Raw genomic sequence first — 138,866 nt, forward strand, 5'->3', positions numbered from 1 at the left:
TTAACCCAAAACAACCGCCTTCTCTGCTTCTCCGACAAACATTATTTGACAAGCACAGTTACCAGTGAAGCCGGGAGATGCTGGATCCCTACACCACAGCCACAAGACCCTCACTGGAACCACTCAAGCTCACATGTCACTCCAGTCTCCTGAACAAGCCCCCCATGTCCACCTAACGCAGCTGTAACATCCCCAGATGCAGAGATGTCATCAGGGACTGCACAGAACAAGGCATTTCTTCCCCTCCTTTACAAGGCCATGAGACTGAAAGCAAGCAGATTCACAGTTACTATGAAAAATGTTTATTTATGAAATACATCCTGCACTGTTTCAAACTACAAAAAAACCACTTGTACAAAGGGACATGCAGATTCCAACTCTGTGTGTGACCCCACAACTTCCTGCCTACTGGTCCTGCTCCCATCAGCACTTTATCCACTCCGAAGCACCACAGCCACCAGTCTAAGCGAAGAACCCCAAATCCTAGTTAGAAACACTTTGTAGAAGAGTGATATTGTCCCCTTTTAACATGATCCGACCTGCAACACAGAGAAAGGAAATGGAGCATTAGAGACATCCCAGGCTGGGTCCATAACCTCCTGTTTTCAAAAAAACCTTTCACAGCAGCAAAGCTGCTTACGAGGAGATGCCCACGCGATAACAAACTAGGCTTTTATCTGTAAGGAAGCCCCTTCCCACCTGGCCACACCACAGGACTCCAAATGCCCTTTGCAGGGTCCAGTTTATACCACAGTGCATCAGACACTGTCTCCACTCCCACGCTTCACATCACTTGTCACAGGCTGCTCTTTACTGTCCTCAGCAGGTGACAAATATTAGATAGCACCACTCTGGCGTTTCCTGCTTCAACCAGAGGTGACACAGCACGTCAGGGTTGCGCAGGGCAACCGGCATCAGACACAGCCAGGAAGATTTTGGCTGCACCCCTCCAGCTCTAGAAAAAGAGCAGCGCCACCCTACATGGTTTGAGTGACAAAAACTGGTCCCAGGCAGATTCTCTTGCACGTACAACAAAATCAGCAGCACAAGGAAGAGCAGGAACCGAGACCTGCACTTCACTCTCTACTTCAAACTCAACACCCTTCACCCACTGTGCGAAGGGCTCACTCCAGCTCCACAGACACCCTGACATACCCAGCTGCTTCCTTGATTTTGTTTTGGAGTGAATCTCCTCTGCGTCGTCCAGTACCAAGTTCATATATTCATCAAAGCCCTAAAAACCAGCAATAAAAGTAGGCAGTGAGTGAAGTTCTCTGCTCTAAACTTATGCAACAAATCATGTTTAGCTGTGCTGATGCAGGCTGGACAATTCCACCTGTTCACTGGAGGAGCAGGAAGTACTTCCAACCCCTCATGTCAGTTTTTCTTGATAAAAGAAATAGTTTTATGAATCTGGAAAGAAAAAAAAAAACAATCAAAAAACATAACAAGGGAAGATCATGATACTCACAATGATGCAGCCTTCTATCCGCATGTTCACTTGCTCATAAAGCCACACCTGGATCCTGGATCGCTGCAAAATGATGGAGGAGAGCAAAGAGTTTACTTTTTAGCAAGGCCTGTGGTGACAGGACAAGGAGCAATGGTTTAAACTAAGGGAGGGGTGATTTAGACTAAATAAAAGGAAGAAATGTTTGGCTGTGAGGGTGGGGAGGCCCTGGCCCAGGTTGCCCAGAGCAGCGGTGGCTGCCCCATCCCTGGAGGGGTTCAAGGCCAGGTTGGATGGCGCTTGGAGCCCCTGATCCAGTGGGAGGTGTGATTAAGACTGGAAAAGACCTCAAAGCCCATCGAGTCCAACTGCCAGCCCAACCCCACTGTGCCTGCTAAACCACGTCCCAGAGACACAGCTCAGAGATATGGTTCAACAGTGGATACAGCTGGATTTGATGACCTCAAAGGTCTTTTCCAACCAAACGATTCGATAATTCCAACCCACTGCCCGCCCGAGGTACTCACGTTCTGCAGGTAGCGGAAGATGAGGTTCTAGAGTGGAGTGTTAAGGAGGCAGCACACCAAGGAGTTTTCAATGTTGTGGCCCCAGAGGGCAGCAGCCGTGGCCTTTTACGCCTCACAGGCCCCCACAGCAGCTCCCCTCAACCTCTCCACCTTACCCTCTCTGCTCCCCCATACCTGTTCCTCTTCCCTCAACTCCACATTTATCCCCGGCTCCCTGCCTCCCTCCCTTCCACTGCCAGGCCCTGTGCCCCACGGCCCTTCCCTCGGTTCTCTCCCGGTCGCCTGCTCTGCTCCCTGAATCCCCCCCATCCCCATGCCTCTTCCTGGCTCCCCACGCCCTGGCTCTCCCCACTTTGGCTTCCCCCTCTCTCTCTCCACATCTCCCCCCACCCCACCTCCCCTCCATCTCTCTCTCTCCTCGTGTTCCCCTGCTCCCCTCTTTCCCCAGCTCCCCATTCTCCCCCTCCCTGGCTCCCTCCTACCTCCCCCTCCTCATTTTCTCTCTCCTCGTTTTCTCTCCCTTCTCAGCTCCCCCCATCTCCCCCTCCCCGTTACTTCTCCCCCATCTCCCCCTCCCCCTTATATCTCCCCCCATTTCCCTCTCCCCGTTAGGCCTCCCCCTCCCCGTTACTTCTCCATCTCCCCCTCCCCGTTACTTCTCCCCCTCCCCCTTATATCTCCCCCCATTTCCCTCTCCCCATTACTTCTCCCCCTCCCCGTTATCTCTCCCCCACCTCCCCCTCCCCATTTTCACTCCCCCATTCCCCTTCCCCGCTAACTCTCCCTCCTCAGCTCCCCCATCTTCCTCCCTCCCTCCCCCGTTATCTACCCTCCACTACCTTTCTCCCCACCTCCCTCTCGTTCTCCCCCCCCCCCCCGCCACCTCCTTCTCGTTCTCTTCCCCCCCCTCGTTCTCTTCCCCATCTCCCTCTCGTTCTCTTCCTCCCTCTTGTTCTCTTCCCCCCCATCTCCCTCCCGTTCTCTTCCCCCCCATCTCCCTCCCGTTCTCTCCCCCCGTTCTCTCCCCCCCGTTCTCTCCCTCCCGTTCTCTCCCCCGGCAGGATACGATGGGCTGCACCATCACCTTCTGCACCTTCTGGCCCTGCCCGCGATACGCCATGGCTGCTGCTTCTCCCGCTGCCGCCGCCGCCAACCGGAAGCCGGAAGGCGCTGCGCACGGCGGGAGAGCGCGCGGGGGCCGCTGGGAAGGTGGCGGACGCCGCCTCTCTAGGACGCTGGGAGGACCCGCGTCTCACCTGCTCCGCGCCGCGTGCGGAGCGGGGGCCGCAGCCCCGGACCCTCCGTGCGGCCGCGGGACCCGCCGGGGCCTCCGGGACCCGCTCCGCCTCCCCACGGACACCGCCTACCCCCGGCACCCCCCGTGCCGCCTCTGCTATCCTCGACAGGCCCTCCCTTCCCCATCCGCGAGCCTCCGCGACCCCCTCCCTGCACCGCTCGGGACCCCCCTCCCCTCCTTCGGGACCCCCCTCCCCTCCTTCGGGACCCCCGGGACCCTTCGGGACCCCCTTTCCCTCCCCTCGGAGCCTGCCTGCTCCCCCAACCCCCCCCCCCCCCCCGTCTTTCCTCTGGGACCCTTCGTGCCCCCCTAGACCCTCCCGGAGTCTCCCTGCGACCCCCGGTGTCCCCTACTTTTCCTCCTCCACGTCCCTCGGGAGTCCCCTTTTCCCTCTTCCCGGAGCCTCCGTGCCCCCCCGGACCCTCCTTTCCCCTCTCCGTACCCCCCTAGACCCTCCTTTCCCCTCTCAGTGTCCCCCTAGACCCTCCTTTCCCCTCTCAGTGCCCCCCTAGACCCTCCTTTCCCCTCTCAGTGCCCCCCTTGTCCCTCCTTTCCCCTCTCCATGCCCCCCTAGACCCCCCTTTCCCCTCTCCGTGCCCCCCCAGATCCTCCTTTCCCCTCTCCGTGTCCTCTGTGCTCTCCCTCACCCTCCCCAGGGACCCCCTTTCTCTCCTCCCAGACCTTCCGTGCTCTCTAGGACCCCCCATTCCCCACCACGGGACCCTCCGCTACCCCCTCGGGACCCTCCATGCCTCCCCCAGGGATGCCCCGGGACCCCCCGTACACCCTAGGACCCTCCATGCTCCCTCCTGGGACCCTCCGTGCCCCTTTGTGCCCCCCAGAATCCTCTCTGCTCCCCCCACGGACCCTCCACGGTCCCACCCGGGACCTCCGTGTCCCCACTAGGGCCCCTTCACAACCCTCGGGACCCTCCGTGCCCCCCAGAACCCTCCATGCACCCCCCAGGACCCTTTGTACCCCACAGGGTACCCTGTGCATCCCCTCCCTTCCCCCCAGGACCCCCCGGGTTTCCCTCCCGAACCCCCTGGGACCCTCCATTCCTCCCAGGACGCTCCATGCTCCCACCGTGGCCCCCTCAGGACCAGCTGTTCCTTCCAGGACCTCCGTGCCCCCCTCAGGACCTTCTCTTCCTCCCGGGACTCTCCTTTTAGCCCCCAACCCCAGAATTGTCCGTGCACCCCACGCTAGGACCCTTCTTGCTGCCCCGGGACCCTCCGTGTCTGCCAGGACCCTCCGTTCATCCCGGGATGCCCCGTATCCCTCGCGGGAGCTCCTTGCCACCCTCAGGACCCTCCGTTTCTCCCGGGATCCCTCTTTCCCTCCCGGGACCCTCATTTTGCCTCTCCCTCCAGGACCCTCTGTGCCCCCCAGGGCCTCTGTTCCCCTCGCGGGACCCTCCGTAAACCCCAAAACCCTCCCTGCTCTTCCCCCCGCACCCCCTAAAATCCTCCGTGCTCCCACAGGACCCTCTGTGCCCCAAAAAACCCTCCCTGTTGCAGGACCCTCTGTGCTCCCCCCCAAAACCTCTGTGCCCCCTCACCCCGGGACCCTTATTTTACCTCCCTCCCTGAGACCCTCCCTGCAGCCTAGGACCCTCCGTGCATCCTCTTCCACCTCAGGCCCCTCCATGCCCCCTCCTCCCACCAAGGACCCTCCACGCTTCCCCTCCGGCCCACCCCGCGCTTCCTCAGGCCCCCCTGTGCCTGCCAGGACCCTCCTTTCCCATCCCCAGGATGCTCTGTTACTCCTGGGTCGCTCCGTACCCTCTCGCGCCCCTCTCCGTGCCTCTCCCCGGGACCCTCCTCTCCTCCCTAGGACCCTCATCTTACCCGCACCCCCAAACCCCCCAGCACCTTCCGTGCACGCCCTCCCCACCTCCCGGGATGTCCAAGCCGCTCTCTCTCGCACCCTCATTTTACCCCCGACTCCCAGAACTGTCCGTGTCCTCCCAGACCCTCCTTTCCCACCCCCAGGAGCCGCCGTGCCCCCACGTTCCCTCCAGAACCCTCTTTGCCCCCCGCTGCCCCCCAGGCAGCCCCCATCCGCTGCCAGATTTCTTTAGCTGCTGTCCCACTCCCGGCGAGGCAGAGGCGGCCGGACTACTTTTAATACAATACCTTAAATAGAATACAAATATAAAATGGAAGAATAAAATGTGTACAGAAACCATGGCGCACACCGAATCCCGTCTCCGCGGACAGAGCCCGGGCCTGGAGCGGCGAAGGCCGACGACGACGGAAGCGGAGGAGAGAGAGAAGCAAACCACGCTCGCTGGGGCCCTCGCGCGCAATTCCTCTCTCCCAAGGTCACTCCCGTCCGCGCGCGATGGATGCCGGCAGAAGGCTCACCGGGATAAAGTCCTTCAGCAGGATCAAGGGGCTGCGTGACCCTTCCAGAGCCACAACTACATTTTTTGTTTGACCCCTTCCTCAAGGAACGAAGACGTCACAGTGGATTATCAAAGCACACAAGCATTTCTTCCAAAGAGAACGTATTTACAGTCAACTCCCAAGAATTCATTTTCCCCTCGGCCTGAGGGTCCCTACGGCTTCACAAATCATAGCAGGAAAAGACTGAAATTCTTCCAAAACATAAGAAAATAAAATATGGCTGCTAGGGAAAATGATGGCTGGGGGCTGGGAACACAACGCAGCCCGGGCTCAGTTAGGGTCACGAATTCAGGCTGCGTGAGCAGAGATGTCCCACGTGTGGTTCTTCGGTGGTGGGGAGCGGTGTGGAGTGTGCCCCGCGAGGAGAGAGATTCCAAGATCGCTGACCTGGGCACATGCTCCCCTGTGGGTTGGCGGAAGAAGAGCCAGCAGCACCAGGGAGCGATCTTCGGAACAGAGAGGCACTTAAACCGATTCCCTGCAGAGCAGGAGAGGAATCCAGACTGCCTCCCCGGAATCCAGTTCACATCAGGGAAAAAGCTCCAACCTCTCCAGTACAACAAAAAAGGAGGGGGATGTTCTGGCTGTACTGAAAAGCTGCTGCTCTTCACACAGATCCGACCCTGACCACCGCCCTTGGCAGCACGTTTGGTCCAAAATACCGGAGTAATTGCGCTCCCTCCCACCCCAGCATTTTCATTGTTAGCCTAAAAGATGAAAATCAAAATGAGAGCGTACATAAATAAAACTCAAGAGTTGACATAGTAACTCCAGGCTTTACATATCAACTGTCCGAGAAATGAGAAGATCGAGGCTTTGAAAGGCGACAAACATTGAGTTTTGACAAGAGCGGGGGAGGAAAGAAGAAGCTCAAAGTCTTCACCGAGTCAGCAGATCGGTTCACAACCACCATGGTTTGTAGGTGGCACGTCTCTGACCCAAAATAAACAAGTGCTTTGTCTTCTCAATGTCAAAAGGAGCCACCAATGGATGCAGAATGGATGTGCAGGACCTTGGCTCCGACCACCAGGGAAATGTAGGACAACTGAGTGCAGATACAGTTCAACTGTGCTTTAAGACTCATTGCAAAGCCTCAGCTAGAAAAAAAAAAATCATCTTGGGAACCCAACAAAATAAAGTATATTTTTTTTTTTTTAACACTTAAGACTATTCAGTTCAGCTGTCAATCATTTCGGAAAGTTCCAGGAGGAGGTCATCCTCATCCTTCCCTGGGTCCAGGTCGATTTCTGCTTCCAGTTTGCCTCCTGAGATTTCCCAAATAAGCTTCTCAAAGTCATCTTCGACAGATAAGGGGGCTTTCCCAATCGAGGTGGAGCTCAAGCGACGTGTCTTCAGGGGTACTTGGGAAGGGGTTGAAGTTGAGCTTGAGACCTCTGACTGTGCCACAGAACCTTCCTGGCTTCCGACAAGCAGTTCATGACTTGGAAGAAAAAGAAAAGGAACAGATCAGTGTACAACATTCCTTAGCCAGAGAGATGTTTTCTGCAAGCCGGCTCTTAAAACTGTTGTTAATCCCTCCTATGACTCAACCTTACATGGGGATTTGTTAGTCAATTAATCCAGGGCTACTTTTAGAGTCAAATGTACCAGCAGGGACATTTCTTATGTGGGGATTTATCCATAACAATAGAGCATCTGGGGTGTGGCAAAGAAGGTTTGTTTTTTGTAGCCAGATTTGTCCACTTTTACTAATTTGACTGTAAAAAGGTTAAGAAGCAAACTCCTGCAGGCATTCAAAAAACCCAAGAAGTCACTGAAAAGCTGTACCTGCTTGCAGCATTTCAAGGAAAGGATCTAAATAAACATTCCTGCCAGCTGCTAGAAAATTATTTCAGATTAACTGTTCTTTTGTTGGATTTTGGCATTAATTAGCTCAAAACTCTAGTTTTTCCACATGTGAAAAAGCCCTTACGCTTCCTGTGAAAGACAGACTGATCAAGGAAAAGAACAAGTTGTGGTTACCTGGCTTTGCTTTTTTCTCTCTGAGGTACAGAGATTGGGCTCTCCTCTGGCAAAGCAGGAACAACGGCCTAGGAAGAAACAGGACAGTTATTATGATACACAGGTAAAAGAATACTTAGCAGATTCTTCCTTCACTGTTTCTCCTCTGGCACTGCTGAGTCTTAACCAAAATACAGCACCAGGGCACCCCTGAAGAAAAGTTAATGTTCACTTCAAGTTTAGCAATGACCTTGTGTGTTTAAGAACACAGCATTAATGGACAAAATCCTTCACATCACAGAGAAATACAAGGTCACATATGAGCACAGGCTGAGAGAGTTAGGGTTGTTCAGCCTGGAGAAGAGAAGGCTCCAGGGAGACCTTAGAGCAGCTTCCAGGGCTGAAAGGGGCTCCAAGAAAGCTGGAGAGGGGCTCTTGATCAGGGGGTGCAGAGAGAGGACAAGGGGGAAGAGTTTTCAGCTGCAAGAGGGGAGATTGAGATGAGATCTTGGGGAGAAATGTTTTGCTGTGAGGGTGGGGAGGCCCTGGCCCAGGTTGCCCAGAGCAGGGGTGGCTACCCCATCCCTGGAGGGGTTCAGGGGCAGGTTGGATGGGGCTTGGAGCAACTGGATCCAGCAGGAGGTGCTTCTCCCCGTGGCAGGAGGTGGAACTGGCTGGGTTTTAAGATCGCTTCCACCCCAAGCCATTCCATGATGCTATGAAATCATAGCAGAGAATATATAAACGCTGCCATTCACCTAGTAAAAAGCAGACAGCTACTACAACCATCCTGCAGATCACTTCTGGATTTAAAAGGGAACCTAGACCTGTAGAACATTCCCATTTTCCATCTTCCCTTCAAAAAGAAAGTAACACCTGGGCATACATTTGACTAAGGACCCACTGATGCCTCAGCCACTGTCCTTACCACAGCTACATTTTTAGGGGAAGGCTCCTTCATGTCTTCACCAGTGGCACTCAGGGGCTTCACAGCCGCCACAGCAGAGGGATGACTCTCCGCTGACTTGCGTTTCAGCGCGTGCTTGGTGGGGAAACTGGCTTTCCCATCTGAAGGCTTCAGGCACACCTTAGATTTGGCTGGAGGAATAGGAAGAGAGGACAAGTTCTCTTAACAGTCCCACAATCCTTCCGTTTCCCAGAGCTCATCAGTATTTTCCACACAGTGAACTCTGTTCTCCAACAGGTGGTAAAAAGGAGCAAAAAAAGCAACAAAAAGTAGCCAGAGTCACAATGTTACGATTATCTTTTGCACTGCTTTCAAAACATGACCTAAAGGGACTCTAACATACCCTGGACACTTACTTTTAGCTTTCTGTTCCAGATGTTGAGCTGCCTGCTCTCCTGATGACACAGCTGCATCCTTTCCTGTGCTTGCTACCCCGTCTTCTGGAGATTTCACCAACATCCGCTTCGCAAGCGGATGATCTGATGCTGAAACCACGGTGGATTCAGGACTTCCCGATGCTGGAGTTTTATCCTTGTTTGCCTTTTCAACAGGAGACGGCACAGCAGCCGCTTCCTTCTGAAGTGACTCTTCGTGGCGGTGTTTCAGTTGCCGCTTCTCCCTCATTATCTCTTCGAGGCTCTTCACTTGAACTTTAGAAAGAGTTGCACTCTGAGCAGAAGGCTGGAAAGAAACAAAAGGAGGATTAGTAGGACAACCACCTATGGAGATGTCATTAAGAAAATGCGAGTGGCAGTTACTCTGAAATGGCTCCATGTGGAACTGAGCGTGTTAATCCCATTCAGATCCGACATTTGTTCCATAAAAAAAACGTTGCCTGTAACAAGATCCATGCTTTGCTATGGAAATATTCTTTGAAGAGCCTGAAACTCACAACACTGCAAGCTTGTTTAATAGAGCAGAAGACTCTAGCTGTAATCTATTACATTCTTATTAAGCTCCAGAAAGTCACACAGACTTCCCAACACAGCATTCGCTGAGAGATTTCCTTGAATACAAAGCTCTAGCCTTTTCTCTTCAAATACTTACCTCAGGATTTTAAGATATTCTTCAGTTGCTGAGAACTAAAACATTCCCTCTATACTAACAGTGTAGATTTTAGCTGGTGTCGATATGGTTTCTTATTCACCATCAGGTATAATGAGATTAATTCAAAGCTTCAGGATTACAAAGTTGTCTGGAAACGCCACTGAAAGGGACAGGACTGACTTCACCACAGCGCTTTCCGAATGCAGAAAAGTAGGAACATGCTCAGACTGGGAGTGTGCAGCAAGGTACAAACCAAGCATGACAAAAATCGATCAGGAATAGTGTGAATATGTGTGTGTTTTCACAAAGGACTGACTCACCTCCGCTGGCGCAGAGACAGTTTTAGCAGGTTTGTTCAATTCCACTACCTTCTTCTCTTCTCTTCCAGGTGCTTTAGAACAAGAAAAAAAAACCCAAACAATTTTGTCAATAGCAGAAATAAAGAAACCTGGTTGCCTCTGTTTCCTTGCTGTGTTTATTTCCTCATGTCTAATAATGGGACAGAGGGAAAGGCTGCAGTAAACAATCCATGCTGGAGTAGGACTCTCTTTCCCTCGATCACACACCTTTTTTTTTTTTACATGGCTCACCTAATCTTAACAACGAGATCTTTAATACTGTGTCAGTTATGACAGAAGCCAGCCCTTGCACTGGGAAGTTGCTGCACACTTCACAACCATGAATACATCAATAATTTAAGTTAAACAATATGCATGCCAAAAGGGAAGGTAAAATTGGATTCAGCACAGAAACAACTTAATGCCACAAAAACAGGTAGCAGAAAAAAAGAGAGCAATTAGATTACAAAGCTCCTCAATGAATTAATTTTTCCAGTAGGAAATACAGAAAACTATCATGTAGTTCACAGAAAAAAGTGCCTGTTGTGGCACTTTCTTGCCTTTTGACTTGGTAGCCTTGAACTCTTTTAACCTCTGGTATACACAGAAGATACAAGCAGAGTGAATCCTGAGCAAACCAAATTTGTTTGATAGGGGAAGCACTTTGCCAGGGCTGCTACCAAACCATCTTATTACCTATTAGCTTTGTGATCCGTAACAATCTGCGCCCTGTCGGAGCAGGTTCAGGTTGTGCTGGTGGAGCTGGCACATTTTCTCCGCTCTGCTGCATCCGCAGAGCTTTCTCCTGCTTGATTTCTTCCAGGGTTTTAACACGCACTTCTCCTATTGGCTTGGGTTTACCTCCCAGCTCTGCCAGGAGCACTTTGCTGGGCAGAGATGGAGCAAATATGCCCTGCTTCTTGGGCTCACTCTCGGCTTTCGTCTTGGTAGTAAACTCTTCTGGTTTTTGCTTCTCTTCTTCCAATCGCTTGTGGTTTTTTTCAGCCAAAGCTCCTGAGAAAGTTTTGATGCGAACTGCAGGGGAAGGCCTTGCCCCTGAGCTGGCATCTTCTGTTTTACCACGTCCTTCAGCCTGAGGTTTAGCTGGAGCTTCTCCTCGTCTCTGATTTGCTCTCTCATTACGGATTTCCTCCAGTGTTTTCACGTGGATCTCTCCTGTTGGCTTAGCAGCCTTCTCTGTCACCATAAAAAAAGACAAGCACCAATATTTAGTCTCCAAGATCTGTCATAACACTAAGGAAAACTAGATATGAGTGACAGGATGAGGGGGAACGGTTTTAAGCTGAAAGAGGGGAGATTGAGATGAGATCTTGGGAAGAAATGTTTTGCTGTGAGGGTGGGGAGGCCCTGGCCCAGGTTGCCCAAAGCAGTGGGTGCTGCCCCATCCCTGGAGGGGTTCAAGGCCAGGCTGGATGGGGCTTGGAGCAACCTGATCCCTGCCTGTGGCAGGGGGGTTGGAACTTGATGGGCTTTAAAAGGTCCCGTCCAACTGAAGCTATTCCATGAGTCTTCCCAGGAACACACCTTAGGACAGTACTGTTGTGCATAATACACTTCTCCTGCTTTATGTCACTTCCATATTTGCTGTGCAGAGGGAGCCGCGACACAGAAGTCATTAAGTCTAATTTATTTTCTTATTTTCTCAGACTGTGTCTCTCTGTTAGGATCTCAAGCTCCTGCTCTTGGCAGTGGTTCTCTTCTACTTGTGCGTAAGCATTCTGCATCTTCTAACGGTTCACAGCAGGAGCATGGAACCTGGATGAGGCACAAGTGCAAGACACTGCCCTCCTACAGCCAGATTTCTGACAGCGGTCGTCAGGACAGTGTCAGCATGCAAGCAACACCAATCAGGCAGGTTTTTAAATTAACTTTTAGGGCTGTATAGAAGTTCATGGAAAGAAAAAAAAAGGGGAAGGCATATTTAATATCGTAGAACAGTTTGGTTTGGAAGGGACCTCAAAGATTATCCAGTTCCAACCCCACTGCCACGGGCAGGGACACCTCCCATGAGATCAGGGGCTCCAAGCCCCATCCAACCTGGCCTTGAACACCTCCAGGGATGAGGCAGCCTTAGCTTCCCTGGGCAACCTGTGCCAGGGCCTCTCTACTCTTATAGTGAGGAAATATCCAGTTATTACCTGTCTCTGTGCTGCTACGTTCAGAGGGCGATCCTAACCTCTCCTTCAGTGACTTGGGGACTTGGACTACAAGACAGAACAGAAAAAGTTAGGGAGACTGCAAAAATCTGAAATTTGTGTTCACATTTCAACATGAGACATAAGATCACTGGGATTCAAAGTCACCTTGAGCCTTCCACAAAAAAAGAAGCATTAGAAGAAAGGACCAAACAGAAAGCCTAAATAGAAAACCTGTGCATCAAATCCAGATGTGTGTTCAGCAGCCGTACCTCTCTTTGGAGCTCTGTCAGCATTCTCCAGAATCTCTATCTTCTTCCCCAGCCTTTCCGTAAGGTTGCGCTTCAGCGGAAGGACACTCTTACCAGCTTCAGAAAAAAAGAAACCAAGAAATACTTGAAGAACATATCTCTGGAGGAGAATTTTAGAACAGCCAGCCACAAACTTCAGTCCTTTCAGGTATATTTTCTTGTATTTGTCTTTCAGTCGCTAACAAAATTTGCCATTTCTGCATTGATCTCTGCCAAAATATATTTTCCCTCCAACACAGCAAAAATACCCTTACATATAGTCGTGTTTAGATGAAAGCATCCCAATAACAACTCACAAGGGGCTCCTACCTGGGGAGGCTTTCTTTTTTCCCAGTCTGTCTGCAAGATTCAGTCGAATCACAGGCTCCTCACCTAAAACAGAGAATAATCTCTTCAGTGCACAGAAACCAGTCATGGCTTAAGGTTAGGCTGATAAAAACCCAATTCTTGATCTCTTATTGCAATACAATACACCTACAAATTGTATATCTTTCCATATCTTCCAACCAAGGATTTTCAGCAAAAAGCAGGGGTTTAGTTAGTAAAAGCAGCACCAGCAGCCGAATGTGTCTAATTACCTTAATTATTACTTAACCTTTTGGTTTAGGAGCCATGAAATGGAAAAAACAGCACTCGCTATTACCTTGCTTTGTAGACAGAGTCACGGTTCTCACTACTGTCCGTACATTTTCCTTTTCTGGCACAGGAACAGTCCGAGATTGGAGCGGATGAACAGAATCTCCTGAAGTACTTTCTGATCCAAGCAAGCAAAACACAAGGATGTTGAGGAAAAAACCCAACCAAAACAGAAGAAATATCAAAGTCCAAACCCATCAGTTATTCACAGAATCACCAGGTTGGAAAAGACCCACAGGATCATCGAGTCCAACCATTCCCATCAGTCACTAAACCATGTCCCTCAGTGCCTCCAACTGTCAAACACAACAGCCAGTGTCTGTAAGTACGAAAAATGAGCAGTTTCCCTCCGATTTGCCCTTGGAATTTCAATCTGGAATACCAGCTGTTTGAGACTGCACGCCAAGGCAGATTGCGGACACCATCCAAACATAGAAGCATGTCCCTCAAGCAGCTCTGAGCTGTGATCACCTCCCATTCTGAACCCAACAGTGCAAGAAAACACCCTTTCTTTTGCAAATAACTGTATCCACCGATGTATGGCCAGTAATCCAGGTGTTACCAGAGCAAAAAAAAAGAAAAGTGAAGATGAACAGAAGGCAGAAGGACAGGAAAGTGGGAATATTAACTCACCACCTTGTTTTTTTGTTTTTTCCTTCAGTTTCTTCGATTTGATTTCTTCAAGTGTTTTTATTCCAAAATTTAAGTTGTCATCTGAAACACAAAACAGTCAATGAAATGAGGCTTAAAGGCACAGGCTGAAGAGCACAGATCCCTGGACTTCTTGCGGCTCAGAACCTTTCTGAAGTATTTCAAGTAAACCCTGTCAATACTCCCCACAAGTAAAAAGCTCCATAGGATGGTATTTGGGCAAGCAGCTTGCATCTTTCTTCACTCCTCCTCCCACCCTTTGTGGTAAAACCTGCACCCAGTAAGGAGGGAGATTCTCTTTAGCCCTCCTTATGCTGCTAACGTATTTATAGAAACATTTTAAAGTCCAATCTGTGGCTTCGTTTTGTTCTACAAAAGTAAACAAGGAGTTTACCTGTCTGACCTTAGGGACATATGACAGCATTAGACAGCAACGAGCTCATGGAAATAACCGACCCCATCCAACCCCTCGGTGTTCTATCGTATTTTTATAATACATTGCTTTTGAGTTACTTGTAAAATTCTTCCTCAAATCCATCCTACTACAGTTGTTAGAATACCTTGCTTTGTATTAGCATTGGATTTCTTAGTGGAAATGATCCGCACTCCATTGTGGGATTCTGTAGCTGGTTGCTGGACAGGTGCTTTAGTTTCATCTCCTTCTTCAGAAAGCTGGTCTGAAAGGCAAAAATAAGTCTATGCAGTTATGCAGTAGGGATTAGACAACATTCTTCATGTTTATATAGCTTGTACAACAGTATTTCAGTCCATGCTTTGTATCTTGTTTGTATTCTAAACCAGAAACACAAACAAATGTTTATTGAAGGATTTTTTGACTTATTAGTTATATTGACTTGACAAATTCATGTAAGTACGAGAGCTGTACCTCCAGACTCTCACCTGTAGCTTTAAGCACTGTGGCAAGTCAGATATTCTGTGATTTATACAGCCACTTAGAGTGGAAATGCCTTCAAGGAGTAAAAAATGCTCACCATCGTCATCTTCATCATCATCTGCAGCATTGATTACAACAGGAGGATGTGTAGGGCTCGGGACATTTTCCGAGTTTTCCACTTTCATCACCCCCCTCAGTTGTGGAGATGGATTTGACTGGACAGAAAGTTTGTTCTGCTGCAGTGACATCTGAGCCATTTTCACATCATCCTCTACAGACTCAGGGGGACTTGGCAGTGTAGCTACAGGAAGAGGAAGATCATCTGTGACTTGGCCATTTAGAACTTTGACCCCAACACTGCACTCACCGTGTAGATATGGTCAATGAGGCAGGTAACCAACCTGGCTACTGAATTTAGAGTTTCCTGTTCCCCAGCCCTAGTTACACTACGGCTTCCCTTCATGTACAAATCTCACCACCCCACCACCTTGGAAGGATTAAATCAGGGGAGAACAACCTGCTGGGCAAAAACCACACAAAGCACACACAAAGAAATGAAAGAAAAGGTTAAATACCAGAATTACACCTCATTTAGAACCATAGAATAGTTCGGGTTGCAAGGGACCTTAAAGATCATCTAGTTCCAACCCCCCTGCCATGGGCAGGGACATCCCACTAGATCAGGGTGCCCAAGGTCCCATCCAACCTGACCTTGAACACCTCCAGCCGTTCAGCTGAGATCCTATACCTGCGGCCTTCTCCCTGCACTCACAGATGAACGGCTACTTGATGCCATCTACAGTGTTGTACCCACGCGTAAGTAATATGTAAAGTGAATTCTTTAATACTTAAAGAAAAAGGAGGCCCAAAGAAACTCACTTTTGCTTGGTGGTAGGAAGAGTCCATCAACATAACGTCCCTTTGTGTGGTGAAAAGCACAGTTGGACTTCTGGCAGCCCATGGGCTGGTTCTCCCAGTAGCAAGGAATCTCACTACGCTTTTTCTGGAGACAGAAAGAAACAGAAGCTCGTGGTAACACTCACCTTAGATTTACCAAGAGACATAGTTTCACATCACACCTGAGACAGGACTATTGCACTGCAGCCGAAACACCGTTCCAAAGGTCAATTATCACTGACAGTATTTCAGGGCATATAAACAGAGTTTGCACAAGCCATAATGACCACCTGTTACCTAGGTTTCCCATCATCCAGTTTGATAAGACAGGTGCTCTCACACATCTATTCAGGGTGGGTTAAACTAACACAACGTGCAAAATCCTGCAGTTATTCAGCAGGAAAAATGTTTTCAACTGCCTGGGTTAATTCTATCTGACTTCGTCTTTCAGAGTCTTAGTTCCTTCCCATCTTTTGTCTCTCTACCTTGTACTATCCCAAGGGGTTAGAACAATGTTATTTGAAGAAAGCCAGGAGAGAAGAGACCTGGCAGGCTGTTATACAGCCTCGTCCTCTGCAGGCTGGGGTAGGCTGTCTACTGCCACCCTGCCCCAGCATATTTAAGCAGTCTGGTCAATGTGGCTGCTTTTGCCTTTGTTAAGACAATAAAGTCTGCACCTAAGACAAAAAATTCCTGCTGAGCTATACCCAAGACATTGATTTTTTCTTCCTCCAACTTCCTTTTACCCCCCACCCTGTAACAGAAAGCAGTATCGTTTCATAACAAGTAAATCTATCATGTAAAAACACGTTCAGTTCACCTACAGCAATGAAAAACGCTTTCAGTAGCTGAGTCTGGGAACAAACTCTTTTGTTTGAGAACTCTTTAGTTCTCTATTGAGAACTCTTTAGGCAAACACTCACATCAATTTCCATGTGTCTAAATCTGCAGACATTCCTGAAACAGCGACCCTCCTGCCACAGCGTGCAGACTGTTTCATTCCCTAGAGCAGCTTCACAGTGGCGGAAGGCGCAGCTGTCTCCCTGCAACCAAAAGGAAACCAAGAAAAAGGAAAATCAGTCAGCACTGCTGAAAAAACGTGTCCATGCTATTAGAACCAGAAGCCCAATCTAACTGCTTGCGAAGTTACCAGAAATCTGTACCAGCTCCTCCCACTCCTTCCCCTCCTCTCTTAAACTAAAAAAAAAAAAAAAAAAGAACAAAGCAAAAGGAACCCAAACGCACCTTGTTACAAGTGGAATAGAAATAGAAGTAGCAGTCATCTCCTTGTTTAGACATAACGGACAAATTCTTAGAACGAGCTCAGGTTGAAAGAGTTCCCTCAGCAGGGACTTCCTTCACTTGCAAAAAGCTGGCTTCACTCTTTCTTGGATTGAAAGTCTTCTACTGGCTTGATCAGTCAAATCTTCTTTTTAAAAGTAACCCTAAAGGAAGGCAGCAGTAAACGAAAAACAATTAAGTAACAAGCATTTTTACAGCCACTTTCTCTTAATCAAATTAGGGAGGCAATGTCTTGTATCAACTGGGCACAAAAACTGTCCCAATACCAAGGCAAAATTCTGTAAAACTGCATAGGTTCTGTCAGCAGTGCTGCTTTCTGTGTCCTTAGCAACAGTCATACACCTTGAAGCACAGAAAGCACTGCTGCATGTGGCTGTAAACCACAACAGAGGCACTTCTTAAAGGAAATGAAATTAATTACATTTAACAGCACAGGAAGGACACGGTTCTGTATAAAATACACTGACAAATTACACGTGATTTTGTAGTCACCACGGATCAAGTCGACATACCTGGACAACTTCAGCAAAGATGTCGATCTTCAAAGCCTTCCAGTTAACTTCTCCTGTAGGCCGAACCAACACTGAATCCGTGAATTAATAATAAAGGGGTAGAAAGAATTTTCCTCCTCACATTGCCAAGGGAACCTCTCATCCACAATTCAAACACAGGATGGACTTTTAAACATCTTACAACTAATGAAGGAAGCAAGTCCATTCGAATACTGTCAGACTGGAGACAGCCAGGGGTAGTTAGCTCTTCAAAAAACCCAAAAAAACAACAAAAAACCCCATTTAAAGATGAACTTGTGATTCAAAGGGGCTGCAAAAATGAGGATCCATCTTCCACAGCCGGACAATTTGGTTTGGTTTTTTTTTCTCTAATTTAAAATTCAATAAGTTGCAATTTCTGGTCTTCCAGGATTTCTTCACCTATTAAGAAAACACAAAAACCTTCCCCCACCTTTATTTCCTGTGCAGCAAAAACATACTGGTGTGTACAAATACACAAATCTGTAGAGACATACACAAATGTGTTCATACACACAACGAGGGCGAGTGATAATAAAGTCAGGCAGGGTGATAGTAACAATTAATTTTTTTGGCTATTTGCCATGTAAAACTGTATAAAAACTCTCTCGTTTTTGAGGGAACTGACAAAAAATGAAAGATCTACGTAATAATTTGAAGAAAATGTCAGACATGTGGAGCTGCAATCAACTACCAGTGGGAGGAGAGCAGATCAAGGAGGATGCAGCAAGCTTGGAGAGGCAGGGAAATGCTCACTTTGCAAGTGGCATGGCCGCACGATACTGAGAATTTTGAATTACGTTGGTTTTAGGGAATAATTTGTTTTCTTCTGACATCAAATACTACAAGTTTGCCGTCACACGCTGTTCCTTAAATCCATATATCTGTCATAATCCATGGCTGCAAGATCATGGAAGCCTGGGAAAGATGCCTTAGGTCCAATTCAACCACTGATGATTTTTTGGTGTCACCAAAGCTGAAACCAATTTCCTTTATCCACAAGCTAAAGGGGTTTTGTTTGATGTGGAGTCAAATACTTTGAATTTAGATACTTAAGTCATATGCTTAGTTGTTTTTAAAGACACTAAATACCATAAAACCTGCAACCACACCAGATGAAGTTCTAATTCAAGCGATCCTGACCCCTTCCTGTAAAACGCTGCACATTTTAGTGCAAGGTATTTCTGACTCTTTTGGACAAAGCTGAATGAAATAATTCTCACAAATTAAAAATAAAGGGTTGGAGACTTTAACTTTAAAGAATTTTGCTGGATAATTTTTTTTTGGCGGGGAATTTTCCCAAAACTAAAATAAAGAAGAGAAAAGCTGGGTTCTCATCTTAGTGATTTTTTGATTGCTTGACAAAAGGAATAAAAACAGATAATAACTGCAAGGTTTTCTTCCCCCTCCAGTATTGATGGGACTGTTCACTTCTGACCTTTAGCACCTTCAAAACCAGACCGGGTGCCATATGGATTCCTGTGCCTCTACTGCTAAAAATTCCTGGAGCTCCTTCACGCAGCACTTTGACAAGAAATATTTTTCTAAATGTGTTACCAATACCGTTAAATTAAATTTCAAGGATGATTCTGGTAGCTTATGCAAGCTTAAATAGTTGGCAATTAACGACCACTGCTGCGCAGAGGCATTGAAAGACAAATCAGAATGAATTCACGGCATTTCTTTTCCCTAGGAAGCGAGAGACTGGTATAATGCAACATTACTAAATCCACAGGGGAAAAGAAGAAATCCCCTCAAGTTTCGCTCTTTTGATGCTCAAGCAGCTCAGCATTTTGCTTGTTGCCCTATGTACTCCTGAGCAGACTGTTCAGAATTTGAATAGGCCTTCTTGAAGGAATGGGAAAGAAAGCAGAACTTCAATACAACACAAAAAAACCCGCAATAAAATCCATTCCAAACTCCACAGAAGGCCTTTCATTTTAAAAAAAAGGTTAACTCAACTCCCCTCTTTAAGCTGGTATCAGAGATCATGGCAATGTGAGTGCTAAACAGAAACCAAAGTGACCCCTGAAGAACTGACCCTGAATGCCTGAAGACAAATGAGTAACTCGGGTGCGCTCAGCAAGGCTCTAGTAGAAGAAGAATTTTAACCACTTCAACTCTAGTAAAGTTTTTGTTTTGAGTAATTTTGAATTAATTTTGGGAAATAAATAAATACAGATGTGGTAGCGAGGGGTCAGGAAAAACATCCTCAAAGTGCCATAAACCTCACCTTGGCTACGGGAAGAGAAAAAATGCAGTGTAAATCTGCCTGGTTTGTTTGATGAGCTTGTCTTTCTTGGCACTGAGGAAACAGTCTTACTCTATGTCTAACTTCCCAGCTTGCTGGCCTGCCTTTGCTCGTACTGAAAAGCAAGAAGGGAACAAAATTGGTTTGCACCCCAACAAGTGCATGAAAGAAGTGTTACTGAAGTATAATATTGAAGTTTACTCCCGTATTATAGAAGCAACCCTCTCGGAAGGAGTTTGGCTGTGGTATCCACCCACTAGAATGGATGTGGCAACCCAGAAAAGGCTCCCAAAAATGCAAAAAGCCACCCAGGAACCAGTGTCAGAGCCTCTGACTGGTAAGGGATGGCAGTCACAAGAAGAGTTGTGTGGGGAGGATCCACTCAGCATGGTGGCAGAGCTACCAGAGGAAGGAGAAAGGGCATTAAGGAGGCTTAGAAAGAGCTACTGCCCTCCTTGAGACAGGAAAATGAACAACCACCAATGGAAAACTAACACCAACCACACCCTCCCCCTGCCAGGATGGAGGAAGTAGCTTAAAGGGAAGGAGTGAAGGGAGGAAAATTCATGCTTGAGGTGGCGGGCGAAGGCTCTCCTGGCATAGCTCATCTTCCCAGGTGCCCCAGCACAAGAGGAATGAGGCTTTGGATATGAAAGACCTGTCAACAGATGTAAACTACGGTCCATCTACAGCAAAGGTGTTGCCAAGGTCAGAAAGCCTGAACCCCTGTATTGCAAAATGGTAGATGAAAAGCCAAACATGAGCCAGCAGTGTGCCCTCATATCCCAGAAGGTCAAACGTATCCAGGGCTGCATCCAGAGGAGCATGACCAGCAGGACCAGGGAGGTGATTCTCACCCTCTACTCCACTCTGCTGAGACCTCACTTGAAGCTCTGTGCTCAGTTCTGGAGTCCTCAGCACAGGAAGGACCTGGATCTGTTGAAACGAGTCCAGAGGAGGCCACGGAGATGATCCAAGGGCTGGAGCAACCTCCTCTACGAGGCCAGGCTAAGAGAGTTGGGTTTGTTCAGCCTGGAGAAGGCTCCAAGGAGATTTTAGAGCAGACTTTCCATACTTGGGTCCTGGAAAGGCAGGGGTGAGGGGATTAAGGGAAAGCCACACATCTGTTTGGTAACTTGGTGCTCACAGGACGCTTCCTACCACATTAGTTGTAGCAAACCCAGTGGGAGGGAGCTGCTGTTTTCCAAGACGGGGATTCTGCTTCTGCAGTGTATCAAAAGATATCCCGTGGGTCATCACTGCCACACATCGTCTGTTGTTGGTTCAGGGTCTGGGTGGCAACAGTTAAATGTGTATTTTTTGTGTTGCACTTTCTCCAAATCCACCAAAATGCTGTACAGTCACATGTGATGTGTTGAAACTGACTGCCAGGTGCCACCATCTGTACAAACTTCTAGTAAGTTGGCCTTGAAAAACAGCATCTTTGGTGAACAACTTCATCATAGCTCTGTTCATCTGTTATTTAAGAGCGTTCTCCTATCCGAGCTCCATCACAGCAATACATAGTTGAGAGTCCAAGTCCCATGGTTAAGATTCGTACCCTTTTCTCCCACCGAGCACCTGCTCAGTAGGTAAAGATGGCACAGGAACACCCAAGCCTGGAGAGGTTAAACCACAGCTGGCCCTTACGCCGTCTGTTGAAACAAAATAGCTCAATGCATCACCTTTTCGGGGAAAAAAGCCTCGTGGAACAGCTGAAAAATCCAGAAGCGCTTCCTGAACTTCAGGTTACCAACAGCACCATCACAGTGAGGCCCTGGTGCAGCGTTGCTGCAACACAGAAGTGCCGAGGCGAGTCCCCGCCTTGCCCAAACACTGCAAGGAGTGTGTGAGGTATTCTGAGGGTCAACTGAGAAGTTTGAGGCAACAGATATGTTTGTCCTAATTTCCAGCATCAAAAGGCTTGTGACTCACCAAGAAATCTCCCTCTGCCCTCTCCAGAATCCGCTAGTGCTGCAGCTGCACCAGTACTACCCACACCTGTGATCCACTCCTCTTGCAGCTGGCTCGACCACGTCACCGCTGCTGGTCCAAGAGGTGTGAACACAGGCGAGCAGGACACGTCAGATGCTCCTTCACCCTCACTCAGTGTGTGAGTGTGGCTGTCGCCGGGTAACGAGTCCCAACTCTTCAGAGTCCAGCGCACCTGGCTGCGGGTCACAGTCCAACTGTCAGAATGCTTTACGTAGTGATGTCACCAAAAAGCCACCAGCCCCAGGTGCTCACCTGCCTTGTACAGCTGATTTGGTTGTTTTTTTCTTTTTTTTTTTTTTATCCTGGATACGCAACCAAGCAAACCACAGATCCCAAATCCCACACTAAGAGAGTCTTTGCTCTTCTTTCAGGCACACACTTTAATACACTGTATTCAGCAAGGAAGTTCTCTCTCTTTTGTTGAGTGGCAACAGGCATGATTGCCGCACATGCAGGTGTAGCAGTACCCACGGGTCCTTAATAAATATTTAGATAGCACCAGTTTTTAATGTAGTGGCTTTCCCTTAATGCCTAAACCCCTTCTCTATATTTCTAGTGGGTAGCACTCCTCTATCATTCGCTCTGTCCACCTGCTTTTCCTCCTCAGTGTCCAAACAGGCATCAGGAACCAATTCCAAAGCAGGGGAACTGCTAGAGCTGCTACATCTTAATCTGGGGTGAGACAGGCATACTTAAAAACATTCATTCTTTTTCTGTTTCTGAAGTCAGCGCTTGGGCCTGGCAGCAATTTACTATGATGATTCATCTTCCTCACTTAAATGTTTTATTAAATCTCAAAAAGAGTCGATTTTCCCTGGAAGCAGCCAGTTGGAAGGGAGCCATTTTAGTGACAAATGATAACAAGAGGAAGTTTTCTCTGGACAACTTTTCCTCCTCAAACACTGGGCCACCCAGCAACAAATTCAGCTTATCTGTCCAGCCTGGGCCTGATATCCTTTCAAAATCCCCTACCCCTAGAGGATCTCTTTTTTTTTTTTTTTTTTTAACAATCAAATAACACAGCGGTTGATTTTGAAATCAATCTCCAAGTGCAGTGTGGCACCCCAAAGCACCAGTTCTGGGAACAATCTGTAGGCTCCACACACTGATCCCTGCAACAGTAAAAACCACTTTTGCATTTTCATTATAAACATCACGTAAGAAACCTCTGAGATCCAATTTCATAAGAAACAAAAAACAAATATCACCCAATCAGGTTGTTTTAAACAACCTAAAGGAGAAATTAAGATGATGACCAGGTGCATCCAGAGTTAGTCAGATCCTGGAAGCAGCTCCTTTGGGGAACAGGGGAGCAATTTGTCAGACAACTACGTTACAGCGTTCTACGCAGGGCTACAAAGTTTCAACCAAAAATAAAGCCTGTTTGTAAAGAACCTGCACTGAGATCTTCACTTTGACCACATGAATCCCTCCAGACCACTGGGACCAGATGACCTGCAGCAGGGCTAAGGCTCTGGGAAGGGCAGAAGTGTGGAACAGGAGGCTGTAGTAGAGGAAGAGGATTCTTCCCGCCCTACTCTGCTCTGGAGAGACCTCACCTAGAGTCCTGTGTCCAGTTCTAAAACCCTCAACATAAGAAGGATATAGAACTGTTGAAATGAGTCCAGAGGAGGCCATGGAAACAATCTGAGGGCTGGAGTACCTCTGCTATGAGAACAGGCTGAGAGAGTCGGGGCTGTTCACCTTGGAGAAGAGAAGGCTGCGGGGAAACCTTAGAGCAGCTTCCAGGGCTGAAAGGGGCTCCAGGAAAGCTGGAGGGGGGCTCTTGATCAGGGAGGGCAGGGAGAGAACGAGGAATGATTTTGAGCTGGAAAAGATTGAGATGAGGTCTTAGGATGAAGTGTTTTGCTGTGAGGGTGGGGAGGCCCTGGCCCAGGTTGCCCAGAGCAGGGGTGGCTGCCCCATCCCTGGAGGGGTTCAAGGGCAGGTTGGATGGGGCTTGGAGCTCCTGATCCAGTGGGAGGTGTCCCTGCCCATGGCAGGGGTGGGACTGGAGGGGCTTTAAGGCCCCTTGGGACCCAAACCCCAGCCCCCCCCCCCAGCCCCGAGGCTGCGCACAGCGGGCGGGAGGGCCCGGCCGGCGGCCTTCCCCGCCGCGGGGAGCGGAGGGGCCCGCGCCTGGCCAAGCCGCCATTCCCCCGCCCCTACGAGCGGCTGTAGTTACCGGCGAGGAGGGACTTTACCGAACCCCCAAGGGAAACAAGGCCAACGCCGCCGCCGCTGCTGCTGCTAACGCCGCCGCCGCTTCGCCTCGATCCGCCGGCGCCGTCCCCGCCGCTGCCAGCCTCAAAGATGGCGCCCGGGATACGGGCACCGGCCAGTCGCCCGCTGCAAAGATGGCGGGCGGAGCGACTTCACTTCCGGCCGTGGGAGGGGGCGGGGGCTGCCGCGAGGGGGAGCGCGCGCAGAAGCGGGGCGGGCGGCGCCCGTAAACAACGTGGGCGGGCGTGGAATTCGGGGGTTGGAAAGGGCTTCAAAACCCAGTCCCTCCCCATGGCAGGGACTCCTCCCACTGCATCAGGGGCTCCAAGCCCCATCCAACCTGGCCTTGAACACCTCCAGGGATGGGGCAGCCACCCCTGCTCTGGGCAACCTGGGCCAGGGCCTCCCCGCCCTCACACCAAAACGTTTCTCCCTCAGATCTCATCTCAATCTCCCCTCTTGCAGCTGAAAACCATCCCCCTCATCCTGTTGTTACTGAAAATGCCAGCAAATAAACTCCTTAAGGCTCATTTTGGAGTTTTAGAAAGGGAGCATCCTTTATCAGCCTGGGCAGGGATCTCCATCCACCGTGCAGCCGGATCAGAGCTGGGACAGAAGGGATCTCCCACCTCCTCCCAGCAATCTTAGGCATGTTCTATTCCTTTCCAAAGGCTCATTTTAATGCTGTTATAAACTTCACAGTCAAATCTGCTAATTTGGAGCTTGGGCTCCAGCTCTGGACCTTGCATTGGAGATGGGAAAGGCTGCAGACAGAGGGGTTAGAGAAGAGACCTCTGCTCAGCACAGATGAGACTGAACACAAGATGTTGTCACCTCCAAAGGAAAAACACCATATGCAGTAAAACCAAGCTCTCAGAGGGACATTCTGTGTAACTATCAGAAAATACAGTTATTTAGATGAAACTTTACTTTAGCTTAAATCAAAATATTCCCCTTTGTTTGTGATAGGAGCTGCTTTTCATGATGGTATCGCTCTAGGCCCTCTAGGCCTGTCTAGGTCTCGTCCCCCCTCCCCAGCTTTCCTGGAGCCCCTGGAAGCTGCTCTAAGGTCTCCCCGGAGCCTTCTCTTCTCCAGGCTGAACAACCCCAACTCTCTCCCTCTGTCCTCCTACGGGAGGTGCTCCAGCCCTGGGATCATCTCTGTGGGCTCCTCCGGATTCGCTCAATCAGATCCATATCATTCTTATGTTGGGGATTCCAGAACCGAACACGGGACTCAAAACGAGGTCTCACAGGAGCAAAGGAGAAGGGCAAAATCCCCTCCCTCACCCTACTGGTCCCAACGCTTTGGATGCAGCCCAGGATGTGGTTGGCAAAGGAGAGAAACGAGGGTGGGCAAACCCTGGGAACAAAGCGCTCAGATGGTTTTTCTGCCCTTTCCTTCTCCGGTTGCTTTTATTTCTCGTTGTCTTTCTTGTCTGGGCAAAGTGCCTCTACGGAGGCCAAATTATCTCAGAACAGAGCCAGGACACAGCTCTAAAGTCAGTCCCCAGGAGATGGAGACCACAGCCTCCGTCGTGCATCACCTTAGAAGCACCTAGGAGGAGGATAAGGGAGGGTCTTTGCTCAATGGCAACTCAACACACAGCCCAGGAGCGCTGGTTTGGATGGTGTTCAACAGCCAGTTCTGGACTTCGCTTGGAGATGGAAGAATCCAAGCTTAAGACAAAATGCTGGGTGCAACCAGCCAGCCCCTACTTCTCATCAGAGAGGCTTATGCAGAGAGAAAACCCGTGCTGACTAAGGGGTGAGTGGGTAACAGCACAGTTCATTTGACCCCCATCCCTCTTTGCACCCTGCAGACGCCAATTCCACATGCTTATCCAGGCAAAATGCCTCTATGGAGGCAAAACCATCTCAGAACGGAGCCAGGACACAGCTCAAAGTCAATCCCCAGGAGATGGAGACCACAGCCTCCATCGTGCATCACCTTGCTCTGTTTGGGAAGCCCAGCCGTTCACCCAGCACTGGAAGAGGAGGCGGGATTGATTTCACAAGCTGGTGGACACACTGAGGACGTCACAGTTACACGTGGGCACATTTTATTCTCTGGATGCACTCGCGCATTTTTTTTTTTGCTCAACAGCCAAAGCTTTATTGATTCCAAACCATTACCCTTCTCCCCCACCCCATCAAGCTTCATTTTTTTTTTTGCTATGCACCCCCTTTCCCACCCCCTCAACCGCTCTTCTGCTTCCACTTTGAGTATTATCTCTGCTTGGAGTCTGTTTTCTCAGAAGAAGCCAACTGACAAGTCATTCAAAATGTTTTTTCTCCCAAGAACCATATAAATTACATGCAAAACATTGTACATAGAGATTAATATCAAAATGCAATACAGATCAGGTGCACTTTAAGCTGGACTCTAGGATATGGCAAACACACCAGGGTACATATTGCTTTGAAACCACCATTTTTTTTTGTTTAATGTCATGCATACCACATAATATTCAGTCTTTTGTATTTTTCTGGTTTTTTTTCTTTCATACAAAAATACCAGTGCTTATTATACTTAGTTACTGGAAAAAGAAAAAAAAAAAACAACTCAGATCTGCGTGCCCTCTTCAAAAGAAAGTTTTGTTGCGAGAGCATCGGATAAATATATATACACACACAAATGTTGATTTAATACTGTATATATATATATTTATTTAAGGGGAGGAAATAAACTAAAGGCAGTTTTAGCCATGGGCTTCGCTGAATGAAAATCGTGGGGTTTGGGGAGGCTAGTAGAGGCGGGATGGCTAGAGATCAACCAGTCTTGGGTGGCAGGGAGAGATGGTGGAGAGGAATAGCCAGGTGGCAAGAAACACGCTGGCGTTGCCCCAGGAGAGCTGCAGCCCCATCTCGGAGCGCCGGGGGGTTGCAGAAGGGAGTTTTACAGCTTGCACGCTCCACGGGTTGATGAACTTGTCGGAGCTGGACCCAGCGGTGAGGAACGATGGCAGGCAGGTACGTGTCCTTCCCCCGCGAGGTACAAGAGCCTGCAGGGACTCTTCGTTGAGGTGCTCAGTCCCTGCAGGCACGGAGGACAAACGGTAGCTTGGAGATGCCCTCCCTGGCTCTGAGATGGGACGTTTCCATTCGCCCCAATGTCCCATCACGCCGAGAAGCGTTTCTAAAGGGGACAGGACATCTGCTCCTCGGCTGGGGAAAGCCAAAGGCTGCCCATGCTAAAATGTGGTTTAGTTTTTTTCCTTCTTGAGATTGTTTCCAAAGAAAAAAAAAAATCTTTCCGTCAAAGCTTATTGCACAAAACCTTTGAAAATGAAGTAAAACCCCTGTGCAAATCAAAGGAAACCTCATCACAGAATGCAAATGCCTAAAAAAAAATGCCTCGTTCGGCAACGCACACAGGACGTGGTGTGATGTCTTTGGTACCAATAATCCGCCAATTTATTTAACAAAAACAAAAAAACCAAACCACCAGCACCAGAGACCCTACTGTTATGAAGAACTGGATGCAAAAAAAAAAAATTATGTCGAGAGTGTTTTTTTTTAATAACAAAGCATTCCAAGGCAAGTTAACACGTAATCACAGGGTATGACTTCGGTTCCTGTCTGGCATGGCACGCTCCCCCGTGCGCACTCGTGGCAGTTCAAACAAAGCAAAAAATAATTTTTTATATATATATTTATATATATATAATCTCCCCCTCTTTCAAGGCATGTTAGAGAGTCCCCAGAAGTTCGTGCCGCCGACCATGCCTTTCAGCGTAGAGCACCAATCTCCCCCAACTCTTTGAAGTCCTCAATAATAACTCAAGAGTCAGCTGCTGCCAGTAGATCACTGCGACTAAATCGAAAAAATACTTTACAGAGAGGATGGACGCACAAGAAATTATGCTTTAAGCGACCAGCCCTACCGCCGTAATCTATATATATATATAAAAAAAAAAACATTTGTGTCATCCCAAGTAACGTCTAGTAGATTGATGGCTGCTCAGAGAAAAGGAAGCTGACTGGCATCCGATCGTCGATACACTGAATTATTCACCTGCCATCCCATAACCTGGCGCCGTTGCAGCCACGGGGACTCGCCCTTTAGTTCTTTATTTTTTTTTCTTTAAACAAAATACATATGGCTGACGTAAAAAATATCAGTTTCTGATCTAAAGAAAACTATATTTTTTTGCATAATATTTATATATAATTATTTCTTTCCCCCCCTCCTAAGATGGAAACTGGAACAACAAAAATAATATCAACTAAAGAACAACCAGACCCTTGTGGCAACCTGCCAGTCACAGATTTCTGGGAGTGACTTTGAGAGCCTCCAAAGTTGGCATTGTGTTGGTTTAAGTGTTTTTTATTTTTTCCTTTTTCTTTTAAAATAGGTCTGAGGTATTAAAAAAATATCAAAAGAAAAAAAAATCAGTATGTCCCCCCTTAAGTATTTAATAAATATTTATGTAAGCTTTTATGAACACCATTATTTTCATTGTTTTTTTGGTTTTTTTATCTTTTTTGCAAGTATTTAAAATAGAAAAAAGTGAGCTTTTAAGCGATGTCACCTTTACTACAGAACCAAACTCCACAATCACCCCTTTTGGCTTGCTTGGTGTGGAACCCCAAGGAGACTCCCTCCACCCTCTGGTCCTGCCCAAGGTGTTTTTTCATCTCGTGAAGAAGGAACAGGGAGGGCAGCGATGGGTTTGTCTGACTCTGCAATTGAGATGGGCAGTGGTGGCAACTTCTTCTTGCTGTTGGCAGTGTACGGAGCCCAACCTTCACCCCCTTTTTCCAGCAGATCTGGGAGAAGGACCTTTCCTCAGCTACCTGGGGGCAGGAATGGGGTGACCTCGCCCTTCCCTTCTCCCACCCCAAGGGAGGGACGAGTCGGTGCTGGGCTGGAAACGAAACAAAGACACTTGGTTCGTGGTTTGTCGTTTAAGGAACACTTATTTCTTGGCAAAGTAGTGGGCCCTCGCGTGGCAGGCGGTGCTGCAGGCAGTGCTCGGAGAAGGCACGGGAGATTCTGCTGTGCGTTCTTAAAGGAAAGAAAAAAAGAAGAAACCAACCAGGCACCCTCTCGCTAAAAACCTCCCCTGCTTATAGGGATGGAGGCCGGGCAAAGACGATGACGATGTACAGCCAGTTCCAACCAGGTTCTCGGCTTCCAACCAAGCCAAACAGGATAAAGGAGAGAAGGCAGCGGAGCTTCTTCCAGCCCAGTAACTAGGGGTGCACCAGCAAGAGCCCACAGGGAAGAAACTAAGACCAAGAAAAGGAAACTCCCACCTCCTGCTCTGTCCCACAGCTTCCCAAGAAGGTCAGAGCCAACTTGCCCAGGACACCTGGGGCCTCTGCTCCAAGAAAACGAGACTCTCACCAAATCATTTCAAGAGACTGAGGTGAGAAAGGACACGGGGTGCAGAGATGACCTTCAGACATTCAGCAAGAGAAGCGAAAGCCTCCACGCAGCACCTTCTCTGGAAGACCTGCAGCCAACCAACCAACCTGTGAGGAATTGCCTCCACTGGCAAATTGGCTACAGAAGTGCTATCAAAGTCAAGGGTCTTTCCATCTGCCATAGAATCTCTCTCCCTTCCACCAGCTGAAAGAGAAAAACTCCTCCCTTCCATGATCTAGGAGTTGACCCACGGTACTGTCCATAACCCGATGCTCTCGTCAAAAATGTCACAGCTGTTCAAGAGCAGAAGAGACGCATCTTAAGACTCGGGAAGGAGCCCCGTTTCTTGCAACCACGGGGTTTTTCTTCACCACCCTTCCACTGCCAGTTCCTTTCCACCTTGCTTTGTAGAAAAATCACAATCTTTTACACCCAGCAAGGTCACAACCAAGCCGCTTTCATTCTTTGTCTACCAATTACTGCTTCAGAAATAGAGAAAATTGTGTGGAACACACACAGAGGAGGAACTGTAAAGGCTAGGTACCATTTCTCAAGGTGGAAGACTGGTGTACATCCCTGTATCTATCAACCTCTGAGTAAACACCTTCCCCCCTGGCTGGGTTTTTGTTTGTTTATTTTTAAATTTCCACTCTAGAGTGCTAACTCCCCCACTTCCCGCTGTGAAGTTACTGGGGGGCAAATCCCACAAGCAAAGAAACCCCAACGTTAGAAGAAAACGCTAAAAACCACAAGTGGAAAAAAAAAATTAAAAAATTAAAGTCACAAGCGCACCCCAGCCCTCAGGCTGAGGGCGTGCGTGTAAGACTGAGACAATTTGAACTTTCTTTGAACATGCATTTCTCAAAGTGAAAACCCTTGACAGACACATGGAGCCCAACTCTCGGAGAGGAAATAACCTGGCTGCTTCACTTGGGCGAGTACCACTGAAAATTAGGGATGGAGATGCACAATTTTGGCTTAGCCTCTCTCCCACCACCCAGCGTCGTGGTACTCTGGTTCCCACTGCTAAATAAAGGTAAAAAAAAACCCCAAAAAACCCCAAAACAAACCCCCAAAACAAAACACCAAAATGATATACGTATGAGCAGTTTGACACGAAGTGACCGCAGTGTGTGATCAGTTACTGGTGCCGATATCACACAGGCCGAGGGGCAAAGGTGGAGGAGGAGGAGGGGGCTTTGAAGTTCTAAGGTCAAACCGATGTCTCCAAGCTGTGTAAGGGGCTTTCTGGCTCGGGAACGGTGACCTCAACTTGATCGCTGTCCACTGCATTGTTATTTCTGTTGAGGGATGTCGATCCACCCAGGCTACCCCCACCTCGCTTTGTGAGTCCGTCAGTCTCGGGGTCGTCTTCAGCGCCGTCAAGGAATGGTGTACGAGGCTCGTCTTCCTCCAGGATGAACTCTGGGTGAGTCATGAAGTTATGAATGGAGCTTCTGGATTCGGGTTTCTCGAGGCCTTCGTACAAGGAGCTACGGAACGCATTCACCACTTTGATCTGCCGGGAGGCGAGGAGCGTGGGGGATAAAAAAAAGAGAGGTTAGTAGCGGCTACGAGAGGCCGGAGCTCGCAGGAGAAAGTAAAAAAATAAATAAAGACACAATAAAACAAAAAGCACAACAACAAAAACAACAACATCAACAGTCACCACCACTGAACAGACAGCTAAGTCAACATGAGAGGTCTATGGTGAACTACAAGGGCCAACATGGATAAGACTCAGGCACTAGGTGTGTGATGGGCAATCAACCGACTATGGGGCGACTTCAGAAGCTGCAAGAAAAAGACACAAAAAGTCTCAAAAAAACCCAGTTTACTTGGAATGAATGGAAGCCAAAATGTATTAGTTGTCATGATGTGCGCACACGCGGATCTGTGTGTGGAAACGAGGACAAAAAAGTGGAACTACAACTCAAAAAAGAGGTGGGTTAGACAAACAGTGGGTTCGCTTCAAGGCAAAAAACGCTGCTGTGGGAGCACTGTGGGGTGTTTGTTCTATTTCAAGTTTTAGATCTATAGAAAGGTGTATGGGCTTTAAAAGGGTGGCGCAAACTTTTCAAGCCCATGTGAAGCAGAAGGTCCAAGTGGATGCCATGACCAGTTAAACTGGACTCGGTTAAACATGCAAGCAGAAAGCCCGATCTATGTGAGTTTTCCCACATGGTTGCCACCTGGATCCCAGGCTGGAGCTCTGGATCCTTCTCTACACCCACATGCTGAATAAAAGCTGGTGGTTTCCAAAGACAGCTCATTCTTTTGGATGCTCTGCACAAAAAAGAGTCTCAACTTTTGCTAGAAAGCCTGGCACGCACTACCCTGGGAAACCCTCGGGCTGTCAGCACCGCCAAAAGCCACACTCAATGTGTCACAAGCAGGAGATCCAGAGCCTGGTTTGGACAATCGGCTCTGCTACCTCCATCCCACTGGAAGGGCGAGGTCTGGAATCAAGCCGAGATGGTGCCAAGCAGTGGATTCACTGCTCCCTCCGGTTCCTCTGGAAATCCAGCCTTGAACCCTTCCAGCTCTCACTCTCCTTTGCAGCCAAGTCACAGTTGCTCGGTCCAGCTCTCATGCATGACTCAGGGCTACGGTCACTTCAAAGATGTCAAAAGGCATCAACTGAAGCAAAGCGATGCAGTACGTGGGCTTCGGAAGCAGAGCCAACAAACTGAGAAGCTGAAGGACTCCCAAGTCTTAGGGGACCAGGTGAAGTCCCACACACTGCTTTGCCTTTTACCGCAAATCTTGAGAGCTACCAACCATGCAGCGACCTCCAAAGAGCCCCTCGGGTCGCTCTGCTGTGCCTTACATCACTGCTCTGCTCTCCCCACTCACTCAACAAGTTGCCTCTCTCCAGAGGTCCCCGTCTCATGCCGCAGCAGGTCACCCCAGCACCCTCCTGGCTTGTGATACCCTCCTAGACACTGGGAACTGGGTCATCTCCTCCCTCTATAGAGCTGGAAGCTACTGACTGAAGTTGTCAGCAGAGACCAAGCATATGTTTTATGGAAGCAGTAGAAGTCTTTGCTCTGTTAAGCAGAGTTCGTCTGGGACCAGGAGATCTGCTCAACTCCTTCTTTACAAAGGAAATGCCCCCAGACCACCATGAGGCTCTGTTCATCCACACTGGGTGCTGCAGGGAAGTCAGCAACCCCTCCCCATAGCGATGCCAGTCATCCTGCTCTGTCTTCTGCCCCATGGAAGCAGCTCTGAGCTCCCTCCACCTTCTCCCAACACCAGAGGAACCCACTCCCACTGTGTCCCCTGCCTGCTCTCATGGTGCCCCTGTGGGCTGACGCTGGGACACAAAGGGAGGAGATCCACAGATCCCACAGAAGGAGACCTCCTCCCACAGCATCCCAGTGCTACACCCTGGAGAGCCTCCCCATCACTCAACCAAGGGAGTGGAGAGCGTGCAGAGCTGCCGGAGAGAGAAGGATTCAGATAGCTCCTTGCAAGCTGATGAGTCAATTGAAGATACACGCGTGTTCTTCCGAGCTGGTGGGTGAACAGAGACGATCGCTCTCTTCCTTGTGAGATGAGCCTTGGTCTGGGACTTGGGCAGGCTAAGAGGGAAGTCACCACCCAGCACAGCCAGCAAGACCCTGCTAGGGATCCTGGGTCTCAGCACAGACAGCGCTCACAAAACCAGAGCAGAGAAGTTACTCCATGAAGAGTCTCATGCCTGGAACCTTGGAGATTTTACCTGCAAGATGTCCCAGGGTTCCCCTCTCGCAGGGGATGCCTTCCCGAGTCTGCTCTCCATCTGGCTCGGGAAGATGGAGCTGCACCACCTGGGGCAGCATCGTAGCATCCCCTGGCACGGGCTGAGCACATCCCAGCTAGAAATAAACAAGCCAGCTCTTGCACACACACAGGGACCAGCACGCACACGCAAGCTGGATTATAGACACTCATGAGAAGATGAGCATGGGCCAGGGACACCTCCATGGCACCAGCTGGCCTGCAAAAGTGGAAGGTTTAAGTAGCTGGGAACGGAGATTCAGAGCTGTTTGCTGCACTAACAACCACAGTAAGGTGCTGGATAAATTCTGTGTTTAATCTGAATGCGCAGGACAAGGGAGAACCCCAAGCAGGCCACCTTCTGCCAAGACAGATAATCTGTCGCATCATCAACACTTGGAGACCAGCAACTGCAAGCACGGAGAAAAGCACTGACCCCTAAAATGCAGTGTGCAAAACCAACTAAACCAAGCATAACCAACCCAAACAAGGTAACAAGAGCCTAGGTGACTGCCAAAGCAACTAGGTGGTCAAGCTCAGAGGTAGGAGCAGGTTCACAGAAGCTTCCCCTGTCCCACAACCTCGAGCACTGGTGAGTCCAGACCCCATCTACCACATCACTGCCTTCAGCTCCACCAAGAAACTTCTGCTGCAGCTCTCCTCAGATTTTCACTTTGATGTAACCATCCCTGTCAGCAGTGCTGCGGAATTAATTCAGCTGTTCCCTTGTCAAAGGAATTTAACACCCAGGAAATGGGTTTGGAATGAGCCAGGCAGTGCAAACAAAAATGAAATCCTCACCAGTCAAGGTGAAAACCTACCCATGGCCAGGCTCACACCTCCTCTCCACCCGAAACTTTCACAACCTGCATAATCTCCAAGCTTGGAATTTATTCTCATTTCACACCACCACTGCAGCACCGCAACACCCTGGGCAAACCTTGCTGCTCCCACTGAGGTGGAAATTACATCTGCATGAAGCCGCATCAGCAGACCAGGGCAAAACCCCCAGAGGAGACCAGCCCAGCTCTGCAAACCATCTCCTGAGGGTCATTCCCTCTCCTCCACCTCCCTGACAGGGACACAGCAGGTGGGGCTGTAGAGGTCCAGCCCTGGAGAAGTCAACCCACAGAAGCGCAGTGGAAGACATAGAGACACCATTAATCCATATGGAGGGAAGTGGAGCTTTGAGAGAGAAAGAAGGGAAGCGGCGGAGAGAAATAGAGAGAAATTTAGGCAGAAAACAGAGGGGAAACGTAGTGACCCGGGTTTGCTTCTGGTAAAGTCATTCGCTGCCAGGGAGGGCACAAACTATCCAAGTTATCTATTCCCTTGTTGCAAATCAGGGAGAACACAGATCCACAGACTGCAAAAAACCTGCATTTTGGTCTTGTTCATCCAAGCCTACTATGCTGAGACCCCTTTAAGGAGGTTTTCTTCTCATTAGAAAGGCTTGGAGGTGCACGGGTGCAGTCAGGAACAGAAACATCGGAGTTAAACAAAAAAATCCAAACATCAATGTCGACTAAATAGAGAGAAAACAAAATTATCACAGATTTTCTCTCCTCTCCCACAGCGCATAAACAGTGGAGACTGAAAGCTGTTCCAAAAGTCACCAAGGGTATTTCTTTAATAAGAGGAGAACACGGAAAATGACTGTGCAATAAAAAAGCCAATTATCTAGGGAAGATACAATACCTACTCACAGCCTAGCACAGCCCTGCAGAGAGAATTTACGCTCACGTGCTCTCAAGCTCACAATGAACACCAAGAGGGGCACTGCAAAGAAAGGGCTTTTCTTTGGATTGGAAATGCACAGCTAGATCCAGGATCCAGCTTTGCCACGGATGCTCAGCAGGGCTGTGTTTTCCATCTCTGTTTGCATGCAGAGCTGCGTGTCTCTGCATACCCTGAGAGCCAGAGCGTGTAGAACAAGCCAGGCACCGATGAGCCGCTGCAAAGGGGGCGGCGATGCTCTGGCTGCAATAGGGGACCAGCAGAACGGTCCTCGCAGAGCTCCAGGGCAGCAAAGAGCACGCTTATGAGCATCGGCTCGCTCAGCTCAGTCTCATACAACATGCAAATTCACAGGTGGGTCAGGGGAGGCTGCTTGCTGGCAAGGCAGCTCTGAAACAGCAGGCTCAGCTGCAGGTGAGCAGCTCCGATGAGCTGCTGAGCCACAGTAACTGGCTGCTTTCACACACCGCCGGGGCTCCTGACTAAGACAGGAGCAAACACACCTTCTCACACGCGTGCAAGAGGCAGAGAGCATGCAGGCAGCCCGTTACTGCGGTTCAGCCGACCCCAGCAGCCTATTAACTGCTGTGGCAAGGTCCGAGTGGCTCCTCTGCCTCCAAATAAATTTACAGCTTCAGTAAAGCAACACCTCTACCCATCCCTGCCCTCCTGGGGGCTGCTGGGGCTGGGAAGAGCCACTTCAGAAAGAAACAGCAGCTTTTGGGCACAGAGATGCTTTTAGTTGCTCATGAACAAGTCATTTTTAGTTGCTCTTTTAACAAGAACCACCAATTTCTGCACCCCTTAGGAGGGCGGACTCATACGTCAGTCCTGCAAAGGAGGAGAAGAGGTAAAACTAGAGGAAGCAACAAGGAATGGGGTGGGGGGGGGGGAAGGATGAGAAACTATTGTAAACTCGTTACAGATGCAACAGCATAAAACCTAATTTTTCTTCTGAAATGCTCTCCCGCCCCATCCTTCATTTGGGAAATCGGTGTGCGAGTCAAGGTTTAGAGGGAGAGAGAACAGGCTGGGTTAGGTTGGTGCAGGTGCTCTCTGTGGTTATTAGAAGTCATGCATTGTAATAGACTATCACTCACTGCCCGCAGGAGGAGATGCAGCAGCAGCAGCAACAGCAGAAGTGGTGGGAGTGGAATTGACGGAGGAAAGAGCTACATGGGTTGGGCTAGAAACATTTTTTACATCGTGGTGCTGGCTCACAATGGAAGGCTGTCTCCTGAGGGCTCCCTGCAAAGAGGAGGCGCCGGTCTGGAATGTGTAAACTACGTCCATCTGCAAAGAACCAGAGAGTGAGATAGCGTCGCCCCGGCCAGAGACAGGGAGAAGGGTCAGGGGTGGAGGGGAGCAGGGAGGTCGGGCAGACACACGCGGACAGGAAGGAAAGGAGGAGGATGGAGAGGTGGGGAGGAGAGAACCCCCCACCCCGCGCTCCCGTAAACCCACACCGGGTTCGGCTGGTGTTTCTGGGAGCAGAGGTTGGCTTCCAGCCTCTGTCCTGCTCTCACAGGCGTGAGAGGGACAAGGTTTTATCCCACCACCAAGAAAGAGACTGCAGGTGCGACAGAGGAAACACCTCGGGTTATTCCAGCAATCTGCAGGAGGAGCAGAGGAAGAGAGAGGGTGGGCAGAGGTGCGAGCTGGCAGCCGGTGGCTTCACAAAACCGCACTGGGAAAGGGTTTCTGGTCCCTCAGCCCTACGGGAGGTACAGCAGGGGCTGAACTCTGTGTCCCAGCAGCTCCCACGGCAGCCAGCCGTGCTGGAAGACATTTCAGCCTCTCTCGCAGGCTCTGTGCAGGGCTCGGAAGCCGAGCCGGTAGGCAGGAATGCAGCAAGGAAACACTCTTGGTGGGGGTCCACAGCTCCCCTGGGGATGCACACCGAGGCCAGAGGAACCGAGCAGCAGCCACGCGCCACCGTGGCTTCCCAGATGCTGTGTAGCTGGATCATCCCCAGCCCCGTGCCAGCTCTGCAATGCACCAGCTTCCTGCATGGCTCCTTGGGAAGGGGAACCTTCTCCAGGCCCACACGCACCTCTAGTTCAGCCCAGAGGCATTTTACACTCTGCAGTTTGATCTCCTTTCATGGAGAGACTCTCTTTTCCCCAGCGCATCATGCTGGCCCACGAGAAAAAGCCCCGAGCTCTCACTTAAGACACGCTGACTTGGGATAGAAGTCCTCAAAACTCTTGGGTTAGACCTGTTGGCTGCTCTGCTCACTGTGTAGGGCACCTCAGCCAGAAAGGAGCTGCTAAAGAGGCTCCACGATATGACGGCATCCAGGAAGGTTTATGTCCCAAGAGCTCGTTTCAAGCCCAGGTCCACCACGGCTGCAGGGAGAGCTATCTCAGAGGCTCCAGAAGCAGGTCATTCATACCTACCAGGCTCCAACCCATCTGGACCGCTTCTGAAACAACCCAGTGCTCCCAGCACATCTTTTATGTGAAGAAGCCTGGCTGAGCCAGCAGCTCTGCCTCCCCTGGGCCCCCAAAAGAGCCTGCCTGCTCCCCACCACTCACAACAGGCAGAGAATCAAGGTTGCACCTCGACTTGAAACCATTAAGAAACCATTTTCTCTCCTTCTGTGCCGTGGGGCCAAGAGCTCCAGGCAAGGAGCCTGGAGAGGTGGAAGGAAGGGGTGGCAAGAACCCTTGGCTGAAGGGCTGTCAGGAAGGACAGAGAGCAGAGAAATGAGACTGGAGAGGGTCTCACACAGGCAGATCCCTCCTGGGCACGTTCCCCACTGGGAGAAGTGTCCCAAGAGCGACCAAAATCAGCTCCAACGCTGACTCACTGCACAACCTAGTGAAAGCTCAGGGGGCTCCGTAGCCTTCCTGCAGCTTCTGCTGCACACGGTGCCCATCGGCAGCGTATCCAGCCTCCTGCCTGCAACCAGCCTGGCCTCAGGCTGCAGGACACTGTGCTCTGCATCGAACAGAGGTGCCTCCCCCTGCCCCGAGCTGTCCCCAAACGCCAGGCTGTCCTGGTTCTCCAACCAAGGCAGACCCAGAAAGGCACAGGCGGTGGGATAAGTCTAGACCAGGAGGCAGTGGCATCCTCCAAAGAGCAGCCGTCGCCTCTTTCCAGACAAAGCCCCTGGAAAGAAAGAAAAGGAAAGAGAGAGAGAGAAGCAAGAGCCCCACAGGACCCGCTGCTCCACAGTACCTGTGTCTGTATCCTGTTGAGACCCCTGAACCACAGGATCTGCCCGCGCCGCAGCTCCATTTCAGCATGGTCGATCTCGTCCACGTCTTCAGGCAGCTCCTCCTCTGGGATCTCCTCCTTGGTGATGCCATGGCCAGCTTCTTTCAGGAACTTCAGGTGGCTGGTTGGGACAGTGCAGATGAGCTGTGGGGAGGCAAGGAGAGAGCAGTCCTTTAGCTTGAAGGCTAAGGCAGCGTGGAGACCACCACCAGCCTTGACCCAGGGGAAGAATTCCTGCAGGGAGATGCCAGGACGCAGCTGAGAGATGCCAGGACTCAGCCAAGAGATGTCACTGCTGGATGTGCAGCGAGCAGGGTGGGAAATAAGTAATCAACCTTATCAGCAACCTCCTCTCCTCAATGCTGGCACGGTACTAGGACAGAGCATCACCCCCTTGCAAAGCTTTCTTGAATAAAAGCTGAGAACAAAGGCAGCAGGAACGGGAAGGTAGGCTGGGCTGGCGCAAGACATGCCACGGAGGCACGTGGTACATTTTTGAGATTGGCTCTTACCTGGCCCCAGAGGAGCTCTCCCACTCCAATAAAAATACACCAGAACCACTGGCTCAGGGTGAGCCCAGAGCAGCTGAACGGCTTCCCACCAAACTCCACAATGATGATCTACAGCACAGGAGAGAACAAGTCACACACTGGGGACCTCCAAGAGCTACACAGCACAGCCACAGGATGAAAAGGTCACCTCCAGCCACAAATCCTTTTCTCCCTTCTCTGGGATCATAAAAGAAGCGAGGACCTTGCATCAGGACAGACTGCATGGGGCACTGAGCAATGTGATCCAGTGGGAGGTGTCCCTGCCCATGGCAGTGGGGTGGAACTGGATGGGCTTTGAGGTCCCTTCCAACCCAAATCATTCTATGATTCTATGATCTAGGCTAGTAGCTTTACAGGACATCAGGGACGTGTTAGCTGGCTGGCCGTGGCACATCCCAACACACTTTAGACCCTGATATTCAGGTTTTGTGTCACCAAGAAGCTCCTGGAGAAGAATAAGGAGATAGGACAGAGCAGCGGGCAGTTTACTGCAGCAGACAGGTCCTACCTTCACAGCATGGTCCCCTCCCAGCCCCACCATCTCATTCCCCAAGCTGTTTCCACCACCTCACCTGAGCTGCAAACGTCCCCAGCACCACTGTGCAGAAGATCGGGTTGCGGTAGATGGACTCAAAGACGTTCCTCTCCCCATGGATCTTGCGCGCGTTGATCTCGTTAAACAACTGCATCATGACAAAGGTGTTGAAGACGATGGTGTAGTGCTCAGTGGGTGGGGAGTGGAGCGGGGCGTTCCGGCCACTGTCGATGTCAAAAAACTTCTCCCCTAAGCAGACAAGGGGTTGGGGAAGGGCAGGGAGGGGAGGAGAAGATGAGATCCGGCTCCTTACTTCTGCTTTGCACTGGTGGATGTGGAATTAGGATCCCAGGCTCTCGCTGAAGATCCCCTGACCCAGTTGGAGCCCCCCACGCGAGCCCCACTGAGCTGTTACTTCCTTAAACATGTTGAAAACCTACTGCCCTGACTCAATTGTCTCTGCACCCAGCAAGGTCTTGAGCAGATCCATACCCTCAACGCGATTCCTCTCCCTTAACACTCTTCTGCTTCCCATCCATTATTTAATAAGCTTTGTCCTCGTCAACGTGAGGTCACCAAGTGACAGCCGAGAACAAGGATCCCCCAACACTGGTGAAGAAAGGAGCTCACAGGAGCCTCACAGCTCACCTGCAAAAAGCAGTGTGAAAATGATAGTGAGCTGGTATACCGCGTGTCCCAGGATGTTCTTCATCATGGTGCGGGAGATGAGTGGCTTGTTGCGGCCGTACGGCTTGCGCAACAGCAGGGACTCGGATGGGGGCTCTGTGGCCAGGGCTAAGGAGGCAAAGGTGTCCATGATCAGGTTCACCCACAGCATCTGGACAGCTTTCAAGGGAGAGTCCTGCAGAGAAAGGAGGGAGAACAAGTCACGCCACCAAAACCACCTTTCTCTCCGCTCCCCATTTTGCAGGAGCCTCTGCTCTCATCCTGCCGAGCCCAGCAGCCTCATACCTGCGTGATGCAGGCGCCCGTGAAGGCCACGATGACGGCCACAATGTTAACGGTCAGCTGGAACTGCAAGAACTTGGAGATGCTGTCGTAGACGTTGCGTCCCCACATCACCGCCTTGACGATGCTGGTGAAATTATCATCCGTCAGGATGATGTCCGAAGCCTCCTTTGCCACATCCGTGCCTGCGATGCCCTTGAGGACCAGGAGAAAGTGATGAGGTGAGTCACGGAGCAAGCTCCATGCTCATCGTCTGCTCAGTTCTGCTTCTTCCCAGAAAGAGCCCCAAGAGAAAAATCCGCTGGAGCCAGCGGAGCCGCCGTGCCAGTCCTGCATTTGACAGCAAGTCCTGCTGCGGCTGCACCAAAGCACCTGAGAGAGCAGAAGCTCCAAAGCCTTCAAAACCAGACAGCAGCTCAGCTCCAGAGCCAGAGGGCTCCGAGTCAGCACAGCTTTTCAGCCCCCTCGACACGGATCACAGAGCAGCAAAGTTGGAAAACAGCTTCTAAGTGTGGCTTCTTCCTTATGCCAGAGATCACCGGCATCCCAGGCTGCGCATCTCTGCTGCAAGAGAGGGTTGCGATGCCCAAAGCCCCAGCACCTTCCTGGTGCCTTCTGCCCCATCTGAGCAAGCAGGGCTGCTCACAGCCTCCCAAAAGTCACCTGCAGCATCTGAGAAGGACACAGTTTGCACCGCAGGAGCTGGGCTCGCTGCATTTCTCGCCGCCAGCACACAGAGGCGCTCGCTTTGCGGTCATTAAATGCACCCAAGCGATGCCTCTAACAAGCCAGTTCCCTTGTGCTTTCATCCAGAAGCTCTCTTGAGATTCACAAGTCCCTTCTCAGTTTGGAACCCCCTGTTAAAGGGCTTTGGAGCAAGCAGGACAGAGAAGGAGAAGGAGCCCCACGTGCCGTTTGATCCCTGCTCTCTGCAGACCCAAGGGCAGCGCATCCCAGTGCCGAAGCCCCCAGGAAAACCCAGTGCCTGGTCAGGGTCCCATCCTGGACATGGAAGCAAGTTGCTCTGCTGTACAGTCCTCAAAAGAAGACAGGCTACCTTCTGCTGCTTGTCCTAAAGGCTCCAGAACTACACTTGGATGTTTAACACCTTCATAAAACCCCCTATGCACAAAACATTTCTCCTCAAAACTCCATATGTGGGCTTGCAGCTGCTGGCTCCTGCTCACACACCCAAACTCAAACAATTCACAGGAAACCCATTAAAACAGACAGGTTTATTTCCTTGCTTCTTTCGGACAGGGCAAAGAAAAGCAGCAAACTAGGAGATCAGAGTTCTTCACCATAAACAAATTCCCCCCAGCCAGTGTCAGCACCACACTCAGAGCCTGGGCTGCCAGTTATGAGCCTGGGTGAAGAACTTCAGGGATAAACCAAGTCACACTGATTTACTGGGTGCCCACAGATCCCCTGGACCACACAGCTCAGGTCCCTGCCCTGGGCGATCTGCAAGGTGACCACGTCACCTTCAGCTTGACGCAGCCCCTTCAGGTGGGACAGAGGAGCCCAGCCCTAAGCTGAGCTCTCAAAGAATCAGAGAATGGTTTGAGTCAGAAGGGACCTCAAAGCCATCCAGTCCCACCCCTGCCCTGGGCAGGGACACCTCCCACTGGATCAGGGGCTCCAAGCCCCATCCAACCTGGCCTTGAACCCCTCCAGGGATGGGGCAGCCACCCCTGCTCTGGGCAACCTGTTCCAGGTCCTTCCCACCCTCACAGGAAAACATTTCTTCCCAAGATCTCATCTCCTTCTCCCCTCTTTCAGCTGAAAACCATTCCCCCCATCCTTTCCCTTCACTCCCTGATCAAGAGCCCCTCCCCAGCTTTCCTGGAGCCCCTTTCAGCACTGGAAGCTGCTTTAAGGTTTCCCCAGAGCCTTCTCTTCTCCAGGCTGAACAACCCAAACTCTCAGCCTGTCCTTATACGGGAGGTTCTCCAGCCCTTGGATCATCTCCGTGGCCTCCTCTGGACTCCACTGGTCCAGAAATAACTTCAGTGTTGAGAATAACCAAGCTTGCCATTAGTTTCTCACCCCAGGGAAAACCAACCCCCTGTCCGTACCATGGCAAACCCAACGTCGGCTTTCTTCAAAGCTGGCCCATCGTTGGTCCCATCTCCAGTCACAGCCACCACCTGCCTCTGGTCACCAACGGTGCTGTCAATAATTCCTGAAACAGAGACAAGTGGTTCAGAGAAAACCAACCCCAAGGAGAGGCTCCCAGCAGTGATTATGCTGGAAAAGCACCCGGGCAGAGCAGGATGAGACGCTTTGGTGAGAGGCAGCAGCTGGGGGAGCTTCTCACTCACCTTTCACCAGCGTGTGCTTATCTGTCGGGGAGGAGCGGGCCAGCACACGCAGCTTGGGCCATATCTTATCCAGCTGCTCCTGTTCAACCTGCAGGACAAGGGATGTGAGAAAGGGAAGAGACTCTCCTAGAAAGTTTCTGCCCCACCGGAGAGCAAACCCCAACTGGGACACAACAGTGCCTTCACCTCCAAGCACCCACTGTGCTGAAGATCACAGCAAGCTGAGGAACAAGCTGGATTTATCCAAGGAGAGGAGGAAAACCCAGTGGGATTCAGCGCTTTACGCTGTTACGGCTGTTGGAAAAGCCTCCCAGCCCTGCTGCAGAGCAGGACCCAGGGCTGCTCTCCTACCTCTCCTTTCTCATTGCGGATAAGCCGGTTGAACTCCTTCCCCTCCAGGCACAAGAAGTCCTCCCCTGGCAGCAGGATGCCACACTTGGTGGCAATGGCACGAGCGGTGTTGATGTTGTCCCCCGTCACCATCCGAACGGTGATCCCTGCACGCTGGCACTTCAGGATGGCATCTGGCACCTGGGGGACGAGGACGGAGTCAGGAGGAGCAGATGGACGTCCTGGGTCAGCACTGGTTCCCCCAGGAACCGGGTGGTTCCTCTCCCATCCTCCTGGGGCTCTGGAGAGGGCCACGGCGGGGTGAGGACCCAGCAGCCCACCTCATCCCTGGTGTTGAAACCAGGGATGAGATGATGAATGGAAAACTACCCACAGAAGCCGCTCAGTTTCTCCCTGGGGCGCAGGGGGAAGCAACCAGGGAGCAGAGAAGATGCCTGCTCGCTCTTGTAGCCAAATGCTCCCATGCTGCAGACTCTTGGGTGTGTCTGGAGTGGCTCGTCCGGCACCGAGAGCATGAGACCTTTCAGCTCGTGCTCCAAGGGGAAGCAACCTCAGTGCCTCCTCGCCACGGTGCCGGGTGCCAAGTCACAGCCTCGTGATCCATCACAACAGGGGCATTTTGTCCACCCCTGGCCCCGCTCCGCTCCGGCAGCGCGTTACTGCACTAATGGGTTTAATCTATTACGGAGCAGTTGGGGAAGAGGATATTAGTGAGAAATTAGCAAATTGAATCAAGGGCCTCCAGAGCTGGTGCAGACAGAGCATCCGTAATGCAATTCCCAAACCCAGATACTTGAACATCTAATCAGGAAAGATGCAAGCAAGGCAGGAGCACAGGGATGAGCTCCAAAATGTAATCAAGAACCAGGTATCGGAGGGCTTATTGCATTAGCCCAGCTGCTGGCCCAGCGCCCCCACAGCAGAGGGGGGTGGCGAGCTGCGAGGGCAACCAGCTAGATCAGCCCTGTCCCTCTCCAACACCCTCGGTCACCCCTACATGGTGTCTCCATGCACCTTTCAACTGGTCTGGTTTGTGCACAGACCCCTGGTAGCAGCCGAGAGGAAAGTTTGGGTGGAAAGACCCTGTGCCACCAGGTCATTTTGTCCAGGTATGAGAGAGAAAGGCCAGCAGCGGGGAGTTGGTAGCATGGGGCACCTCAGGGAGGGATGCAGAGAATCATTAAGGCTGGAAAAGACCTCTATGACCATCAAGACCAAGCATCGAAGCTGCTTGTGAATTCATAAGGGGTTCATGGTGAGAGGGACAGGACAAGAGGGAATGGCCTCAAGCTCCACCAGGGGATGTTTAGGCTGAACATTAGGAAAAAATTTTTCATGGAAAGGGTGATTGGGCACTGTCAGAGGCTGCCCAGGGAGGGGGTTGAGTCACCTTCCCTGGAGGGGTTTAAGGGATGGGTGGACAAGGCGCTGAAGGACATGGTTTAGTGATTGATGGGAATGGTTGGACTCCATGATCCAATGGGTCTCTTCCAACCTGGTGATTCTGTGATGGCCCTGAGCAGCAGGGAAAGGGGCTCCTGGCCCAGGAACAGGGCAGGGAGGGGGAGGACAGCCAGGGCAGAGCCTGGTTCGTTACCTCTGGCCGCACAGGGTCCTCTATCCCAACCACAGCGATGCAGGTCAGGTCAGACAGGATCTCATTCTCACTGTCCCAGTCCGGCTCGGGATCAGCAGGGAAGTCCCGGAAAGCCAGGCAGATGGTCCGCAGCCCGTGGCAGGCCATGGGCTCGATCACCTTCTTCACCATCTCATCCCGATCCTTCACCTTGAACACCCGGGGGTCACCGTTCTTATCCAGGATCCTGGTGCACCTAATGCAGAAACGGGTTGGAGAGTGAGGTAGATGAGGTGCTGCCAGCTTAGCAACCTGCTCCCCATCACCCACAGCTCCCTACAGCTTTACCAAAGCCACCTAAAAAGAGTTAAATGCAGCAGGATTTCCCAACAGTCACCTCCCAGTCAGGGCAGCTGGGCACTTGCCACCCTGCAGCCCCCCAGAAAAGCTCCACAAGGCATCAAGAACCTAAAGCCCATGGGACTGAGAGGACTGAAATAGCGAGAGAGGACAGTTACTTGCGGAGGATGATCTCGGAGGCTCCCTTGCTGTACATGCGGAAGCCGCCGTTGCCGTTCTTCAGCACGGTGCTCATGGACTTGCGCACCGAGTTGAAGGTGTAGACCTTGTAGAGCTTCTCCTCCGGCACCTCGTTCCGCACGGCTTGGTAATCCTGCTTCAGGTCCAGCACAAAACCCAGCAGGGCGCACTCGGTTTTGTTCCCCACTTGCCGAGGTAGCCCTCCTTCCTTCTCGGGTGGCTGGAGGGGAAGAAGGGAAAGGAAATGAACATGAGCCAGCAGGGGCCCAGGTGGCCAAGAAGGCCAATGGCATCTTGGCTTGGATCAGAAACGGCGTGGCCAGCAGGGCCAGGGAGGTTCTTCTCCCTCTGGACTCAGCACTGAGGAGACCAAACCTCAAATCCTGTGTTCAGTTCTGGGCCCCTCACCACAAGAAGGATGTTGAGGCTCTGGAGCGAGTCCAGAGAAGAGCAACGAAGCTGGTGAGGGGGCTGGAGAACAGGCCTGATGAGGAACGGCTGAGAGAGCTGGGGGTGTTTAGCCTGGAGAAGAGGAGGCTGAGGGGAGACCTCATTGCTCTCTCCAACTCCCTGAAAGGAGGTTGTGGAGAGGAGGGAGCTGGGCTCTTCTCCCAAGGGACAGGGGACAGGACGAGAGGGAATGGCCTCAAGCTCTGCCAGGGGAGGTTCAGGCTGAACATCAGGAAAAAGTTATTCATGGAAAGGGTCATTGGTCCCTGGCAGAGGCTGCCCAGGGAGGGGGTTGAGTCCCCTTCCCTGGAGGGGTTTAAGGGACGGGTGGACGAGGTGCTGAGGGACATGGGTTAGTGATTGATGGGAATGGTTGGACTCAATGATCCGGTGAGTCTCTTCCAACCTGGTGATTCTATGATTCTTTGAAAAGCAATGCCAAACCTCAGTAGGGTAGGATGGGAGCTGCAGGGATGGTGGGAAGGTCAGAGGATGCGAGGCTGTGCTTTGCCAGCTCACCAGGATCTTGGACGTGTAGGCTGAGTTGATGGCGACACCATTGACTATGAGGTCCAGGACCTTGGGCAGGATGGCTTCAGGGTCGGGGATCTGGCGATAGTGAGTGTCCCCGACGTAGGCCTGCACCACGGTCATGCGGTTCATGGTGAGCGTGCCCGTCTTGTCCGAGCAGATGGCAGTGGCATTGCCCATGGTCTCGCACGCGTCCAAGTGTCTCACGAGGTTGTTGTCCTTCATCATTTTCTGCAAGGGGCACCAAGAGAAGGAAGGTCAGAGCCAAAAATCCTGAATTTCCCCATCACACCCCCAGCAGCCTCGTTGAATCGTAGTCTCACCTTCACAGAATAGGCCAAGGAGATGGTGACAGCCAGCGGGAGCCCTTCGGGCACGGCCACCACCAAGACGGTGACACCAATGATGAAGAACTTGACAAAGTACTGGATGTAAATAGGGGTGCACTCTGCCAGCCAGGGCCGTCTCTGCACCCCAAAGGTGTCAATCACAAAGTACAGCACCAAGATGATGACCGTGATGGCTGACATGATCAACCCTGAGGGAAGAGACGGAGCAGGAGATGAGGGGACACAGGGGAAGGGGACAACCCCTTCTCTCCACGCCACGTCCAGCGAGAGCTCTGAGGGGCCACTGCCACTCACCTGCCTTCCCGATCTGGACCGCCAGGCGCGTGAGCTTCCCTTGCAGTACAGACTTCTCCTTCTTGGGCACCTTCACCTTCTTCTTCTCCTTCTCCTCGTTTTCCACCCCTTCCTGGCTCTTCAGGGGTTGGATCTCTAAGGCCACACCATCCTGAGTTTTAGCTACAGCCCAGGGCAAAACAAGACACCACGTGTGAATAGGAGAGACACCAGGAAAACCTGTAGGACACCACTGAGAAAGATGGTGGTGGGAGAGAGAGAGAAAACCCAGAACAAGAACCATTCCCGATGACACACGCATCCGAGCTCATGGAAACCTCACGTCCTGGGACCCTGCCACCTCTCTCTACAGATTTCTCTGTCATCTACCCCTGGCCCCGTGGATAAAGGATCCTGAGAGCTGACACTGGCGATGCGATCCCTGCACCAGTCACACCTCTAAGGCAGCGCTGCAAGAAACCCTCTTGGCCAGGCTTTGGGGTGGAGGCAGGTCTTTTCTACCCTTCCCCATAGGCAGCTTTACACCCTGGAGAGATGGGGAACACTTAGGGCTGACCCCAGAGAGGTTCTGGTTCCCCCAGTCCGCTGAGGAGCATCCCCACTCCCTCCCAGTGCCAATCCTGCGGCTCAGCAGGAATCACTTGCCAGGGGAGCAGCTGAGGGGGTGAGATGGAGGGGGACGGTTAGAAGTTCAGATGAAGATTGAAGAGGAGCGAGCCAGTTCCTTGAACCCCAGCCCTGAGCCTTCCATCGTGCTTTTAGGACCCGAGACAGCCAGGCTTTCAGCTGCTATAACTGATCTAGTCCAGCTGAAGGGCTGCACTGGGGAAACCCAGGTCAGCTGGAAGGTTTGGAGAGGGATGGGAGGAGGGTAGGAACCTCCCCGAGAGGCTTCTCCTCAGCCATCAAGGTTGGAGGAGCAGTAGTGGCCCCATAGCTACCCACGGCCACCCCAGGACTTGCCCCCTACTTGCTGCTGCCACTCAATGTCTCTAGACACCCTGGAGCTCACAGCTGCTCCACATCGGACACCTCCACGGTTACAACAGATCCAACATGGACAAAACAAGCACCCGGACACTGACGGGAAGGAGGGAAAGTCAAACTGCTGAGAGGAGAGAGAAAGAGAGGTGGAGAGAGAGGTGCAGAAATGGGCTTCCTCCACAGCCTGCAAAGAACAGTGTGAGAAACACTGGCGAAGAGACGCTCACGGAGTCGAGGCCATGGAAGGAGAGGGTGCAACCATCACGTTGGCCAGGCCCTGGGGGACATCTCATCCCAGAAACAGCAGGAGGAGACCCACATCTCTCCCCAAACTGTGCTCAAATGCTTCTGATGGGCATAAGGGCTTCAGAGCCACAAAGCTGTGGTCTATGTCAACATGGATGAGGTTCACCCAAGGAGGGATGCTTTGCCAGTGGTCCTGGCTGCTAGAAGAGCCCTGTCCTCCCTGCACAAAGGCTTTGCCTCACACAGGGGCAACGTGGCCACGGGGGAAGCTGGCCAGCCCCATCCCAGCTACGCTCAGCCCCGTTGTAGGGTGCCGGAGGGCACCGCGATGCCGTGCTGGGGGCCATCGGCCGTGGGACCGTTGCACCCTCTCCCAGGACAACGAGGCGAGAGTCCCGCCGGAGCAGTAAAGAGCACAGACTGATGAGGAGAAGGAAGGAAGGAGGAATGCTCAGTAGTTAGTGTGGTGCTGGTTCAAAGGATGGAGAGGCTGGTTACCTTTGTTGCGATTTTCGGGGGCTCCGGTTTTTTTACCTGTTCAAAGAGAGAAAGGGTGGAGGGCTGAGCACACGGACCCACGTTCACCGTCCGGCTGGTGGGACAGCCCAGGACCAGCCCTGCTCCAAGGGGCTGGGCACTGCTCCGGTAGTGTCTGTGTGCAGGGCTCAGCACCCTCCGGACACCACGCGTGCCTTGGTCTGCTGCTCGGGGCACCAGGGAGGGTCCAGAGCTCCCCAACTCCCCCAGATGCCCCATTCCCAAGGTTTCCCCACCTGCTACAACCCCTCTCAATGCTTTGATGGTGTCTCAGACCTTCAGGAACATGAAACCACTCAGCAGAGCTTGACTTCCACATACAGCACGTGCTGAGCGCTGGTGCTCCCTGCCCTCCCGCTGCTGTTGGGTGCGAGCGGATCCGCAGACCCTCTGTGGGTAGCTCTGTGCCTATCGAGGGGGGTTCTGCCCCCCCAGGGCTGTGGGGGGGCAAGATCTGCATATGGGTGACCCCAAAGTGCCTCCACAACACGGGAAGCACAAAGCTGCTGCAGTCTAACCAAGCCTCGAGTGAAAAGGGGGATGAGCTGCTGAAGCCCCTTGCCCCACTCTGCCCCCAAATCACAGGCTGCTAGGTAAAAGGGACAGAGCTGGGCTTGCTGTGGGGCTGAGTGCCAGAGCTTGAAGGCTGGGAAAACACTGAGCACTGCGCTTGGGCACCTGATGAGCTGCTGCTCAGCTCCAACAGCAGCACCGTTCCCACATCTCACCCCATACTCCCACCTCCAAGCTGGCACCTAAACCCCAAGAGCTCCACAGCCACCAAACCCCAACGATGCCAACCAGATGCCTGCCCTGAGCAAGCAGAGCTGGAGAAACCCAGCACACAATCAGTCCTGAGCCGAAACGGCTGCCAGGAGAGACCCAGCAAGCCTGGCATCGCCTTCCAGGAAGGGCTCCCTGGCACAGGGATGCAGGCAGAGCCAGCGATGCCAGCCAGCAGCTCCCTCCTGCCAGCTCCTCACACCTCGTGGCTGCTCCCAGTGAGCTCAGACCTGCTGAACAGGGGCGCGGGGATACAGGGGAGAGCAGAAGCTTCCCAAGGCTGGTTTGCACCAATGCTGGCTTTAAAGCTGTTGTCGGAGCTAGTATGAAGCAGGGGAAATAATTAGCGAGATGTATTTCAGAGTATTCAAGTCCCAGCACGACTGGCAACACCTCAGCCTCCACTCCCAACGCAGAGCCCCTCCTTTCTCTCTTGCCATCCTCTGCACTTTGCCTCCTTTCCCAGGATGCTCAGGGCACGTCAGCAAAGATCTTCAACAAAGTCCTCAGGGTGCTGGATGGGCAGACATCCAGGACTCACCTTCCCACCACGGGTGGGTAATGAGCACCGTGCCGTGGCACCGCGGGGCATCGCTATCGGCCGCGTTTCCCTCTGAGCCGCGACCCCCCTGTACCCTGCAGCTCCAGGCTGCAGCTGGCTGGAGAACAGAGAGATGGAGCCGTGCCTGAAAGAGCTGGCAAGCGGAGATCTGGGCGCACAGGGGGGGCTTTCCTCAGCCAGCACGATCCCCACGCTGCAGGCGAAGGGTTTCCCCCCTTCAGAGCTCACCGTACCTGCTAGGGTGGCACTAACTGCGTCCCACGGATGTGGGCATAGCTTGTCGTGCACCGGTGGATGCTTCCCAGGAAAGGGAGAAAGGCAAACGGAGGGGAAAAAGGAGGTTGAGCGGATCTCCTTACCTTTCTTCACCTTCTTTTCCTCATCTTCTCCCCCCGCACCCAAGAGAGTGAAGATGATTCCCGTCTGGGAGTTGATACCCACGGCAGTCACCACCATCCTGCCGGAGCCCTCCATCACATGGGTACCTGGCACAGCAGGAAGGTCACGGTGAGACAGGACACAGACACGAACTCGCCATCTCCTCCCCAGCACCAGGACACAGGGACCGGGAGCAGCCACGGCATCACGGCACGAACTCAGCCCAGCCCTGCCCCACGAGAGCCGCTCAGGATCCTCACCCGACAGCAGCATGGGGTCTTTATCCAGCGATTTCTTGACTTGGTCTGACTCCCCGGTCAGGGAGCTCTCATCTATTTTCAGGTCATTGCCCTGGATCAGGATTCCGTCTGCTGGCAAGAGATCACCTAGGAGAGGAGCAAAGAAGGGATCAGGGCAGCTGCAGCTCATCCCTGCCTGCCCCGTCCTGGGAGGAGGCTTCATGTGTCAAGCCAGAGGACGCAAAATTCAACCTTAGACCAAATCTGGAGGGAGGAGAAGCAGCAGATAGGTATTAAAAATAATATCAAACAGCTCCAAAATCTTCACTGATGTACAAAAACACTCTTTTGCTCAGACAGTGCCTCCCTTGTGGTTTTACTGAATCAACACCATGTCCTTCCCAAAGCCTCCTGATGCATCCAAACCGTTACACGATCCCATCACCAACCCACTAGGGTAGAAAAAAGCCCTTTGTGAACATCAACACTGTGTTGGGACCAACCTCCTTCCTGATGGGAGTCGTATGCAATGAGCATATCCCTAATAAAAACGGAGCAGGATCCACTTTGGAGCAATGCCTACATCTCCTTGCTAAGGGAGATGTTCACCAACAAGGACGTGGTTGTGAAAACGTATCTTTTTTAAGACCAGCAGATCATTAAAGAAACCCAAGAGCTCCATCACCTGCACAGAAGCATCTCCCATCGTTCCCAACCCCAGCACGCTGTGAAATAAGAGTTAACTGGAGGAAAACTTGCCCTCAAAGCAAAAGCAAAGCAGAGAGGAAGAACCCCCAGGCTCCTGAGATGGAGGGACAGACCCCAGCCACTACCACCTTCACTCACCGTACTTGATCTGCGCGATGTCTCCCACCACGATCTCAGCCACCGGGATCTGAATGACCTGCCCCTTGCGGATGACCGTGAACTTCTGCTCCTGCTCGATGCGGCTCTGGAGGCCCCGGAATTGTTTCTCCTTGCTCCAGTCGTTGAAGGCGGTCACCAGCACCACGATGATCACCGAAAACAAGATAGCTGCCCCCTCGATCCAGCCAGCCTGCGACTCGCCCTCGTCCTCCACACCACCCGTCGACTGGCCGCACACTGTGGTTGGAGGAGAAAACTCATTTGCACAACGAGACACTCACTTTCCCTGAAGAACACACAGAGTGGAGCCTGGAAGACAGTTACTCCTCCCTCCTCCTCCCTGAGCTGGTCCAAGGGCTTCCCCTGCTCTCAAGAGAGGGTTTTCTTTGACCCTGGTGGCATTGAGGATTTTTTCTCTCTTCTAAACTTTTCATTTTTGGCAGAGACTGGGCTGAGAGAGTTGGATGGAGGCTGAGACAACTGGTTTCTATTTCCAGTTGCAGCACCCAGCCCTCCTTTCACTGTGTGACCCTTGAGTGAGTCACTGCATCTCCGGATCCCTGCTTCTGCTCGACTCCTCCAACGATACAGAGATGCGGGGCCAGGGAGGAGACACGATGCCATCGCTCAGCCACACATGGGGTGCATGGCTGGGAAGAGCACTCCTTGGCCAGGGGGAGGAACCAGGGGACAGATAGCCTTGTCCGTCCATGCTCAAACCAAAAGAGAAGCCCCATGGGACTTGGGAAGCCACTGGACCAGACAGACCCCTTCACTTTTGAGCATCGTTTTGAGGAGCAGCTCTGAGCCAGCTGCACCCAGACACGTCAGTGCAGGCAGGTCCCTGGACATGGGTTGGACCACACCAAGGAACCTTAGGATGGGGAGAAGACACCACCTAAAGCAAGAGCAGAAGTAGCTCTTTGCTTCATCTGCACCAGAGTGCAGGGACCCATGGAGTGATCTTAGAGACAACATCTGTCCCAAAGCCTTGCTCCCACATCATCAGACACGATGGCTCACGTGGGTCCCCCACCAAGCATCCCACCACGCTGCGGGGACCTCAGCGACTCACATTCATTGTCACCGCCCGGAGGGTGGTAGAAGGACAGGCCCAAGGAGATTATGGCTGCGATTTCCAAGATGATCAGCGTGACGTCCTGAAGTGCCTCCCACACTAACTGCAGGAACGTCTTGGCCTTTTTGGGAGGAATGAAGTTCTGGCCGAAGACCTGCCGCCTCTTCTCCAGGTCGGTTGGGTTCCCGGACAGACCTGGAAATGGGAAAGATGGAGATGAAGATAAACCCAACCACTGTCTCCCTTCAGTGCTGGTGGAACCTTCATAGGGGGTAACTCCATGCTGGTACAGAGGGACCCAAGTCAGGGCTTTGGTCCTTCGCCCTCAGGGCAGGGAACATCCAGCCAGGATGCTGCAGGAGAGCGCGCAGTGGCCAGGACGAGCACACGGAGCCACCTTTCCCTGGAGCCGCAGCCTCGTGAAGCACCCGAGTGCCAGTTAGTGCCAGTTGGCACTGGCCGGCTTGTTTACATGCTGCATCAAATTAGCCATAAATCTGGCACTGCGAGCGGCGCTCAGAGCTGTCGGAGCCACCTGATCCCTCTTCTCCTGCCAGCTCGGAGGAGCAGCCGCCGCGGAAAGCGACACGGCGCAGCAGGAGCGTCTCCGAGCTTGGCCGAGCCCCACGGATACCAGGGATGGGGCAGCGTGGCCAGAACAGCTCCCACTGGGACCTGGTGGAAAAGGGGTGCTGGGAGAGAGAGGAGGAGCAGGACAGCCATGAGCTGATCTGCTGCTCCCTCTGTGCGCACAGAGCAACCCTAGAAATAGGGGAGCAGAAGAGGGGAGCCTGAAGCCCTGCAGCAGAGGACTAAGAGCACAGCAGCTTTCTCAGGGCCAGCAATGGGATATGGCAATTAGCCCCACTGCCTCCCCGGCCATCCCTGCAATAACGCTGGTGGGTTCCAAGGGGAAAGCAGCTTCCCCTGCCCAGCACCACCTTAATCCAGCCCGGCGCTGAGCACCCCCTGCTCTCCACCTTAAGATGGCCCATAGGGCTCCTGCCAGCTCCCGAGATGCACCGGGCAGGCGGCTGTAACGCCTGCCCCTGCTCACATCCCGGTGCCTGGAGCAGCCTGGCAGAGTCGTCTTGCCAGGGAAACCAAGCCCTCCCACTCGGGGCCACCTCCCCACCAGCTCCATGTCATCCCAAGCAGCGGGATGAACCCCATTCCCTCCCAAGCACCCCCCCTTTCCGCTGCGGCTACACCCTGCGGCTGCAGGGAGGGGACGCGCTGGCAGAGCTGCCCAGCCATCCCCACCCAGCCGTGACGAGGCAGCAGGATCCTGGGATCTCCCAGCCCCGATTCCCGCCCAACATCCTTGGCAGGACGAATGGAAAATATGGCTAAGAGCCACAGGTTGACTCACGCCGGCGCCTGGGCCGCGGAGGAGGCACGGCGTGCGCCGCAGGCAGGCGTGCCGGGCACACAGACACACGCGCTCCTGCGCGAGGACATGGGATGCTGCCACAGGGCAGGAGAGGTTGCACACGTGGCTTTTTCCAAAAACCCACGTCCCACACCCACAGGCATGATCCCAGAGCTGGTCCCCCAACTCTCGAGGCGCTTTCGATTTTTCTGTGCGGCCACCTGCCCGTGCTGTAAACCCTTGGGTGCTAGGAGCAAGTGGTTTCTCCCCTCTGTTCCCCTTTTAATGCCAAGAATGGGATGCATCACCGTGCAAAGAAAGGTTGCGAAGAGCAGAAGCCGTGGGCAGGTACCCCAGGCGCACACCGTGACCACAGGCTCCCAGCAAAATTCCTCCTAGCTGGAGCCTGGAGGCACCGATGAGGAATTTTGGATGGATGCCACAAGTGACAGCAAGGGAACAAAACCCTGGGCAGACACCGGTCCCCCATTAGAGAGGAGGCACTGCAGCTTGGGAAAGATGCTTCTGGGTAGCAAAGCCTTCAAGGCAAGGAGCCTCGGGAGCGTGTTCCTCGCCCTGGCTCAGAAAGGAGGTGGCAACAGCCTCAGGAGCCGCTAATGCCAGCGGGTGAGTCAGGGCGGCGTTGGCCAACGCTCGTCACCCAGGGGACACCGGGAAGGGAGACGCTGAAATCCGTGACTCACCGAAGCTGCCTGTGTTTTGCTGCCACCACCGCCTCTCGCTCCCGTTCCCAACCCAGCTCGGAGAGATGGATGGAAGAGGAGGAAAACCAGCACCCAGTGGCGAGCCACCCCATCACCCTTTAGGAGGAGCATCTACGGGGTTGGGGTCCACCGACACCTCCTAGGGCAAGAGGCAGAGCAGCAGGTCCCTGCAGACCCCTTCCTCACTGATGCTCCTCTGGTGACACCCAGAAAGAACATAGAGCCCCACGATCCCTGCCAGAGCTGTGCATAACGAGCAGAAGGATAATGAGCACGGGGTCGGGTACAGACATCGGCACAGGGCTGCTCACTGCAATCCAGAGCTGGGATGCGCACCCAGTGATGCCCCATCTCGAAGCTCCCAGGATTTTGCAGGGCTGTGCCAGCTCAGGAGGGGTTTGCAGGCAAAGGCAGGCTCAGGGGGAAGTCTGAGCCAAACGCAGCTCTCCCAGAGGGAAACAGCCCCACACTACACATACCAAGACACCGCCAGCACTCCCCAGACTGAATACCTTTCACTAAACCCCGGCTGGGATATCCCAGCTGCAAACGCAGTCTGAGCTTGCCTGTCCTGCCCTGTGCTCTCAGGGGCAAGCAGCTGCCTAGGGACTCGGTTTCCCATTTTCCAGGTTTCACCTGTGGATACACTGAGGCAGGGGAGATGCTCCCATTGCAGCTTCCCAACCTGCCAGGGTAGCGCTCACGGAGAACCAGTCTTGGCACTACAGGAGCCAAAAGCCCAGCTTGAACGGGATGGGATGGAGCTGCCACAGGCTGCCTTGGGCTTTCATTCCTCCTAAAAATCCCAGTTGTAGGAAATAACCTTTCTTTGCTTTCTGGGCTCAACCAGACAGGGTTTGGAACAGGCAGCAAAGCTCATCTCCAGAGCGAGAGGGTGAAGCAGGGATGCACCGGGGGCACAAGACGCACCACTGCCTGAAAGCAGCGTATGGGATCAAAGAACAAGAGCTATCAGGCCAAGGCAGAGCCTTTTTGGTTCTATCCCCCCCTCCTCTCTCTTCCCACCCCCAAAGAAGCGCATTCCCATTTTGGCAGGGTCAAACACATTGTTTTGCGACCTGGCCTTGGTATTTCCACCGGGACTCCCCCCCTTCTCTAATGACATCCCGATATTGTCTCCCCTTCCCGCTCCCACTCACAGCTGGGAAACGCGCTAATCCCCAAGCTTACAGCACTAATAATAACCCGCAAGTTTTTGGAGCCGAGGCACATCCATATCCCCCATCCCACAAAGCCACCACAGGGCTGCGTCCTGCTCGTGCTGTAAAATCTGGGTGCTGTGAGCAAGTGGTTTCTCCCCTCTGTTCCCTTTCTAATGCCAAGGATGGGATGCGTCACCATGCAAAGGTACCCACAGTCACCCCATGCCATCAGCCCCAGTGCTCGTCTCTGCTCACCAACAAGGTGGGTCCCCAAAAAGCCAACCCAGACCATGGCAGGAGGTGACATCCTTCCACCAAAGCCTCCCTGAAGTGACCTGGCACCTGCAGGCAAGCACTACTGCCACCACTTAAACCTGTGATGCTCAGAAGCACCCAACCACCAGGTTTTAAGCTTCCAGAGGTGCTCAAGAAGCCCTAGGGAGCAGGAGGAGCCCTGCGTGCAACTTCCCACCCCCAGCAGTGCCCTGTCAGCACCTCATCCCCACCCACATCCTGCATCCCTTCCATCCTCTCGGGGGATGCAGCGCTCCAGGCTACACCTCGGGGCAATCTGCAGGAGAGATGCTCATCCTTTTCTGTGTCATCCATCTCTACCTTAAACGATCATAGAATCACTAGGTTGGAAAAGACCTCTGAGATCATCAAGTCCAACCGTACCTGTCCACTACTAAATCATATCTCTGAGTGCTTCATCCACCCATCTTTTAAACCCCTCCAGGGATGGGGACTCCACCACCTCCCTGCGCAGCCTCTGCCAGTGCCTGAGAACCCTTTTGGTGAAGAAATATTTCCTAATGTCCAATCTGAACCTGCCCTGGCGCAACTTGAGGCCATTCCCTCTTGTTCTATCACGTGTCATTTCATTAAGCTGCAGGGAGCTGTCTCCCACAAGGCTTGCGACCAACTCCCAGTGCAATGGGACCGTGCTTCGAGCTCAACCACCGGTTATTTGAGCCACCATCCTCCAGCCACTAGCTTGAACCTTGCACAGATCATAGAATCACCAGGTTGGAAGAGACCCACCGGATCATCGAGTCCAACCATTCCTATTAAACACTAAACAATGTCCCACAGCACCTCGTCCACCCAGATCTAGCTCAGAAGCACCAGCCAGACCCAAGAGGGTGATCCCACACCTTGCAGACCCCAGGACGGCCGCTTACCTTCAACCGGCGACGTCTTCAACCTCTTGCAGACGTTCTGCACGCCGCCATAAGAGTCATTGAGCCGGGCAACTGCCTCGGCACTCCTCAGCTCCATCAGGTTCCTGAGCTCCACCATGGAGCAACCAAAGTCCCCCTCATGATTGCCTTCAGCAACCGAGTTCCCGGGGTGGTGGTCAGCCACGTTATTCGTCATCTTGCCGATGCGGAGGCGGTGACGCTGGCTCGCGGCTCCTGCAACGCCCTCCCTCGAGGGTCCGACGGGGGGAAGCTCAGCGCGGCCCCTTCCCTGGGGGCTTCCCGGGCGAAGCGGGTGCCTCTATCCAAGCCCAACTTCTCCGGATAAAGGTGTAAACAGGATGTGCATGTTACCGCGGAGGCGACCTTAGCAACGACCAGCGTGCATCTCCCGCAGAAGGAGGAGGGCTCCCTGGATACCACAGCAACTGGAGCTGCAAAAACAAAGATGGGAAACAAAAATATCAGCATGAGGAGGCCTACTAATAAACGCACGCGCCCCGAGGGACGGGCAAGTGGGAGCAATCATAGAATCACAGAATCACCAGGTTGGAAGAGACCCACCGGATCATCAAGTCCAACCATTCCTATCAAACACTAAACCATGTCCCTCAGCACCTCGTCCACCCATCCCTTAAACCAGGGAAGGGGACTCAGTGGTACCCAAGGGTGGGCACCCACCAGAAGTAGCTCGGTTTGGAGGTGCCGCCTTGCTCACCCGGCTCCAGGGGTCAGCATGATTTGACCTAAAAAACCCAGATGAGCAGAAGTTGACCTTGCAGGGAACTCAGACAAGCTTGGTACAGACTGAGGTATTTCATGGGCACTTGGCCACGCTGCGGGGAAAACCGGCGGCAGCAGCTCCGGGGCCGGGCAGGAAGGGCGCCCAGGTGGTTCTTCACTCAATCCTCAGCTGCCCAGCTCAGAAAGAAAAAAAGCTCCCATTCAGTTTGGTTTAAAAATACATCTCGGCAGTGGAAAACAGCTGCTTCCTCTGCAGGCTGTTGACCTGGGGAGGGAGCACCAGCGCAATGCACTGCCAACAGGTAAGCAGAAGCATCCCAAGATAACCAGCACTGATGGGAAGGGGCTCACAGCACCCAGCGGACTCGTAATGAGCGGAGGGATTCAGCAGGAGACAGAGAAGCCACTAAAACCCACGTGTTTCTCTAAAATAAAGAGGTTTTTGCATTAACCATGCCCTCGCAGGCTGTGCCTTGGGAAGCCCTCTGTACTCTGTTCACAAGCTCTCGCACCGTCGCCTCGAAGGCAGCGAGTGGGCTTTCAGTCTCAGCTCTTCAAGCCCCAAAATTGCTCCCACCAACAAGACCCGAGCACTGGAGCCAGGCAGGGACCATGAGTACCCCATAGCTCCCCACTTCCTGGGGGGTTTGGGGTCCCCCACTGGCATCCAGGCAGAGCGGATGGATGCTGGGGACAGCTGGGGACACAGAGGGAGCAGGCAGAGCAGAGGGAGACAGGGCTTTCTCTCACTGAAGGTGCCCTCTGGCTCCGCTCTCAAGCTTAGATGCCAGCAGTGATGCTCCCAGACACCTCTCCAGCATTAGAGAGGCAAACAGTCTTCAAGGGAGGCTCTTTATGGAGAGAAAATAAAGTCTTTCCTAGAACAATATTCATTTATAACAAAAGGGGAATGGCCACTAAGGCAGCATCAGCGCTGAGATGGAGGTGCAGAGGTGGCAGAGCAAAAAGCTGCTTCCCAGGAGCACATAGGATGTACCAGCCTTCACAAACCCAACAAAGAGGCACCAGACCATCACAAGGCCATCCCAGCACCATCCTGGTCCAAACAACCCCAATTCCAGCCCTGTTCACACCAGCTTTGCAACCTCTGGTGCAGCAAGACCCCCAAAAAGCAAACTCCTCCCTATACACCCCACTCAGGGCCTCATCCCTGCGAGCAGCTCCTCTCCCCGCCAGCAACGCCCAGGGTGCTCTCGGCATTATCAGGAAGCAACAGGCACCAACAGAACCTCAGGAGCACCAGCCACCAGCACGAGGAGGTCTTGTCCACGAGCTGCAGGCAGCAAAGGGATGAGGAACACAGGGATGTGGCTCCTGGGGCAGCCAAACTTGCACCTTGGGGGCACAAGAAGGTTGCTGTTGCCCCATCAAGCAGAGATCACCAGCTAGGGCACCAGCATCTCCTTATGGAGCATCATCTGCCCCATCAAGCAGAGATCACAGCATCCCTGCCTCAGCATCCTTGGCCATGCCCAGCCTGGTCACCCCACAGCTCCTCGGGGAGCTGAGCTCATCTATCATTTAAAGGTATGAAAGCTGCCAGCAGCAGGAGGTAGGAGCTGACAGGTCCAATTAAGCAGAATCCTGCTGATTAAGAGGAAAAAAAATAAAAAAAGAGATAATTCCCCCCGCCTCACCGCACTCATTTTTCCTCTCTTTCATAGCAGCAAACATCTTCTGAGGAGAGCTCAGAGGTTAAGACAAAGACAGTTAATTAACACTAGAGTGACCTAGTCCATAATTACCCCTGAAGGAGCCCCCGGGGCACCGATCATCACCAGTTCAAACCCATCTGTGAGGCTCCTTCCCTCCAGCAGCGCCAGCCCTGGGGACTCTATCGGTCAGGAAGAAAGGAGGGACCACGACAGGGGCTGCATCTGCTTTGAGCATCCTCCTCCAGCCCCACCAGAGATGCACTCCTGATCCCTCTCTGTCCCATCCCACTGGCACAGGACCTGGCCAGGCAGGGAAAAGATCCATCCCAGGCAAATACAGCGCTGTGCTCAGGCTTCCCTAAGAGCCAACGCTCTAATGAGCAACTAATGAGTCCAGCAGCATTCAGTGGACTGTCCCTAACTCAAATAACTCACCCCCAGAGCCCCCAGGCACCAGAGAGCAAGAAGTGCTCCCTGAAGGTCCCTTTGGGATGCAGGGCAAGAAAACACAGGTTGGAAAGCCCAACTGGGAGCCTGCACGGGACCCCCTGAGCCACCAGAGATACCATGTCCCCCTCCAAACAGTGTCCCCAAGCAGGACAAGTGTGGCTGCAGGCAAGGAGTTTGGGGGTGGCAGTGAGAAAGGACACGGATCCTCTCAACCTGGGGTCCGGGACGTGGAGCAAGGGGAAGGAGCCTGCATGTACCAGGAAGGAGGCAGCGGCTGGCGAGGAGCAGTGGAGCCAACGCGGTGCTGCAGCCAAACCTGCCCAGAATAATAAACGGCTGCATTACACCTCCGTCCTGGCTGGGGAGAGCGGCTGCAGGCCAGTGCCGGGGCTGGAACAGCCCTCCGCGTGAGTTTACCCTGCCCAGCACAGCAGAGCAGCACAAAGAAAAGCATCCGCTGGCTTTTAAAGCTTGGGAGAGAGTAAAATGAGCTGCTCAGAGAGGGGCTAGAAAAAAAGCAATCAGCTGGACATCTCACACAAGACTAATTGCCCAGGGAAGCGGTGGCAAGGTGCTCAAGGCCAGGTTGGATGGGGTTTTGATCACCTAGATCCAGTGGGAGGTGTCCCTGCCCATCACAGGGAACTGGATGGGCTTTAAAGCACCTTCCAATTCAAACCATCCCACGATTCTATGATCCTAAGACACCTTCAACCAAGCCACGAGCTGTCTCGCTGCATCGCCAGCGGCACAGCCAGCACCAGCAGCCCAGCACACGCCAGCCTGGGCCAGCAGGGAAGAGCAGGAATCCTCCCTGCTCAGCTCAGCGCACTCAGACTGGAGCCCAGCAGGCAGACACAAGCATCACCCCACGACCCATGAAGAAAGAGGAAATCTGCACCTCAGCTCAGCTGCCCCTGCATCTCGCTCCAGCCTGGACATCATCCACCAGCCAGGGCAGAAAGCACCATGCTGAGGAAAAACACCACCAGCTGCTGCCACAAACTCTGCTGGGCTGGCAGAGCAGCTCAGCCAGGCAGGATCAAGCCCACGGAGCAAACCTCAAGCCATTTAGATCCAAGTTTATCGCCTTCCTCAAGCTGGATTGGCACAGAGGCTGGTGCATCCCAGCCCCACGCGCTGCCCCTCGCTCAGGGATCCTCCAGCCTCCAGAGCAGCATCCACAGCACTTTGCCTCCTCTCCTCTTCGGGGATGGGGTACTGGGGGTTGTCACGTCAAACTCAATGTTAACAGCATCCCAAATGGGGTGGGAAACCCCAAAACCTTGAAACAGCCCATCCTGGTCTGGTTTAAGGAGTTTCCATCTCCTGTGCTGAGCCCCAGAGCACAGCCATACGGACCCTCGACTCTCCAGACAGGCACACGAGCTCCAAAAGTAGCCAATTAAAGCAGAAAAACGGACCTGAAGCACCTTCCACTGCCTGCTCGCTGGGAAGCATCCCAGGAGAGACTACGTAGACCTCTCAACTCTCCTTCCCACTGTGCTGGCCACACCACAGCTCAGCACCTGGGAGCCGTGGTCCCACGCGGGAGTGATGCTCTAATGGGAGAGGGAGCCAAAAAGCTGCTGGAATGGGCTCCATTTGCCAAGAAAATCACCAGGAAAGACGGATCAAGTGCTGCTGCCGATGGAGAGTGTTCAGGGAGGGGAAGGGACCCTGCTGGGCTGCCCCTGGCAGCCGGGAAGGTGCAGGGAGATGCCAGGGAGTTGTGCACCAGGATCTTTGCGCAACAGAACATGCTCGCTTTTGATAGAGATGAAAGCCTCAGGTTCTGCTCTTGGCAGGCGTGGGGAGGGCACAAATCCCTGCTGAGGGGTTTGCTGGGGCTGAGCCAGGTCCATCTCCCACGACGGAGGCACAACGGAGCTCCCAGGGCAACGTGGAGCAAGAAGTGGTCCCCGAGCCACGGCAACACCAACGCGGGGTGGATTTTTGAGTGGCAAACACCACTCTCCTCAAGTCCTCCACCTCCCACCTTCACTCCCTGTGAAGAGGGAGAAGGATCGGGCCCCTCCCCTGCACACTCACCAAATCGCAATGTGCAGATGGCAGCTCCCAGCAACACCCATGGCTTAACCCCTCCTGTGCTGGGGGGCCACGACACCCCAGGAAAGGCACCTGGAGAGCTATCGGGAGAGAGAGAAAAGTGGAAGGAGCTGAGATGGTGACTCACAGTGGCAAACTGCATGGTCCGGAGAGCCGAGGCTGGATCCCAAGGGGCAGGGGGTGCATCTCAGGAAGGATTTTCCCAGGAAACGCTTCCCCCAGCGCCTTCTTGCAGGCGAGAAGGAAGAAGCCACAGGATAGAGCAGGCAGCAAAGGTCACTGGGCAGGGACCTACACCTTCCAACCCAATGTCACAGAGAAGGGCCGTGCCCTGAGCAGGAGAGGGTGGAAGAGGCAAGAGGGGACGAGGCCAGCCCCAAACACCCCAGACAGACCTCTCCAGGCATGAGCGCCACTCACAGCACCCTAAGCCAGCACCAGCACGGGAGCAGGATCTGCCCCTCTTCCCCCCGCAAGTAACGCTGGCATCCACCTCTCCTCCCTCCTTGCCTCTGGGTGCCGAGACCAGACTTGGTCCCCCAACCAGAGCTCCCCTGCTCAGGCACCTGCATCACCCACAGGACGTTACCCCCACGCTGGTGCCTCCTCCCACCGTGGCATCCGCTTCCTTTGCTGAGTCTGCTGCCCTCCCCAAGGGAGGGGACGGTGGCATTTCCCTCCCCACGGGGCCACCCCAGTGGGAAACCCCCAGCAACATCCACCCCACACCCATCCTGGGATGGGGAGACCCAAATGACTGCAAGACCCTCTCAGACAACACAGTGACACGTGTTGTCAGAGGCACGGGAAGGAGATGCTGGCCCCGAGATGTCACCACCAGCAGCCCCAGCTCCCCGTCCTCCTCTGTCACCGAAGCATGAATTGCACCAGCCCACAGATGGCAGAGCCTGTAGTAGTTCTCCCCCACACCTCCACCGAGGCACATGCTTCCCTGCTGATGGGAGCAGGGTGAGCGCTCACTCGGTGCCGAGAGCGCAGCTAGCGTGCACGGTGTGCTCCGTGTGCTCGTGCACCGAGGGATCATAGAATCACAAAATCATCAGCTTGGAAGAGACCCACCGGATCATCGAGCCCAACCATTCCCATCAATCACTAAACCCTCAGCACCTCAGCGCCTCGTCCACCCGTCCCTTAAACCCCTCCAGGGAAGGGGACTCAACCCCCTCCCTGGGCAGCCTCTGCCACTGCCCAGTGACCCTTTCTGTGAAAAATTTTTTCCTAATATTCAGCCTAAACCTCCCCTGGTGGAGCTTGAGGCCATTCCCTCTCGTCCTGTCCCCTGTCACTTGGGAGAAGAGCCCAGCTCCCTCCTCTCCACAACCTCCTTCCAGGGAGTTGTAGAGAGCAATGAGGTCTCCCTTCAGCCTCCTCTTCTCCAGGCTAAACACCCCCAGCTCTCTCAGCCACTCCTCATCAGGCCTGTTCTCCAGCCCCCTCACCAGCTTTGTTGCTCTTCTCTGCACTCGCTCCAGAGCCTCAACATCCTTCTTGTGGTGAGGGGCCCAGAACTGAACACAGGATTCGAGGTTTGGTCTCCCCAGTGCCGAGTCCAGAGGGAGAAGAACCTCCCTGGCCCTGCTGGCCACGCCGTTTCTGATCCAAGCCAAGATGCCATTGGCCTTCTTGGCCACCTGGGCCACTGCTGGCTCATGTTCAACCAACACCCCCAGGTCCCTCTCCTCCAGGCAGCTTTACAGCCAGACTTCTCCTAGTCTGGAGCTGCCCAGGGTTGTTGTGCCCCAAGTGCAGGACCCGGCATTTGGCCTTGTTAAACCTCATCCCGTTGGTCTCAGCCCATGGATCCAGCCTGTTCAGATCCCTTCGGAGCCTCCTGACCCTCCAGCACATCCACACTTCCACCCAGCTTAGTGTCATCCGCAAACTCGCTAAGGGTGCGCTCAACACCTTCATCCAGGTCATTGAGAAAGACATTGAACAGGGATGCGACGTGCAAGGTCAGGGCTCACGTCCCCAAACAAGCCCTCACCCACCAGCCACGTTCTCACGCTCATCCCTACGCAGGGTGCACAGTGCGCGACCACTGGTGCCGAAGCAACCAGAGCATCATCCCACCCTGAGCAGCGTTACACCATCCTCCTCCTCCTCTCCTGCCTGCCACCAGGCTGTGGGGACCCAAAGGGAGGGTGGTGGCTCTGAGCTGCACACCAGGGGCCAAGCTCACAGGGAAAGCACAAGGCAGAGACGACTTTCTCCACAAGCAAATCTCTCTCCGCTGGCCACTCCGCAGCTGCCCTCAGCCCACTAATTAACGCTCCGTTTTTGCTAGTATTTTGCCTCCTGTTAATGAAGGTAGGAAAACTGCTGGGTTTTTTTGCGTTTTCTTTTTTTTTTTTTTTTGCATGCCCAAGGCAGCAATTAACTCATGTGAAAGGCTGGGAAGAAGCTGGAGAGCACCAGGCACGCTGCGGAGGCGTGGAACACGCGCCGATGCAGCGATCCACGCCGTGGCTCCCCAAAACCTGTTGCCCTGAGCTCGCTGCCAACCCAGGGGCCAGGGCAGCCCCCCGGCTTCTGCTGCCCGAGCTCCAACGTGACACATCCACGTGCAAAAGCCACCAAAGCAGCCAGCAGAGCAGCCACCAGAGACTCCAGGAATCTACCCGCATCCCCGGGCTTCCCCGCGCCACAGGGTGCAGCAGCCCAGGAATTTCAGGGGGGTGGAAAAAAAAGAAAAAGGAGGGAGTCTCCAGGCGAGCTGTCAAGGGGAATGTTTCCATCTAAGGCCTTGGTATTTCTCTCTCTGGCGCCTGCACTAAATCATCCCAGCTCCTCTCATTATTCTTTTGTGCTTTACAAGGTAGCACAGCCGGCGGAGGAATGCAGAAGTATGGCAGAAAGCAAAGCCCAGCCTCTTCTGCCCCAGCAAATACCTGCAGCCCTCGAGCAGTCGCCACAGCATCCCCTCCTGCCACCCCTCTGCCAGCACCGGGCACCTCGCCGAGGTCAACAACGCAGGGTGAGCTGGTGCTTTGCAGAGCCTCAGGGTGCCCAGCGCTGCTGGACCAGGGGCTGTGCTGGACACAAAGCTTCATCCACCCCTTCTCCATCCTGCTCAGCACCAGCAAACAGGTTCCTTGCACCCCAGCCAGGGAGCACGTGGGCATCAGCACCCACCACTGGGTGATAACGCATCGGCTGCCACACCTCTGGGCAGCCCTTTAATCCAGCTCGCTCTTTCCCAACCCCTCCAGATGAATCTGTTTTGCAATGCCACAGCGGGAAGGGATCCAGGGCTAACCACGCTGTCCCCCACAACCTCTCTGCTTGCAGGGATCACCCTCTCCCTCTGCCCTTCAGCCCATCACAGACCCAAGTCCTGGGCTCATCTTAGCACTATTTTACAGCCCAGAGCGATGGAGGGAAAGGGTTGGGATTCAGCTGACTCAAAACCAGGGAGCAGGACTCAATGATGGAAATAAGGCAGCAAACCAGGTCTGGGGCTCTCAAACTCCTCTTCCAGCTCCACCGCCCTGGCCGGGCCACTCATGGGATGGATGTCAAGCAACAGTCACATCCCACATGTGGATTCAGAGTGGCTCGGAACTCCTGGTCCATGGCAAACCTGGATGCCCACTGCCCTCAGCCCCCTGCTGCAGAAGGGAGGTGACCTCTAACAATCCCATCACAGCCGGTAGGCAGCTGGGGGTCCCACACGCTCCTTCCTCACTCAGCTTTGTCCAGCTACCACGCGGCACCTGGATACTGGGGCTCTCCTAGCCCCGCGGAGCCACCTGGTTCCCAGGGCAGAGGCATGGCTGGGGAATGCTGCACTTTGGCAGGAGCTCAGGTAGAGCCTCGATCCAGCTCAGCTGCAGCCCTCACTGCCAGCCCAGCACTGAGTACCTAGAGAAGCAAAGAGGGAGGCAGGGATGCTCTGGGAAGCTCAGTCCCGCTCTGGTACATTCAGCCGTTCCCACTGCTCCACACCCACAGAAATCCATCGGATGGGGCAGCCCAGGAGCATCGGGTGCAGGACTTTGCTCCCTCCACCTTACAGAGACGAGGAAACTGAGGCAGCAACACCTGAGCACAGCACCAGCCCTCTCCCAGCCCCCAAGGAGGGAGGAGATCCCAGCAGACTTAACTCCCACCTTTCTACCTCCCATTCATGAAGCGACGGAACAGCTTAAATTAAAACAAAGTAAAAACCAGCAGGCAAGGACCGAACTACAGAGCACGAGGGAGTCCCACAAGCAAAACACCCAAAGAACAAGAGAGCTATCGGGCAGGACACACGGGTACAGCCATGATATTTTTAGCAGTATTACACAGGGACAGGGGATTCCTACCCTGAAGATCCCCGGGGGCTTAAAATAGGGGCTGTCATTTCCTCCCAGCAGCAGCCGGGAGAAGCATCTGCTGCTTCTGGAAGCTGGGAGGAGAGGGGACCCCATGGAGGTGCCTGGGGGAGCGCAGCACTAACCTTCTCGGCCGGGGCACCGCGATGAGCTGCTTCCTCCTGCCCCGCTCGGTGAAGAGGCGAAGCCCATGCAAAACCCCAAATAGCAGCAGCAATAAAAAAAACAAACCAACCAAAACACCACCCGCCTCGTTCACAGCAACGGAAACTGAGGCAGGGGAAGCGGAGCTGGTTCGACACCGCGGGGAAAGTAGGTGGCTTGCTGGGTTGCCTGGTGAGCAAGGGTTCCCCCAAAGCCAGGATGCACCAGAAGGGAATCCCAGCAAGTCCAGCTGCCCCACAACAGGCTGGGACAGCAGGAGGGGTGACCCAGGGCTCAGATCCTGACCCCGAGCAGCCCTGGGGACGCGGCGAAGGGCTGGGGACAGAAACGCCTCCACCGGCCGCCCTCACCACGTGAGCAAGAGGGACAGGATGGGTGCTCCTGGGTCCAGGGGGGCAGCCCCGCAGCTCCCAACCATCTCAGCTCCGAGGGTTCCTGCACAGTTCCACTCCGGATCGCATCCCAGAAGGGCAGCGCGCCACGCAAAGGGTAACTTCTCCAATCCCAGCTAGCAGGCATCCCTCACGCCGGACGGCATTGGCAGCCAATCCATATTTTTCCATCGAGAAGTCCGAGCCAAGAGGAGATTTTCCACGTGAAGGGGAAGAGTAAGCAACCGGGGAGGGCTGCGAGCCCCCTCCCTGCTCCAAAGGGTTAAAAAATAAAGCCAGCAAAAGTGTGTCTACGATAGGAAAAACACACGAGCTCCCAGGGAGAGCGCGCCGGCTGCTCGCCGTTTCCCTTCCCGACATGCCCCGCTCCTGGGAAAGTGTAGGCTGTTTTCCATATATAACTGCAAACTGTTCCATGCAGTAAGAAGTCTAATTAAAGGGAGGGAGGGAGGGAGAGCGGGAGAGACGCAGAAGACCGAAAGGCAATATTTATATGAGGGAAGAAAGCCTGCATCCCGGGCACCAAATTAGACCCTCGCGGAGCGAAGCCTGCGTGATATCATCAGGAGATCAAATCTGGGCAGCGCAGGAGCTTTGCAGAAGAGGCAAATCAGAGCCTGGAAAATATGTACCAATAAATAAGAAGAGAGAGCCAGATGGGCCAAGAGAGCACGGGGAGGGGCAGGGGAAGGAAAAGCTAATCTGAGCCAGTTGCTGGGATAAGGCAGAACGCACGGGAGGGGGCACAGACACCCCCGTCCCCCCCGAACCCCACATGCCCTGCAGCTGGAGGACCAGTTATTAAAGCAAATAGCAGGAATCTGCTCGAAAACATAATAAAGTAAAGCTGCACACATGGGAACAGGGCTGAGGGATGGGAAATGCCAGAAAGGAGAGCAGAACGCTGGCACAGGAGCCGGCTGCAGACGAGGGGCACCCACCCCATGCAAGGGGCGATCCATGCAGCTCCCAGTTCTCATCGCCTTTGGGGACCCCCTCTCCTGCTCACACAGGGCTGCATCCCACTGCCTCAGGGACACCCTATTCCCCAGCAGAACGGGTGCACTGGGAGGCACCCCAGGCTGGATGGGGGAAAACATGCACCCGCTCTGCTCTTCGAAGCCTCTTTGCTGGAGCTGCACTCCCCGCAAGCGCCAGCCACAGCCCTAAGGTAATCCATAACCAGCTAACACCTTCCCAGCATTATTAGGTTCCTCTGTCTACGCTAAGTGTCAATGCATTTTAAAACCGTTAATGTGCTTTAAATGCTGAGATATAAATCTATAAAGGCTAGGCTGAGCCCTCAGCTCAGGGTTTGCTGCATCGCTTGGTGCTGGTGGCAGCACCATCACCAACGTCTTCCCACCAGTGGATGAGGATTGGCTCCTCTGCACCCCAAAGGTGCAGGATGGGACCTGCTGCTCTGGCAGTGCCAGCTCAATCCAGCAGCAGAGCCCCGGTGTGCCGGGCACCCCCGTTCCCAGCACTGCCCCAGCCCCACCTCCATGCACACAACACACACCTTTGTGCCCCGGGCACCCAGCACCGTCCTGACCTGCCATCCTGTTTATGCAAGTTCAGGTCTCGAACTCCACACGCACCCTCCCTCTGCGCTTCAGGCAACGCCCCAGCTGCACCAGTAACCCAGAGAAACTGGGATATCCCTTTCCTCAAGCCCCAGCGGGAAGGTGTTGGCGAGGCTCCCACCTCCTGCAGCCCTCGAGGTGGGATGGTGCCTTCCAGCCTTTGTGGTGTTGACCAAAACCCAAGGCTTTGCCATTGCACGAGTTCTTTGCACCCATAAATCACAGTTCACTGTGCTGGAGGAGGGCAGCCTGCAGGTCCAGCCTCCCCCAAAACCCCTGCTGTTGACCTGCAACAATGCCAAGAATTCCAAGATTGGGTTGAGCTCTACTTCAAGCAGAAACACTTGCTGGGGGCAAGATGCAACGAATCATAAAATCATAGTATCACCAGGTTGGAAGAGACCCACCGGATCATCGAGTCCAACCATTCCCATCAATCACTAACCCATGTCCCTCAGCACCTCGTCCACCCGTCCCTTAAACCCCTCGAGGGAAGGTGACTCAACCCCCTCCCTGGGCAGCCTCTGCCAGTGCCCAATGACCCCTTTCTGTGAAAAATTTCTTCCTAATGTTCAGCCTGAACCTCCCCTGGCAGAGCTTGAGGCAAGATGCAACGGGGGCAAGAAGCAACGGGGGCAAGGACATTCCACTGCCTGGCACTCCAGCAAGCAAGCAACGCCCTCTGCTCGCACAGAGCCAGCCCCAAAGCTCTGCAGCCTCTGCCCAGCCTCCAAGCAAGGGGAATAAACCAGCCCCACATGGCACAGCCGAGCCTGCCACGGCCCCAGGGTCACCCGAGGTGACAGCGGGACACCAGCCACTTTGTACTGGCTGGACCTGGAAGCGCAGGAGCTGTGGGAAGCTTTAGAACAGTCCCTGCCTGTCACCAGCGTTTATACAGGTGGGTATCTAAGCACCAGCTCTAATCTGTGGATAATAGCAGCTTTAGCAGCGATAGGGCAGAGATTACTGCTGCAATCTGGGTGTTCGGGGCATTTCATCGGCTGCAAGCAGCGCAGCGAGCAGGCAGACGGTGCAAGGCGATCCGCAGGGAATAAAGCGAGTGGCCAGCATCCCAACCCAGCTCCCCGCAGCTCCCCAGTGACACCCGAGCTGGCCCCAGGCTTTGGGAGGCAGCCAGGCAGCGAGCCTGCTCATCACCCCACTGGGAAAACACCAAGCTTGGGGGTTTGTGTGGACGGGATTCCCTTTCTCCTCCCGCCCCAGGATCGCTCAGCATGCTGTAAACCCCTCTGCTCCCACAGTTTCCCAGCTGCCCCACGCACGCAGGGGCAGCAAGGTCCTTCACCATCCTCTCCATCAGCTTTCACACCACCCTGGACCTCAGCTGCGGTGAGTTTTGCTCTCTGCACAACAAGGACAACAAGAACACAAGGAAAACCAACTCAACCAAGTCTCATTGCCAGGGAAGCCTGCCCAGTTCATGGTTCCCCAGCACCATCCGGGCTTGTCGTGCCCAAGGATCCCAGCTCCCACTCAACCCCTTGAGGGGAGGCAGTGAGACACGGCTGCCAGACCCAGGGTGAGGAGCCCAAGCTTTGGAGAAGCTTTTCCCTCCCTCCTTGCTTCTCTGGGTCTCTTTTTGGCAATGCTCTATCCAAACCGACCACCTCGAGCGGGGAGGGAGCACAGCGAGGTTGCAAGGGCTGAGAAACACCAAGGCTGGTCTACACAGACAGCTGCGTCCGGGGGAGTGGGAGGAGGAAGGGAGGATCCCTCATTTTCCTTTCCAAAGGGGAAAAGGATCAGTCCCCTGAATGGAAGTGCCAGGCAGGGCAGGAAACACCTCCAGCCTCCTCGCTCTGGGCTGCATCTGCCCGCAGAGAGCGGAGAACACCTGCACGCAGCAACAACTCCCCCCACACCATGCGCTGCAGCAGCTCGATCTGCAACAGCTTGCAGGGATTTGATGCATTTCACGTTCAACTGCAGGAGCGAGAGGATCCCCCGGCTGCTGCCCTGCAGAGAAACACCCAGATGCTGCTGGGAAGGGAAGGGAAGGAGGACCAAGGGCCATTCGTGCACCGAGCGCTGGGGAAAGGCAGAGCCGGACGCCTGAGCTGGTGCCCAGCGAGGCGAGACCAGGCAGGAGGAGACGAGCACGTCTGCAGATGGGGAGGGATGGAAAGAGTGGGAAAACAACGCCAAGAAGGGAAGCAGCGAATGGAAAAAGATGAAAGGCAGTAGGTCAGGAGTGAGCACAATAGGATTTAGTGGCAGACGCAGAGCTGGAACACGTTGCAGAAGGATTTGGGCTCACCAGAGCCTGGCCCGTGGATGCACTCAGGGGACCAGTTGCACCCAGCCCTCAGGCATGTGCCGGGTACCAGGGTAGCCACCTTTCCATCACCTCCAACAAGCTTTCCCCCTCAACAGGCACCTACAGAATCATAGAATCACCAGGTTGGAAGAGACCCACCTGATCATCGAGTCCAACCATTCCTATCAAACACTAAACCATGTCCCTCAGCGCCTCGTCCACCCGTGCCTTAAACCCCTCCAGGGAAGGGGACTCAACCCCCTCCCTGGGCAGACCAACACCTTGGCACCCTGACCCACGGCTCCAACCTCCTCCCTCAGCAGCAGAGCAACCACCTCCTCCAGGAGCCGCGATCGGCTCCGTTTGGCACCCAGTACACACCGAGTAATCCAAGCTGCCCCTGGGAAGAGCAGCTCCTGGATTTAATACTCCGCAGACCAGACAGGTCTTTGCAAAGTTGGCTCCCGGGGCCGCAGCGTATCCCCAGGGATGCCAAAGCAGGTAGTGGGATGAGGTTATGCAGCTGGTTATTCCCCCCAAGGGGAGGTGAGTGGGTCTTGGTTGCTTGCTTTCTCCTTCCCCCAGGAAACCTCCTGCTCACTTGGGAAACACCTCCAGGTGCTCCCCAGAGAGGAAACGCTGCCCAAACAGAGTCAACTGTTTTGGTCTTTCCCTTCGTTTTTGGAAAGTCCGTTCGGGGTCAGATTGAAGAGCAATTCGTCACGCGAGGAATAACACCACTTCAGGCCTCCTCCCTCAAATAAACCTCAAAAGACATCATTTAGGCAAGCTTAATTTGGACAGCTAAAAATAGCCAGCACCAGTCACACTGGAAAATGCAGGCTGGGGAGCTTCACACTTCCCCAGCTCAAGCCAGGACATGGGAGTCTTGGGATATGGGAAGGATCCCCCAGCTCTGTCTTTGGGTGAGGAGCACAAGTTTGGTCCACAGGGAACAGAGAGGGCACAGCAGGACCCGCTTCCCCATCCCTGCGGCCACCAGCGCCCTGCACGGCCTCTCCGATGGAAGTTTTGGGTCCCCACGCTTTCCCAGGCAGGATGCGGTGACTCACAGCCACGTCTGCACCAGGGCACCCAGGAAAGACCAGCTGCACTTTCAGCTTCTCCGCAGCCAAGCCAAGTTTCTGGTCCCTGCTCCCTGCGGCTGATTCACCCCCCGCTCCCCCCAGCATCCCCAGGCAAACCCAGTCAGGCTTCCCTGCCCGCACACTGGATAAATCCCCCGCACTGAGTAATGCGGAGAGAGGCGGGTTGTTATTACAGCTCCTCTCCTGCTCCGTAGCAGCGATGCGACCCTTGCAAGGTCCAGCTCAAGCCTTGCCTACAGCCTAGAAGCTTGGGCTCCTCCATCGCCAGCCTGGCTTTACCAACCACCAGCATCACCAAGCCACAAACCCAGCCTGCCCTCATTTCCCTGCAATCTCCCTCCCTGCTCCAGAGGCAGGAATAATATTTAACTCAAGTTCACGCTGGAGCACGAGCTCCCTCCTAGCCTGCCTCACCCCCAGGCTGTCTCCATCACACGGGATCCGCGCTCCTGGCACAGCCACGCGCGCCCAGGAGAACCCAGCACCAGCAGAAAGCCCTTGTGGAGCGAGCAGTGCTGGGCTGGGAACCCCGGGGAAGCTCGGCACCGCATGCTGTGCCGGCTGCCAGCTGCAGAGATATGTCACGGCACCAATTTGTATGCAGCCGGCGTGCCGGATCGGCAGGCGGGCTGTCCAGGTGCCACCCTGAGCTGGGAGCCTCGCGCAGCAGACGAGACGCCCTGCCCTGAATTCCACAGCCAGTGGATCATGCCTGGAGTCATCCTCCTCCTCTGGGGTACAGCCTGAAGAGCCAAAGATAAGGTGAAGGCTTTGACCGCTGCAGAAAGGAACCGAGAGGGTAAAAGGCTTGAGGAACGAGCCATCATCTCACTCATCCTTGCATCCCTTTGCTGCCTGCAGCAGTGACAGCCTGCAAGATCCATAGCATGAGGGCCACAGAGGTGATGGAAAGGTGCTGCAGCACCTCCCATCCAAGGACAGGCTGAGAGAGGAGAGCTATTAAGCCTGGAGAAGACCTCAGAGCCGCTTCCAGTACTGAAAGGGGCTCCAGGAAAGCTGGGGAGGAGCTCTGGATCAGGGAGGGCAGAGAGTGGATGAGGGAGAATGGTTTTAAGCAGAAAGGGGGAGATTGAGATGAGATCTTAGGAAGAAAAGTTTTGCTGTGAGGGTGGGGAGGCCCTGGAACAGGTTGCCCAGAGCAGTGGTGGCTGCCCCATCCCTGGAGGGGTTCAAGGCCAGGTTGGATGGGGCTTGGAGCCCCTGATCCAGTGGGAGGTGTCCCTGCCCATGGCAGGGGTGGGACTAGATGGGCTTTAAGATCCCTTCTAACCCAAACCACCCATGAATCTATGAGATGGCGTGGCTAAAAAAGTCCCATCACCAGTTCAAAAGCATCCAAGTAGCCCGAGAAGTGCCAGGAGGAGCCAAGTGCTCGAGCAACCTGTGGTTTCTTTAAAGTAGCTGGTGAGAAGGTGGGAAGAGAGATGAAGAGCCGCAGCGCCGCGATGCTGTGCCACTAAGCCTCTGGGAGGGCTGAAGCAGAGACAGACGAAGATTCAGCATTTCAAGCAGGAACAAAGGGTGAGAAGAGAAAAGCTGAGGGCATGCCAGAGGGTTGGCCGGAGCGATGGGCACCTCCGGGCAAGCAAGGGGTGGAGAAGGGACAGTAAAGCTCTAGCTGCGGCAGCAGGGTCCTTAATTAGCATCTTGGGAAACCGGTCTGAAAATCAGACACCTTCTATCCGAAATCTGAGCCCCGGACCTGAAAATCTGATCACTGGATCCGATGCTCAAAGAGCAAAGGTCACGCCAAGTCCCAGGCAAGCCCTGCAACTGCAGCACAGGGCTGAGCTCCCCCTAGTCCCCTCCAGCCTGGCTTTGCCCCCTGCCCACCTCCATCCCCCACCCAGCAGGAGCAGAGACAGCACTATGAGGGCCAGTGGCTTATTTTTAGCCTTGGGAAGGCAAGGAGCCCATGAGCAGCTCTCCAGCTCTCGCCCTTGGCACGGAGCTCGCGGCTTTGCCTGCTGCCACTGCTGCAGCGAGTGCCTCGGGCCTCAGCCCAGCGCCCCCCAGGCTCTGCGGCGCTGGATTCAGCCCCCGGCTGGCACCTCCATCCACCCCAATCCCTCCCCTAGCACGAATCCTTCCTCTGCCCGGCGAGGAAAAGGAGGATGCTGGGATCAGCCCAGGAGCCGAGGGCTGCCGCAGCGCCGTGGCAGATGGATCCGGCTTATTTATGGCTCCTTAACGGACCGCAGCGAGTTAGGCAGGGCTGACCTTTCTGTGCCTGAGACAAAGAGGAGATGGCAGCAGCTCCAGCAGCGGACGACTCGCAGGATTGGAAGCGCGGAGCCCTCCTGTGCCAGCTGGGACGGAGCAGGAGGCCAGACCTGGGCAGGGGGCTCGGGAGCAGGGAGCCACAGCAAGGGCCACGGGAAGCAAAGGGCGCTGGGATCCCAGCCTGGGAAAAGGAGGGATCGGATTCCTCCCTCCCAGTCCCCGCTGGACAAACTCTTCCGGGTAGGGACTCCTACGCGCTGCGCTCTGCCCAGACACACCAGCAACTCGCTGCTCCCCGCAGCCCCCAGATGACTTGGCAAGGGGGCAAACACAGGGATAAGGCATAAAATAGAAAAAGGAGGGGATGGAGTCTTGCTCTGGGCACCCCAGTGGCTGCAGCAGCGCTGGGATCCTCTGGCCGGTGGCGTCTCGGCTCAGCCCAGCTGCCGACTCATCCCTGCCATGGAAGCGGAGAAGCAAAAGTTTTCCCGTCAGCATAAAACACAGACACCTAGCCAAAGCTTCGACTTGGCTTCTGCCACCCTGGCCAGGAGTCCCCATGCTGGCAACTCGCCGTATCCCAGCTCGGATGCCGGCGATGGGCTGGGGACCATCCTACTCTTTGCATTACGGCGACTGAGGTCTCCTCAGGGGCTCAACCAAGACCCTCGTGCTGCAGAGAGGGAAGGGTTTGCTGAGACGAGGAGCTCTCCTGAGCCAGCGATGACCCTTCCCATGCCTCTTGCCTTGCTCCGAAGCGAGTTCGCCGCAGGATTTTGGAAGAGGACCATGTGTAGGGCTGGATTCACAGCTCCGCCGTGCCCTCTCCCAAGCCTACTCCCTCCGGCTCCACAAGGTGTTTAGGATCAGGACAGGGAGCCAGCCCAGGAGCGCTCAGCATCCCACCTCACGGCCACGCAAGGGTCTCCGGGTCCCTCTCCATCTGCCAGGGCAGCACACGCCTGTCCACGCTTGCAAGAGCAGGGCCAGCCCCTCACTTTGCAGCCGAGGTGGTGCGGGAAGAGGGATGCTCCTGGCCAGGACTCCCACGTCCCCGATTCCCAGCCTCCCAGAGGTACGTCGCTGCACCTCAGCTTCCTATGTTTAAATCCAAGACCTCTCCCAGAAGCTCGCAAATGCAGGAGGACGTGGAACTCATCTGTTACTCACAGAGAGCTCTCCCAGGATCCGAGTCGCTTAATTAGTGCTTTAAAAAGAGTCACCATCCAGGTGGGTGACACACCAGCGGGTTGTCATGTGCTCTGCACGTCTCAAGCATTTGTTTTCTTCCTTTCTCTATCCGGGGTTGGCTTGCTTTTGGTCCCCCCCGCCCCCGTTTTCCCTTTTTCTAATGAACAAATAGAGGGGCAGGTTTTATAAGTCCATGGAAACTCTATTATCCCTCTGCATTAAAGCCAAAAGCAACTCATTAAAACATCAAAGTCAGATGTTTCATTAGTTTGGCCTCAGAAAGCGCCGGCAGGAGGTGGAACGCGGCTCCCACAGCAGCGTGAACTAAGGGACCCCAAAGCTGGACCTGCACCCTGAAACAGTCCCTGTCCCTCACGAGCTCCCTCCCAGCCTGTCCCTCTCCTCCAGCCGGCCACTGCTCATCGTAAGCAGCCTTTGCACGCGTGGATTTTGAGAGGAGGTGCACCACGTTCTCCCCATCAAAGCTGCTTCTCCCAGCAGCATCTCCATCAGGAGCATCACAGGATGGGACCTTAGAATCATAGCATCACTAGGTTGGAAAGGATCCACTGGATCATCGAGTCCAAACGTTCCTATCAAAATCATTCCCTCCTGGGCACAGAACGAGGGTGAGAGGGATGGGTTCAAATTCCCAGCTCACCCAGACTAATTTGTTTCCTCTTCCATACACTGGTTCTCCACTTGTACAATAGAAAGGACGTCGCTGCCTGCACACACCCTACCCAGGAGGGCTCCAGGCAGCCAACAGGCACCAGCAAAGCATCCCTCACCCTGCCTGGATCCGCTCCCAGAAGTCCCCAACGAACAAACGCAGAAGTTGGGGAACAAGCAGGCGGCACCGATTTGCACTGCAGCAGCCACCTCCCCATCACAGGATCTGCATCCCACTGCCATGGTCACACCGAGCATCACCCTATCCCTGAGCTCCTGCTCACCCAGCTCGGTCCCTGCCGCAGCGAGCGCATCTCTGGCACCGCAGCACCCCGGGCGAAGCGGGATCCCCACCCCACAGCTTGGCAGGGGTTTAGCCCAGCTTTTCCTCTTGCTCTTACAGATCAGCAGTGATTTGCTAAGCGTGGTGCAGCCTTCCCCGGCAGGGAGGAGCTCTCTGGGCAAGGAGGAAGCCAGAGCAGCGGAAAACCCTTCCCCAGGACCTGCTGCGGGGCGCAGCGGATATGGGGAGCAGCAAAGAGGCAAAGAGCAAAGAGCTGCTGCTTATTGGGGGGCTATTTGCACCCCCCAAGGCCCCGCAGGCTCCTTCAACAAGCACACGCAACTGCTGTGGGCAACCACGCTCATGGCCTAGCAATGGTGGGGGGGGAAAAAAGGGAAAAACCCAACCAAACAACCCCAAGAGAGGAGGAGGGAGCATGCAGGGAACCTCCAGCCCCTGCGACGCGCAGGAAGGGAAGGAGCAGGCTCATCTGCCAGCGCAGGCAGCCTTGGGGAAGAAGGGGAACACCAGGCACAGCTCCACCGCGGCGCTTTCAACTGCAAAACAACAGCGGAGAGGAGCAGCAGAACCTCCCTGCTCTTACTCACCCTGCCCAAGGACCTGTGCCACCTTACGGCTCGCCCCTCCTCTGTCCTGGGGGGCTCCAGCCCCGTGGTCCTGGTTCCTCAGGAGCAAAGCTCGGAGATGCTCCAGCCGGCAGCAGCGAACACTAATGGCAAGAGATCCTCTGCACGCAGAGCACCGCGAGAGCCAGACCCACGGCACACGAGCCGACGACGCAGGGAATTCCCTCCGTCATCATCTCAAGCGAGAAAAAAAAAAAAAGAAAAAGAAAACCACCACCCAACAACACCCTTTGCCCTCTCAAGCCTCTACCTGCAGTGCTTGCACCACCTCCCCAGCGCCAGCCAGCTCCTCTCCTCCAGGGAAGGAGCCAAGGCTTTGCAGAGATCCCTGCGCATCCCCTTGCAAGGAGGCAGCACCCACAGCCCCAGCGAGGGTGGCACGGAGCCTGCATCCCGAGGGGATGGAGTCTGGAGGTGTGGGGAGCTCTGTCCCACTGCTCCAAGGGCTCCCCTGCTCCGCACAAACCATAGAACCACCCTGGCATCAGCACTCGGCTCCAGCGCACGGGTCCGGCACCCACCTTGGCACAGGGCAGAAACCCTACGTATCCAAATCAACCGCTCCAAACAGGCTTTGGGGAGTCATGGAATGGTTTGGATTGGAAGGGATCTCAAAGCCCATCCAGTTCCAACCCCCTCCCACTGGATCCGGTTGCTCCAAGCCCCATCCAACCTGGCCTTGAACCCCTCCAGGGATGGGGCAGCCACCACTGCTCTGAGCAAGAATCAAAGAGCACGTAGCATTTGGGAGGCCTCCAAGATCATCCAACCTGGGAGAGCCTTCAGCTACCCAGGGTCTGGGGCACCTACAAGGCTCTCTGACCCCACCATCATCCCAAGGGGATGGGTGGGATTTTCCTGAGGAGGGTGACCCAAGGGGACAGCTGGAAGGACACCAGGCTTGGAAGGGAACCCCATGCCACTGCGGGGTGGGGCCGGTGGAACGCGGGGGCGTCAGCTTCTCTCGCTCATGATTAAATAATTTAGGTGCGTTTCAGTGCTCAAGGAAGCGAAAGATTGAGGGCACTGTCTGGAGCCAGGCAGAGCGGCGCAAACCCTGCCTGCGGTGCAGCCAACAGCAGGAACGTCGCGTCCAGTTGGGAGTGGGGGGCACAGAAAAACCCCAGGACAGCTCTGGCCACCCCATGGGTAGCTCCGAGGACTCACCTCCACCCTGTCTTGCTGCCCCTGGGTCTCAGCCGAGCTGCCCAGTCCTGTCCACGGGCAAGAAACAGGCTGCACTGGTTTGAGATTCGCAATCCAAACCCCCACCCAACCTCAGGTCTCCAGAGATAAGAGCACAATAACCTATTGTCCCTCCTCCTGGCTCCCTCCCTATGTCTCTACCTCTCCTTTTGCCTCCAGCCAAGCAGGGAGGGACCACCTCACCCCACACCAGCCCCACGGTTTGGGGGGCTCGTTTTAGCCCCCATGGAGCTGGGATGGGATGCTGGGAGGCTGGGATGCAGGAGGCAGCGCAGGAGGTGGAAGAGGCTCCTGCCTGCTGGCCATGTGGGTCAGATCCTCTCCGGATTTTTTTCTCCCCACCCCATTTCTCCTCGTTTTCTGCTGCAGGAGCCGGGGGGACGTGCCTGGTTGTGGCGTGGGCAACCACCAAGCAGCCTCCCCCTCGCTTTGGTGCCACAGATCCCACTCCTCCATCCCTCCCCAGGATTGTGCGGATCCAAACACCAACCCAGCCCGGCTTGCCCGGCTCCAGGCAGGGAGCAGGACCCTTCCTGCCCCAAGGATTGGGAAAACCACCCCCGCAGCACCTTCCCCGCTCTGTCCTTGAGCTGCCGCAAAGCTCTCTCTCTCTCCCCCTCCTCTCTCCCTGCCTGCGCTGCCTCTGCCCTTCCCTCCGGCATCCAGCGCCAGGATGCAGCGGGGAGGGGTGGGAAGGGGGGGATACAGGGGTGGAAGGAGGGATGGAGAGGTGGGAGGGGGGGGATACGGGGCTGGGAGGGGGGGATACAGGGCTGGGAGGGGGCATGGAGAGGTGGGGGGGAGGGATACGGGGCTGGGAGGGGGGGATACAGGGGTGGAAGGAGGGATGGAGAGGTGGGAGGGGGGGATACAGGCGTGGGGGGGGGATACTGGGCTGGGAGGGGGAGATACTGGGCTGGGAGGGGGGGATGGAGAGGTGGGAGGGGGGATACTGGGCTGGGAAGAGGGGATGGAGAGGTGGGAGGGGGGATACTGGGCTGGGAAGAGGGGGTGGAGAGATGGGGGGGATACTGGCGTGGGAAAGGGGGATACTGGGCTGGGAGGAGGGATGGAGGGGTGGGAAGGGGGGGATACAGGGCTGGGAAGGGGGGATACTGGGCAGGGAAGGGGGGATGGAGAGGTGGGAGGTGGGGATACAAGGGTGGGAAGGGGGGATGGAGAGGTGGGAAGGGGGGATGGAGAGGTGGGAAGGGGGGGGTGAACCAGACCCTGACCCCCGGTGTTCGCATCCTGCCCTCCTTCCATCCCCACAATAAACACTCGCGACCAGGAGCCCCACGATCCCCTCCAACAAGTTGCAGGATCCAACCGGAGCGGATTCCCACCCATCCCAGTTGCTCGGGGAGGGGGGGGGGGTTGGTTGCATGCCTCGCAGATCCCCCCCCACCGCAAAAAAATAATAATAATAAAAATTAACAGGACCCTTAAGACCGAAAATATGCATCAGGTACCACCCCGAGCATCCCACCCACCCCCTTTAAAACAGCAGAGAGACCCTTGATAATGAAAATCTACTTCTTGCAGCATCCCACCTGATGCACCTGGGTGTAGCATCCCAGTATACACAGCACTATGTACTGGGAGGGACTGGGAGGGGGGAAAACATCGCTCCCACCCCCCCAACCGCGTCGAGGACGCGGTTGGGGGGGTGGGAGCGATGCTTCCCCCCCCTCCAGGTCCCCAGCAGTGAAAAACCACGCAGCAAGATGCACCCATGGGACCCCCCACCCCTCTCCATCCCCCTCCCCAATGCACTCACCGGCTCAGCCCCCCCGCAGCTGGCCATGGGATGGAAAGGGGGGGTGGGGGGGTGGGAAAGGAAGGGATGGGGGGGTTGGAGAAGCGGTCCTAAGAGCTTAACGGGAGAAAAATGCTTGTCATGGCAACACGAGCCGTGCCGAGCTGTGCCCAGCCCAGCCCAAGAGGGCTCGCCCCAGCCCCAGAGAGGGGAGGGGCTCTCTTAATGAGGAGGCCCGCCCCGTCGGCTGCTTAAGGGGGCCGGGACGCAGTTGGAGGGCTCCCCCCAACCAGGGGAGGGCACCCCCAGGCAGTGTGGGGACCCCCCAGGCAGCATCGTCAACGCAGACCCCCCAGGCATTGGGGGGTCCTACCACTTAGCATCATGCATGCACCCCTAAACAGCACGTGGACCCCCCCCTCAGCACTGTGCATGCACCCCTAGGCAGTATGTGGACCCCCCATGGCAGTGTGGGGTCCCCCCAGGCAGCATTGTCAATGCAGACCCCCCCAGGCATTGGGGGGTCCTACCACTTAGCATCATGCATGCACCCCTAAACAGCATGTGGACCCCCTCCTCAGCACTGTGCATGCACCCCTAGGCAGCATCGTGCAGGCAGACCCCCAGGTATTGTGGGGTCCCCACACTTAGCACCTTGCGTGCACCCCCAAACAGCAGGTGGACCCCCCCCCTCAGCACTGTACATGCACCCCTAGGCAGTATGTGGACACCCCCCCCCATGGCAGTGTGGGGTCCCTCCAGGCAGCATCGTGCATGCAGACCCCCAGGTATTGCGGGGTCCCCCCACTTAGCACCTTGCGTGCACCCCCAAACAGCACGTGGACCCCCATGGCAGCACCGTGCATACACCCACAGGCAATGTGGGGTCCCCCTGGGCAGTGTGGGGTCCCCCCAGGCAGCATCGTGAACGCAGACCCCCCAGGCATTGGGGGGTCCTACCACTTAGCATCAGGCATGCACCCCCAAACAGCAGGTGGAGCCCCCCTCAGCACTGTGCATGCACCCCTAGGCAGTATGTGGATCCCCCATGGCAGTGTGGGGTCCCCCCAGGCAGCATCGTGCATGCAGACCCTGAGGTATTGTGGGGTCCCCCCAGTTAGCACCGTGTGTGCACCCCCAAACAGCACGTGGACCCCCCTGGCAGCATTGTGCATGCACCCCCAGGCAATGTGGGGATCCCCTGGGCACCAAGGGGTCCACCCAGGCAGTGTGAGGGGTGCGTGTGCACCCCCAGGCACTGTGGGGTCCCCCCAGGCAGCACTGTGTGTGCAGCCCCAGGGAATGTGGGGTCCCCTCAGGCAGGCCAGTGTGTGCATCCCTGGGCACTCTGGGGTCCCCCCCAGCAGCAAAAGGACCCCCAGGTACTGTGATGTCCCCCCAGGCAGCACGAGGACCCCCCCAAACACTGTGGTGGCCCCTTGGGCATGCCGGTGTGTGCACCCCCAGGCAGTGTGGGGTCCCCCCTGGGCAGGGTGGTTTGTGCACCCTCAGACGATGTGGGGACCCCCTCACCATGCAGTGAGGTGAATGCACCCCCAAGCAGCAGGGATCCCTTCCCCAGGGCAGTGCGGGTACCCCCAAAAGTGGGGGTATCCTCATGCACAAAGCCTTCTCCACCCAGGGCATGGAAAGGAAGACCTCCAGGGCATCGCGAACGGTGGCAGAATTGGGGTTCCTCGTGGGTTTGGGGTTCCTCATGGGCGCTGTGGGTTTGGGGTTCCTCGTGGGCACTGTGGTTGGTCACCTGGGGTTGCCGTGTGCCTTTCAGGGCGTGCCAAGTGCTGCAAACTGTGGGGCACAATCCTCGGAGAGCCACCATCCTCTTGGGTGACAGCGTCGCTTTGGGAGGGTTACCCACCCTCTGCGAGCTGCAGAGGGCTGAGCACGTATAGAATCACAGAATCACCAGGTTGGAAGAGACCCACCGGATCATCGAGTCCAACCATTCCCATCAATCACTAAACCATGTCCCTCAGCGCCTCGTCCACCCGTCCCTCAAACCCCTCCAGGAAAGGTGAATCAACCCCCTCCCTGGGCAGCCTGTTGAATAACTGCCCTCTCACCCTTCGGATCTGATCCTCACTCTTATTTTAGAAGCAAAAAGGAGAAAGATCAACACTGAAACACCCCTGAAGCACGTGAAGCGCTGCGGTTGGAAGGAGAGCTCCATGTGGCATCAGCGCAGCAACGCTGGGTGTAGGCAACCTTAAATCAGCGTTAATCCCGTCTGCATCCCCACGTTTGGGCACGCAACCCGGTTCAAGTTAAACCAGTGGAACATCTGTGCATGCACAAGCCCTAATTAAGTGCTTGTAATGGTTTTTTTCCCCCCCTTGAGGGCCTGCGCCTCAAGAATTTTGTGTTCCTGAGCAGTCCCAGGGCAACGTGGTGCTGCTGGAGGCGGGTTATGCCGGGAGGGACAAGCTCTGCTGTGGAGCCCCCAGCTAACCCTTGGGGCCCTTTGCCAGTGGGATAATTTCTCCTTGTGCCTGCAAAGCCGCCGTTCAAGACGTGTGCTGATAAAATCGCTTCCATTTGGCTCTCGGGAGGATGGACCTGCCCGCTCGGGTGAGCTGGTTGCAGCAGAGTTTTGGTGCCCTGGCAGTTTCGGTGCATGGATTGTTGTTTGGAAGTCAACTGAATGACTTCACAGCTGCCAACGTTGGACGTAACACGGTCTCTGCGTCCTCTCAGGAGTTTGCAGGGCAAAAGGCATCAAGAAGCATTTGGACAACGCCCTCAGACGCACGGTGTGAAAGTTGGGGTCGTCCTGTGCAGGGACAGGAGTTGGATTCGATGATCCCTGTGGGTCTGTTCCAACCCAGGACATTTCATGATTCTGTGATGAGGAGAGGCTGAGAGAGTTGGGGTTGTCCAGCCTGGAGAAGAGAAGGCTCCAGGGAGACCTTAGAGCAGCTTCCAGGGCTGAAAGGGGCTCCAGGAAAGGTGGGGAGGGGCTCTGGATCCGGGAGGGCAGGGATAGGATGAAGGGGGATGGTTCTAAACTGAAAGAGGGGAGATTGAGATGAGACCCTGGGGAGAAATCTTCTCCTGTGAGGGTGGGGAGGCCCTGGAACAGGTTGCTTAGAGCAGGGGTGGCTGCCCCATCCCTGGAGGTGTTCAAAGCCAGGTTGGATGGGGCTTGGAGCCCCTGATCCTGTGGGAGGTGTCTGGAAGACCTTCAAGGATCCTTCCAACTTGACCCAGTCTATGATTCTGTGGTTCTACAAACCTGCTCCTGCTCTTTGCAGCAGAAAGAGGTCTGGACCGGTAGCTCCTTGTTCATCTTCAGTGGCAGAGTCCACATTCCTTCTTAACGTAAAAGACTTTAGAGCGGGGGATTCTCATGGCAAGGACAAACCTTGCAGTCTCAGACTTCTTCCATTTCTTGGCTTGCCCACTGCAGAAAGTGGGAATAAACACACGGCTTTTAGCTGGTGCCCAGCTCCCCCTTCAGCGAAATAAAAAGCAGATGGCACAGACCGTGTCCGGTCTAGGTGGCTGCCCAACAGCTTGAAAAATAGGTGGTGATGCAGACAGCAGACAGTGCTTCCAGTGGGTTGGGATGCAAAGCTGCGATTGAGACATAATGGCCTTTAAAAAGAAGGTTTTCCGAGCTTGGAAGGAATCTCTGACCATCTGGATTTGGACTCCTGAAAGGAAATCAGCTTTCCTGCTTTGGGGAACCTGTTAACGGGGCAATTCGCTCTCTCAGAAATGCTGGGAATTTGCAGCCTCTTTGGGCTTGGGCTGACACGGGAAAGGCAGATTTTACAGCCCGGGCACTTGCTGTTGAAGGAACTAGCCAAAATCCATTTGGAAAACATGCTTCCCATCCAGTGGCAGCCTGTAATTACAGAGCTGGTGCTTAGCAGCTCCTGCCTGGTGTGTTTCCATTACAACCATAAACACTGAGGCTGAAAGCCCCTTCCATTTTACGTTTAAGGAAAAGCACATGAAGGAAAAGTCAAAAGCCTGGCTGGAGCGGGTGCAGGAGCAGGATCAGCATCCCTGAGCACGCAGCCAGACCCTGCTCACACCAATGTGTCCCTACACGCCACAGCGAGGGGGACAGAACGAGTGAAAAGCTCCTTCACGGAGTATTCTGGGGGTTGTACAAGCCCATGACTGATGCTGATCTAACCCTGTTCTGAAGATGCTTCTGTGTGTGCCCCCACTTCCCAGGATCGTGCCTCTGCTCTGGTTGTTGGTGCCACCCCTCTTGCTCCATCCCATTCGTGTCACACGCTCTCCAGCTGTTGAGCATCCTTGGAGAGGTGACAGGGCTGTCCCCACACGGCTCTGCTCGAGGCACAGACGATGCTCTGCACTCCTGCACCCAGAGGATGAGGGGGAAGGAAGCAAGCCTTGAGCCAGCAAAGCTCCCTACTCATCTCCAGCCCCAAGGTGCAAGAAGGGACCTCCCCGGATTAGCCAGGACTGGCAGGGGAACAGCCTGTTTCTTGTTGGGCTCTTCACGCGAGCTTCGAGGGAGATGCCGGGTCCTGCTGGCAAGTCTCTGCAGGGCTGCTCTGCTGCTTTGTGCTTGTGCCTTTGGCCTCGTTCACCTTGGGTGATGGCTGGATGGTCATTTCTTCCCTTTTGCTCACCCAGAACCAGCTCTGGCCATGCACGCAGGCGGCTGCAGGGAGCACATCAGCTTCTGCATCTGGGATGCAGCCAGGAGGGGTCACGCTCCAAGCTCCATCCACAGGAGGGATGCGTGGACCGATGCTCTTCGCTGCTCTCCCCTCTTTGCCAACACTTAGAGCTGGATGCCTGTTGCACACAGGTTGGTCTGTGCCAGGAGAGGAGCAGGAGCCCCAGCCCAGCCCAGAAAGCATCTTTCTGGAAAAGGAGCAAAGACTGTGACCAGCAGCATCTGTGAACAGCGACCTAAACCCTTCTGTGATGGGAAACTCAGCTGTTATTCATTTTTGGTACCTCTTTTCTCCTCCAAATGCTTTTCTGCTGGGTGCTTTGTAACACAGACAGTAACCCCTGGCCTGACCAGTGCCTGCTTTAAAAGAGACCAGCAGCAATGTAAAATAAATAACCACAAAATAGATCACTCCACCAGGTTCTTCTGCAAAAACCAGGCTTGACTGATGATTTCCCTTTAAAACCAGTATGAAACTTCGTAATAATTTGCCTTTAACATCTCCCAGGCTGGGAACTTGTAGGTGGAGTTTTAGCCCAAAATGAATTGAATCAGCCAAGTCGCATCAGCCAAGTTACAAACCCATCAAAACCCGAGGCCAGATCCTGATCTCATCCCCGAGGGTGTAAACCCAACACTTATGGCATCAGTGGGGAAGATTCTTGTCACGGTGCCATCGAGCGGAGAGCGGGACTGGACCCCCAGGGTTTCTAATGGAAACACTGACTGAGTCTTAAGCACCAGGCAGAGCCAGGAGTCTGTAAAATCTCTCTCCATTCAAGGGCTAAATATAGGGAGAGAGCGAGCGCCAGCGATTCGACTTTCAGCGCTCAGGGATAAATAAACCACCGATCGCTGCTGCAGGAAAGGCTTTGTTGGAAATGCCAAGGGCTGATGGGGGGTCCTGCTGCTCCGAGTTCCCCTCCCGTGGAGCGGAGCTGGGGGGCCCGCAGGGTCCCAGCAGGGAGGGGAGGCTGGGGGAGATGCTCCCCAGGTGATGCTTGCAGCCATGCAGGGCTAGTGCAAAAGGTTTAGGTATTTTTCTGCCTATTTCTCCACTTTTCTGTCTGCTGCTGAGCTCTAGCACCCACACACGCCTGGGGATGCAGAGCAAGGAGAGCAGCCTGGGTGCTGCCAGTGGGAAGGGTCCCATCACGGCCACACCGGTTCCCCTCTCTGCCTTTCGCCTGCTTTGCCTCACTTGGTTCTGGGCTTTTCTCTTGCTCCAGGGCAGCTTCATGTGGCTTTGCAGCCCCAGAATTGCTTGGCACAGAATCGTGGAATGGTTTGCATAGGAAGGGTCCTCAAAGCCCATCCATTTCCAACCCCATGGCCACAGGCAGGGACACCTCCCACTGGATCAGGGGCTCCAAGCCCCATCCAACCTGGCCTTGAACCCCTCCAGGGATGGAGCAGCCACCCCTGCTCTAAGCAACCTGTTCCAGGGCCTCCTCACCCTCACAGGAGAACATTTCTCCCCAAGATCTCATCTCAATCTCCCCTCTTTCAGCTTAAAACCATCCCCCTTCATCCTATCCCTGCCCTCCCTGATCCAGAGCCCCTCCCCAGCTTTCCTGGATCCCCTTAAGTTCTCGGAAGCTGCTCTAAGGGCTCCCCAGAGCCTTCTCCTCTAGACCCAGCACCTCAAGTCCTTCTCCTCAGGTCTGCTCCCAATCCACGCAGCTTGGTATCATCAGCAAACTTGCTGAGGGTGCAATAACAATAAACCCATTGCCTTGCTATTGCTAATAAACCTCTCCTAGATGGTTCCTGCTCTCAATTACTCTAACAGCCCTGTTAATTTCTAATTGAGCAGCTGCTTCATTGAGGGAGGGGGAAAGAAAAACAAAAAGTAAAAGAGAAGGGGATGGATATGGGCCCAATTTTGCTTTATGAATGTAATTAGGAGACAAAATTGTTCACTCACCTAAGGCATTCGTCACCAAACTGCCTGCGAGCTGACAGACACGCTGTGTTTTCCCTGGGAGCCCTGTGACTGACAGCACTTTTCCTTTCTCCACCCCTACACTTTCCCATTTGGAGATGAAGCCACGACAGGCTCGAAAGCTATTAGTGCCTGTTATTAAACCCCTAATATTTGTAACGGCTGAGGAAGAGCCTCGGAGCTGCTTCTTTCCAAGCACCTTATGAGGAACGGCTGAGAGAGCTGGGGGTGTTTAGCCTGGAGAAGAGGAGGCTGAGGGGAGACCTCATTGCTCTCTCCAACTACCTGAAAGGAGGTTGTGGAGAGGAGGGAGCTGGGCTCTTCTCCCAAGGGACAGGGGACAGGACAAGAGGGAATGGCCTCAAGCTCCGCCAGGAGAGGGTCAGGCTGGACATCAGGAAAAAATTTTTCACAGAAAGGGTCATTGGGCACTGGCAGAGGCTGCCCAGGGAGGGGGTTGAGTCCCCTTCCCTGGAGGGGTTTAAGGGACGGGTGGACGAGGCGCTGAGGGACATGGTTTAGTGTTTGATAGGAATGGTTGGACTTGATGATCCTGTGGTTCTCTTCCAACCTGATGATTCTATGATTCCGAGGGGTGATGCCGTGCTGCAAGGACCTGATGAAGCCTCACCAGGGCTGCTGGCACCATGCAGCTCCTTCCTTCTCCATGGAGCACCCCACCAAGTCACCCTGTGGTGAGGGCAACACAAATTACCCCCCTTGAGATCTGGGGGAACCCTCGGTCCCTTGTGGAGAGAGTCAGAGGGAACTAGCTAGATGCTCCGCTCCATCTCAAAATGAACATTTTTCCCCTCCAGTTCTGACCTCATTTCATTCCTCACATCAAGGAGGAACCTTGCACTCAGTGTTTGCATCGCGGTAACACCTCCAGGACCTTAGTGGGACTGAGGAAAGTCCTTGCTGCCGGGAGTGACAACGCAGTGGGTAGTGCTGAAAGAGAGGAGAGAGAAGTGACAGCGCGGGAGAGCCTCTCTCCCAGCACTCGCAAGCTGTCAGTCCCAGAGCTGGGGAGGCGGAGGAGCGCCTGGGCTCCCCGAGTCCTACTTTGGTGCTTTGCTTTCAGAGACAGGGAGGAAAAAGCCAGGTTGATGCCAGCAACCTCTCCTCCAGGGCTGGAGATGCTGTTGGCCCCAGCCCGGGTGCTGCGGTACCCGGTGTGGTGATGCTGCAGAGCCCCCATGGTACCAGGGCACAGCAGGGATGGGGTCACCCAGGGATTCCTATCCCTGCCCTCCCTGATCCAGAGCCTATTCCCAGCTTTCCTGCAGCCCCTTTCAGCACTGGAAGCTGCTCTAAGGTCTCCCCACAGCCTTCTCTTCTCCAGGCTGAACAACCCCAGCTCTCTCAGCCTCTCCTCATATGGGAGGTTCTCCAGCCCTTGGATCATCTCCGTAGTCTCCTCTGGACTCGCTCCAACATCTCCAAGTCCTCCCTATGCTGAGGACTCCAGAAATGAACACAGGGCTCCAAGTGGGGTCTCACCAGGGTGGAGTAGAAGGGCAGAATCCCCTCCCTCACCCTGCTGGTCACAACTGACCGAGGGAGGGGATGAAAACAGGCTGAAAAAGCAGAAGATGGAAAGGCGACCTCTTCCCAAAATGGAAAAGAGAAAACCACAAACAGTGGCAACTGCGTCCGCAGGAGAGCTAGAAGAAAGGACTATTTTATTTTAATAACAGCCATCAATAATACATTGCGAAGAAGCTGCAGATGACTGCAATTAAAAAAAAAAGAACAGAAACCATTGCATTCCCTGAGCAAAATCTAAATTATTCCTCACAGCTTCTCCGCTCACTGAGTTATATTAAAATGAAGCGGTTCCTGGTGTGGCGTGGCTCAGCAGAGCTGGGGAGCCTGGGTGGAAGTCACAAAAGAAGAAAAAAAAGGCAAGGAGAAAGAAGAAGAGCCCTCATGTAGGGGGTTATAAATATTTTACAGCTGAGGAGGAGTGGGGAGCCACGGATATAGATGCGATTGCGGGCGTCCATGGTGGGAGGGAGGAATTAATCACATAAATGGAGGAGAAACTTTTCTCGGGGAGCACATGCCCACACCCACAGCTACAACGGCTCCAGAGGGTCCCGGGGTGCGGGGGTGGGTAGTTTAGGGGTTGCTCCAAAGGGCGTTAGTGGGAGATGGGGGTGACAACCCGCCTGGGCTGGGCACCACGGGCAGCGTGCTGGGTCTGGAATGGGTACTGTCAATTCCTTAGGAATCACAAAGAGCAAATATTTACTTGGCATGCGGGATCCTGCTCTGGGCAGAATCATACAATCATAGAATCACCAGGATGGAAGAGACCCACCGGATTATCGAGTCCAACCATTCCCATCAATCACTAAACCATGTCCCTCAGCACCTTGTCCACCCGTCCCTTAAACCCCTCCAGGGAAGGGGACTCAACCCCCTCCCTGAGCAGCCTGTTCCAGTGCCCAAAGACCCTTTCCATGAAATATTTTTCCCTAATGTTCAGCCTGAACCTCCCAGCATGAACAGCCCCACGTACAAGCTGCCTGCTGCGGGTTCTGGTCCAGGAGCTCAGGCACAACCTGCCTCCATCCCAAAGCTGGAGGACTGGGATGACTTGTGACCAGTTGCGTCACACGTTGTACCCTGCAAACTCCTCTCCCAGCTGCCGGTGGGCAGGATCCTGGGGCAGGAGAGGCTGTGGCTGCCGCTGCAGCCTGGAGAGCGAGATAACACCACCACACCTCTCAGCCTGACATTCAGAAAGCCAACACACAGAGCAAACACCAGCTGGCAAACCCTCCTATCGCTATCCAAACAGCAGCTCCGCTATCCAAACAGGAGCAAACAGGCCCAGGTGCCGGACTCGCTGTAGCTCACCCCCTCTCCTTCATCTCCTGCCCCTCCTTACCCTGGTGGGAAGGGAGCAGGGAACCAGCCCTCCAGCAAACCCTCACCCTGGATGGGGACGGCAAAGCCTCCGTCTCCCTGGCAGAGAGCAAACGCTTGTCTGGAGGCAGCTTTCTCTCCTCCCCAGGAGAGCATCAGCAGAGCAGGAGCGAGAGAGGTCAAGGCTGTTGGTGCAGCTGGAGCCATTCCCCCCACCTCCACAAACTGCTCCATCCCTGGAGCTGACCGAAGCCAGCGTGGGAGGCTGGGGCTGAGCAGAAACTGCAGTGTTTGCCAGCACCAGGGGAATCCTCTCGAGGACAAAACGTTTTCTTTTTCTTCGCAGCTCTCCGCTAGTGCTTCCCAGCCATCCCAGGCGCTTTGCAGTGGCAGGGACATCTCCATCCTCGCTGCCTCCTTCCTCTGCAGGTTGAGTAGAGGGACAGTCCTGCAGACAGCGTGGGACCCCGGCTCCAAACCTAGTCTTCATCTGCTGTGCATCTGTCCCAGCTTGGTCCTGGGAGCAACTGGAGCGCTGCTCAAGGCCACCAGCCCCAGCCACCTCCCGTATCCCCATCCACACAGAATGGAAAACCTCAGTGGCACCTGCTGGGAGCCTCTGCAGGTATTAAAACCTCAGAGCCTAAGAGTGCCTCTTTAAAAATTAAAGCCTCACAGAGAAAGAAATGAGTCATGATGGGAAGAGAGGAAGCTCAGGGCATCTGCAAATCACTGAAGAAAGGAGAGCCAGCAGCGGGGCCGGGAGAGTGACCTGATCTGATGCACTAGGTGAAAGGGTGGAGGTTAAATGGAAAGCAGTCAAAGCATGGGACACGCAGTGGGGTGTGCTTGGAGAGCCGAGTATTTGGGTGACAGCCACTGCATGGGTGTGGGGACCTTGCCTGGGGCTGTCTGGTACATCCACACCAAGCTGAGAGCAGATCTTGTCTCTTTATCGTGCAGATGCCAAGCCCTTGTTTGGCACCCAGGCACACCAGACTTGGAAAGACAGGTCCCTGTCTCCTTTGGAAAGGTGGCAGGAGCCTTCCACCCACGTACCGTGCAAGTCACTGCCCTGACACATGGCACTGGTGACGGTCAGGCTCCAAATGCCTCACCTAGATCTCCACCAGCCGTCCCTACCTGGCGCTGAGCTCCATCCCCAGACACCCGTGTGAGTGAGCAGACAGTGGATGTGGCACTGCAGTTTAATGTTGGGATCCCCCAAGCCACGAGGATGCCAAGGGTTCTGCTTCCCAAAACCTAGACCCAGCCTCTTGGCCACCGAGGCTTTCTATCCTGCAACACATCTGGCTGTAGGACAGAGGGCAGGGTGTGGAGTTACCTCAAATCCCAAACGCAGAGAAACCTAAACCTGTAATGCCTGATACTAATCACAGATCTCATCCCAATCTCCCCTCTTCCAGTTTCAAACTCTTCCCCCTCATCCTCTCCCTGATGCAGAGCCCCTCCCCAGCTTTCCTGGAGCCCCTTTCATCACTGAAAGGCTGCTCTAGGGTCTATAATAAACGATTTGGAATGGCTCGCGCTGCAAATACGGCATAGATATATCTCTTCTGCAAGACGTGGATGTGTCTCACATCAGTGGTGACGCCAGCAACTTATTTCCCTGCTGACTGCTGAGACGGCTGATCTGCTCCTCAGCTGTGACGTGTGAACCTGCCCTTAATTTCCAGTGGCACCAATATGTTTTCCTCCTTCCCTCTTTTCTCTGCCAGCCCTAGTTTGCTCCACGTGGGACATGACAGGCAATGATAAAGCACCCCGGAGCGATGCTGGGAGGCCCAAAGGCTGTCACATCCCAAGGCTCCCGAGGAGCAATTAGCTAACGGAGGTCAAGGGCTGGGCTGGGCTCGCCAGCCGGCAGCATCCCCGGCAGCTCGCGGCGAACCCAGGTCACACATGACACATCGCATACATAAAGGAGGCGTGTGTCTGAGTCCAGAGCAGAGCTTGCAGCAAAAGAAACAGCATTGAATCATAGAATCACCAGATTGGAAAAGACCCATCGGATCATCGAGTCCAACCATTCCCATCAATCACTAAACCATGTCCCTCAGCACCTCATCCACCCATCCCTTAAACCCCTCCAGGGAAGGGGACTCAACTCCCTCCCTGGGCAGCCTCTGCCAGGGACCAATGACCCTTTCTGTGAATTTTTTTTTCTGATGTTCAACCTGAACCTCCCGTGGTGGAGCTTGAGGCCATTCCCTCTCGTCCTGTCCCCTGTCACTTGGGAGAAGAGCCCAGCCCCCTCCTCTCCACAACCTCCTTTCAGGCAGTTGGAGAGAGCAATGAGGTCTCCCCTCAGCCTCCTCTTCTCCAGGCTAAACACCCCCAGGTCCCTCAGACTTGTTCTCCAGCCTCTTCCCCAGCTTCGTTGCTCTTCTCTGGACTCGCTCCAGAGCCTCAACATCCTTCTTGTGGTGAGGGGCCCAGAACTGAACACAGGATTCGAGGAGCGGTCTCACCAGTGCCGAGCACAGAGGGAGAATCATCAGATTGGCTTTGGGGAGGGAAGCCAAGAGGGAAAGGACAAAGGGTGAAGCTGCACTGACCTCTGCCAGACTGGGATGCTGTGATTTCTTCATAAGAAAGCGCGTACCCAGGGGCAGGGATGCAAGCCTGCGGCCAGGACAGTCATGTAGCTGTTGCCAGGACTCTGCGCTGTGTGGTCTGGCAGCCGCAGGGCTTTGTACGCATATTGGTAAATGCATTAAGCCCATGGTTTGCAGAGGAAGACACGAGCCAAGTGCCTGCAATTGCCTGCACGGGAGCGTAACCTTTGGGGAGCGGAGCCTTTGTGCTCTTTATGGAGCGCAACTGAAATTATTCTGCTCTGCCAAGCTGGAAATTGGCTGCAGATACCATCACCCAGGCTAAAGAAGTCTCCTTTCAGTCATTAGCTGTGGGAAACACCACGAGCAGACAGAGAGGTGGAGGAAAAGGATTGATACGATCCATCAGGGCCACCACGGTGCAGGCGTGAGCTCAGCCCTCCTCATTCACACCCAGCTGCAGGGGTAGCTGAGGTCAAAAGATGCCTTCAGCAGGGCTGGAGAGGAAGAAAGATGCCCGTGTGCCATCGAGGAGGGTCTGGGAAGGCTTGAGCCCTCCAAAACTGCCAGACCCACAGCACCATCGCTTTGTCCTGCTCTTCCACTGACTAATTTCCTTTCTCCCTTTCATCCTGCCCTTCTGCGTCCATCCCTGCTCGCAACCATCAGCCTTTTCCTCCCTTAGCTGACCTGCATGGGACCTGGGAACGTGGCTTTCGACCCAAACCAAAGTGGCCACAAGACTGAGATGACTCCTTCTTGCAGCCCAGGAGATGGGTGTCCAGCTTCTGGATGGATCAGGTGCTTTGTGTCACTCATTCTCAGCTGACAAGCAGCACCGCAGCGCTGGGTAACGGAGTCACACCAGCACAGCCTCCTCAGCAGCGTAAATCAGGCAATTCCTTTAAAGGGAAAGGGCTCCGTGGCAGCTGGAGAGGCTCATGGCACAGGCTGCACTATCTCCCCTCGATGACTAACTCGCTCCCTCACACACCCTCCGCTGCGGGGCCGTGGCAGGAACCGCTATCAGAAAGCAGAAGCTGGTTCCTTCCCTCTTGCTCCCCCACTAAGATTTTCCAGTGACCGACCATTCTGCAGCGCGAACGGAAAATTGCCCAGTTCTTCTCCTGGGTATTTGTTTGGGGTTGTGGGTTTTTTTCCAGCTGTCTCTTAGCATCATCTGCTCTGACCTGACCGCCCTCAGAGGACAAGCATCATCTCTAGCATCGCAATATTGCCTCCGAGCAGGAGATTCACTTGCTTCTACTCCAAGCGTGCACCAGCATGGGAGATGTGCGAGGACTAATGCTTCATTTCCCACTGCCCAGCTCAGAAATGGATTGCTGGGGGTCCCCAGCGAAGAGAACCTGTCCCTGGGCACAGCAGGGTACAAACCACAGCTGCAGGTGCTGGCTCCAGCGTTGCAGACGTGGCTCTGCTGAGGACACGCTCCAGAAATGCAGCTTAAAAGCCACTAGGGAGCAGGGAGGGAGATGCACATGCAAGCCCCTCATCCCTGGAATTTGTTAGGGTAAGTCAGGAACGGCAGCACAAGGTGCAGAAGAGGAGACGGTGTCACCCAAGGGGACAGGCAGGGCCTCCTGCACCCCTGCCCTAAGCACCCAAACATCCAAAAGGTACAGACCTATTATCCTCGTGCTTTCCAGTTGGATAACAGTGGAAAACGCAGACTTCAGCGCTTTTGGGGAGTCTGAAAAAGCAGCTGGCAAAAGCCTCGCACCTCCCACCCCACAGAGCCAGAGCTGCCCAGGCAGACACCCTGCAGTCCCCAGCCACCTTCAAAACTCCTTTTCTAGCAGCAAAATGACTCCCAGCCAGGCGGGATCCAACCCAGCTCCTCAGCCAACCCCACTGACATGAACCACAGCAGCATCTCCAGCTCCATGACTCGCGCAGCCCTCTTCCTCCAGTGCGCTAACTCAGCCTTAATCAACTCCTCAATTATTAATTGAAGAGGCCCACAGACTGTAATCCCCAGCCCATGCTCAACTAGAGGCAACCAACAGCCAAAGAGCTCTCCTAGTGCCCATTCCCTAAATCTGTTGCTAATTAGGAGTGGTCTTACCCCTACAATTAATTGCTGGAGCCATTCATTAAGTATCACAGATGATGTGCGTGGAAAAGGAGGCAGCTAATCAGTTCATAACGAGTGTCAAAATAATGGTGAAGCCTCTGTACCTGGGCAGGGGACAGCAGAGGTTGGTGGCTTCAAGCAGAAAGCTCCTGGCTTTGGGTTTTGAAGGTTTGTTTGGCTCTGGGAATGCTGCAGAGAGGATGCTCGTGGGTGCTGCGGGCGCCAGGGGCTGTCACTGCACACCGAGGAGATGCTGGAGGAGCTGCACCCAATGTGATGCAGAGACAGTGTCCCCACTTGCCCCAGCCCCATGTCCCCGGCTGCCCCGTTCCTCCTCACGCATCCAAGCCCCGAGGGGAGCTCAAACTGAAACAACCCTTCCAAAGCAATTACTCGAAACGAGCTGTTTTGACTCATCTCCAGGTATCAGCCAGCTTTTGGGAGCAGGAACCCCCATGTTCTCCCAGGCTTCACATCCAACACAGGGTTTTCCTCCCTCCCCATGACCTGGATGCTCCACAGACCCAAGAAATCCACAGGGTCATCTCGCAAAACCCAGCATCAGGCAAGGACAGGGGGATGAACCCTATGCGTGGCATCACCAGCCTTGCAGGGAAGAGCAGATGGGGTGCAAGGAGAGCACAAATCCTTCCCTAACCCCACCTTAAACTAGGTTAAGGTCTTCCATGCCTCAGTTTCCCCAGCTCACCATCACCCTCCTCTCCAGCACCGCAGGGTACGTAAGGCACGGGAAGCCTGTTGGCTGCAGTCACTGCTGAGATCGCTGCGTGCTATTATTAGCTTTAAGGGAAGTGAAAGCGCTTCTGTGCCTCAGCACTCAGTTTTCCCTTCTAATACAATCTGCATGGAAACAAATTAAGCCCCTTTACGTCCAGACCCACTCAGGAAATCACCAGCCTGCAGGTGAAAAAAACTACAGGGCTTGTCCCCAGGGCTGGGAAGCAGCAGCTCGTGGTTCCCAGCACATCGAGGCTGCAGTTAGAGCTGGTTTTCTGCAGTTTTACCATAACCAGGCTGCCTGGTGATGCACAAGCTCCCTGCTACCAGACCTTGGCAAGGGGGTCAAGCCCCCAGTGCCTTTGCTACCAAAGCATCTCCACGGTTTCTCAAATAGATGCTGAGGAAGAAAATGTGTTAAGTGACAGAGGAGTTGAGCTGTGTGCTGGGCTAATGGCTGGTGAAATTGCATTAAAAAAATGGAGCAAAGCGAACCCTTGAAGGTAGAGGACTGTAAACAGCAAGAGAAACTGGGACACAACTTCTGAGCAGGAGTAGCTGTTTATTGCTGGGTGACAGGGGAAGCTGGGGTGAGTCATGCTGAGGACAACCAACCAGTTCCAGCTCTCCTGGGGACTGGTTTGACTGGAGACTGAGTGACCAGCGATGGGTTCTGCAACAAGGACCTGGTGGGGACAGATTTCCACATAAGGCAGCAACTCCAAGCCTGGCCAGACTCACAAAACTGCATTTCTCCTAGCAGGTCATCAACAGCCAAATGTTTTCTGGCCACCAGGAGCCAAGACAGGGCAGATGGGCTCTGCAGTCCATCAAAGTCCTTAGGGGAGCTCCAAAGCAGGTTTATTTGCTGCTTCTGGCTGGCAGCTGATGAGGCAGCTGGGGACAGCGAGAGTACAACAGAGAAAAATTGGAAGAATAGTCGGACAGGGATGCAGCGTCCCCTGAACAGCCCCTTCAGCCTCAAACGTGTACCTGGGCAGGTGGAGGGGAGATGAGCGAGATGGATAAATCAATGGTGCAATGAAAGCAATCAATAATTAAAGCAGTTGGGCATAAGAGAGAAATGGGCAGAGCGATGGGTGTGGAGGGACAGAGAGACAAGCGCACAGACAGACAGACAGCTGCAAGGCCAGAAAGCTGGTGAGAGCAGGGTCTGTGGATCGAGTGGAGATGGATGGGAGGGGGCAGCATGCAAGATGCACGCATACTCGTGCTACCTCCAGAGGAGAGAGCCACCTGATGCATAACAATAGTGAATTATGATAATTAATAAGCTTTCCAGCTTGTCTATGCATTCATGCCAGGCTCGCAGGGGCTGAGGGAATGAGGGCTGCTATAGCCCTGCCTGCTGCCTCCCCTGGCCCCGTGCCTCCACCAGCCCCAGGGCCACCAGGACATTAACCTGCTTTTCCACCAGCAGCTGCTGGCCACGTCAGCCAGCTTTTAATTAGACCGAGCACTTCCGAGCATCCCCCGCAGTCCATTTGGGAAGATCCGGGAGCTGGCAGAGCCAAAGGCAGCGCTTGAGACCCGTCGCAGCTCGGTGCCAGGTCTCCAGCAGAGCTCAGTGCCTGCCACTTGTGCTCCCCCAAACTGCCCTGTCCCCCCTTCAGACAATGTCCTCTCAACAACCGCTGCCTTACCAGGGCTTCTGAGCCTTTGCTGCTCCCCCAGCTCCGAGCTGGGATGCTGCCACGACCCACAATGTTTGTCAGAGGAGCCAAGCTGCGAGGAAATCTGGTGCGTCTCCCAAAGCCTCTGCTTCCAGAGCCCTATGATTATGGGGATTTCTCTTTCCTTTGCTTCACTTCAATCTGCAGCCTCTGTGGCTGCAGAGTTGCACTCCTCCCAGGAGCAGCAGGGCCCTAGAACAGGGTGGAACGCACAGACCCTGCTGCAGGGTTCAGCCTGCAACACAGACCCTCCATCCCTCAGCTCTGTCTATGAACATGACCCTCCCCACGCCAGCCAGTTCCTTTCAGAGCCCAGCCACACGCAGCTCTTCGGGGAGACTTGGCAGCAGGTAACTTCTCCTCACCAACTAATCATGCTTCTTGCCACCAGCCAAGGGCTGACAGGAATAAACACATCTGCACACCCTCTCGTGACATGCCTTTCCATAAGGAGAGTGAACCTGCTGGCACCGCATTCCGCTGGGAGATGCTGCTCTTTCCCAGCTTGCTCCCAGCCCAGCAGGACACCAGGAGCCAAGCTGGGAAAGGGCAGTGGGGGTGCCTGCAGAGCCTGAACCCCAGTACCTTCCAGGCACCCCTTGAGGATGCTTGGGATGAAAACCCAGTGTATCCCATCACCTATGGTCAGTGCAGCAGCTCCACTCACCATCCCTGAATGCAGCAGCAAAGTCTGACCTGCTGGTCACAGCCCCATGTGAGCTGAATGCAAAGAGCCCATTAAATAAATTCGTTAATGCAAGTGTTAATTAGAGATAAGAAGGTCTGGGAGAACAGGTGGGAAGGAGAAGAGTTGGCTGATCTGCGTGCCCTCAGCAGAAGGGCAGCCCTGTCTGCAAGGCCACCCCCGTGGGCAGCTCTTGCTGCAGTGGGGACGCCGTGGGACCATGATGGGAATGTGGTGGGGGGTGGCTGAGAGCCCCACATGATGCAGTGGTCTCCAAGTTCCACCTCACCCATCAACGGGGATGCCCCTGCAACCTGAATGTTCAAAGCATCCCTTCCAATATCCGTCTGTTTTCCCACCCTGCCATGGAGACGCCTCCTAATATAAACCCTGTGAAGTAGGATGGCCTTTTCTATCTCTTTCTGCCATCCCTGCTGGTGGCTGCAGAGGCTCCAGACCTCCGAGCCATCCCCTGCTTTGCAGCCAAGGAGAAAAGTGATGAGAATGGAGGCAGCTGGGCTGCCCTTGCACCCAGCCCCATGATGCATCCATGCAAGCGGCCACCAGTGCAGTCTGGGTGCATCCAACACTGTGTCAGGTCCCCGAGGGCCCTGGGATGGCTTCAAGCCAAGAGCAAGCGACGGGGAATTAATTGAAGTGGCTGAGTTCATGCGATGCCTTCCGCAGAGCGGGAGATGTTGTAGCAGAGCAGATGGAGGGGGTGAGCACGAGGTGGTGGCACCACGATGCTCAGATGCCTCCTGATCCCCCCGTGCTCAGCAAGGAGAGTTCTAGGACAGGGGACCATGGCATCCCTGAATTAACCATCCTTATGGCTCCACTGGCCAGAGCATCTCTTCCTCATTGCCTCCTCTGCAGATCCCAGCTGCCTTTCCTCCAGCCCTGTCACACATCTAAAATGACAGCTTTAACAAGGGTGAATTTTTGATGAAAAAGCTAATTAAATATTTGTGGCTACTGCATGAGCTTTCAATTATTCAGCATAAAAGTGCAGACAAGGTGTAGGCAGCTGTGGCAGCAATGTCCACGCAGCCGCACGCTCCAGCTTGGGGGGGGGTTTCTTCTTTCCCTACTGAAGCTGCTGCTTGCAATTCATTCCCATTTTGCACAGCAGCACCACTGAAGGACATTTAACAGCTCCGGGGTCTCTGCCTGCTTCCAGCTCCTGGCAGGGGGATGTCAGCATCCATGGGGAGCACTGAGGAGGTGCAGAGCATCCCAAATCCCCCTCATCCCTCGCTGCAGCCAGTGATGCCAGGGAGGGCCAGTAATACTGTAAATTTGGCTGCGTTATTGAGGGAGCTCATTCTTGCTCTGGGGCTGTTTGGGTGCTGCTCGTGAGCTGACATCGGGTGCTCGGATATCATCCAAACCTGCACCCCACTGAACTGGGGCACCCGCTGTCACGGGGCTGCTCCTTCTTGGAATATACCTGGGGGAAGCAGCCAAGAGGCATAAAATCCCTGCTGAGCCTCTGCCAGCCAGAGGAGAGGCAATTAAAACAAAATGATTAATCACAAACAGTGAATGGCTATAAAAATTTCCAGTAATAGGAGTGAGAGTGGGATAAGCAGCTCAGGAACTGAGCAGGCTCTCCGGTGCTGTGTTTCCAGCAGGGTTTAGAAGAGGACCTTCCGAGGGGAAGGATGGTCCTCGGTTTCTCACGAAGTGCTGAGTTCCTTTTTGGCTTCAGAGGGAGACGAGCTGCTTGGCTGGAAACATCCCCTTGGCTAGGAGATGATGATTCCTTGGCTGGATGCTCTTCACCAAGGCACCTATAGCATTGCCGTCTGCTTGTGCTGGGACTGCTCTTGTTCCACTGGGATGAGGAAGGTGGGAGTTACCCAGGATCTGGTTTCCACCAACAGCGGATGCTTGAGCAGGGTTTATTTTGGATCACATTTCCTCGGGAATCATGTTGGCTGCATCAGCCCCCAAGCTGCATCCCTGTTTGTGGTGTCCTCAGAGCCCAGAGGAGCATCCTGAGCCCTCGATCATCCCCACCCGGGATGGGGAAGGCAGGGACGGGGCCAGGGGTGTAGCATAAATAAATATCCAATGACCATAAAGAAAAGGATCGGCCTTGGAACCCCACACAGCTGGATCACCCACCACTGCATGGCAATGGAGACCAGAAACGAGGTGCTATCCCTCCTCCTTGGGATGAATTTGGTTTGCATTTATTCTATATCCCACACGCGTGGGAGGGCTGGCAGCGCGGAGACCGAGCATCCCGCCGGGCTGCTCATGCCTGCGGTCAGGTATGCAAACTTTCTTCCTTTTGAAGAAAGGAAACCCAAGGATTAGCCGGGTTTTTTCATTGCCATGACAACCCTACAACGTTTATTGGAGATAATTGCTGAGAGGCCGGATCCTGATCTGCTCTGGGCACCACGCTGCGGCAAGTTGACTTGTGCCCAACTGCTCCTCTTCTCTTTGAAACCTGCATCTTCTGAGCATTAGAGGCTGCCCAGGGAGGGGGTTGAGTCACCTTCCCTGGAGGGGTTTAAGGAACAGGTGGATGAGGTGCTGAGGGACATGGTTTAGTGTTTGATAGGAATGGTTTGACTCGATGATCCGATGGGTCTTTTCCAACCTGGTGATTCTATGAATCTGGGCTGGAAACTGCAAGGAGAGGATGAGGATGCTCTCCCCAACACCATCCTGTCCTGGGAAGGTGCTGGGAGGGCTGAAGGAAAGGGATGCTCTTCCCATTTGATACCTTGGCTTAATAAGAGGAGGATCCATTCTGCCTGCCCATGGCAATCAAGCTGCATCACCATGGCAGGAAGAGAATTAATTCCCAACGCTCTATTATTCTTATTAATAATAATTTTTAAAATTGCCTTAAAATGGTGGTGCTGACCTTGGCACAAAGGGACTCAGCACCGGTTGGAGTAAATGGGATTCTTGGATTCATCTCAAGTCATTAACTCCTCCCAGCCAGTCATTAATCCCCAGGAAGTGCCCTGTGACTTGGATCATTGCTGTTTAATTAATACAAGCTCCCATCCCTGGGAACCTGGGGCCAAATCCTGAAGTCATTCTGTGCAAAGCTTCGCCTTGGCTGTGGGAACCGCTCCCCAAGCCCGTGGTGTCCACGGTGCCAACAGGAGCTGAGCTGATGCTGAGGGATGCAGATGCTGGGGGATGCAGACATTGGGGGATGCAGATGCTGGGGGATGCAGATGCTGAGGGATGCAGATGCTGGGGGATGCAGATGTTGAGGGATGCAGATGCTGGGGGATGTGGGTGGTGGTGGGGCCAGCAAAGAATTACTCATAGACTGGAGCCAGGGAGAGCATTTTATTGCGGGTTTATACAACACCAAGCACTGCACCATAGGCAGGACAACCTCTCTGAGGCACGAGCACGACCCTGAGCAGTGCAATCATCCTAGTAATGCAGAGTTGTGCAGGAAACCTTCACACATTTGTCTTCCCTCCATCCCCACCAAGGGATACGGAGCAAACACTTGTTTCGTCCCCCCCTTCTCTTCAAACAGCTCTCCTGCAATTAGCTTTATCCACCCTTAACTTGTCAAAAATAGAAAATGCAACACCTCCTCTTCCCCGCTCTCCCCTACCCTGGTCTTTTATGATCCCTCCTCTTAAAAGAGAAATAAAACCCCATTTATCACAATAATGATTTTTATTTCCAAGCGCTGCTGGTGATTTATGGACCTGTTTCCCGAAGCTGCTCTCTCCTGCAGCAGAAATAGAGGAGCAGATTTAAGGGTGGGCTGGGGGTGCCACTGGGGGAATAGAAAAACGCAGGAGGGAGACATGGGGACGAGCTGGAAGAAAGGCTTAAAATAAAAGAGGTTGTCTGATAGGAAAAAGAGGTGCTGCCCATCCAACAACCCCAAATGAGCCCCTGGTGCTGCAGGAGCATCACATGTGGGGCAACATGCACCATCCTGACCATGGTGTGAGCCGGGCAGCATCGCCTGACCCCACTGGCATTTGAAGCTGCAGTGATAAACGAGCCCATAAAAACCTGAGTGATGTGAGGCCACAAATTCCTGACATGAATCCAGGTAGGAGCCGTGTAGAGAGCATCCAGGAAGGGTGCAGTGCATGGTATGTCCCACCACGGTGATTCCTGGTGGGCAGAGGTAAAGCAGGGCTTAAATATCAGCAAGGTTTCAGCTGGATTGGTGGAGTCTCCATCCCTGAAGGGGTTCAAAAACTCTGTGGCGTTGGCACTTTGGGACGTAGTTTAGCAGGCACAATGGGGTTGGGCTGATAGTTGGACTGGATGAGCTTAGAGGTCTTTTCTAACCTTAATGGTTCCCTGAGTCTATGAAAATTCTCCTGTCCCCATCCCACGGGTTGTGCCACTGCTGGTCCTCACCCCCATGGGCCACTGGAAGCCTTTTGAGATGACCCTTCACCAGCTCCGTTGCAGACACCTCCAAACCTGGACTCCTCCCAGAATCACTCGTTGCTTTGCAGATTTAAACTGCCTGTATTTTTATTTCTGCCTGCATCTCTTTATATTTTTTTTTCTGTTTGTCTGAAGTTATGGCTCAATTTCAGGAGTTAAAGAAAACTCGGTTTATAAATAGTTTGCTCAAAGCACCGCTTTCCAAAAACACCAGAAGTCATCTCCCAGCGAGCGCCGCTTCCCCAAGGGAGGGTTGCCACAAGGGAAGGGGGGATTTTCATCTTTCCCACATCATCTCCGCAAACAACATCTAAGCTTCCTGAGAAAGCTGGCCGTGAGTATTTTGGGCAGCTGCTCAGTATCACAACCAGCACATTTCCCTGCTCTGAGAGTGACAGCAGAGCTACGGTGGCCAGGGACAACCTAACCAGAGCAGCACCGTCCCAGCTCCGCACAGCTCACCTCGCAGAGGAGATGCCCTCAAGCCAGCATGTGATGTTGGAGCTGGGAAAGAGACAGTGAAATGAGAAGATCCTTGGGGAATTGTCACTGTTGGAGTGTCCCTGCCTCTCCTCCTGAGCCTGAGCCTGTCACACAAGAGCGGAGCTGCTGCTCTTGTCACCCCTTTTAAGGCTGTCGCTGCCAGCCCTGGAGCTGCAGGGCTGGGACTTGCTCCAGGAGGCATGAGGAGGGTGGGTGTGCACCCACTGCTCCAGCTGAGCTGGGGAGCAAGCTGGAATGGATGTGCAAGGCTGTCCCCAGCCAGATTCGCTCCATACCCTCTGGCAAAGCCTCCCCTGGGCCCAGGGAGACCACATCTGGCTGGAGATCAGGCTGGGGTGTAGGAGCATCCTAAGCTGGTCATTTGCAGAGGGCAAGGAGTGATGCAGCCAGAGAGGAACATTCAAAAGTGACAGTTTCTTCCAGGACAGGGCTTTTGGGTAACTCAAGCATCTCAAGCCAAACATCTCATCACACCCTATGCTGCCTCCTGAAGCCATCCTGAAGAATTTGGCACCACCACCTCTGTTGAACATCCAGGAAGGGTCACCCAGCTCCTTAGGGACAATCCAGCAGAGGCACGACTCCTCTTACTTCATTTATTTCTTCTTTACCCCATTTATTTCTCCTTTACCCTGTTTCTTCTCTTACCTCATTTTATTTCTTCTGTAGCCCTTAAGGGGCTAAAACACAAAAGCAGGTACCTCGTCAGGTCCCTTCCAACCAAAACGACTCCTTGATTCTATGATTTTTTTAATTACTGGGGCAGGAGTGTAGAAAAGTCACATAATCTGGATCAGGTTTCAAAGACACGAGTCACTGGGGCTGTGCAAAGCTGATGAGAAACATATAGCACTTTGTTAAAGAAGAATTTATGTCAACGTGACTAACGAGAGCAATAACGAGAGCGTTCAGGATGAATCATTTAGCAGAAGCAGGACAGAGGGCACTGCTAATGGGAGGAACCTGTCGCTGAGATTTTGGAAAGAACAGGTTCATCCCAAAAGCGAACTGACACTGGAGGAAACACCAGGCAGATCCAGACAGTCTGGTGATCTCCCAGCCTCTCGGCTGCTACCCCAGCGTGCCAGGACACCAACACTACCTATACACCTTGCTTTGCCTTCTGACCCCTTTTCCTTGGCTTCAATTAGGAGCCAGGCTGGGTTTTCTCTGGGCTGAGGACCCCAGAGGTTATCTAGAGAGCAGTAGCAGTGATGGGCAGATGCTGGTGTCGGGCTCTTGGAGATGGTTGTATGTTCACCGGTGTGGTGTCCTCACTTTGACTTCTTTGCTTTTTTTTTTTGGATGCTGTTTGGATGCAGAAAACCGCTCGGTGAATTAAAGGATCAAGGATACATCCTAAAACACGGAGGGTCAAGAAAGCAAGAGCTCTTCATAGGGTGCCCTGGAGCAAACTCTTCCCTGGGTGACCATCTCATTGCTTTGATGGAAAAGCTAACAGTGGGATGGGGACCAACATCACCATATGCACCCAGAGCCTTACCCTGTGCGGACCTTAATACCTCAGGACCTAGAGCAATGTAGAAATAGTGATGCTGATAACCAGAACCAAAACTTTCATAGAATCATAGAATCACCAGGTTGGAAGAGACCCATCGGATCATCAAGTCCAACCATTCCCATCAAACACTAAACCATGTCCCTCAGCACCTTGTCCACCCATCCCTTAAACCCCTCCAGGGACTCAACCCCCTCCCTGGACAGCCTCTGCCACTGCCCAATGACCCTTTCCGTGATCACTGCCTGGGATCCTACAGAAACTTGAGTCAAGTGAAGGATGCTGCAGGGTGAGCAGGACCCAAACAACCTTGGGTCTGAAAAACCTCTCCCTCCCCCTGCAAACCCCACTGGCAGCTGATTTCCCAGCCCAAAAAGCAGCACCTGATACCCGCCTCTCCTGGACAGTGTTTCACTGCAGCTCCAGATCCTGAAGCTTCACAGAGACCTTCAGCTTTTAAACCACATTTCTGGTTCTTTGAAGCAAGCAAGCCAGGAAAGGCGCACACACCAACAGGGCAATAAAACCTCTTAAACACCCATATTTCAAGGCAGCAAGAGCACTAGAGCCAGCTCTCGGCATCGCTTGCATCACCATCCTGCTCAGCGATTACGTACACAAATATTTGCTGCAATCTGTTTTCGATCTCTGTGTCCCTCCTGGGCTCAGCTCGCCCCTCCCAGCCCAAGGAACATCGGCATCTGCTCCTGCTTAAAACACACTTCTGCTAACTTGCTGGCTTGTTCCAAAAATGAAGGGGTTGGGATAGAGACAGTGCTTGGGTTTGCTGGCTTTTGTGTTATGTTGGGTTTTTTTTGGTTGGGTTTTTCTTTATTATTAGTTTTAAAGGAGGGTTTGTTACTTCTCCCTCTCTGTTCCTTCTCAGTATGGAAAGTTTTGCTTCAGCCTACCCTTGTGACTGGAAAAAAAAAAAGCCAGTTCATCACAGCAGAACAAGGGGGCTGTTTCTTCTTTCTTTTTTTATTCCTGAGTTCTTAGGAAAGTGTTTTTGCAGGGAGGCTGCTGGGGAAAGGCAGAGGAGAGGTCACTTGAGAAAGCCCTGGCAATGACCTGGCCTTGAGAAATGAGGAACGTGGTTTAGTGACTGATGGGAATGGTTGGACTTGATGATCTAGTGGGTCCTTTCCAACCTAGATGATTCTATGATGAGGAGCAAGAGGTGGTGGAAATTCAGCTCAGTGGGTTTGGGAAAGAGAAGAGCCTGGAGGCTGGTCGGAACCTCCCTAGTGGCGAGAAGCATCGCGCCGGCTGTGGCAGAATCATTGGAATGGTTGGACTCGATGATCCGGTGGGTCTCTTCCAACCTGGTTATTCTACGATTCTATGATTGTCCTCTCCAGCCAAAACCTGCACTGGCGTTTGGGGCTGCCACCAGGGATGCTCTGCCAGCATCTCTACCAGGGGTTTGTGTCCATCACAGCAGGGTGTATCCCTTGCAAAAATGCCAGGAGGCAGTTTCGGGTGTCCCTAGGTGTTTGCTCAAGCATGGAAACACTTGTGTGCAGTTTGGGAAAGATAACATGCTCTGAGCTTTTTGCACCCTCAGATTCCTCCCCACCTCCATCCTGGGGCTTTGCAATAGCCCTGAGATTCCACACTATCAGCATCTCTCTTTGCACGCAAAGGGGTATCTAAGGAGGAAGGTAGAGCCAGCATGTCCTCACCCACTTCCCCTGAGCCCGTCGGGGCCAGGCAAGGATTTCCATCCCCAGGATGCGACCGCAGCCCTTCCCAGGACAGCCAGGCTTCGTGGCCAGCTTCCCGCTGCAGACACAGATGCTCCTGCCCCCAGGTGCCTGCACTTGCGGAGTCAGAGACTGTCGCCACGGCAGGAGCTGGCACAAGCCGGTATACGGGGACCCGAGGGGACAGTGACATGTCTGCGTCACAGATGACAACGCCGCACGGCCTCAGCATCACCACTCGGATCCTCCCTGCTGCCAGAAAATAACCCAGCAGCTACATGAGGCCACTTGAGCCTCTGTCAGGAGGCCAGGTCTTCTTGCCCTGCAAAAGCAGGAGGAAAGGGAGAACAGGGAGCACAGCGAGACACTTGTAAAACCCTGGGCTTTGTCCGTAACAGACTCTGCCCCTTCTTCCAGCTGCATCCCAAGTGCGGAGCATCTTTCATAGAATCATAGAAACACCAGATTGGAAAAGACCCATTGGATCATCGAGTCCAACCATTCCCATCAATCACTAAACCATGTCCCTCAGCACCTCGTCCACCCGTCCCTTAAACACCTCCAGGGAAGGTGACTCAACCCCCTCCCTGATCAGCCTGTTCCAGTGCCCAATGACCCTTTCTGTGAAAAATTTTTTCCTGATGTTCAGCCTGGATTTATCCTCCAACATGAGAGTCCCCTCCACATCCCCCAGGGTGGGGATGCACCAACGCACCTCCTCTCGCTGTAGGAGCCCAGTCTTGCTGCCGGTGACATGGAGCAAGACAGCTCTTTTCCAGCGAGAAGGCAGAAAGCCAGCCTGCCGTGATTATCCAACCCGACAGCTATCGCTGAAAAGCAGAAGGACGTGACGGAGCCAGCCAGGGCTCTGCTCAGTGAACCACTGTGCCCACTCCTCTTCCTTCTCCCCGCAGCCACTTTAGCATCAAAGGGATTTCCCTGCGCGGGGCAGGGCAACGATCAGCTCTCGTGCTGCGTGCATCGCTGGCACAGCTCCCCACCAAGCATTTGTTAGCACTTGGGTTGGAGCAGCAGGAGGAAGGGGGTGGCACAGGGAGCCAAAATAGCTCCTGGCTCTTCCCTGCATCCCTCCACCTTCCTCAAACCTTTCCCAGCTGGAAACGAGACATCCCACTGCCAACCCATTACAGGCTCTCAAACAGATGCTTTTATGGGCTTGCTATAATTACAGGTTTCTATTTGTTTGCGAAGGGAGGCACCAGACCCAAAGCCACTGAAGTCCACGTGGACACCAAAATCCAACTCCTGGTCAACTACAAAGGGCTCAGCCCCATCCACACACCCTCACAGGCTCCAAGTGCCATCAGACTCAGCAAGAAGGTGATGCCCCCTTTCACTTCCCCCTGAGATTTGCTGTAAATCCCTGCATGGCTCCAGCCAGGACCCAGCTCAAATGCTCTCGACCCTGGCTGTTGGCTTTGATTCCCTTTCTTGAAAAGGAGAAATCTTGGAGCACACTCGGAGCCTGAGAAAGTTTGCAAACAACTTGGTCACTTTCTCCAAATCCTTTTCTGCTCTATGGAGGCAGAGAAACGTTTGATTAAAGAGTTGTATGAGATCTGCAAGCAGATATATTAAAGAGAAAAGCAGGTCAGATTTTGGCTGTTCACCAACACAGCCACCATTTCACTAAGTGGAGCTGAGCTATTAATGCAACTGTCAGTAGGAACCCAATACGGGGGCTCCCAAACCTAATTCCATCCTGTCTTCCCAAACCCAACCCTCTTTCACACGTGGAGAAGCTTGTGCATAGCAGGAGGAGGTTGCTTTAGAACCATAGAAGCATTTAGGTTGGAAAAAGACCTTTAAGATTGAGTCCAACCATAAACCCAACACTGCCTTCTCCACCACTGAACCCTGTCCCCTCAGTGCCACATCCACATAGGTTTTAAATCCCTCTAGGGATGGCAACTCCACCACTTCCCTGAGCAGCCTCTTCCAAAGAGTTCTTTGGGTCCAGAGCCAAATCAGAGATTTCTCTGGATCCTCCTGCATCCCATCTAGGGAGCTCTTGCTCTGCCCCAGCATCCCTCTCAGCTGGGTGCAGCCCACGAGCTGGGTTCCCCCCTCCTCTATACCATGTGGAATGAAGTTATTAGTTTGATTAATACACAGGGGGTCAAGAAGAATGCAAATCTACGGAGATGCCAGTTTAATAAACAGAATGCATCTCAGGTTTGCCTATTGTGCATGCTGATGAGGCCACCCAACTTCCCCAGCCAACAGAGAGCATCACTCTTGGCTCCAGCTCCCATGGAAAATGACCACAATGTTGATGCTCTTGGTGTGCTCAGGGCTCCCCACACCAGAAGTTGGATTTCCCGCGTGCAATTACAGTGGCTCGAATAAGATGCAGTCATGGAATCATAGAATTAAGGTTGGAAAAGACCTCTAAGCTCATCCAGTCCAACCATCAGCACACCACCAAGTCCTGAAGCACCATACCTACACAATGTAGTGTTAGGGACACAGCTGGTATGAATGGAGGTGGCACCTATTGGAGGTGTCATCCCATGCCTCACGGAAGGGAATTATTACTGGATCAGTGCAACAGCGCAAAATCTTCTAGCAGTCTGCCCAACTGTATGAAAGAAATACCTGCAGTGGACCAGACCATCCACTAACATCCTATCTCTGACCAAAGCCAGTAAAAATGCTGCAAAAGTAGGATAAATTGGAAAAAAACAGCACAAAATTCAAGCTATTCTACCCCCGTGCAGGGTCCCCTGCCAGCCCTTAATATTTGGTGCCCATAGATGAAGCAATTTCCACACCAGGAAGGAATTGCTGCTACTAACCATCCTGCAGCAGCATGAAAGAGTAGCATCATAAGGAAAGGGAAAAGGACATTGTTTGAAAACCCAGACCCTAGGCTGGAACAAGTTAATCCCAGTCTGTCGCCGAGATCCTCCCCAAGCATTGCAGCAGGATTTCAGCCCCTTCCAGAAGGGGATTTTGCAATACATTTACTTATATTGCAAAATGAAATGTAATTTGGAGCTGAGAAACGGATTATGCTCTGCCGAGGAAGTGTTCAACCAGGGTCCTTTGACAATTTGGAAAGCTTTCCTTTTGCTTCTAAAGCAACATGTTGAAACAGAAATCTGTTGAAACCAACGTTTTGCTATAAACACGCTGGGTTTCAACAAACCTCCATTTCTCAAGCAAAAACAATTTGGTTTATACCAACCAGTTCTGCCTCAGACGGGTCTCCCTCCCAGGGAATGTGGTTAGATATTGCCCTCAACGTGCATAGACCCAGAGCCTCGTGGTGCCATCTCTGGAAGAATTCACAGAATCATAGAATAGTTTGGGTTGCCCTTCATCCTATCACCACAAGCCTTTGTGAACAGTCCCTCCCCAGCTTTCCTGTAGCCCCTTCAGGTACTGGAAGGTCACTATAAGGTCTCCTTGGAGCCTTCTCTTCTCCAGGCTGAACAACCCCAACTCTCTCAGCCTGTCCTTGTACAGGAGATGCTCCAGCCCTCGGATCATCCTCGTAGCCTCCTCTGGATCCATTCCAGCAGCTCCATCTCCTTCTTATGGTGAGGATTCCAGAGCTGGACACAATCAGATGAAGTCTCACAAGAGAGAAATAGAGTGGCAGAATCCCCTCCCTCGCCCTGCTGCCCACTGCTTTCTGCAGTCAGAAAGGACCAGACAGGCAATATGAGGAGGGAAGCATCACTTCAACTTCTCAGGGAAGTCCCTGGATGTGCTTTAAGGTCCCTTCCAACCCAAAATATTCCATGATTCTATGAACATGCCCGGTCCCGAGGTCCCCCACTCCCACAGCTGCTTCTCTATCTGAGTTTATTTAAAGGAAAAAATCTATAGTTTTCACCTGAAAAGTGTTTGCTACCCCCAGCTGCTGGGACTCTCTTATCCACCACCAGGAAAGCTGATCAAAGTGCAGTGGAGAGCCGCAGCAGCGGAGCCACAGATCGATGGGGCCACAATTACATATTGATTTTTAGTTTTTCCTAGGCAGCTGCTTTAATGCCATTGGCTTTCCCTTCCGTCCTGGCCCTCGCCACACTCGATCTCTGCGAGACAAATTGGCAGGATGGGTCAGAGCAGGAATTTCCCCTGCTCGATAATCACAGTCTTTACATTTTCTTGAAGCTTTGGGGTAGGATAAGCAATTCCCCAGGCTGTGCTGAGCCCCGTTCCCTCTCCCACACTGGGGCCACCAGTCACACACATTCTCAAAGCCCAAATAATTAATGTGCATAGAGCACAGAATGGTTTGTGTCAGAAGGGGCCTTAAAGCCCATCCAGTTCCACACCCTGCCATGGGCAGGGACACCTCCCACTGCATCAGGGGCTCCAAGCCCCATCCAACCTGGCCTTGAACCCCTCCAGGGATGGGGCAGCCACCACTGCTCTGGACAACCTGTTCCAGGGCCTCCCCACCCTCACAGCAAAACTTTTCTTCCTAAGATCTCGTCTCCATCTCCCCTCTTTCAGCTTTAAATGTCGCAAAGGCAAGTCTCCAAGCCAGGGCACGGGAGTTGTCACAGCAGCCAGAAGCAGGGGCTCTACTGATGGAGAGGACGGCAAAGAGCGAGAGCACCAGCATCGTGGTCCCTGCCCCTCATGGGGAGGATGCTGCGGTTCCAGCTGATCGAAGCAGATTCGTGGCATTATCGTATTAGCAGCCCTGCACTCTCTCACCCATTTGTTCCCCTAATGGGGATTATTATACTTATTATGGTCTCATCTGCCAATGCTTATTGATTCTGACACCACAGCGGTTTTAATCAGGGATCTGAAACATGCTATTATTGGCGCCAAAGGGTCATCAACGCGCAAACAGAGCCACGGTGATAAGGACAAAAATAAACCCCCAGCAGAAAACGATGCTGAGCGGATGGGGAGCTCGCTGGCAGGGGGACAGCCGAGTGTCCCCAACCCAGGGTGCTGGTGGTGATGCTCACGAGAGCAGTGGAATTGCGAGTGACTGGGAGCAAGGGTTGTTCAGGAGCGAGCTGTAAACCACAGAGCACCTGATTTTCACACCTCACACACGCTCAGGCGCAGCCGGCCGCCTCCGAGCCACCGTTCGCCTCTCTCCCTGCAAATCCAGTGAGTCACTAAGAGGTTCTTATGCAACTAGGAGGGGGGGAAAGCTCTAATTGCAGAGATAATACCATGGGAGTGACACATGCCAACATCGAGAGCTGTGGTGTTTGATTAGAAATTACCCACATACATATTTATAGAGCCTGCCTCTGATTCCACTCCTTCCAGCACAGAGCCGAGAGTCACCAGCCCTTTCCAATATCTCCCCTCCTTCAAAAAGCAGCAGCTCCCATCCCGCAGCGTGCACGCACCAGGTCCTTTTCATGGAAATCACCTGTTCTCTGCTTAAAGCAGCTCTGGGAGCAAAGGCAAGACAAATATATTTAAAACGTGAATAAAGAGAGATGCAGAAGGTGCTGCTGCAGAACCTCGCTGGCCCTTCACGCACTCCCACTGCTGGTGTTCATTAGCAATACGGCACGCACGGGGCAGGCTGCATCGATCCGCTCAGCAATCATTAATTCATAAGCACAACCATCGATTTTTGCGCATGTCCTCATGCAAGTTTTATCAGCAGAGCCACATGAGCGCCCGCCAGGTCTGGGCACAGCCAGTTGGAGAATGGCAAACCCAGCTTCGTTGCCTTGGGGAACCTCCCAGCCTAATTAGCTTCTTGGCAAAGTCACCTAATGACCTGTTGGAGACCCTCTGCTTCTCCTTCGCCATCCACTTACCTACGAGATGCCCCTCTGCAGCCCTGTCCATCCATCCACAGAGTGTCACCAACCCCAGCCACCAGCATGTGTGTCCTCAGTCTCCTCTGCAGTCACAAGGCAGCCTGGGTCCAGGCAGAAGGTTCGTAAGGAAATGTGATAATTTGTATTTGAGCAAATAAAAGAGCATTTAGGATGCTGAGCGAGGCCCTGACTCAAGTGACCCCCATCCTGGCTCCACAGTCTCCACCCTTGGAGGACCCCAGCATCCCATCAGTAGGAATTAAAATTCATCATTACAAGGGTGGGGAGACCCTGGCCCAGGTTGCCCAGAGCAGGGGTGGCTGCCCCAGTCCTGGAGGGGTTCAAGGCCAGGTTGGATGGGGCTTGGAGCCCCTGATCCAGTGGGAGGTGTCCCTGCCCATGGCAGGGGTGGAACTGGATGGGCTTTGAGGTCCCTTCCAATCCAAACCATTCCACGATCCTCAGATCCCTGTGCTGAGTTCACTGTGAGTGATTTCCCCTGGTCAGAGGAAAAAAAATGAGGCCACAGAAGTGTGAGAGGGACTGGTGTCCTCTCCCGTGGTTCTCTGAGTCTTTGGACAACACCCCTTTTACTCCGTGCCTCAGTTTCCCTCACCTAAGGGGGTCTCATCCTCTATTTGCCTGGAGCACTCAGAGCTGGGAGTGTGAGGGACCAGGGCTGGCAGCCACAGGAGGTGCCTGCTCCATTGCAGAGCCCTTTTAGGACCTGCTTCTCCTTTCATTAATGAGGAAGTAAATCAGAATTATCTGTTGATGGAGCTGGGGGAAGCTCCCAGAAAGGACAAGACCCCAGGCTGTTCCCCACCACCACAGGTAGAGAACGCCCTTTTCCAAATGCTTTCACCTTCTGCAGCTGAACTCGCTCTGCCTTCACCATCTCTCCTTCCTTCTCTACTGAGGGCGGCTCTGGGAAGCGACAGGTCCCTTGTTCTCACAGGAGGAACTGTCTGACAGCTCCTGGGGAGCTACTTGAGATGCAGAGTCCATCCCTCCTCTCACCAGGGTCATTTTTCCTTTTCCTCTCCGCTTGACTGGCCCATGCGGACGCTTGTCACCGACTCCACCCGCAGCGCCTGTCCGCTGCGAGTCCCCAGAGCGGGAAGGCAAAGGGAAAAATCTCCTGGAGCTGATGGTCCATCCTGGTGCAACCAAGGTGGGGATGGAGTTACCTGCTGCAGCTCTGAGCTGGAGGGAACCATCCCTCCATCACCTGGGTGATGTCCCCCATCACCTGGGTGACACCGAGAGGAGGGCAGAGCTGGCACCGGGCAGTCCTGGCCGTGCTGGGGAGCTGGCAAGCACGGAGAGAGCCAGAGAGGTGGAGGAGAGCAGGCAGGCGATCCATTTGCGATGTGCGTCGATTCCTAATGCACCTGGTAGCCTGGCTGGCTCTTCGGGGAAGCATTAGGAGACGATGCTTAGAAAAGCTATCCACGGCCCACTGCAGCAAAACCCTCGATTACCTCACCGCCACGGCACCGAGCCCAGGGGGACGGGGAGAACGGGCACAGGACTGGGTGTCCCCAGCAGCCCCTCAACCTCCATCCCCATCACCCACCCCTGGGAGGGATGTAGAGGGGGAAAAGCCAAGGTCCTGGCTGCACGCAGGGGTTCTCCCCATGAGTCCTGCTACCTGAGAGGGTGCTGCCCTCTCCACAAGGACAAGGACATCCTGGGAAGCAGCATCCCAAGTCCTCCCCATCCTGATCCACCTGCCTCCTCACCGACTGGGTGCGAACACGATCGCAGAAAGTGACGTCTGATGGTCCCTACCCAGCAGCCATGGAAAAAAAGGCAGTGAAAGGTGGTGGAGTGGGACAGCAGCGAGCCCCAAAGCCTCGCAGGAAAGTGGCTCCCTGCAGGCAGGGCTGGCCCCGCTCTTCAGAGAGCCCAGCAGTGCTGCACAATGGCTTTGGCTTTTAAGCAGAGGCGCGAGGGAAAGCAAAAACCTCTCCAACCAGCTGAAAGCACCAGGGAAGTGACAGGTAGGTAGAAATAATTACTCAGATTGGAATTTGGGGTAATTATGCTCTGCGTTCCCACAATTTGCCCTGTGGGGAAGCCTTTTCACAACCCCCTATATAAAACAGATTTATCATCGGCTGAACACCAGGTCCTTTCCCTGTAATCGTCAAACTCAAACATATAGTTCTCTGATCATAAATTAGCAATACTTGCACTCACTCTCTCAAAGCTGTTTCTCTCTTCCCCCTCTCCAGGTTTTCCACATCCTACAGAAACGGAAGATCCAGGCTCCGGCTGGTTATTTTAAAAGACGGCAATCAATCAGGCTTGCCAAGCTCAGCTCTCCTCCTCCTGCTCAGGGTCCGCGCCACACCAAGCTCTCCCTAAACCAACATCACCCCTAAATCAACATTTGGGCACCTAATTCATCTTTAAATGAGCTTGGCTTGAGGTCAATTAAAACACAAAGCCAGGAATGGGGAAGCCCTGAGGTGGGGGATGAATCCCTTCACACCCCACATGGTCCTTGCTCCCACACAGCTCTGGAAAAGCCTGGATGGCAGCACAGAAGAGCCACGCTTAGTGGCATTTTTCTCCATCCCATCATTTCTCCTCGGTCAGACACTTTGGCGTGCTCAGCCAGTGGAACAGAAGACGGTGCAGGAACAGAGTCACCTTGGAAATGATGCTGGAGAAGCTCTTCCCTCTGCAGCAACAGGCCAGGACTGCTCAGGAGAAAGATCCAGCAACAGGGTGGAAATACCCACATTTTGAGAAGACACCAAGCAGCTTTCACCCTCCTCTCCCAGGAGGAGCAAGAACTATCACTCCTGCCTGCAACGAGGACATCAGCTCACACCCCAGAGGCTCGAGCATCCTCTGGACCATCCACATCTCTTTGGGAGACAGTGACTCCCCTCTCCTCGGGTCCATCACCCCACATCCCCCTCACCCCAAACCAAACCTCTCTGAGCTCTTTCCTCCGCAGGAACTGGGTTAAGCTGGGAATGCTCCATCCCGGAGCACACGTGTCTCCCTTCGCAGAGCCTTTCCGAGGTGTCAGGGTTCCTGTTGACAAGACCTAACGCAACGCTGCTAATAATAGCTGTATCTTGGTCACATCCCCCATCCTGGAACAGCTCATGGCAAGGAGTCCCAGAGCCGCTTGCTCTAGGGTGGGGTGGGAGAGGAGAGCCGGGAAAGCCCTGGGATGCTGCAGACACCCCAGGCCTTTAGGAGCCCCAGTCAGCTGAAGGAAGGAGGGTGTGTGTGTGGTTTTCCACAGCTTATTTTCATGCTAAATATTCACAATTTTGGGGGGCAAGGGAGGGAAGGGTGTGAACAGAGGAAGAAAGCATTTTCTTCTTTCCCTTCCTCTTGCTGCATTTTTTATTTATTTTCTTCTCTTCTTTTCCAATGGTGAAGTGGAAAATGGAGAGAGGAAAAGCCCAAGCAGGTTTCAGCCACCCCCCCACCTCCTTATTTCCATTGTTGAGTTTCCCTGAAGGGGCTTGGGCGGCTGTCTGCACCCTGGTGATAATTCATGCACAGCGCTTTCATCTCCACAGCCCTTGCAGCTCCCATCTAATGAATCCCAGCACTGGGATCCTTCAGCAAAACCCAAAAAGGAGAGATCTGGGAACTGAGTGGCAACGCAGCTCTCCCCGGGTGGCCGCTATTAACGGTTCCATTATCCTAAGGGATGTACAACCTCTCAGACCCCAAGGCACAGAGACTGGGGTTTCTCCGGATGAGATGCTGCATAAATATAGGGAGCAAACTGAGTTTATGGTCAGTCTCGGCGAGCCTGGATCCCAGCCAGTGGCCTGGGATGGGGACAGGGAGTGGAACACGTGGCATCCAGGCAAAGTCCTGCCCCAGCGTCTCACAGCGGGAGCTTCAGTGAGGGCTCCAGCCATGAGCTGCACAAACAGCCGCCCTGAACGATCGCATGCTAAGCACAAATCGGTGCCTTGAGCCAACAGCCAGTTAAGTGCTATAAATAAAGCTGTTATCATCCGTGCCTCACTCACTAAGAGAGCTGGGCCGCAGCGCTTCCTCCCTAACAGCGTTCAAGGGTGATTTCTAGGCTGGAGGAGGCCAGGATCTCATCACCATCCACAGCTCAGTGTCCTTTTTCCATCCTCCCATTGATTTTGCACTTAGCCATAAATCCACTGGTTGCCGGGGCACAGGCTGGGGACAGGGCTGGCACAGACACTGTCTCAGACAGGGAGACCTGGGTTATCTCTGTGGCCTTTTCCCAGCTTGCCTGGGTCTTTAAGGGTCTAAAAGTCTCCATCCTCCTCTTCCTCCTCCTGCTACTCCAGCTCTGGATTCATAGAATCATTGAATCACCAGGTTGGAGGAGACCCACCGGATCATCGAGTCCAACCATTCCCATCAATCACTAAACCATGTCCCTCAGCACCTCATCCACCCATCCCTTAAACCCCTCCAGGGAAGGGGACTCAACCCCCTCCCTGGGCAGCCTCTGCCACTGCCCAATGACCCTTTCCATGAAAGATTTCTTCCTAATGTCCAGCCTGAACCTCCCCTGATGGAGCTTGAGGCCATTCCCTCTCGTCCTGTCCCCTGTCCCTTGGGAGAAGAGCCCAGCTCCCTCCTCTCCAGAACCTCCTTCCAGGGAGTTGGAGAGAGCAATGAGGTCTCCCCTCAGCCTCCTCTTCTCCAGGCTAAACACCCCCAGCTCTCTCAGCTGCTCCTCTTGTTCTCCAGCCCCCTCACCAGCTTCGTTGCTCTTCTCTGGACTCGCTCCAGAGCCTCAACATCCTTCTTGTGGTGAGGGGCCCAGAACTGAACACAGGATTCGAGGTTTGGTCTCCCCAGTGCTGAGTCCAGAGGGAGAAGAACCTCCCCAGCCCTGCTGGTCACGCTGCTTCTGATCTAAGCCAAGATGCCATTCAGGTCCCTAATCCCAGCCACTCTGCTCCTGAGCTGATCCCCTCACCCTGCAGCAAACCGTGCTGTCCTGGCTGCTGAAGGGATGGTTCTGTGTCCTCGTGGTGGCCAAGGGATGTGCCCAGGGTGGCACAAGCAGCTCTTGGTCATGCTGGTGGGAGAAGAATAGAGAAGAAATCTCAGTGAGGAGCTGTAAGCAGGAAGAAGGATGGGCACGGCGATGAGAGGGAAGGTCTTTTCCCACTGGGGGACAAGGACCCGCAGGAGGAAGCGTGAGCAGAAGAGGTTGGAGGCAGCTCACGCAGGGGCCAAGCAGCACGCCGAGTCCCTGCAACAACAACGCACGCTGTCCCAGCTCCTCCTAAATCAGCCCAAAGGAGAAAGCGTGCTCACGTCACGCTCCTGAGGAGACTGAGAAGGCTGCTGCTCTCTGGGGCTTGAAGACTTTGCCGTCTCTGTTTTGGTGCTGGTTAATGATGCGGGGCTGGGAGGAGAGCGTGGAGGGGGAGGGCAGGATGGAGGAGGAGGGTGGCCCATATGGAGACGCTTCTCCCAGAGAGCAGCAAGATGCTGAGCTGGCGTGAGATCGGGAGCTTACCGAGACGTTAGCTGTTTGAGCCAAGCAATCAATATGTGAAAATCCAGCCCCGCCGAGGAAGGTGACCTTGAGCGGGAGAGAGAGATGGAGGGAGGAGAGCTGCATGAATTACACACAGAGGCGCTTGCTGGGTGAGGGAGAGGGGAACAGGCAGTACGTGAGCCCTCTGCCCAGGGATCCAGCTGGAGAGGATGAAGGACAGGAGGTCAGAGCATGGAGTTAGGCTGTTCCTCCCTGTTCATCCCTGCACAGATTGGGAAGCAGCTCCTTGCATCAATCTGGGAGCATCTGCTCATCTCATCCACCCCCTCCAACCGGGACTGCTCCTGCTGCTCCCCCCATCCTGCATCATTTCACTGTCTCCAGCAACAGGGCTGCCACCATTTCCCATCAGAGACTACTTTGAAGCCCCGCAGCTCCTGCTGTTGCTCAACAAATGCTCTTGAGATAAGAGCGAGGCTTTGCCTTTGCACAACTCCAGCTCACAGCTTCTTACACTGGGCCCTGAGCTAATCCTGCTCTCTGGCTGCTGCCTAGCCCTGCATCCTTGCTGTGGGTTAGCTGGGCTCAGGTGGTGCCTGTGGCCGGTTAAGGTTAAGCAGTACATGTGTGGCAGCAGAGATTGTCAGTCCCTTCCATGCATGGGATGGGCTGTGCAATCCTATAAAGCCTCAGCCACAGAAATGGGTTTTAAATGCAGGCAGCGCAGGCGCTCCTGCCCCTCAGAAGAGGCGTAAGTGAAGGCATCACCTGGATAGAGCTGCAGACACCAGGGGATGGAGAGGAGCCAGGACTCCCAGCTGCCTGGCTGCAGCCTAAGGGATGCAGGGCAGCAGGCAGCAAGGGGGACACACAGGGGGTGGCCGGGTCTCAGACACGCTGCTGAGCCAGACTGAGCTGAAGCAGGACAGTCCTGCTGGCAGGAGGGCTTCAAACAGAGCCCTTCACCTGCTCACTGCCATCTCCAGCCCCTGGGAAGGCTCGGTTCCTCCGCACCAGCTCCATCCAGCCCTGTCGGGTGCCTGGAGAGAGCCTGGGGGCAGCGGATCCCTGGGGAGGGGATGAGGCACTTCAGCAGGTTGGGAAGGTCTGTTCATAGAATCATAGAATCACCAGGTTGGAAGAGACCCACCGGATCATCGAGTCCAACCATAACCATTCTCCACGCTATCCTGCAAAAACAGGCGCTGGTTTCTTCCCCCTCCTTGGGAGCAGCAAGGGCACAAGAGCCGAGTCCCTAACTGCTGCATCTCAACTCTCCCCCAGCAAAGCCTCCACATTGCTCTTCAAAACACTTTAATTCCACAAAACCAGCAGCCCCCCTTACCCCCAAACCCATCCCTCCACCTACCTCACTCTCCTCCCACACGAAATAAACCCTTCTCCCCTCTGCAGCTTCTTTTAATCCTTCTTCTGCCAACAGGGAGCACCTGGGCTATTCCCCAGCTGCGTGGGCATGCCCGTGAGATGCTAAACCCACCCTAGGAGGGAGGTAAACAGCAGGGAGTGAGTTTGCAGTCCGAAGTTAAGGTCAGGCTTTTCTAAACACTCTGTCTTGCCATCTAGCGGGATGAATGCGAAGGACCAGGGCTCCCCGTTGGGAGAAGTTGGCCAACTCCATCCCACTAGAGCAGAGCTCGGAGCAATAACTCATCCCACGGGAGCAGAGGAGATCACTGGGGGAAAAGGATGGTGCAAGGCTTGGATGGGAAGGAGGAGAGAGAGGGGGATAAACAGCCGTGGATACAGAGATACGGCTGTTTCAAGGCTAACATGACAACAGCGGCAATAAATCCTGGCGTTTTAATTCTACCCTGAAGGGAAAGGCTGGAACAGCTCAAAATTCCCATTTACCAAGGGCCCTGGCTTTTGGAGCTACATAATCCGTGTCTGAGTTTGGTTTTGTCTGGAAAAGAAAGTGGAGAGAGCACGTGCTCCACGCCACTGGCACACCCGTGCTGTGCCAAGGTGGGTTTGCAGGCGCGAGAACCCAGCGGCGTTTGCAGCGCAGACATAGGATGAGAAGCTGAATCTTCTTGTGAGGTTTTTCTCCAGCTGCCTTAGTTTGTCTCCCCAGGGCTGGAGGATGTGGGCTGAGCTCAGTGGTTTCAGTTTGGGAGTATGGATTCTCCAGGGATGTGTCATTCCTCTCACGGTACGCGTGTTGGTTACATGTGTATAAAAATATAGAGGATGCATACATTACATTTAAAATATCTCACCACTGGGCAGCTCTTTTTGGGTGTTGAAAGCTGGGATGATACAAGATATTTTAACCACCTCTAAGTGATTCTTTCCTGCTGGACCCAGGGCCGTTCTCTGCAGCTAAAGCAGATTCACACCCAGGACACGCTCCCTGCAGGCAGAGCTCGTGCTGGAGGCATCAGTGGGTGTCAGGATGGTTCCCAGTGCCCATAAGGGTCAAGGTCCCGCATGGAGCAGGAGCTATGGGGCTGCAGAGAGTCTGGGGTGAGGCGATGGAGGGTTCCAGTTATCCCTGGGGCTGCAGGGGGTCTGGGGTGAGGCGATGGAAGGCTCCAGTTGTCCCCTGCTGAGTTATTGCATCCTCTTTTGGAGCGCATGGGGACAGCTCAGCAGTGGCCACGACTCACACCTGGGTCTGCAGCTCAGAGCCACCCGATGGACCTGTGGACAGCCTGATCACACCAGCCAAAACCTGATGTGGCCATAAAATCATCTCTGGAGCAATGCAGCTCCCAGGAAACCCTGGAAGCAGACACAGAGAGATCGCCCCAAGGTCCCAGGAGGGAATTGAGGAACTATTGGAACACGGGGAAGTCCCAGAATGGTTTGCAAAGCAGCTGCTGGGCTGGGCGAGGGCTTTCTGCTGTTCTTGCTGTTGAGAACAAGACATTGAATGCATTTTGAAAGTCTTGGTTTTATTAGTTGCTCACCCCTTGCTCCTTTTGCCCCAGAACTGAATTAGCACCTAAACGGAGGCTCAGCTCGCACCAGGGTTAAACACACTAGTTTTAGCCCCACGTTTTCCATGAGGCAGCAGGGTCCAAAGGGATTTGGGGGGTCTGGGGGTCAGGAGAAGTGGCCTGTGGGCAGGCGGGGCAGGCAGAAATAGGCATTGGGGAAGAGGCTGAGGTTGATGGGGTTGCCATCGAGGCGGATGTCCTCCAGCGCCCTGCGGATCTGGCTGTGGTCTCGGCTGTCGCAGAACGTGTCCTCATGCATGGTCTGGATGTTGTTGTTCTGGCCAGGGAGGCAATGGATAAAATCATAGTCAGAGGGTTGGGGAGGAAGAGGAGAAGGAGAAGGTGGTGGTAAGCTCTGCTAGACTCAGGAACAACCAAGCCTGGGTCTGGGCTCGTCTCACCTGGAGGTGCAGGGAGCGCAGGCTCTCAGGCAAGGGTGCTGGGATATGCTCCAGCTGGTTATCGGACAGATGGAGAAACTGCAGCTGCTTCAGATCCTGCAGGAAGAGGAGGGAGATGAACCTCCCTGCTCCCAGCCCCGCTCTGGCACTCTGCATCATCCCCGTTACCCCTTGGCATGACACGTTTGGGTTAAAACCAGCCTGGATTCATCCAGTGGGCTGGCAACCCCAGCACCCACCCGGAAAGCTTCAGGCCTGAGTCCGGTGCTGGGGATCCTGTTGAGACGAGCATCCAGGCGGACGATGCTGCGGGGCAGCTCGGGCAGCGCCGTCAGCCTGTTCTCGGGCAGGATGAGCTCCTGCAGGCTGGGCAGCAGGCGGAAGGCATCCGCGTCCACCCAGGAGATGAAATTGCTGCTCAGGTCTATCCGCTTCAGCTTCTCTGGTACGAGAGGAAGGAGGAGATGAGCAGCGACCCACGCAGAACCGCTTATTCCCCCTGTGCCCTTTGCCTCGACGTACTCAGCCCTGTGAAATCACTAGCCCGGATGGCAGCGATGCGGTTGAAGCGGGCGTAGAGGTAGGTGGTCTCGGGTGGCAGCAACGGGATGTGCTCCAGGTCAGCATCGTCGCAGTAGACGGAGGTGCCGATGCACAAGCAGAGCAGGCAGCTGGGCAAGCCTGGGGGTGCAGAGGCCATGGCACGGCACAGGATGGCATGGGATGGCACAGAATAGCATGGCACGGCATGGGATGGCACGGATCCCCATCCCCAGAGCACCCCAGCACGCAGGGAGATGGGAGGACGTGCCCACCCCTGCCCACGCTGCGGGTACACAAAGTCTTTAGCACCTGGAGCTGTCACAGTCCCAGCACCTTCGTCAGCAAAACAGCCCAGGGCACCTCATCGAGGGCCAGAAACTCCCAGCCAAAAGAGCTGCTAATAAATGAAGTTTCTCAGGGCCAAATACCTCCCATGAGAGAGGAGATGCAAGCCTGCCAAGCGCAGCAGCTTTACACCCAGGGTTCACTTGGCCCCCTTATTTTTTTCCACAGAAGGAAACATCACCAAAAACATCTGTCTCAGCTTTGTGAGGGGTGGCAGGAGGGGTAAAGCCTGGTCCCCCCCCATCCCCATGCTCCCTCTCCTCTCCCCCAGCACCCGTGAGCCTCAGCATCCATTAGTGGGGGAGTTCAAAGCAGCAAGGCAACAATTTCCCTTTGCCTCCTACTTAATTTGTCCCAGTCCAGAGTGACAGAAAATGAATAAAGATATTTATCCCTCGCTACAGGATTTTAATTGTCACTAATCTAATTGCTACTCTGTCCGACTGTCGCAATGCCTCTGCTCATTAAAATGTTGCTGCTTTGCTGGAGCTCTTGTTTCCCAGAAATATCTCGCTGCAGCCCTCCTGCCTGCTGTGTGATAAGATGCACCCCCAACACCCCGGGCAGAGCAAATAACTGCTGCTGTCTGCTGGTGGCAAAAGGGTTTGCTCCCTTTTCTCCAGAGCATCAGTCCTGCCACCTCTGGGACACGTGGCTGCATCCCATGGGGACCAAACCCCACTGGCTGCACCATCGAGATGCATCCAGGGGGCTGCACTCACCCTGCACGGGGATGGGTGCTGGGTGGACGGGGCTGGCGGTGCTCAGAGGCTGCAGCTTTGGGGTTTCAGGCACGGTGTCCAGGTTTGGGAGAGCCACGGGGTCCTTGGGGCGAGGAGCCAAGGTGCCAACCTCGATCTGCAAACACAGCCTGGGGGTGAGGGCTGGGGCAGCCCTCCCGCTCCTCTCCAGGGCAGGAGGATCAAGGGGTCAAGAGCACTGGATAGGTCTTATTGGAAAGGCAGCTCCTCCTTGAAGAGCTATCCTGGCTCAGGGATTCAAGAACTCCCCTCCTTTTTTGCCCAGAGGGATGCAGGAAACCTCAAGTCCTGGCTTCCCACAGAGATGCTCAACCAGGTGCTGGCAGGGGACAAGGAAGCTGGTGGAGGTCGGAGCCAGGTAAAGACCTTTCCCACTACCAGCAAGAGCACTGGAAGAGCCACCAGGGCTTACAAGCTTGTACAAGAGGCTGCTTGTCCATCCATCCCTTGGACCAAACCCCTTTCTCAGGATGCACCCAGGGAAGACCTGGCCCATGCTCTGGGTGCTCTCCTGCATCCCCCTCACCTTTGGAGCAAGGTCGCCGTAGTCATAGAGCTCCTCATAGTTGCTCAGATCAAGGATTTCACCGTAGTTGTCCAACGTCAGGTCATAGTTATCCAGGTCCAGGTTTTCATAGAGTGCAAGATCAGCTTTTGGCTTCTCCATCCTCCTTCTCTCCTTGGCTGGGACAGCCCGAGTGGCCCCCAGACACAGGCTAGCGATGCCCAGCCAGGCCAGGGTCCGCATCCTGCACCCGGCTGGGTTCATGGCTCTGAGGGCAGCGCTGGGAACCCTCAGGGGCTCCATCAGGGCTCCGCAGAAGGGGACCGTGTGCCCTGAAATGGTTGCAAAGCAGTGAAAGCAAAGATGGATGGGAAGGCAGGACCAGCACACCAGCCGCAGCCAGCTCCGCTCTGCAGCCGTGGAGGGGACTGCGACCACCGCAGGGGACAAACGCCCCAGGAACATTACGCCATCCCTTTTCTTTTCAGCCTATTTCACGCTCGGCTGGATGGCTGTGCAGGAGAGGCCCCTCAGCCGTGCTAGGCTGCCCTCCCTCCCTGGCTTTCCCAGCCCCAAAGAGATGCTGAGGGAATTAGGAGGTGAGGAGGGGGCTGGGGTCTTGCTCTGGCTCCTCGAGATGATGGATGAAGCTGGTCGCTGGCCCAATAAACCCAGCAGCCAAGCAGAAATGACCCCTGGAATCCCCCCTTCGGTCACTCCTGCTCCTACACCCTGGTGTAAAGCCCCGAGGTTCTGTTTCTCAGCCTCCAGCATCCTCATTAAGCCAGTGTCAGGGAGACCGGAGGTCACAGCGTCCCTGTGACTCAATCCTGGGGGTGTCCTGCAACCAGGATGCACCTGGCAGCCCCACATCCAAACCCACTGGAGCCCATTCCCAAAGGACACTCACTCTGCACGGGTCCTCAGCACCCACCACACACCCAGTGCTGCAGCATCCCCCACCTGCACCCCGAGCAGAGCAGGCGGAGGGGCCCAGCACCCACCTACGCATCTCTCTTTCCTAAACGCAAAAGCAACAACCCAGCCCCAGAGCCTTTTGTGCCCCAGATCCTTTTGCACCCCAGACTGAGGATGCTGCTCCCCATTTTCTACTGGTCTGCCCGCAGAACAAACCTTGACAAGCATGGTGAGCCCCCAGCACACCTTACCACCTCTCAACCCTCCCAGCCCCTCAGCTCACCCCAGCCCAGTGGGGCTCTGCTCGGTGCTGGAGGAGCAGGAGGAAGATGGTATGGACTTTCCCTTCCTCCTTGGTGTGGGAGAGCCCCACTCCGCTCCTGCAGGCTGGTGTGGTGGCTGGGGAAGGGCTGCTAAGCTTTTAATCTGTGGAAAGACGGGGCAGGGGGGCTGCGGAGGGGCTTGGCATCACCTCTGCTGAGGGGAGAGGAAGAATGTGGCCAATCAAGCCAGCAGCGCCCCACTGGGACCTTAGATTGTCCCTGGGGGTGAGCCAGCCCCAGTGGTGGCTGCCCTCCAAGAGCCCAGGCTGTGTTTGGGGTTGTGGGGGTCGGGATGGAGAGTGTGCTGTGCTTCCAGCGCTGCTGTCCCCATGGACACAGCCCTGGGCAGAGGGGACGCTGCCAGGTCCATCCCTGCCCCAACCAACCCAGCTCCTGCCAAGCCAGAGAGCAACTTCCAGCTGTAGCCATCCAGAGATGAAGGAATCGCAAAGCTCCAGGACACCCACCCACTCACTTTGCTGATCTGCAGGGCTTCAGCCAGGTAGGAGCTTGGGGTCCAGTGAGCATCCCAGCCCTGGGGAGGGAGCATGGTGGGACCTGGCACTCCCCTGGGCTTGGTGGTCTGCACAAGCCCACCCCAGGCTGCCAGATGGTTTATAATATTCATCTCATCCACCCCCTCCGCCTCCTGCGGGGCTCAGCGCCGCTCGCCACTCGTTGCTTTGGAAACATGGGGGTGGTTTGGAGAGGGGGAGCTGGTGTGGATGCAGGGTGGGGGGCAGCGTTGCTCCCCTCGCTGGGGTAGGAGGGAGGCATCCCCATCTCCTCCTGGTTTGCACCCACATGTTGCAGGGTAGGCGAGCTGCTCGATGGCGACTCAACTCTGGGGGGGCCATGGCCTTGCTTCATCCTCTAGCAGGGGAGATGTTGTTGCTAGGGATGTGTCCTATGTGGTTGGGACACCCCAGGATGGGCAGGGGGTGCCCGTCGAGCCCCACGGGCTGCTCGTCACCGCATCGGGCAGCCTTGTGCACGCACACACAGCCACCCACTGCTGTAAAAAATGTTCTTCTCTCTCTCTCGCGCGCAGGCGGATCGCAGCCCACTCGCCCACCCACCCGAGACGTCGCACCCATCTGCCAGCGCCCGCTGGGCAGGCGGGGACACCTTGGCCACCTCCACCAGGTCTCCTCCACGCACCCGCAGCCCCCTCACCCGCAGCCTTACCCTGCCCCGCGCAGCGTGGAGCGGAGCAAAGGGCCACCACTAATCTTCATTAAGCCCCTCATTAGACAGCTTGGCAGCCACCGTGACGGAGGCGATGTGGCAGCTGAAGGGGGGGGACATTAGAGCTGCCCCAGTGCCTCTGCTCTTTGGAGGGCACGGAGGTGCTTAGCTAGGGTCGGCTGAGCCCCCATCAGCCAGGGAGCAGGGTCTTTGGTCCAGTGTGGCTGCAGAGAACATGGCTTTTGTATGATGCCTTCTCCTTCAGCTCCGTGGGATGGTGAGGGGGTAGAGTGGTGGAAACTGGTGCAAAGCAAAAGCCTGGGCTGGTGGAGATCCCTGGTGCCTCTGCTTTGCTGTCCTAGAGAACCAACTGGTGTCCATCCTTGTGCCAGCAGGGCCAGGGAGGTTCTTCTCCCTCTGGACTCGGCACTGGGGAGACCAAACCTTGAATCCTGTGTTCAGTTCTGGCCCCTCACCACAAGAAGGATGTTGAGGCTCTGGAGCGAGTCCAGAGAAGAGCAATGAAGCTGGTGAAGGAGCGGCTGAGAGAGCTGGGGGTGTTTAGCCTGGAGAAGAGGAGGCTGAGGGGAGACCTCATTGCTCTCTCCAACTCCCTGAAAGGAGGTTGTGGAGAGGAGGGAGCTGGGCTCTTCTCCCAAGGGACAGGGGACAGGACGAGAGGGAATGGCCTCAAGCTCCACCAGGGGAGGTTTAAGCTGGACATTAGGAAAAAAAATTGATCCTAGCCGTAACTCATCCTGCTCCAAACCTCTTCTCACCATATTCAGCTGCTCCCCAGTGGGTCCACAACCCCCTCCCAGCACCAGGAAGATCAGCACATATCGTGCTGGAAGCCCTTTCGTGCCCATCCCAGAAGCCCCACACAGCCCCCACTAGATGAAGGATTCCCAGTCTTCATAGAGAGAAGAAGGCTCTGAGGAGAACTTGGAGCAGCCTCCCAGAACTTAAAGGAGCTGCAGAAAAGCTGGGGAGGGGCTCTTGATTGGGGAGGGCAGGAAGAGGATGACAGGGAACAGTTTGAAGCTGAAAGAGGGGAGACTGAGATGAGATCTTGGGAAGAAACCTTTTGCTGTGAGGATGGGGAGGCCCTGGAAGAGGTTACCCAGAGCAGAGGTGGCTGCCCCATCCCTGGAGGGGTTCAAGGCCAGGTTGGATGGGGCTTGGAGCCCCTGATCCAGTGGGAGGTGTCCCTGCCCATGGCAGGGGTGGAACTGGATGGGCTTGAAGGTCCCTTCCAACCCAACCCATCCATCCCATGCTGGATGCCCAGCTCCTACTTCCAGGGCAGAACAACAGCTTTTTGCAGAGAAGAAATGAGCCCCCGTGGTTTTTGGGGTGCTCCGTTCCCCTAGGAGACAGGGCTGGCTTGTTTTGGGAGGCAGCAAGCGCATGCACATCCAGGAGCGCATGATTCACACCTTGATCACAAAAGACGGAGATTTTATTCTCCGGCACAAAAACATAAGGGGAGCTCATTTCTTGTGGCTGCTCCACACACACACACACGCATCCCCCTCCTGCCAGCGTGCACGCTCCCGTGAGCAGCCCTGCGCCACAGCCCATGCGTTCGCACCCACGCCCACAGCCGTCCTCCCTCTCCGCTCATGATTCACGTGGGGAGAGCAGCAGCGAGAGGAGATTTTTTGAAGCTGCGGCGATGGGCAGAAGGAGAAGTCGCTGCCTACACCTGCTCTGCTCGTGTGAGAACACGCGCGCGTCCCAGCCCTGGGGATGGATCTCATTTCTGCGGGTGGGAGGGATGCTTCTTCCCCCAGCTGCCCACACACACACACACATACCCCACCACACACCCCCTGGAGACCCTCCGTGCTGCTCCCTTGGGCCAAACTCACCCTGGGGATATTTGTCGGGCTTCTCTGGGAGCACAAAGCAACGTAGGAGCAGCTCAGCTCAAGTCCTTGCAACCCGCCCTGACATGCTCGGCTTCCCCCCACCAGCTGATAGGGATGATAACACCCATCAGGTGCACCCACAGGCTCATCAGATGCACAGGTCAGGCTCTCTTAATTAGCAGAGGTGCTCATTAAGACAGGCACATGCTCTTTAAGACTGCCTTGCAGGAGGGTTTGCAGCCCTGCCTCCTGCTGCTTGTGAGTCCAACCCAAGAGCACCTCAAGCACAGACACATCACAGAGCACCTCAAGCACAGACACATCACAGAGCCCCCCAGCCTCCCGCTGTGGGGAACCCCAAGGTGTCCCCCCCAATAAACTGAGCTCCAACTGTTGGAAAGCTTGGCCCCAATGGACTAAATCGGGTCCTGAATGAAGCAGCAGCTCCTGCACGGAAGACGAGGATGGATCAGAGAGAAGCAGGTCCGACCACGGCGCTGGGTCCCTTGTGAATCATTTTATTTTCACTGCTGCAGAGAGTAGGAGTGAAAATACCATTAAGCTGAAATCAGTCGAGAACTACATATGTCTCTAGATATATCTGTACAGTCTACCAGTATATATACACATTATATATAAATATACACATAGGGTCTCTGGGTTTAAGGTTGAAACCTGTCAAACCCAATAAAGCCCATTGGAGGAAGATTTGAGGAAGAGATTTTTGTCATAAGAAAAGAAGCTTGAATTAGCATGAGGGTTTAATGATCCTTCCAGCGCTAGGAAGCAGGGAGCTGGCAGGGTCACCAACGCATCCCCAGGCTGCGTAGAGCATCCCTGTCCCAAGGAGCAGAACAGGGTTCCCATCCATCCCTGTCTTGGAGAAGGGTCAGTTTTGGTGCCTGAACACAAAAGAGGTAATGGCTGGTTTCTTTGGTTTATTGCTTTAATGCTTATTCCAATTGGAATTTATTTTTCCCCTCTAATGCTCAGCTATAAACCTAAATCTTGAGATCAGAAAGAAAAAAAAAAAGAGCATAACCCCCTCTAAACCCAGATACCCTATATATGCAGGTACAGCTATGGAAGAGGGAAGCAGTACATGTGAAAACAGAGAGAAGGGGGAATAAAAAAATAGCTTTTCCAAAAGAATAACTCTTCCCTTTTCTTTTTCTTTCCTGAAAAATACAGCAAAACCGGTCAAGGGTGTTTAATTCGAGAAAACAAGTGAGGGTAAAACTTCCAGGAGGTGGGAGTCGAGGCAGGGGGGCAGAGGGAGGTGAGAGCAGAGCAGAGTTCTCACAGGCGAACCCAGCCCCTGGGTTTACACCCACATCAGCATCTGGCCCCAGGTACCTAGATAGAGTTCAAGTGCCTTGCTGGCATCGCTGCAAGGCAGCTGGTTTGGCTCTGCCCCGGGGGGAGAGGGCACGGCCAGGCTGGGGGGCTGGTATCGGGGTCCCCAGGGCTGTGATTCAGCCAAGGAGAGCAGGATTTGGCTGGAAGAGCTGATGCTTTGCACTCAGCATCTCCGCAGCGCCGGGGGTGGGAGGATGCAGGATGCTGCGAGGGGGGCACTGATGCTCTCCGGGGAGCCTTGGGAGGATGAAATCCGGGCAGGGAGGTGGTTTTCCAAAGGAAAGAGGGTGATGTATGGCACACAGGGCACAGGAGAGCCCAGCTCCGGCTCCAGGGGTCGGGCATCCTCCCTGCTCCCTCCTGCCAAACGATGGAGCGAATCCTCGGCTTCCAAAGCCGGAGCCGGAGCCGCAGGAGGGGTCGGGGCTGTGGCCACGAGGGGTCGTTGCCGGTCCCGCCGGCAGCCCGCACCCCTCCGCCTGCAGGGAACCCGACCCGCATCCCGATTCGGATCCCCCAGCCCCCTCCGCCTCTATGAATCCAGGTCCAGCTCCCCCCGGTCCCCTCCGCTTGCAGGGATCCCCCTACAGATCCCGATTCGGATCCCCCAGCTCCTTCTGTCTGTAAGGAACCCAATCCGGATCCCCATCCAGATCCCCCAGCTCCCTCCATCCGTAGGGATCCCAATCCGGATCCAGATCCAGTTCCCCCAGCCCCTTCTGTCTGTAGAGATCCCCATCCGGATCCCCCAGCTCCCCCAGTCCTCTCTGCCTGGAGGGATCCTGATCCGATTCCCCCATCCCCCTCTGCCTGCAGGGATTCTGATCCAGATCCCCCTGCTCTCCTCCACCTGCTGGGATCCACCTCCCCCGCTCTCCTCCACCTGTAGAGATTCCGATCCGGATCCCCCAGCCTCCTCCGCTTAGCAGGGATCCACATCCAGCTCCCCTGGTCCCCTCCTCCAGCATGGATCCCGCTGGCATCACCCTGTGCTCAAAGGAAGCAGGTGAGAGCACCTGCACACCAGCCTAGGGCATCCCTGCTCCACCTCCATCACAGGGAATACTCCCCCAGGGACACTGGGGTTGGAGCCACCTGGAGCGATGCTACGACCCAAGTCTTGCAGTGAGGTGGCCCCTGGGCTCCCTCAACAGCTCCATCTGGAGACGCTTTTGGCTTGGATCATAGAATCATAGAATCACCAGGTTGGAAAAGACCCACTGGATCATCCAGTCCAACCATTCCCATCAATCACTAAACCATGTCCCTCAGCGCCTTGTCCACCTGTCCCTTAAACCCCTCCAGGGAAGGGGACTCAACTCCCTCCCTGGGCAGCCTCTGCCACTGCCCAATGACCCTTTCCATGAAAGACTTTTTCCTAATGTCCAGCCTACCCTCCCCTGGTGGAGCTTGAGGCCATTCCCTCTCGTCCTGTCCCCTGTCCCTTGGGAGAAGAGGCCAGCTCCCTCCTCTCCACAACCTCCTTTCAGGCAGTTGTAGAGAGCAATGAGGTCTCCCCTCAGCCTCCTCTTCTCCAGGCTAAGCAAGCCCAACCTCTTGAATCCAACCTCTTGAAACCATGCCGGATAGAAGGGGAGAGACGGAGTCATCTCCAAGGCTGGCCTGGGGGAGCCCATGGGCAGGGACCTGGGGGAAGCGTGGCAGCCACCTCGGGCTGAGGCTGCTCTCTGGGGTGGCTGCTGCGACGCGGTGCTGTCCTGCAGTCAGTGGTCCCCAAGGATGCACGTGCCACGCTTACCCACAGCCAGGAAAAGGGGAAAGGCGAGAGGGATGGAGACTGGGGGGTGGAGAGGGAGGCAAAGAGGGTCCCATGTGTCAAACACGGATCGGGGGGGTCAGGTCTCTGTGCAAAGCCAAGTCCAGGGAGAGAGACGCTGCCTAGAAGACCACGGACTGCAGGAGGCGGAAACACATCATCAGGTCCAAGGGGATGGGGGGTTTCAGGAGGTTCCCATCCAGCCGCAGGTACCGGAGCCGGGGAACACTGTCCAGGTCGGATGGGGAGAAGTCCTGGATGGACATCAGCGAAGTGGGGCAGATCTGCGTCCCGTTGATTTCTGCAGGGAGGAGAGGAAAGGCAGAGTGCAAGTTAGAGGGGAAAAAAAGGCACAGAGGGATGCTACAGACCCCCTTCCCTGCCTGTTGAACCCCAAAATGGGGCTTTGCTGAGAATCCCCAGCCTCTCCCAGAAGATTTTCCCTCTCACATCCCTAGGGAGAGGAAAATCTCACTTTTGTTCAGAAACGAAGTAGGTCACGTTCAGCCAAAGCGCAGCGAGGGATGCGGTGTCATTGGAGAGAGAAAAGGGATTATTTCGAACATGAAACCTGCCAAGCCAGCCCTAAGCCTTCAAAAAAACATCAAAGAAACACGCTCCAGCACTGTTCGGCTGAAGATAACGTCAATAACCGTCTCGTTGCTCCCTTCTGGATTTCCACGTGCTTCTCCCCACACCAAGGCCTGGGTTATGGGAAAAAAAAAACCCTGAGATTCTGATGTTGTTTCCCAACTCCAGGAAGTGAAACCTTATAAAAGCTGGGTAAGACAGGCGAAAAAAAAAAAGAGCTGGGAAATGATGTTCATGGCCAGGTGGGCATCTCTCCAAGGAAAACCCTATCAGAACCTGGGTGGTGTGAAGCCAGCAGCTGTTGCCACCTTTGCCCCTCAGTCCCCTCGGCTCCAGTTTGGTGTTGCTTAAATAAAATGCGAAATAACCAGTATTTGAACAAGACATTCCTTACTGCATCATTATCCCCTGGAAACCAACTCCGGTGACCTGCTGAGAAAAGGGATGTGGCTTTGTGAGGGTTTTACGAGTCCTTCTCCCTGGCATCACATCCCACAACGCTATCAATGCTTGCCTGCAACGAGCAGCTTTCTTGCTCATCCTTTCCTGGCTCACGTTGAGTGGACACTTCGGGTAGGATCCACCCTGCTGTGATTCCCCCCCCGGCTTTGATTTTACAGCCCCTCTTTGGCACTGGGTCACTCTTACATCTAAAGCCACGAACCATCACCAAACCACAGCGTGGAAGTGCTTGTGTCACACCGCTTGTGGGGACCAGCATCCCTCCCAGCAGGTGCTTCAGAGGCAAATAATGCCCTGGGTGGGCCCTGCAGCCCCCTCACACCCTACCACAGCCAAGAAGAGAAGAGCCCAGCACGTTTTTCCTGGTGCACATGGTGGGTTTCTGGCAGGAGCACCACGTTCTTGCTTCCCCGTGGAGAGTGAGGCCAGCAGGTCGCTGGACACCCAATAGCAGAAACAACCAGGGGGTGGGGGCCAGGAATGGGTCTCTGACTTCTTGAACGTGCTAGCTACGATTACACCCTCCACAGGCCAGCACCTCTCCCATGAAATTGCAGTGATTTGCCTGGAAAGGTGTGAAACCACCCTGGTTGGTTTGCCTGGGCAACCTCCATCACAGCCTTGTTCTCCCTGTTCCTTCCTCTGCGAGGCTCAGCTTGAGAGCTGAGCTGGGTTATTTCAAACCATCTTGACTGCGTATTTGGCATCTGTTCTTAAAATATGTGCACAGCCTCTCCTTTTTAAATATCCCTATTTCTGGGCCCTGCCAGGGAAGGAGCTATTTAGATGGCAGGTGGCCCCAAGGAAGAGCTGCCCATGACAATGAACACGAAAAGCCCCTGCAGCACCAGGGGGAATTTAGCTCTGCTTTCACCTACCACCTTAACCCTCGAGTAACCCTTCCCTACATGCAAAACCATCTCCATCAGGGCTTTGTTCACCTACAAAAAGCCCCCAGCTCATCTCGCCACAACATCCAGCTTGGAAGGGTTCACATCCCACATCCCATTGAGGACATCCCACATCCCATTGAGGACATCCCACATCCCATTGAGGACATCCTACATCCCATTGAGGACATCCCACCTATAAATGACCTTTTCCAATGAAACATTTGCAATCCTCAAGCCTATCTGTTCCCCCCCTAGACCTCACCACAGCCTCCTGATGGGCCAGTGCAACTCACTTTCAATGGAGTTGTTATTCAGGTAGAGATGCTCCAGCTTGGGGCTGATGAAAGGGACGTTGGTGAGCTTGTTGTGCGCCAGGTGCAACACCAGCAAGTTGGTGAGGTTGAAGGAGTTCTTGGGGAGCCCCTTATCAGAGATCTGGTTGTAGTTGAGCCGGATAAAAGCCAGGTTGGGAAACTCCTTGAAGTAATCATTGGGGATGTCCTCAATGTTGTTCCTGTCTAGGAAGAGCTGGTGGATGGCACTGGGCACCCCGGGGGGCATTTTCCTCAGGATGTTGTGGGCAAGGTTGAGTTGCATGAGGTTCTTGAGTCCCTTGAAGGTGTTTTTGTTGAAGACCCCATCGCTCAACTTGTTGTGGTGCAGATCCAAGAGCACCAGGTTCTCCAGCTTGTTGAAGACCCCAGCAGGGATCTTGGAGATCTGGTTCCTGCTCAGACGCAGCTGCTCCAAGTTGGGTGGCAGGAAGGCAGGCACCTCCTTGAGCTGGTTCTTCTCCATGTAGAGGAAGATGAGGTTTTCCAGCTTCTCCAGCACCTTCTTGTCCACCTTCCGGATGCGATTGTTGTCTAGGTTGACCCATTTCAGTCCCGTGGCGTTCCTGAAGGACTCCTCCGGGAGGTCATCGATGAAGTTGTTCTGGAGGTAGAGGTAGTGGATGCGGGACGGGATGATGGGGACCTTCCGCAGGTTGCGGCTGTCACAGTAGAGGGCGGAGGGGAAGTCTGGGGGGCAGTAGCATTCTCGTGGGCAGTCAGGGAAGACCGAAGGGGGACCTGGTGGCAGGGGTGGAGGCAGCTCTGTTGGCTCCACAGGCTCAATGAACTCGGGAGGCGGGCGGGTGGGTTTCCGGGGAGGCTTCCTCCGCTGCCCGCTCACCTCCGCGATCAGCACAAGAATAAGTGGGAGAAGCAATCTGAAGGCCACCTTCATGGTCCAGATGTTTCCCTGTGGAAAGTAACAAGAAGAGGTGGATTAGGAAGCACTCCATTTAGGTACTGCATCTTCTCCCAGCACTGACAGAATCATAGAATCACCAGGTTGGAAGAGACCCACTGGATCATCGAGTCCAACCATTCCCATCAATCACTAAACCATGTCCCTCAGCACCTCGTCCACCCGTCCCTTAAACCCCTCCAGGGAAGGGGACTCAACCCCCTCCCTGGGCAGCCTCTGCCACTGCCCAATGACCCTTTCTGTGAAATATTTTTTCCTAATGTTCAGCCTAAACCTCTCCTGGTGGAGCTTGAGGCCATTCCCTCCCGTCCTGTCCCCTGTCCCTTGGGAGAAGAGCCCAGCTCCCTCCTCTCCACAACCTCCTTTCAGGTAGTTGGAGAGAGCAATGAGGTCTCCCCTCAGCCTCCTCTTCTCCAGGCTAAATTTATCCCACATTCCTGCCACTAACCTGTGGTTTTCTCTCCTTCCCCTTGGAAATCACCTTTAAATCCAACCCCTCTCCAGAGCACAAGTCACTGAGATCCCCTCTCTCTGGCTCAGCTTTAAACCAAGGGGTTTTAAATCCACCCCCAGGGAGAGGGGGTGGGTTTTTTCCATTTTTTGTGGGTTTTTTTCCATTTTGTGTGGGTTTTTTTCACATGCCACCCCCAGCACTGCCCTATCCATCAGCCCCCACCCCCCTCCCCGCGCTTTCTCCCCGAAGGATGGATTGCCCCTTCAGAAGCCTTGATGGATTAGACTTAATTTTGCACTTGAGCCAAAAAAAATCAATGATTAAGTGGCAAATAGGCTGAGCAACCGCATCAGGAGGCCAGCAGCAGTTAGCAGGACAGCAAAGATGAATGGCCCTGTGCTGCAGGGACAAGGCTTTAATGCAGGACAGCCCCTGATCAAGGCTGTGTGATAAAAAGGGCATTTGCAAGATTATGCATGGGCAGCACGGATGGTGTTTGGCTACGCAGCTCCCTCTCCTGCTCAAATAACTGATCCACCACCTTCAGTGTGATGGGATGATTAGCTGGGAGAATCCCAGTAGAAGTGGGAGATCTGGAAGGATCAGGTGAGGGCTCTGCTTGTCTCTAGCCAGAGAGTTTCTCCTGGACACCAGCCCAACACCTTACACACACACACCCACCACCTCTTCCTCTTCTATGGGTCATTATCAAGCCCACAGAGGCTGCTTGTCTCATCTCTGCTCTCCCTGCCACTGCCTGGAATCATCCCTGCAAGACAGATGCTGGTCGCTCTCCAGCTGGTGCCTCAGGGGATGGAGGGATCCAGCTTGTTGAAGACGAGCTCCCCAGAAAGCCCAAGGTGTTTTGGATGCTCTGAAGCTCCCCGGGGCCAGCTGGAGCAGAGCAGGCTGTGGGCTGCCTGGGCAGATAACTAGGGGTGCTCGCCAGGCTTTTCCCAGCGGCGTTTGTCACCTCCGCAGGAGCAGAGCCCAGCTGGATGCACAGCGAGGCAGATGGAAGAGCAGGGTGGGAAAGAGAACCAAAGTGAGATTAGACAGGGAGGAAGACGGGAAGGAAGATGAGACTCGGAGGAAGACGGATCTCCTGGGGAAACGGGGTGTCTGCTGTGGGAGCCAGCTCTGCTCCGCTGAGCCCAGTTGAGCTCAGCGTGCTGGGTGGGAGCTGCACAAAGGCAGGGCTGAGCTGGGCACACTGTGTTTGCCTTTGAGGCAGCAGCAGGGGAACGTCCCTAACCTTCATCCAACCACCAGGCAGCACAGACTAACCCTGCTAGGGACATTTCCCTGCTTGCAGCTTCCCACCCAGGTCCTCGTGCCACCCAGCGATGCCTTTAGGGCCCTTCAATGGGCCACTGCTCCCAGGGCTTCGCCAGCTTGACTCCCTTCGAAGCAATCCCACACATTCCCGGGGCTCCAAGTAATCGACTTTCTCCAAGAAAAGATCCTGTTCTCACCCCCCCCACCCTCCAGACCCAGCCTGTTACTTTCCTTTTTGTCTCCCTCCCTCCCATCTGGCTCTGTTTAACCCTACAAGCCTCAACGCCTGCTGTTTTCAATCAGCACTCTGGCATCTCGCTGGGGGAAGGGAGGAACAGGGGAAGAAAAACGGGGCTCGAACGCTGCCAGATCCTCAGCTCAGCAGTCCTGCATCCCTTTGGGGATGTACGTGCGTGCTTCTGTGTTGCAAGAGCTCAGACTCAACCTCAGGCTGCAGAGACCAGGAGAATTCATGACAGGGAACTGCTCTATGCGCAGTCTTCTCCTTGGCCCTGCAACACCCTGCTGCTTTCCCAGCCACGTTCCTCCCCTCAACCTTGTCCCAGACCCTTCCATGGGACTTTGCTTCAGCTCCACAATTCAGACCTCGTTATTAGTGCTCACGGTGTCCAGGGGAGCAGTGGGGGTTGAGGTCTGCGTTTGGAGGGAGGAGGAGGCTGGGATACAGTGTTCCAGCCAGAATGCTCAGTAATCCGACGTTTGGCTCCCTCTGCTTACAGATGTTCAGCTTGGGCCACCCAGCAGCTGCCCTGGGCAATGTCGTGGGGAGCACAGGGGATGGGGCAGAGCTCTCTTAGAATCATAGAATAGAATGGTTGAGTTGGAAGGGACCTCAAAGCCCAGCCAGTTCCACCCCCTGCCATGGGCAGAGACACCTCCCTCTGGATCAGGGGCTCCAAGCCCCATCCAGCCTGGCCTTGAACACCTCCAGGGATGGGGCAGCCACCGCTGCTCTGGGCAACCTGTTCCAGGACTTCCCCACCCTCACAGCAAAACATTTCTTCTTAACATCCCATCTCAATCTCCCCTCTTTCAGCTGAAAACCATTCCCCCTTGTCCTATCCCTGCCCTCCCTGATCCAGAGTCCCTCCCCAGCTTTCCTGGAGCCCCTTTCAGCACTGGAAGCTGCTCTAAGATCTCCCTGGAGCCTTCTCTTCTCCAACCCCAACTCTCCCAGCCTGTCCTTGTACAGGAGGTGCTAAACGCGTGCTGTTGCCTTGTTGCTCTTTGGAGCTGGCTGAGTTCTGGTCTCTTCTAGGAACAACCTGGTCCTGCACAGCCTGCAATATCCCCTCCACACGAGGCTTTGACACTGCAGATGTTTAGGGACTCGGCATGTAGCAGAAATAGTCATGGAGCCAGAAATTCCGGCTGGAGAGCGATAGTATCATGTGGCATTTATCAGCACAGAAGGAAAGTGTCAGGAAGCAGATGCAGCCCCTTTTTATCCACCGTGCAGCCCGCTGCCACGTCCCATGGGGGCTGCCACAGCCTCTCTGCCCATCACAGCCGGGCTGGCAGCACTGCAAGGACTTTTCTCCACTGCTGGTCCCCACCAGCCTCTCCCTGCAGAGCTGCAGCTCCCCACGAAGCCTCTGCCCACTGCTCTCCAGCCTGCTCGGGGAAAGCAGGAGCTGCTTCCAAGCGATCTGCAGGAAACCAGCTCACAGCCAGTGGTCCCCACAACAGCCCCGCATCCAGAATAATGGGGATGCAACAAGCCTGAGGCCACCACAAGCTTTACAATCGCCTCCGACACGCTGGAAGGTTCAAAGCCAGCTCTCCCTGGTCCCGACACAGTCAGCAGTCTGTTCTCCATCCAGTTTCAAGCAGTTGAATTTACTGGCATGAATGCAAGAAGCCAGATTTCTAAATCCCACACCCTGATCCTGCACAAGTCGAATCCACAGCCAGAGCTCTGCAAATGCCTCCCCTTGACCCTTCTCACCACTCCCCAACGGAGAAGACAGCTCAGATCCTGGGTGCCCACAAGGAATGCATGCAACTGGAATAAAGTTAAGTCATGAAGCAATGAAAGCATTCAGGGAAACCAACTGCCTGGTGTGGAGAAAAGGCTCGATTCATGGACAAAACCAGTTCTGACACCTCTGGAGCTGGAGGATGGGATGAGCAGCTTGGTCCAACAGATGCCAGCCCAAGGTTTTTCCCAGAAGGAGGCAGCTGCTCCCTCAGTCACCCCATCAAAATTGACAAAAATTCAGCGAAGCAGCTGGAAATTCCAGCCCCAAATGCCACTGGTGCTTGCTTTCCAAATAGTTTATCTTCACTGCATTTCATTAAACCACAGTTCCCATGCCGAGCTCACTGCCAGCCCCACGACTGGTGCCAAGGGCAGGCAAAAATCACAGCCTGTAGGGCAGGAGTGAGCTACGTGGAGGTCACAGGGGGGTTTGTCACGGAAAGAAGTCACAATGCTCTCCTTTGGGTGTCTCCTGCCCTCCCTGCCTCCTCTTGCAGCACTTGGCTCTGTATAAGGTGTCACCAATGCATCTGGGACCCCCAGGAGGGGCTAGGAGGGACAAAAGGAGCTTTTAACTCTGGGAGGAGAGGGGAAAGCCTGGATGGCTGGACCAGGGATCCTTTCCAGAACCCCACTAGCTCTCTTCACAGATTTTCAAATGGGTCTCCCAACTGCCATCGTTAAGAAAAAAATTATCCCGTAGCATCCCATCCCATATTGGGGAGAAATGCTTCCCTGTGAGGGTGGGGAGGCCCTGGAACAGGTTGCCTAGAGCAGTGGTGGCTGCCCCATCCCTGGAGGGGTTCAAGGCCAGGTTGGATGGGGCTTGGAGACCCTGGTCCAGTGGGAGGTGTCCCTGGGGGGCTGGAATTGGATGGGCTTTGAGGTCCCTTCCAACCCAAACCGTTCCATGATCATCCCTGCATCCCCCAGGCTGGAAAATGCCCCCACCCACCCTGGGAACATGCACATTGGAGCAGAACAAGGAAGGCAAGATAAAAATAACTGGAAGGAGCCAGCAAAGCTCCTTCGTCAGCTTCCCTCCCCATCCAAGCACCCGTTCTTGTCCCTGCAGGAATCTGGGTCTGATCAGCTGTAACCAAAACAGGGAGCTCTTTATCCAACGGCACTGGAGAGCTGGGAATGCTGAAATAAGGCTAAACACAGCGCAGGCTGGTCCTCAGAGGGGAGGACAGACACGCTGTCACCCAGGCATCCCCAGGGTCCCCCGGGGAGCCAAACCCTGATGCAAAACCCCACTTTTCTCGCCCTTTCCCAGCAATATTCCCAGCAGGAAGCGGAGCTGCAGGCAGCGTGTTTGGCTGGGGCTGGAGCCAGAACACGACCGAGGCTGCCGCAGGGGCTCTTGCTGTGTTTCTCCTTGCGGGGAGAGTGCTGTGTCCATGCAAGGGATGGGAGCCCCGGGACACGCCACCAAAGAGCAGCTCAGACACGCTGCCAGGCTCTCCAGTAGCACTTCTGGGCTCAGCCTGAGGACCGCAAGACACAGGGATGGCTACGCACAGCTCCTGCATCCCTCTGTGTGCCAGGAGCATTTCCTCACTGTCCCACAGTCACCAGACTCATTGCGAAAACCTTGTCGCGTTCACTGCTCCCTCCAGCCACCTCCTCCCACAGCAGGGTCCGTGGGAAGGCAGCCCTGGCATAAACCAACTTTCTGCTGCCTTCTCCTTGTCAGCAATTCCTCCCTTCTCCTCCTCCTTCTCCCTCACTGCATGTCCCGACCCTTCCCAGCGCTGCTCCCGGCTCAGCTCGCCTGCAGATCTTTGCCACACACAGTGGAGCTGCCTGGGCACAGAAAAAAAAAAAAAGCAAATCATGGGAGAAACTGTTTCCAAAGCAATTGGAATGTTTCAAAAGCCCAGCCTTTGAGCCTGCCCCCCATGCACACCCTGCCCTCCTCCAAGCAGATGCCTCACCTGGGTCCCCCAGGCTCTGCTTTTTCTAGGGGTGGGAAACTGCTCTGATGCCTTATCAGCTGCTGCTGCCTTATCCCTCCCCTCCAGCCTCTTTCCCAAGGTGGAGGAAACATCCCCCAGCTGTGCTTTTATCGTGAGAACACTCAGCTCCTTGCCTCTCCCTTCCCCAGCAGAGCAGGGATGTCCAGCACCCCACACTGGCTGAGGAAAGGGTGCTTCCCAGGAGGCATCTCTGGGAGCTTGGGTGATGCCGTCACCCGAGTACCACATAAGGCAGGCTGGCCGTCGCAGGCTCCCAGGAACGATTCCAATCCCTCATGCTTTGCATTCAGCTGCCAAGGGGATGAATTCCCACTTTCTGCCCTTTAGATGCTTTTCCTACAACTTTCAGAGAGGGTTTTGGGATGAAGCCCCAGGACTTCAGCGACCGTCGCTGCCCTGTTGCTTCCTCCCATCACCATCTCCTCCCTCTGCTGAAGCAAAGACACACAGCTGGTTCCAAAAAGGACCCACAGAGCAGGGGCGCAGGGAGGGGGTTTCACCTCTCCGCTTGCCTGGAGCTCAAATCTCACTGATGGAGGCAGCAGAAGTGGCGTTAGACCCCCTGGGAATGGTCTGCGTGATCCAGGCACGGTTCTGCCTGCCCGGTAGAAGAGAAGGGCTTTACCCCCTGCATTTTGGACAGAGAACCAGCTTGCTGAAAAGTGCCCCTGCTGTACTGTTCAGCTGCTTTTTCCCACCTCGCTCTCAGAGCAGCTGGTCCCCTCTGCTGGGAATTTTCAGCTCCCCACTCAAGCAGGACCCCCCAGCCCAGTCATCCGATGCTACAGGAGGCTCCCTGGCAGCAGTCCTGGCTCTGGAGGTGTCTGCACCCCTCTCAGCCTCTCCCCTTCCTTGCACACCTCCCCGACTGCTTTCCAAGGCAGAGGATTGTCCTGGGAATGGCTTGGACTACGCAACCCCCT

At 54.3% G+C, this 138,866-nt stretch overlaps 5 protein-coding genes across 10 annotated transcripts in view; all 5 read right to left on the bottom strand.

The window, feature by feature from the left end:
* Window positions 1-286: 286 nt before the first annotated feature.
* SNRPE (small nuclear ribonucleoprotein polypeptide E) lies at window positions 287-3,179 on the bottom strand. The gene is made up of 5 exons (XM_069875820.1): window positions 3,044-3,179; window positions 1,978-2,004; window positions 1,472-1,534; window positions 1,156-1,234; window positions 287-539 (listed from the first exon to the last, which is right to left on the bottom strand). The coding sequence occupies exons 1-5, from the start codon at window positions 3,095-3,097 to the stop codon at window positions 484-486; spliced, it is 279 nt and encodes a 92-aa protein (XP_069731921.1). The 5' UTR covers window positions 3,098-3,179; the 3' UTR covers window positions 287-483.
* Window positions 3,180-6,441: 3,262 nt separating this feature from the next.
* ZC3H11A (zinc finger CCCH-type containing 11A) lies at window positions 6,442-18,648 on the bottom strand. Of its 3 annotated transcripts, none has more exons than XM_069876092.1 (17): window positions 17,360-18,648; window positions 16,791-16,990; window positions 16,469-16,588; window positions 15,528-15,651; window positions 14,746-14,949; window positions 14,314-14,430; window positions 13,739-13,816; window positions 13,110-13,220; window positions 12,776-12,838; window positions 12,428-12,523; window positions 12,159-12,224; window positions 10,696-11,196; window positions 9,982-10,052; window positions 8,971-9,295; window positions 8,576-8,745; window positions 7,669-7,736; window positions 6,442-7,126 (listed from the first exon to the last, which is right to left on the bottom strand). In XM_069876092.1, the coding sequence occupies exons 2-17, from the start codon at window positions 16,842-16,844 to the stop codon at window positions 6,862-6,864; spliced, it is 2,433 nt and encodes an 810-aa protein (XP_069732193.1). In that variant the 5' UTR covers window positions 16,845-16,990; window positions 17,360-18,648; the 3' UTR covers window positions 6,442-6,861. The 3 variants fall into 3 exon arrangements, with proteins under 3 accessions (XP_069732193.1, XP_069732192.1, XP_069732194.1); XM_069876091.1 differs by having other exon boundaries at window positions 13,736-13,816; XM_069876093.1 differs by lacking the exon at window positions 12,159-12,224 and having other exon boundaries at window positions 13,736-13,816; window positions 17,360-18,025.
* A 7,807-nt stretch (window positions 18,649-26,455) lies between these two features.
* ATP2B4 (ATPase plasma membrane Ca2+ transporting 4) lies at window positions 26,456-76,515 on the bottom strand. 4 transcript variants are annotated; one of them, XM_069876072.1, is made up of 22 exons: window positions 76,363-76,515; window positions 56,534-56,985; window positions 52,087-52,284; window positions 50,991-51,248; window positions 50,166-50,291; window positions 49,887-50,012; window positions 48,144-48,179; window positions 46,416-46,577; window positions 46,095-46,309; window positions 45,760-46,002; window positions 44,769-45,010; window positions 44,272-44,506; window positions 42,675-42,854; window positions 42,324-42,411; window positions 42,078-42,184; window positions 40,003-40,194; window positions 39,679-39,892; window positions 39,068-39,279; window positions 38,457-38,564; window positions 37,906-38,088; window positions 35,926-36,015; window positions 26,456-30,739 (listed from the first exon to the last, which is right to left on the bottom strand). In XM_069876072.1, exons 2-22 carry the CDS (start codon window positions 56,727-56,729, stop codon window positions 30,434-30,436), a joined length of 3,717 nt encoding a protein of 1,238 aa, XP_069732173.1. In that variant the 5' UTR covers window positions 56,730-56,985; window positions 76,363-76,515; the 3' UTR covers window positions 26,456-30,433. The 4 variants fall into 4 exon arrangements, with proteins under 4 accessions (XP_069732173.1, XP_069732174.1, XP_069732175.1 ...); XM_069876073.1 differs by lacking the exon at window positions 76,363-76,515 and adding an exon at window positions 65,957-65,977; XM_069876075.1 differs by having other exon boundaries at window positions 30,567-30,739; window positions 35,823-36,015.
* A 42,461-nt stretch (window positions 76,516-118,976) lies between these two features.
* OPTC (opticin) lies at window positions 118,977-121,880 on the bottom strand. Its single transcript, XM_069875864.1, has 6 exons — window positions 121,610-121,880; window positions 121,045-121,180; window positions 119,957-120,115; window positions 119,674-119,876; window positions 119,435-119,530; window positions 118,977-119,310 (listed from the first exon to the last, which is right to left on the bottom strand). The coding sequence occupies exons 1-6, from the start codon at window positions 121,850-121,852 to the stop codon at window positions 119,140-119,142; spliced, it is 1,008 nt and encodes a 335-aa protein (XP_069731965.1). The 5' UTR covers window positions 121,853-121,880; the 3' UTR covers window positions 118,977-119,139.
* A 6,278-nt stretch (window positions 121,881-128,158) lies between these two features.
* The window catches only part of PRELP (proline and arginine rich end leucine rich repeat protein), an 11,311-nt gene continuing 603 nt past the window's right edge, over window positions 128,159-138,866 (bottom strand). The window contains exons 2-3 of the mRNA XM_069875861.1: window positions 131,267-132,218; window positions 128,159-129,328 (exon numbers count right to left, since the gene is read on the bottom strand). Coding sequence (XP_069731962.1) covers window positions 129,150-129,328; window positions 131,267-132,203 — 1,116 coding nt within the window. The 5' untranslated portion in view covers window positions 132,204-132,218 and the 3' untranslated portion in view covers window positions 128,159-129,149. The remainder of the gene's footprint in view (window positions 129,329-131,266; window positions 132,219-138,866) is intronic.

Source organism: Phaenicophaeus curvirostris, chromosome 24, assembly GCF_032191515.1.
Source record: "Phaenicophaeus curvirostris isolate KB17595 chromosome 24, BPBGC_Pcur_1.0, whole genome shotgun sequence".
Lineage (NCBI taxonomy): Eukaryota > Metazoa > Chordata > Aves > Cuculiformes > Cuculidae > Phaenicophaeus > Phaenicophaeus curvirostris.

Excerpts from the sequence above, each read along its gene's own strand:
- SNRPE (XM_069875820.1), bottom strand. The coding sequence starts at position 3,097 with ATGGCGTATCGCGGGCAGGGCCAGAAGGTGCAGAAGGTGATGGTGCAG. Across the intron at positions 2,005-3,043 it reads AGGTGATGGTGCAGCCCATC|AACCTCATCTTCCGCTACCT; the intron begins GTATCCTGCCGG and ends ACTCCACTCTAG. Across the intron at positions 540-1,155 it reads AAAATCAAGGAAGCAGCTGG|GTCGGATCATGTTAAAAGGG; the intron begins GTATGTCAGGGT and ends TCTGTGTTGCAG.
- ZC3H11A (XM_069876091.1), bottom strand. The coding sequence starts at position 16,844 with ATGTCTAAACAAGGAGATGACTGCTACTTCTATTTCTATTCCACTTGT. Across the intron at positions 10,053-10,695 it reads ACGGATCACAAAGCTAATAG|CACCTGGAAGAGAAGAGAAG; the intron begins GTAATAAGATGG and ends CTTGTTCTAAAG. Across the intron at positions 7,737-8,575 it reads CCCCTAAAAATGTAGCTGTG|GCCGTTGTTCCTGCTTTGCC; the intron begins GTAAGGACAGTG and ends GTTTCTTCCTAG.
- ATP2B4 (XM_069876072.1), bottom strand. The coding sequence starts at position 56,729 with ATGACGAATAACGTGGCTGACCACCACCCCGGGAACTCGGTTGCTGAA. Across the intron at positions 46,310-46,415 it reads GGTCCAGATCGGGAAGGCAG|GGTTGATCATGTCAGCCATC; the intron begins GTGAGTGGCAGT and ends CTCTTCCCTCAG. Across the intron at positions 42,412-42,674 it reads TCCGCAATGAGAAAGGAGAG|GTTGAACAGGAGCAGCTGGA; the intron begins GTAGGAGAGCAG and ends CTTGTCCTGCAG.
- OPTC (XM_069875864.1), bottom strand. The coding sequence starts at position 121,852 with ATGAACCCAGCCGGGTGCAGGATGCGGACCCTGGCCTGGCTGGGCATC. Across the intron at positions 120,116-121,044 it reads AGCACCCATCCCCGTGCAGG|GCTTGCCCAGCTGCCTGCTC; the intron begins GTGAGTGCAGCC and ends CTGCACCCCCAG. Across the intron at positions 119,531-119,673 it reads TCAGGCCTGAAGCTTTCCGG|GATCTGAAGCAGCTGCAGTT; the intron begins GTGGGTGCTGGG and ends CTCTTCCTGCAG.